This window comes from Athene noctua, chromosome 5, assembly GCF_965140245.1.
Source record: "Athene noctua chromosome 5, bAthNoc1.hap1.1, whole genome shotgun sequence".
Classification (NCBI taxonomy): domain Eukaryota; kingdom Metazoa; phylum Chordata; class Aves; order Strigiformes; family Strigidae; genus Athene; species Athene noctua.
Genome location: NC_134041.1, coordinates 55757462 through 55895273, shown reverse-complemented (window position 1 = coordinate 55895273; position 137812 = coordinate 55757462). Strand labels below are relative to the sequence as shown.

At 41.6% G+C, this 137812-nt stretch overlaps 1 protein-coding gene and 1 long non-coding RNA gene across 10 annotated transcripts; one reads left to right on the top strand and one right to left on the bottom strand.

The window, feature by feature from the left end:
- Window positions 1–21242: 21242 nt before the first annotated feature.
- Window positions 21243–125068, bottom strand: ADD3 (adducin 3). Of its 9 annotated transcripts, none has more exons than XM_074907692.1 (16): window positions 124983–125068; window positions 90045–90089; window positions 49346–49569; window positions 36183–36321; window positions 34540–34691; window positions 34345–34425; window positions 33129–33278; window positions 32105–32248; window positions 31918–32016; window positions 30708–30890; window positions 29615–29872; window positions 28438–28557; window positions 27057–27146; window positions 25724–25847; window positions 24335–24430; window positions 21243–23640 (listed from the first exon to the last, which is right to left on the bottom strand). In XM_074907692.1, exons 3-16 carry the CDS (start codon window positions 49538–49540, stop codon window positions 23342–23344), a joined length of 2130 nt encoding a protein of 709 aa, XP_074763793.1. In that variant the 5' UTR covers window positions 49541–49569; window positions 90045–90089; window positions 124983–125068; the 3' UTR covers window positions 21243–23341. The 9 variants fall into 9 exon arrangements, with proteins under 9 accessions (XP_074763793.1, XP_074763792.1, XP_074763794.1 ...); XM_074907691.1 differs by lacking the exon at window positions 124983–125068 and adding an exon at window positions 124614–124734; XM_074907693.1 differs by lacking the exon at window positions 124983–125068 and adding an exon at window positions 106391–106440.
- Window positions 51083–52385, top strand: LOC141961118 (uncharacterized). The gene is made up of 3 exons (XR_012633729.1): window positions 51083–51239; window positions 51759–51840; window positions 52045–52385. It is a non-coding gene; the product is annotated as an uncharacterized LOC141961118 (long non-coding RNA).
- Window positions 125069–137812: the final 12744 nt, after the last annotated feature.

Below are 137812 nucleotides of genomic sequence, written 5' to 3'. Positions count from 1 at the left end.
AGCACCCTCATCCATGGCAGCCTTCTAAATACAGCCAGTTAAGGACATGCTCTCCTTATTTGCCTCCTCCTTTACTTTGTTTAAGCTTTGAACTCACCCTGAATTCTTACCATCAGTTTTTACTCTGCAAGGTGATGGTGGAGCTGCTTTTCAGACAAAAGTGGAGGGACTGAGTGCAGCCCTGTGGGGCCATGGGCGGGAGATGGGGTGAGCTGGGGTGAGCCACCGGCACAGCCCCACTGCCCATGCCATCGGCACGGCCACGGCTGCCCGGGCACATCGCCAAAGCATCGCTCACCACGTGGGAGATCCCCAGAGCTTTTATCAGCAGCCTGTGGCTGTACGCTGCCCTCGGTACAGCATGGCACGGCAAGGGGAGCATGGCCTGAGGATGCAGAGGTCAGGTGCCTGTGGTGCTCCTACCAAATTCACACTTGTGTAAGTGGAAAAAATATCTACCCCGTCATCTGGGGATTGGGCGAGGTAAGAGGTAATATTGCTGAGGTGCTTTTTTTCAGTGCTCCATAACACAGCAAGGTGTGGGTTTAGGTGCAAAGCTGCCTGGTGTTGTGACTTCCCAGGAGGAACCCTGGGTTAGAGAATGAGCATCCCAGTCTGCTCTGCCCTGGTTATCCCGTGCGTGTGTGTTGTGCCCTTGTTGGGCCAAACAGTGAAAAACAGAGCTACAGCTCTGAGCATGAATGGCAAGTCCCCTTCGGTGGGTGCTTTGTGACATTGTTCTTCTGGTCTCACACACTCGCAGCCGCTATTTCCCCACATCACAGGTGTTACCTATTCAGTTTGTTCCAGTGGCAGCACCAGTGTAAATCAACCCCTGGACAGACCTGGCAGGGTCTGGAGAGGGTTTGAAAGGGTGGGGACCAGGACAACTCTAGGTTTCCATTTGCAAAGGGTCTTGGAGGCACCTGCTCTCTCTCCTTTCTGGCTAATCCTATTGTAATCCTTTTATAAAATTTCACCTGCCTTTAAAAGTCTGCTGCTGCCCTTTTGGAAGGATGAACCTGTTTTCCAAGTGATAATTGCACTGCCCATCTGCCAAGGGCAGGTACTTCTCTCTGCACAAGAGCCATATCAGTATATTAAAAAATTGATTGGAGGGCTACCACATCTCTTTATTTCTTCTTTTTTTTTTTAATGGATACTGTTGTTGTGGTGGTGATGGGCTAGAGCTGCTCTGGAGCAGTTGCACCCTGGAGGGGAGCAGATCTCTGATAGATCCTGGATGACTCCTAAAGTCTCAGCCTTATTGTTGAACCCAGGAAGTTTATGAGCTCAGGCCAGAGCCAAAAAGTTGCTGCTTCTACCAGGCAGTGCTAGTGGGTACTGTTAGGCCTCGCAGCCCCTTTGGGTGCCCAGCAGTGCCCCAGAAACTGCTGTGCAGGATGGGATCTTCCCACACCACCCCCCTCACTAGGACATGCTGTGGGTTGCAGCAGGGAAGCAGAAAGCCTCTGTCCCTCCTAAGAAGCATGACTACGAGAAAGAGTGTTTTATTTTTCAACATTTCTTTTCCCGCTCTGATACCAGCCTTTTCACTTCCAAATACCCAGGTGCTCATTTTTTAATTTGCAACCTGGTCTGAAAAATCAGACTTGGCACTCAGCAGTGTGTCAGGCCACAGGGGCTTGCTTTGCAGGTGAGCTCCATCCCAGGAGATGTGTTCCCAGCATCGCTATTTGTGGTCAGCCAAGAGGCCCCAGCCCGATGGTGAGCACAGGTGGTGCCCAGCTCCTCACTCAGATGCCCAGGCACAATTTAATTGGGGTACAGAAATCTGCCAGCACAGAGTGATGCGCAGAGGTCAGTGAAATCTTCTATTTCGTTTCCCATCTTTGTTGGAGACAATTCATGATGCTGATAAGGCCACTGGTGAGAGTCTTCTCCATCATCACAGGTTCAAAGCATCGTCTCTATAGGGTAGACAATACCAGCCTTGGGGTCTGGCCGCCAACAGTTTTGGGCTTTAGGAAGTCAGGGAAGATGTGGCTACCAGCTTCTGTCCCCTGTGTGCCCACAGCACATCCATAAAACAGCTCCCAAGCCCCCAGGGGTGGGTCCAATAGTCCATCAAAGCACCAGCGTTTCTCTAGATGTTGGGGACCCAGACAGTGCTCAGGCACTTCCCAGCACTCCCTCTTTCCTGATGTCACTCATTCTGCTGGTGGGTTATTTATGGGGAAGAATCCAGCCTTACTGATCAAATGTTTCCCTTGTTCAGAGAAAAAAGGCTCATGGCAATAAAAAAAACTTAAGGAGAGGTTTAAAAAGGATGTATTTCTTCATGTTAATCAGACTATTTTTTTCACCTTTTCAAAGCACAGATAAATGTCATGGACCATCAAACACCTATCCTTATTTTGAAGAGGAAGGGCAGAAGAGAAGGAATGTTGCTATTTTCATTTCCTCTATGATATTCATCTGATTTGTTTCAAACTTTTAGAGAAAATTTCCAGTTCAACCCATGGATTTTGCAAGGAGTCATCTGGGAAGTTTTGTGGGCAACATTTTAATGGCCTGTGAGCATCTCTGCTCCAGAGCATCCTTCACAAGTCAGTAATTAATAAACTTAATTCTCCCCAGCACTGGCTACAGGGTCTCCTGCCAGACTCTTGACTGCCACCTGTGATTGCTGCCTGCTGTCCCCGGTCCTGAGGTGTGACATGGGACTGGGATTTGCAGCAGGGCTACATGTCCTGCTGTGAGGCAGGTAGATATCTGCAGCCAAGGGTAGCGTCTTTCCTTAGAGATGCTGTCAGAACATGAGTCTCACTTGGCCAGGCCTGGAGCGGGGGGATGCACCCAGCCCTCTGTTACAAAGCCATCATTACAATGACTTTTCACTTCCCCATTTGCTCCCTAAATTCAAACAAGCGGTCAGAATAACTTGGAGGTGCCCCAGGAGAACGGCACTTGCCAGCATTTCAGGTGCCTGCTCCAGCAGCCCTTACGCACAGGGTTGCTCCTGAGGCTCCTCAGTCGTCCTGATGGCTCTTTGCTGGGGCTCAGGGAAGCACCATGGCTTCGCTGGGTGGGTCTCAGGCTGCCCAACGCTGCAGTGGACACAGCAGGCAGCAGAGAGGGGCATTGCCTTTGTGATCTGCCATTTGATGCTCTTTTTTGTGTGTGTGCTAGAAATAACTAAGCTAGAAATGGCGTTGATGTTCCCTCTTGCCTGCTCCTGTCTTGCCCAGCCATACTGTTTATCTCAGATCCATGTGTGCTGCTGTTACTTACAGTTTCATCCTTCTAGTACCTCTAAAGCTTCTACTTGATTTCCTTTGAAATTCCTCCTTACAAGCTACCTGTGTGGTGCCTCCTGACCTCATCCAGCATTCATTAAGCAAGCCTGAGCTATGATCTATTCTTTTACCATAAGTATTTTTTTATATCCCCTCCCCCCCCCCCCCATCTCCTGATTGCCCTCCCCACTTTCCATCTATGCAATTCTAAGTTTTCTGTCTCAGAGGCTGTGTGCTGGCACAAGCTTTTCTTTGCTCTTACTACTTCTTCACCATTTGTGCTTGGCCTTTCACAGTAGCTGCTATGCAATACTGATATAAAAATAATAAAGAATATTTTCTTGCCCACCCTTAAGGAAAAGCACACATATGGTCTAAAATTGCACTGTGCCAGCAGAAAAAAGCACATCTCTTGGTGGGTGGATTTACTGCTGAATATTGTCAGCAGGTCTGGGTGGCTCCGTAAGGGGTGGATGGGATCTGCCAAGGTGGGTGGGAGGATGGACGTGGCCAAAGGCCCAAGAGCAAGTCCCTGGTGAAAGGGGCCAAGCGGAGGATCTAGTTCTCTGGCTGCTGAACTGAAAACTTTACACCACTCCTAGGAATACACTGATTGATCCTCAAGTCTAGGCTGGCGGACAAAGAGAAGGTCATTTGACATTGCTCCAAGCCAGAAGAACTTGTAATATTCACAGCGTGCAATTTTGCGTGCCCTGGCTTTGGGTTTTTATGTTAAACTCAATATCTGTGACATCCAACACATCACTGAGATTTGTGCTTTCTGGGCTGGGGCCGAGGGTCCGTTAGGACAAGCCCTGGAAGATGCACTGCAAGAAGAGCCTAGAAAGGGACCTCTCCATGGATGGTAGTTTGAGACTCTTCTCACTTTTAAATCCCTTGTGTCCCTCTCCCCAGCTGGCCTTTTAACTGATTTCACAGTAAATACCCTCCCAATCCCCCTGAGTTTTGATTTTAGCTCAAGACAGGCTTCCTGAGGTGCTGGCAGCTATGAAACCATGCATCCCTGGGACTGTGCATAAATTTTAGCAACTCAGGTAGTTTGTTTTTCCCTTTCACCCTCTCCAGGTCTCATGTCTCGATGAGATGGCTGCAGAAAATAAAGCCTAGAGGAAGAGAAAGGCAGAAACTTGACAAGAAGGAACGTTCTGGGAGGTTTCCAGCCATTCTCCCACAAGACAACAGGGCACACAGAAATGATGCCCGGGGTTCAGAGGGACAGGGACTCAGTTTTGCCCTCCACAGGACCGTCTGGCTCATGCACAGACAAGTTAGTTCCCTTGGATTTCGTGGCTAAATTGGGCTTTGCAATAGCTGGGGCTGGCATTATAGTGGGGAAATCTACCAGGCCACAGCCAATTCTTGACTCCAGTGATGGTAGCAACAAAATAATAGGGAAAAATTACCTGCTGCCTTTCAAAGGGACTCCCTGGTTATTCTGAATAAAAGGCTGGATAAATGTTTAATTTTTTAGATTAATTACATTTTAGAAAAAATGTCATGTGCTAAAGGGGTCGTTCCCAGACCAGGTATTATTGCAGCCAGGAGAAGGGGTCAGTGTCCAGGGAAAGCCTACAGGAGCCTGATGGGCACAGGCTGCTGGAGTGGTTTTGGGGGCTGGGGTGCAACAAGGACGCTGCTCTTGTCCCTACTGCCATGCCACAACGGGCAGGGGAAAGCAGCCCCCGGCCACAGTGCCCACGGTGATGGGGACAGGCTGGGGAAGGGAGCGCGTGGCGTGGGGGGGCTGCCAGTGCTCCCCGGGAGGGGATCCCCTGCGGGAGGGACTGGGGGAGCGTCCGGTGCCACCAGCCACTGGCTCTGCCAGGTTAGTGCGGGAGCGACGCATCGAGAGCCAACTCGTGTGTAATTGTGGTTGCTTAATGATTTCCTTCATCTCTCACCAGCAGCTCCCTCCAACAGCTCCGTGGCTCGCAGCATGGCTTGCTGCGCCTCTGTGGGGCACTGGCAGGTTTTGACCCCAGGAACTGATGCAGAAGGGTCTCCGGGCACATCCCAAGAACAAAAAAAAGCACAGCAGATTTGGATGCAGTTTTGCTCATCTTTACTTGCTTGACATCCTAATATACAAATACAAATAGACTGGCTCTGCTGCTCCTCAGAGCACCTGGTGTCACAAGGGAAGGCCGAAACCAGAGGGGATCTCCTGGGTCATTTAGTCCAACTATTCTGAGCAGCCGCGTCGTATAATCCCCTTCACAAATTTCCCAGCTTCCCAGCAGCTCCCACCAGTTAATACCCATTTGTTCATCCGCCAACATTATCTGTGATTTATAAACTATTCTCTCTCGCCAGTATTCCCCTATGGCATCCTCCTCATCTTCCTCTGCCCCCTCTCACTGTAACTAAGAGAAGGATCATGCATCCTCCCAGGTTGATCCCACCCAGCATCTCCCACCTTTGCCCTGGCCGTGGCTGACTGTTGCACCGGCACCATGGGCAAGTCACGGGAACTCAGCTCCTGGTTTGCTGCCCACAGCCACGCCACGTGGATGGCTTCTGGTTTCTTTCCAATGGACTGAGATCCCTGTGTCTTATGCCAACTGTGTTGTAGCAAAGCCTGCTGCTGCTGGTCCCAATGCCCCTTCTGGGCAGGTTCTGGCTCTGCTGAGTGGGGGTGACATTCCCCGCCCCCCCCCCGCTCCCCTCGGCCAGCGCGTTGCCCGTTTTGCTGCTCCTTTACTAATCCTCACCTGCTCTGGTTCCACTAACAACTTCTCATATGGTACTGTCAGATGTGTGCCTGAAGAAGAGATTTGATCTGTTACATTGCTTGGCCTAGAAAAATCACTGGTTATAAAGGCAAAAAATCAGCATGACCTACTCATTGCACTTTTAACCCTTTCCCCGTCTGCTCCAGGCCTCTGACTGTTGTTTCCTCCAGAAACCCAGATGCTGTAGGATCCCCCAAATTGCAAACTGTGTGCAGAATAAAACCAAACAAAATGCTTTGTAATGCCCCATCTGCCCCCAACGCAACATGCAGGACAGGGGCGAGTGACCATAGGTCCCTGGCAGGGCTGGCCAGGCAGCACCTTCTGCAGCAACAAGTTTGCTCCATGTTACTGACTTGCTGCCCTGTGTTGGGTATTTCCCTTCCTGGGTACTCCTACAGCCACCCTTCGTTCAGGGCTCACAAAACACTCTACAAACCTGTGAGTGTTTTCTTTCAGAAAGCTGGTGACAGAGAGGATTAAAAATGGTATCTTCTCTATTTTTCAGACTGCTGAAACTGGTGGCAGATGACTCGTCCCACATCAACCAGTTTAAATCCATGGCTGCAATGAGACTTCGACACTAATTTTCCCATTGCCTGCTCCGGCTGCCAGATTGCTTCACCACGAGCACCACTTTGGCGGTGCTTAAAGGTGCTGTTCGCAAACACACGCCTCTAAATCCACCCAGAAATGCTCTTGGCACCTGCAGAAAGCTGATCCCAGAGATCCTGGGTCAAACCTACCTGCATTTATATGTCTAACACTGAGAAAACACTCCAGCCCACAGTGAGACAGCCCCATCCCTCAGACCACTCATAGCCTCTGGAGAATGGAGAAAAAGGGATGTATTGGGATGACTGGAATTAGCAACAGGATTTGTTGTCTTCAAAACTCTTGGGGTGATTCAGTGTTGGAGGCTGAGGGAGGAGGATATGAACCTGCTGTGGGTCATGGTGGGTGAAGCAGGATGGGGACAGCAGATCCCACCTGGGGACAGTGTAGGAGGCTGGCGGCAGGATGGCACCAGCACAAGCTCAGTTCCGGCAGCTGGGGCACAGGGGCGCTGAAGAAGACACTGTAGAAAACCAGGGTTGATTGGATGGGCAACCAAGCTGAAGCACTAAATTGTATCCAGCCATACAGGACGTGGCCACCCGGTGCCACTGCCAGCAGGAGTAGCCCCCAGGGCTCAGGGGCCAGAAAGAAGCTGGAGAAAGGCAGAGGCCGGCTGTAGGGTAAAAGCAAAGAGTCCCGTAGCCACCGGTGAGCCGACCCAGCCCTGTGCAGGGTGGGCATCGCCAGTCGTTTGGGCTGAAGCCAAACAGGTGAAAACTCACTGGATCAAGGCGCCATCCCTGCCCGCTCCCTGCCAAACCCTGCCCTGCGCAGGTTTCACCCAGCTGGGCAGCCAGACACGGTGGAGGTTACAGCAAAGGCATAAATAAAAAGGTTAATATTTTCCACCCGTCTCTCCCAGCTGCCATGCAGATTGCAGCTGTTTCTCCCCAGTCACGTTGGCCGCAATACTCGTTGGGTTGGTACTTAATTGCCTCTCCCTAACGACACATTAGGCAGGGTGTAATTTGCTGGCGCTGGTCAAACAATACAGATAAACTGGGTTTGCACACAAAGGCAGTGGAGCGGCGAAACTTCGCCATCTGATTCTGCTCCTCCTTGGAGCTGGTGGCTCCAGACATGGGCGGGATACAAAGCGACAGACGTCTCGGCCTTCAGGAGGAGGAAGGAAAATGTCAAATAACAGGAGACACCCACTTGTGCTGCAGTGAGACTGGGTGAAGCCGTAAGTGCCCCCAACGTCACCAGGGCTGGGTTACCACATGCCAGCTCGAGGGCTGGCCACGTGTTGTTACAGCTCAGTGCATCCCTTTTTTGGGGCTTTCTTTTTCGGGTGTAAAGATATTTTAAGATTTCTCTCTCCTATTTTTTAACCTTAGTGGTGTGAGCACATATATGGAAGAGGGCAACATCACTGTTGCTTGGGAATCAGCCAGATGGAGATTAAAAACTGAACAGGTCTCCTGTTCTTGGAGGCAGAAGGGCTGCTGTAACACCAGTGTGGGCCCTTGGGACCTGGACTTCAGCAGAAGCTGATGTAAAAGGAACAAAAAAGGGAAAGCTTCATCCCACAGCTGCAACTTCTTACCCTGGCTCTGCAGCACAGTGATGCTCAGAGCATCTCTGCCCTCCCTGGCTCCCCTCACACCCCAGGCTCCAGACGGGGGAGAGAGATTTCACCCAGATGCCATAAATAAATGAGAAGGAAGGAGTTAAAAATTAGCCTGCCCTTGCAATGTGAGTGCTGAAAAAACAAAATGTGCCCTTCCTTGTACTGGCCCAGGGCACAGACCTGTGTTTATGACCATGTATAATACAGCCATGTATTATAAAAAACAAAAAGATAGAAACAGGCAATCCCCAATATTGATACAGAGAGAAGGGCAGTTACACAGATCATGGGTGGATTTTAATGTTCCTTAAATATTTACACAAATGACACTCTTAGAGTAATTTTCAAAGGACTGTGAATTTCCAGCATGCAGTGAGCTTTAAAATGCTCAGAAATGAAGTATTGCCATTAAAATTAATTGGGGAATCACCTGGTTTTCAGGACGGTGGGTGTGTGATTCTGCCTGTGCAGCAGTGACTCCCGTGGGTCACCCTCTTTGTGCGTGGGTCTGCAGGAGCCCGATTGCTCTGCCTCACCCTGCAGAGGGAAGACTTGTTTGGGACGACATCAGGCTCCCGCATCCCATCCCTGGCCTGCTCAGCATCCTCTTCCCATCGCTAACACACCACACACACACGATGAAACTGGCTACTGTCACCAAGTTGCACATTAACGTCCACACCTACAACGTGGGGTAATTCATGAGAAACTGTCAGATAACTCTGTCCTGGCGCCCGGCATCCTGGCACCTGGTGCCCGGCACCCAGTACCCAGCACCCGGGGTGCGCCCGGGCACATGGGCTGCCACCGACGCCTGTTCAGACACAAGCTGGGAGGAAGCAAACAAACAACAACAGAAGAAAGGGGCTGTTTGTTTGAATGTCTCTGGAACAGGAGGAAATCAAGGGTGCGTCAAAATGGAAAAGCACAAAGGCAGCAGGGAAACAGGATTTATTTATAAACTTCTAGAGGACAGCCACAAACAATAGGGTGGGTGGTTTTTATCCCACCCAGAAATGGAAAAGGAGTCTGGGTCTGTCTGCCACCAGCATGGCGGGACAGGGTTGCTGGGGAGCCCTGGCCGAGCGCTCAGTCCGCGGGATCCGGGGCGTCTCCAGGATCTGTCTCCGCTGCCTGTCCTGAGCTGTACCCTAGGCAGGCCGGCACGGGATGCTTCCTCCAAAGCTCCACTGCATCGAAAGCTCTGTGTTGGTAACGGTAAAGAGCCACATGGCACCCACGGTGCATGTTTCCTCCTGGGGTGGAAGGGAGCACCCATTGTTGGGCAGGTTTGGGGGTAGGTCCCCATTCCCGAGCTGCAGCAGCCCTGAGCACATTTCAGAGCAAGTGATGTGACAACAAACCTCGCTCCTGCTCACCGGGTGTCCAGGAGCTGTTTGTAATTTACTGCACATCCTCATTTCTAACGATTGTTCTCTTGTATCCAGGGAGCGTACGGGTGGGCCATGGTCAGTGGCAAGTTGCACTCTGGTGTTGTGGGAGTGGAGGCAGGAGCAGGCAGAGGTTTGGCAGCACTGCCAGAGCAACTCTTGTTCGTTACTCTCCTGGCCAAGGGGCCCTTCACCTCTCCGCGCATCCTCTGCGACATTTTAAAACAAGCCCAGGAGATGTGGCCAGCCAGCCCGGATCGCAGTGTGCTCTCCTGTGCAAAGTTTAAGCCGTGGTAGATGGTAAATTTAAGAGCGACCCATCAATGCCAGTGAATGTCTTTGATGATTGTCTCAGTCCTGTCTTAACCCTTCCTCCCTAGTCAGAACGAACATCGATATCTTTTTTAATCAAAATAATTTTGGAAAAGCACCCTCCCTGACTACGTAAGCTGGGGTTGACCCTCCCCGTGCCCCTCGCTGCTGCTCAGCCCTCGGAAAGGAGCCAAAGCAGGTGCCAAACTTGGGCCCCCTGCCCCGGCCCCCTGGGGACACCGGCTGGTGGGACCGGGTCTTGGACCTGGTCAAGGCTTCAAGTGCTTCACTGCCTTGGCTTTAGGGATGAGAAAGGCATGGCTAGAACCCAGCAAATTAGTTAACCAGGGGTTTAAGGCCATGTGGGTGAAGCTGAGTGCACAGGTAATATCCCTGCAGAATGAGGCACAAGCAAGGCACAGAGAGTTTGTGACCGCAGCTCCCTGCTGCCCAGGGCAATTTTACACACATATGAAAATTAAATCTATGTAGCAGGGAAAGTCTTCTACAGATTCTTCTAGCTTTAAAAACGTTCATTTTTTTTTGAAAACGATATTTGCACAAATATTTTTTCCCCAGCAGAGATGGCTGAGGAAGACTGTAGTCCTGGAAAAGATGAAACGAAAATGGAAATGACAAAGATGTTTTTGCTGAGAACTTCAGAAACTTCAGTGCACACATACAGGTATCCACATATACATGTATACACCCACCCCCATAAACACCCACCCCCACTCCTCCCCATTTTCCTATTCATGTTAAATGCTCTCTCTGACAACTGCAGCTGGATGAATTTGAATTGCATGCAGAATTAACGAGACCAGCAAGGTAACTCACAGAGACAGAAAATAGACACTGTGCCAACAGAAGAGCAATGGGACGAAAAGAGCCATCAGGAACTTGACATTATCACTGCCACCCCACTAGCACAGCACTGGGCATTGCTGTACCCCAGGGGCTCTCTGAGGAGGCAGCCGGCCGGCGGGGAGGAGCATCCTTCCTGGCTGCTGGAGATGGAGCATGGGAGAGGCCATCCCAGCCCCGGCCACAGCCAGGCAGCACCTCGGTTAACACGGGAGATAAGAGATGCTGCCATTCCTTTAGGACCAGGGGAGTTACAACGTCTAATCCTAAAATCAATTCGTAATCACATTTATCAAATTAGAGGCAGCTGACAAAAACGGCACATATGCACATGCACTTGTGTTCCTTGAAGAGCCGGGCTGGCTTCACGCGGCAAAAGCTATTTAATCCATATGCTGGGCACAGGCTGATACGGCGGAATGCTCCCTGCATGCCAGACCTTCTTTCTCCTTATGGGAATATGCATCACTCAGTCTGAATTTTACAGATATTAAGCCATTTATAGAAACTTGGGCATTAGGGCAGCAGAGTGGCCTTTGTGGTTTGTCTGGTGGGGAAAAGCTTGTTGCTGACCCATGGATCTGAAGAGTTTGCCCTTTTAAAACATGGCTAAAAAGGGGTTAGTTCTGGCTGCCTCCACCTGCCCATGCCCCAGAGCAGCTCAGACAGGAGGGCAGCATGCCCAGCGCTCCTTCGGCAGCAGCCAAGCTTTGGCTTCAGAGTCTGTATCAGTCAAGAGCTCCTGCTCTTACGCTCCAGCAGCTGCCTCACGCAGCCCGGGGTGTCCAGGGCTGCACCACGCACGCTGGCTGGTCAGCGTGATGCCCAGGTGGCAACTGCTAGTTGTATGAGGCTCAGTCATCCTTGACAACATTATTGCAGATCTCAGACTTCTGTTCAAAGTCATTTAATTACAGTAAGGACGACTTTTCCTCACTTGAAAACTGCCAGAGCTGGGATCATCACACAAGGATAATTTGCAGCCTCTCCTTCAAGCACCTACTTGGGCATGGAGAGGCTCCTGGTGAGCAGCATCAGTTCCCTGCCCAGCAGAGCGGGAGGAGGGCTCAGCCCTGCCTCTCACAGCATCCCCTCACTTCATGAGGATCAAAAATCAAAGCACTAAAGATGCTCAAGATCACAAGTTTGTGTTAAAACATAATGGCATTTCATGTTCTTGCTGCTGCAAAGAGCCACATAATTTATTGACCCACGGAGACGAGACTGTGCGAGCCTGTGTCCCCCGCAGGCTTGGTGCACCTTCCTGTTGCCTATGTATCACACGTTTGTCTAACACCCTCTGCTCGGTGTCCAGGGCTCTGTGGAGGCAGGTGCCGCTTTGCACGCGGTGCGGACGGCATTTATACAGACATGGAGGGAACGCGGCACCGTGTTTCCATTCACCCAGATGTCACTTTGGTTCTTTCTTGTAGTATCGATTTCTCCAAGTAAATGGTTTTTCTGAGTGTCCAGTAAATCAGCAGTATTGACAGCCTTGATTATATCTAAATGAGAGCAGGGTCTGTATTTCGGGGCAGCAGCACTCCCCTGCTCCGGGGGGCAGCACCCCGGGTGCACTGGGATTAAAGCCTGAATCCTGTTTAGATGAGATGCCGGGGGATATGGTGCAGTGGAAAACTTTGTAAAGCGGGGCTGATGGTTGGACTCAGTGATCCCAAGGGTCCTTTCCAACCCGAATGATGCTGTGATTCTGTGATTCTGATCTCGCAGGGGGTTAATGCAATGTGGGTGGCTTGCCGAAACCCACCCCAGAAAGGAACTGGTGGTGCAGGACGAGGCTCAGTGAGCTGTGCTGTGCTGATGTGGGGTTCAGGGGTGCTGGAGGTGCTGTCTGGGAGCCCAGTCACTCCAGGGGAGCCTTTGACCTGCTTGCACAAACCCTCCATGGGTCAAAGGCTTGGACAAGATTATTTTCAGGGACATGAAGGTGCTGGTCCCCTGTGTAAAACATGCTGATCTCTCCAGACAGATTGGAAGCCTCTTGCTACCCTGTGCAGCACCCGGTGGTGTGCACGTCACGGTGTTCATGCCAGCACCCACATGGGTTAAACTGGAGGAAGAAGCTGAATGGAAAAGCGAAGGCTTTCGCACGTGTATGTTGCTTACAAGCCTAACATGCCCAGTGTAAGTAGATCACCAAGAATATTTCCCCCTGCCCGCCCTGTTTGCGAGCTCATTTTAAATGCAAAGCTCATTTTCAATGAAGGGACAGGATGCTGTTACTTCTTGAAATGTTTGTAAAAGGGTCAGCAGCCCCCAGGCAGCGTCTGGTGCTGAGACGTCCCCCCGCCAGCCCAGCAGGCATGAGCGTGCTGGCAGGACGGTCCAAGTAACACTGACCCAGTGCCTTCATCCTTGCCCTGCGAAGGCACTCGGGGCATCTCTAGTACCATAAAGCAACTGGCAAGGCAGAAATCAAGCCAAATCAGCTGAAAACATCTGGTTATAAGAAAAATCACTCCAATAACTAAATAGTCTGATGTTACCCAGACCATGGCAGAGCTGAGTCTGCCTGACGTGCCTCTTCCAGGTCATCTGTGAAGTTGGCCCCATTAAACAAATCCAGGAAGGACCAGCTGCTCCAGCTGAATGTGAATGATGGCATTTAGGTGACATGCCAGCCAGGAGATCAATGCTTAAATGGATGCAGTTCCTTATTGGATGTAAACACTGTTGAATAAATCTAAATAAACTCTAATTATTTATACAGTGTATTCCTAATGCTGGTTGAATGTTGACTCTTACCAATTTTAAAATAAAACTGAAGCAGGTAAATGATTTAATGCCTCTGTAGATATAATTAGCATGTGTAATACGTATATACAAATATACATAATATATGCAATTATAGGTATTGGTGTTTGTGAGAGTTGTCTAGCCAGATGGAAAGAGCAAGTACTGAAAACACTTTGCAATTGCCTGCTAGGGAGGGAAGAATGTTTAAAGTCACTGGAATAAGAAATGGGTAGTTGATATTTGGGGAAGGGAGTTATTGCTCCACGTTCCCCTTCTGCTGAGTGACTCTGACAGCCAACTTCTCCGTTTTGTCCATCCATCCAAAGAAGAATTGGGGCTAGAAGGGTCTGGTATCCAAGGGCAAAGCAGTGCATATAAATTGCTGCAGTGTATGCACGCCACCTTCTGTGGGTCATTTTTGGCACCTAGCAAAGATGTAACTTGGGAAGTGACAAGGCTGTGGTTCGCTGGAGCATCTCCGAGGCCCTGGCACAGCACCTGCCTGGGTATATGTCTGCACCACCACAACACCCAGCTGATAAAGTCTGGGCTGTGCTTGTCCTCCCCACTCTGCCGGGCTTCTGCTTGGCCCACACATCCCTCTGCACAGGTTGCTTGTATCGCAGACTCCAGAGACACCTTCAGACAAGCAAGCCGTGCTGAGAGAGGCTTAACCTGCCACTGCTGCCTCCCCTTCTCCATCCCAAACAGCTGGCTGGTGGCACACAAGGTGCGGCAAGGTAAACATTCTCCATTTCATGACCCATCTGGGCTTCAGGCTAGACATTTTTAGTGTGGGAAAAGCAAGAATTAGTCCTTGTGCCTGGTTTTGCTGACAAGGAGATATCATGCAATTGCTTGTAGGGATGATGCATGTGCAACTGCACGTATATTAAATGCATTTATTTTCCAGTTTTCTCAAGGCACTGGCTGCAATTTCTCTTTACTCAAGTTTGATGTTTGGACTCATGTCAGAGGGAGCGGGGTTTCATGCCCGAGAAGCCTGCAGGCAGACAGCACCTCAGCACACGGTGGGGCGTGGTGGCAGCCTCCGACACACAGGTAGTGGCACAGCGGCAAGGAACGTCCATCCTGCCCCCTCGGGTTAGAGCTAGATTTCTTTACAGAAAGTATTTTAAAAGCAAGCTACTTTCACAGGCAGGCACAGCTTGGGGCTGAGATTATACAAATTTAATGAAGTTTTGACTGTTTGCAGAACCTCTGTTATTCAGCTGTTATGACAGAGAGAAGAGGAATGAGGTGGTGTCCCGCCAGCTGCTTTACCGCAGCACGTGGCCATCGCTGTGGGGACTCGGAAGTGGCCTCAAGCCTTAGTGCCCCTGCAGTGAGCGCCAGCTCGTCAGACATGCTAGGGCAGGTTGCTGCACTGCCATTAACACTCGGAGACCCTCAATACAAAGGCATGTTCATCAAAAGTCAATTAGCTGCTCTCAACACCTTGGATACGGAAAATCAGCCATCTGCAGCAACCTCCCATCCCTGTGAGTGCACAGAGGAGAGGGGAAGGGCTCAGCTGCCAGGATGTTCACCGGGAAACTCGATCCCTGTGAGGTCCTCAAGCACAACAATTGGTTGCCAGGCTGCTGGGTTTTGGGGGCTGCTTTCCCCCTTGCAGCTCAGTGGTTATTTGGCTCTTGATCCATCAAGCCGAGGGCTGAACAAGCAATATGCTCTTCTGCAGCTCTCCCTGGCATTGGCAAACGGGCTCAGTCCTTTGAGAAAAAACAGGCTGTTAACTCAGGCACCTCATTTTAGGCGATATTTGAACTTTCTGTACCTTTGGGAGGAGAGGGATGCGTGCTGTGCCTGGCGAGGCCAGAAAGCAGCCAGCAGCTGACGTGCTGAAGGTCAAAACCAGCACCAGCCAGCGGTGTCTGCCGGGGAGCAGAGGGCTCCCGCTCAGAGCTGTGCTCAGGACAGTGCTGCCACCCCAGAGCAATTCAGTTATTCCTCACAGAATTTAATTACTCACCATCTTGATAACCTGGAGCACAAGTTTTGTTTTCATAAATAATATTTGCAAATTAAAAATTTGCAAAAGCTACACAGTGTCTAGAGACATGCAGTTGTTCCAAGCTACCACTGCAAATGCAAAACAAAGGGCACCTGGAAATTATGACACTGAAGTAGGTGAGACAGAAAGGTGCAGGATTCTTCGGCACTGGTAGATAGTGGATCTCACCCTGGAGAGATGGGGAGCCCTGGGAAGGGCCTTCAGTGATCCCTGACTCCTCTGGCTGGGGGAGGTGAGGAGCTGGGCAGCTCTGGCACAGCTGGGATGAAACTTCTTAAATCAGTCACTACCCATGCTCACATCCCTTCGGCGTCCCGTCTGGGACTGACATGAAACACTCCCTCCAAACATGGGGTGAGAATGACACAAAGCTGGGAGGGGATGTCCCCTTCCCGCACAGCAATGGCAGCCGTGCACCAGTTACAGCAAATATCTCCAGGCCGGGTGCTCATCCCCACCTGCAGCCAAAGCCAACACAGCCACCTTCCCCAGTCCCAAAGCCCTCAAAACAAAACAGAAGCTCCCCCAGGAGTTTGGTGAAAAATCACTCAGCACACGCCATGGCCATTTCTGTGGTGAAATTCAAACTAAGAGTAGCTTGGAGCTCCTAAAGCATGGACAGATGTGGAAGAGCTTCACCACCCAGCGAAGCTCAGCCCAGCTCTTGGCTCTATGGTGCAAATAGCCTGGCTCTGGCAGGCTGGAAAAAATGAAGCAGAGTCAGTCTGAAGAGACACTTGCGGGGGAACCACCACGCTGCCAGCCCCCTGCAACTGTGGTGGGAAGCTTTTGTGTACATGTCAGCAGCCAATTCAGCCCCCAATTGATTTTTTCCCCCCTTTTCCGTTGTGCCGTTCTCACTCAGCTATACAGGACAAAGAGTTTTTCACTTAACTTTTTCAGTCGGAGAAGACAGAAGGAAAAAAAAAAAAAACTAAAATCGCACAGCAGAGAGCAGCCCCACGGCATCGGGGGTGGGAGGGCCCCGCCGGCCCGGGCAGCCGGGTTTGGCCCGTTTCCGTCGCTCTGACCCGTGGGGATGCGTCAGAGCTGACACGCGTCTCCTGGAGCCTGGGCAGCCCGGCACAGCTGGCAGGTTGGGCAGTGAACCTCAGCCCCACATTTGCTGGCTGCCAAATTTTATTCTCCTCCTTTTGACTTAACGTAACTAACTTTGAAATAAAACAATAGCCGGGAGCTGCTGGCAGCAAAGGGACATGTGTGGTGAGGAGCCACGCTGGCTTCAGACAGAGCTCAGCAGCGGCTGCCAAGGCCCCTCTGGGCCCAGGTGGGGCTCAGCCACCCTCGGGGGTGGCCAAACAGATGCAGTGGCAAGAGAAGCACGGCCTCTGCCCACCTGGGCTGGACCCCCTGCAAGCGCTCCCCTACACAGGTCAGAGCTCGGGCAGGACGGGGAGGAGGAGAGCCCCGCGCGGGGGCAAACGGCGCCTCCACCTCCGTGGTGCTGGCGAGCGCGCAGCAGCGCTGCCACGCGTGTCCGCAGGCTGTGACAGCCACGCCGGGCACTGGCCCCGGTGTGTGGTCTGACCCTGTGTGGAATGTGACCCGGGACTCTGCCCTGTGTTCTCCCTGTTCGGCCATGGCACTAGGTCTGTGGCACGGCCCAGCTCGATTTCAAGGATAAGCTGAGGACCTGCTTAACATGGATGCACTAATGTCACACCTAAGCATCAGATCCTAGTGAGGAAAACGTCTGCATCTGTCTCACGTGAACTTGAACCTTTGGCTTTCTATCCCCAAATTTGATCTAGTACAAATGTTGGGCATCGATAGGAAGGAGAAATTAGAAAAGTCAGGCAAGACAGACTAAAAAGGAAATTCTGCCTTTAAAAGTTCCACTTTAAAAAAAATCAAACAAGCTTTTTCTTGCTCTTGAACAACTTAGGGCATCTGTCCTTTTGACCACACTCTCTCTCTCCACACCCCCCACACCCCATTTTCCATGCATAAGTTAACAGCACAAAGCACTAAGTCAGTCCCTCCCTTCCCAAGTTTGACTAACACAGAAAAACAACTGTAACAAATCAGAATGAGGGTCCAACTTGCCCAGTATCCCATTTCCCACAAGGCTGAAAAGATGAAACTTGGAGCAAAGCTCGAGAAGAGGGCAGGTATGCAGTGGTGCTTTACGAGACCTTGCCCTCGGCCTCCAACAACGTGCAGTTCTGAGATGAGACCAAGACCAAGATGCCCAAGTGTACCTTTGGCAGAATTTATCTGCTGAAGAGCAAGGGCCCACAAAGAGGTTGGCAGGGGCAAAGCACACCATTCCCTTTTAAAGTTATGAAAATTTAGCATAACCCTCCAAACTAACATGGTCGAACTTCCAAAGCAGCAGTTTTTTCTAATACTATTAAATATCTTCCTTCACTGTAGACCTTCCTAGAGACACAGCTGCCATTACTTCTGGTTCTTCATTCACATACCCACAGCTCACCCGAGGGGGAAGATCAGCAAGTTTCTGCCCTGACCACAAGACATCTGAAGCTCTGCTGCTTCTCAGGCCTGTGCCCCCTGCAACAACCTCCCCGGGGACGCCCATCACTTCTGCCCCAACCACCCAGAAATGCTGAGAGCCCTCAGGCCTGTGGGTAAGGTTGCTAGAGAGAAAAGATAGAACATATGGATATTCTTCTGCTCCGTGGAGTGAGTTCACAAGCGAAAAAAAAATAAAAATTCATAGCTAGTTGTGAAAGCGCAAGAGGATCAGGGGAACAGAGGAGTCTTGCCTCTCGGACAAAGCCCGCTCCATTGCTGGATTTTGAAATGCATCAGTAAAGAAAGTGAGTCCGACAGCCAGATGTCCGCTTTCATCTCGCTGCGCTGGAACTGGAATAAAGCCCACAAAATCTCCACCAAAATACTTTCTTTGAAAGCTCTTTGTTAATGGCTTTCCGACTGCAGGGAACAGCAAACGTGAAAGTCTGACGCCATCTAAAGGCCGCTTGAATTTTCACCTTTCAAAGGCTGTGTTTGGCTCGGGACTCTCAACCACAATTTCAGAGCGTGAACTGTTGAATTTACTTTGCTCCTTGCAGAAAGAAGAACGGTGCAACCAGTTGTAAAGGGACTGTAAGGAAATATTTTCTCTAACTCCCTGGCTCAGAACAACTGCCCTGTGTAGCTCCCACCACTGTTGAGGTAGTAGTGTGTTTAAAGGATTAAATATCTACTTGGGTAATACCAGAGGTGGGGGCATAAGCTGTGACCAGCTTTGCCCACCAGTTCTCATCATTAGGCTTTGTTTTGTTTGCTTACAAGTTGATGAGACTTGACTGAAACTATCCATGCTGTGTGTGTGCTGGTCCACGTGAAAACTGCTTGGGTACGTTTGCATGTACTGCTGGCATGCATAAAAGGTAAAGCTAATGTAATCAAGCGCTTCCAAAGAACAAGGCTGTAGAAAAATACGAGTTTCTCCACATTACATTCTTGTAGTCTTCTCTCTTAGAAACCTCAATTGCTGCTGGTTTTGCAATTGAGATTAAAAATTGTGGCAAAGAGCTGAGCATCCTTTAGATTAGGGATGGGATTTCTACTATTCCTTTAAGACCCTGCACCTTTGGCCAATCTGTGAGTCTCTAAAAACAGGAGTTTATACAGGCTTAGAGACAGCTAAAACGCCAGAAGCGCCCATCTCCACAGAACAGCCTCATGGCCTTCCCCGCCGGGCTGCTCGCGCTGTTTGAGCCGTGCACAAGGCAATGCCCACAGAGGGGCTGCCTGCACGCACAGCGCCAGGCAGTTTCTAATTAGTGCTTTTTCAGAGTCCTCCACCTCATTTAACATACTGGATCCCTGAAAGAACAAACACCAGCCCATGCAGCAACCCCAGGGGTGAGGGGATGCATTTCCCTGCCAGCTTGCAGGAAAGGAGAGGAGGAACATCAGCGCTCACGTCAGAAGTTTCCATCGGACCCATGTGCTCAGTCTGGGACACAGTGGCCCCTTCTCCCTGTCCTTGGCTACTTAGCAGTACATCATATTTCAGAAGTTTCCACAGGCTGAAACAGTGAAAACTCAAGTTTTGCAAAGCAGGCATCCAGAAAACAGAAAATCCTCAAGTACTGAGCACCAGAGAAACTAGCAATTTATGGTACGTGCTCAACAGTGTACAGTAACTCCACTGGCAAGGCAGGAAAATATTGGTCAAAATGGCCTGTTACAGCCTTCTCCATGACATAACCCTGTCTGCCTGCAGCATCTGAAGCCTGATCTAAAGTATATCTCGTTCTGGAATTTTTGAAAATTAAGCAAAATCTTGTTTGCTATGTAACACTCCTCCAGAACAGGTGAGAGTCTGTAAAAGAAGTGGGCAGGTGATCACCCAGATCACAGTACAGATTTTAGCATGGCCATACCCCACAAAAGTGGGGTAGAAAGACAAGCAACTTTATAAATCCTTTGTTTTCCTCTACAAAGTTCCTGGGTGGTAGCTTGCATGTAATTCCTCATAGCATCCACTGCTGCTTCTCTGCATTGCTCTTGGGTTAAACATCCCAATGGCAGTAATCATTCCCTATCGTGTCAATGATCCGTTTTGAAGCTTGTCTTTCCAAGGGCTCCCACTCCCCAAGATTTAAGCCTTAATGTATGTTATGCCTGTTACGAACATCTACTTTATTTCCATGCTTTGGCTTGCAGAGTCTCAGATCCTTCTTGTAACACTGTGGAAGAGTAAGATCTAAGTGAAAATGAAGTCTGTTGTGGTTCATAACTCTTGGGAATAAAGAGAGTTCAAAGAAGAGAACTACAGATGCACTTAGCCTTGCAGTGGAAGCTCCTCATGTTGATATAGTGTCTACTTTCATGTTAGTGCAGCACTAAGCAGACTGTAGATGCTCCTGGAGACAAATGATAGTAAGAAAATTACTTGAATCTTGGTTAAGATTTATTTAAAATGCTGAACCAAAATTACCCTCCCACACAGGAACTGAGTTCATGAAACTGTCACCACACTCAGAGAGATGGATTTTGACTTTCTTGTAAACAGAAACAAAAGGCTGATTTGTGGAAGGACAAGGAAAATAAGCATTGTTGAACTCCTTAAAGACATTTCACAGAGCTGATATAGCTATAAAAACATAACACTTCAACTTCTGCAGCCTCAGAGACTCTGAGATATACCATATGCTGGAAGGGTGCGACGCAGATGTCTTCACATAACTTTGCATTAGAAGCCTTCCCTACAAAACCCTCTTTGTTTTCATTAATAAAATGAAAAAAAAAAAAAAAAGTTATTTCCACAAGCTATTTCCTTGCTCTGCACTTACACAGCGCTTAAACCACCCAAGTCCTGTGTGTCAGGCTGTCAGATGTAAACCCATGCTGTAGAGCAGAAGACACAGACCAAGAAGATGGGGAAGCGTGCCCTGGGAGAGGAAAGCCTGCAGCACAAACTTAACTGGGGCTCAAAACAACTGCCTGACAATGCCACTTATTTTACCACAGGCCTGTCCTCTTTCATCTCCAGGATCTGTGACAGAGAAAACAACTGTTCACTAGTCAGATCAGACTACTTTCTTGCATAGCTTTCAGAATAAGTCCAAGCAAGAAGCCATCTTCAGGACAAATCCTTGAGAAGCAATGTGCATAATCAAGGCATCTTTTCTACATGTAAAAGCACTGTATAAACAAAAGGCTGCTCTACAAAATCAATCTATTTAAAATACTGTTTATTTGTGATTTAACATTAATTAGCATTACATCTATGAGCAATTTCAGATAACATTTATATATTTTCCACAGGACACAAGAGTTGGCTGGCTCATTCTTTATGCCAAAGCAAGTAAATAGAGGCATTAGCAAAAGGTGCAAATAGTTCACGGTTGCATTTTAAAAAATATTTATGCACATTGCATTCATTTAGATATATTTTTAAAAAAGTTATGAAAAGCGTAGTTCACAGGTTACTGTTTCTACATATGTTGTAATACAACACAAATAATGTAGAACATAAAAAACAAAGTAAGCAACTGAAAGTTTCCACTATGATTTAAAACACTGATTCCAGTATTTAGTGATAGCTAGAAAATTGTTTCCAGGATCCATTCCAACATTGCATTATCACACTTACACGGTCAAAGCTAACCAGCCCCCGAACATGCTATAATCAACATTTTTGCATGCCAAACCACTCTCCAGCCATATTTAACAATTATATATTGTATAATATTTCAACTGGCAATTTGGGAATCACATGGATCTTTAAAATGTACTTCCTATTGCGATGACTGATTTACAGACAATTTGACACAGCGAAGAAAACCCTATGTTAATTTCTATGTTTAGTTTGTATTTACAATACAGTAAAAGTACTAAAATGACAACATCAGTAAAAATGAGTAAGTGGCAGTACCACCCTTACCCATGGCACTAGGCTCTGATTTGCTCTGGGTTCATCCAAAGGACAACACAGATTCATGAGACCCTTTTACAATTCAAATGAAAGTGAAGAAAAACCCAAAGTGTTGCACTCTGTATGAATCCATACAAATTATTTAAAACATCTAATATGGAAATGTCACTTTGCTGATTTAATAAAAATATCCCATAATCCATATCATATATTTAAAAAAAATAATCACTGAACTTTTACTTTCTTTGTCTCCTCCTATTTTCTTACTATGTCACTTTCCCTTTTAACAGTTTTGTTTCCTTCATTTGGTTATGTTAAGAGATTATTTTTCTTCATTCATTAGCAATACCATGAGAGAAAAAAAACCAACCCACAAGTAATTTTTAAACATGAATCCAGTTCAATTTTATATGCTTTTATCATTTGATTTCTAAGTCCCTGGATTCCTGACTTATATTTAAGTATACTCTAGACCAAGCATTCTTAAATACACTCTACTATTAAATGCTTGGTTCACATGCTTATAATACCTTTATACTGAATGGTATACAAACATTTGAACATATAAAATCTTCTTTTTGTTTTGCCAGTTAAACTAAATTATCAATGTTAAGTGTATAAAATCCCCTTTCTTGAAAAATAAGGGTTCCCCCCCCCCCCAACTGATAGAATAAAAAAGAAGTCTTCAAAAATTATATTTCACTAAAATGAAATATTTGGCAAAAAAGTTATTGAAGAATGGAATTCTTTAGACATTTTGTATAATTCCAAATAAACTTTCTCTTACACAGTTTTTCCCCCTAATACTATGTGCCAGTGTATAATAGTTCTATACGATCTAATCTTAAAAAAGATTTAAAGGTGTGCTGTTAATATGCACCCACTCAACAGGGGTACAGAAACATAAAATATATGGTCAAAACCACAATACAAAAATGTATGATCTGGTTACCAAATGAGACAGCAGTTTTAAAAAGTCATATGACCACTCAACAGTAACTTTAATAAAGACTTTAACTGTACTGAAAATTTTAAGGTCTGCAAAATACTCCAAGCAGAACTCGCTGCTGCATACTGTGATAGTTTTCAATCTTGCTATGACGGTAACTGAGCACCTGCCAGTGTAGTTCTACATGAAATTAATGAATGTTTCCAACCCTCACAGCAATTTTGGACACAGTTAAGTGAGAGATGAATTAATTTTCAATTAACATGAAAAGTTTTTTTTTTTCTATTTTTTTTTGTTTTGTTTTGTTTGGTTGTTTTTAAAGCAAAACCTCTTCCAGTTCCTTTTTGTTTAGGTTAAAAGTCCAGTTACTGCACACCCCTAACACTACGTTGTTAACGGTCAACTTAAATGGTTTAAAATGTGCAATGTCTCCTCACAACAGAGCTGCACTTATGCTTCCACTTTCTCCTTCTTTTTACTCTTTTTCAGGAAAGATGGGGTGCGGAATTTCTTCTTCTTCTTTGATGGGGATTTGGAAGGTGACCCTTCAGGGGACAGGGCCTCTTCTATCTTTTCAGAGCTTTTAATTGTAATCTCTACGCTCTCCACAGTACTAGTGGTTAACTGACTGACCCTCTTGGTGAGATCTTCCTCCACGTCATGGGCATCATCCTTGCCGTTCACCACCACAACTGGCAACTCCACAGATATTAGGTTAGCACTCTGGGTATAGAGATCTTCATGATTTTCTGAAAGAACAAAGAATTTTGCAATTATTTATGCACACTATCAAGTAAAAAAACCAGTACGGAAACAAAGTCTGTGAGTCTGGATGGTGATCCAAAGAATGAAACCCGAAGGGCTTAGATGTGGTTTTTCTCCCCCCTTTATCTGCACTCTTACTCATTGTAAACAGATAAATACTGTGAAAATGTCATCAAAGCAAAATGGACTGAAAAAGCTAACCTTCTCTCTGCCAGGTACATACACAGCTCAAGCTGTATACAGTATGTACACATACAGTCTATACAGTCTCAAGCACAATCAGAATTACATTTTACTGCAAGAGACTAATTTATGATAATGCAGCCGTTTCACACACGTCTTTAGAGAACCATCTTTTCCAAATGCCTTCTTAGACTGTGCTGGAAAAGCCTTAGGGGAAAAATCTAATCTTAACGCTTTCAATAAAATCAAAATATAGTATCTATTTCCTCCACCTCATTAATATCTAAATTTCAGTATGTCCCATGTTATTTTCTGTTTGAGAATCATGCATCAGAAAAAATTGGGTAGTTTTTCGGACAGAGTCCCACCCAGACTTGGTAACAGAGGGCTCTTTTTGGCTCAGCCAACTTCATGCAAGTGTAAAGAATGCAGCAGAGGGGTGGATGACTCAGGTGATCAGAGCCACTGGCATTACACAGAAATTGCATGGAATACCTTCTAATTTTTCTGGGACATTTTGCGGGGATTGAGTTTGGGACTGAATTTGTGACACAGATGAACCGTCATCTGAGAATAATTCCTGTTCAGCATCTGCAGGACAAGATTTGAATTAGTAGCCATGCAAAAGTAAAAGTCAAGCAAGAATGTCAGTGCTAGTGCTACAAGATTTACAGCTCTGCTAGCATTGTGGTGCTCATGCTGACAACCTCAATAAGTTACAAGACACAGTTTAAACTCTATAGAATTATGGATTTACACGTTTTATCTGCTAACAATCATTATATATTAGTTCCTTAATAGAAAGCATTAAAAAGGGTAGCAGGGTTGCATTCTGGGTAGCATGCCCCATGGTTTTATCTAGCCATAAGTCACACAGTTTGCTGTTATGGTAAGCTATTATGTGATGCCCTGAATGTGATATATAGCAAAGTTGTTTTATAACACAACAGTAGTGAAGAAGAGTGCATACTAAGTGTTATTGTTAAAAAATGCCCAACAACTCTGAGTTAGTAATTCCCTATGGAACAGTAGTATCGGAAGAAGATGTAGAAAGTGAAAGTAGATGGGTCTTGTACATTGGGAGAATAAAAGAAAAATTAAACAAGCCAAGACCAATCATCTCAGTAAACTTCTGAGGATAATAAGTTACAAATGTGTGCTCAAAACCACTGGAATTCAAGGGTCAGAAAATTGAGAACCAATTGACACGGTTGTACCAAATGTAAAGTATCATGGCATATCTCAGATTCCAAGTGAGAATCCAGTAGCCTTTTTCTGTGAATTCTGATATCAGAACAGGTATCAGAAGAACCCAGAATCACAGTGCTTTCTTCTACCTGGCCACCTATTTCAGAATCTAAAGTGGCAAAGATCTCTTTTCAGAGTTAACTATTCATGTATCATCTAGATTACTTAGCAAACATCCACAATGAAGTGGAAGGTTACCAGACTGATTGTGGAATCATTACCCTTACAGGTATTCAATGCTCATCTGGACCCAGACCTGAGCAACTTGATACAACTTTGAAATCAACTTTGAGGAGGAGGTTGGACTAAAACGACCTTCACAGGCTCTTTCAACCTAAGTTATTCTACAATTCTGACAAAAAAAAAAAGTCATTATGTTAAAGTGTGTTTCTGCCAACCTCATTTCTGTGCAAACCTTTCTTTACTTTAATTACAGCATTAACCAAAGTGAAAAAGAAAAACATTTAACAAAAAATTCTACCATCTCAAGGAATGATTAGTTCTAAAGCAAGGTAGTTGCCAACAGGATATACTGCTAATTAACTCGGATACACTTTTTTACAGTAGATATTTTCAAACTAGAAATGAATTCATTATTAACACGTAAACCCCAACATTTGAAAACACACCACTGACCTTCTAACCCTTGCTGCTTGCGCTCAATTGTTTTCTTGTACTCTTCCAGTTCCTTTTCTGTGAGATGGCTGAATGGGTTGGGTGGTGCTGGTGGTGCATGCTCATCATCTTCAAATTGCATTGGCTGGAAAAGAGAAAACCACAAAATTTAACAGTTAAAAGAAGCAAGCAAGATGTACATGGTTACTGTACCTTTTTTTGACCAAAGTTTGGTGACACCAGACTGGCAGGGAATATAGAAGAAAACCACACATGCATCCAGACTAAAATTACCCTATTTAATAGGCATTCACATAGTAATGAACATTGACCACTGAGCTGTAAATCACCATCCCTTTGCAGCAGCACAATCATTATTTGAGGGTTTTTTTGTATAAAGTGGGAGAGCTTTAGCAGCAGAGACCTGCCTCAACAGCTTACACTACAGAAACTAACATACTCCTCAGAAAAGTGAAAGTTATTTAACAACTCTGAGTCCCTTTGAAGGGATTCAAAAATAAGGTTTCCCATATTTTCTGCAAATGCTTCAAGTTCTAGAAATTTTTTTGTAGGAATGTAACTGTGCTCATGCTCCAGTTTAGGAATCTAACCGGAAGAGCTCTTCTGAGATGAATCTTACAATGACAAAATTAAAATCATTTTCGTATTGCAAAAAAACTCATTTGGCAAATAACCTTTTTGCCTGAAATAAATAAGCAAACTCAGTGTTATCTCAAAAGATTGTTGGAAACCAAAATGAGGAAACGTGCACTAATCCATGGATGGTGGAAACTCTTAAAACTGAATTCCAATTACAATTCAGCACAGTTTGTTAGATAATCTTATTAGGGATATCTGTACTGTTTGGAAGGAAGTATATTCTACCCAAGACAAGATGGTGTGGATGGGTAAGACACTGGAAACCCTCCTGCCCAATAAGAAGCCTGTTTCTAATGAAAGCTGCCTTCTGCATGGTCCCATCCCATCTTTTAAATGCAGTTATTTCTGGGCTTCAGTCATTTCCCTTAGCAGCAGTTCCACAGAGTGATGAAAGGACTATTTTTGTCACTATGCATTGCAAAGTTCATCACTCGTTAGCTTAAATGATCTTAGACAAGGGCCTTACTACATTAATATTAATAGCAGGCAAACCTACCATGCATATCTCCATTTGAAACTAACATTTTAAACCTCTGAAATGAAACATGAATAATTATTGCACATCCAAAACCTGGCATTAAAATAATCAGTTCTAACAAAGCATTTAGAAAGAAAATGGCTCAAACTGATGTTTGAAAGACAGGCAGCCAAATAATCCAAATATATGTAAATCAATTAATTATGTCCTACTCACTGGAGTCGGCTTTTTATCCACAACAATCCCAGCGAGCAGCTGAGACTGCGGTCCTGCTGTCTTTAGGTCATATCGATTTTGCTCCCTTATCTATACAGAGAAAAGAAACTGGGTTAGAAACAGATATTTCTCTTCAACAAATCCTATGCCCATCAGCTTTGCAAAGCCAGTAACACAGGCAGCAGTGAATGGCTGGAGGATCAAGCTGTATGCTGCTGCACCAAAAAATTAAGATTTCTCCTTCCAGCTCTGAATACACTGTGTATGTAGTTTAACCCTTTAGGCACTCCCAAATATCCATCCTAGCCCCAGCTCCTGCATTTCATGCAAGCCAGTATTTAGAAATAAGCTCTAAGGAATAGCATGTGTCTCAACGTGTCCTCTCCACCCCGCCAAAATAAGTGACTCATGTCAAGCTATTAGAGATCAATCTGCAAACACAAAGGTTGGTGAAGTTTTTCCTTCCGTGAATACCTCATTATTTTCCCCAAGCCAACAGCCCTAGCTTCACATTAGTGCTTAAGAGATTGACAGATCAGATAGAAATACAAATACAGATCACACCAAAAAAAAAATCTATAGCAAAAAATAGGAATAAACTATCTAATGAGACACTGACATGCATGAATTTAAAAATCATTGTCTGGGACTTGTATTATTAATCTCTATATGCTTAGAAGGTGCCTTTCCGGTTCTAAGGGAGTTGCTCCTTCTGACTCCAGTTCAGTCCCCATGGATACTGATATGGTGCTTTCCAAGAAAGAAAAAAATATGTAATCAAATGGAAAGTGTCCTGAATATCTGTTAATATAGTTATGCCTAGGGTGGAGTATTTGGTCAGTCTGACAATCGGCATCTTATGTGCTGGAAGGGAAAAGCAGCAAGATATCTATGTTTACAGAGGGGTCCAACAATAACCTCCCACTTTCTTTTTTCTACTGCCATTAGGAAGCAGACTGAAACATAGAAACTCCAGCTTGCTAAGTGCTAGAAGAATTAATACAGGACAGAGTGAGACTACAGTCTGGGATTGAATCATGCTGTAGATGACGCACAGCAATTCAGTTCATGTTGACACCTAATTATCCACTAAATATAATACAAAATAGCAGTGACTACCATTTCCAGACTTAATATTCATTCTTCACCAAACTATTGCATTTGATATTTACATATATAGTATATGTATCCACAGACTTCATGTATATCATTCATTTAAATACATGCTTTTTAGTGCCAAAAGTCACATGCAATGTAAAAAACTTCTTAGTAAAATCAGAACACATGAAAACGTTATTTTACTGCTGCGTTGAATCATTATTTGACCATACTTGACCATTATTTGGAAATGCTACAGTTTTCTTCATTACACTTCTTTTACCTTATTTCTCTTTTCCAACACTTCACTTGGGTTTGTGTTTAGAGGAACAAATTGGTTTGGATCTTCAATTTTGATTGGTGTTCCTCCACTAGTCTTGGAGGAGTCATCAGCTTTCATCCACTTAAAGAACAAACAAAAAAAAAGAAGTTAAAAAAACCAGCATGCTGGGGAAGAACAATTCACAGTGTTGTCTTATTGTTCAAGAAGAGATAGAAAGAAAGAACTTCCTGACTTGATTCTCAATACCACGACACCTACAAAACAACTCCTTACAAGCTTGTATGTTTGCCCAAGAGAATTTAAGTTGCCTCGAACACATATCATCAAGATTACTTTTTGTAAACACTAAAATACATTCCTGAAAAACTGTGTACTACTGAAGTTATATTTAGAAAGGATCACACTTCCTTGTAACTCGCATATAGATCCACCAGCACCAGAGCCCTTGTTCATGCGATCAATTTCCACCTCTGTCTATAGTTTTTTTCCTTTGTAAGCAGGGTTTTAAATCAGTTGCTGAAGGTGTTCCTCCCAAACTTAAGTTCAGAAACTTGCTAGCCTGCCAGCAGGAGGAGCTGATGCTTTTATAATTGTACTGTGCCACTGGGAGTAGCCTGATAGCAAATAACACGCTTCACAGTCCCACGAGAGCCACCTCTCTCCAGGCTGGAAACACAGTGGAAGAATCTTGGTGAGCCAAAGGAGAAAACCCTTGATCATAACTGAAAGCAGTAGCATGAACAGACTGTTTGAAGTCTGTTTTCAGTAGGTTCACAAACAGAAAAGGAGCAGTTAGAGATGAATTAGAGCTTGTGTCTCCCTTGTATAGAGAAGAGAACAACCCATGGGTGATTTAAAACCTTACTATGTTTGGTGGATAATTGATAGCATAAAAAGATATGGTAGAGAAACTGTTTTCTACTTCAGGAATCAGAGGAGCTCGTCACAAATGGGAAATGACTGTCAAATTGTATCATAAACTGTTACTCTTCCAAACAGCTAAACCCCACTTCCCCAAACAGAGGGGACTCTTAGTACTAATGCCCTTAAGTTCCCCCAAAGTCTGGTTTTATTTGCTTGATAAACTTATTTGCTAATCTTGTTAAAGATTTCCTCTGTTGATAATTTACTTCCAAGTGGTGCAAAAACTAAGTGACTGCCTGAAATATCTGCCTACCGTGATCTTAGTCCTGGGACTGGTTTCTCCATTCCAAGACTCCTCAGGCACATTAACTTTCAAGTATGTGTTTGGAGAGTTCAGCCATCTTGTCTTTTCCCTCTGTTGCCTCTGCGCCAGGAATTTCAGGGGGGAAAGTGGGACTGAATCATCTTCAAAGGAAAAGGCAGTCACAGTGGCTGGGATCTCAACGTCGCTCTTATGTCTGGGTTTTTCCCTGACTAATGGCTGCCTATAGGCATAGCCAGTTCTGTATCCCTATGGAGGAAGAAAAAAAAGAAAAAAATTGTTTTAAAAAAATTAAAATTAAAAAAAAAAATCAGGAAAAGGTATCCAAATACGTCACCAAAGTTTTGCACTGCCCTATGTGCATTAAACAGGTCCACTGAGCTCTTTAGAGAGCGGATTAGTGGTGTCATCTCATCCATCATTCATTCACATTATTAACATTCAAGAGACCCACCTAAAACACAGCACAGTAGGAACTGAACAGGACTCCCCCCACACTTCATCTTCCTCCCACCTTCATGAACACATGACCACCAAATGACACCCTGCTCAGGTTATGACCTAGATAGCATTCATGAGGATGTTTATCTGTCTTGTGCAACAGCACATCCTAGTTCATGACACTCCCCCATTCCTCACTCTATTTGTAATGAACGCTGTTCCAGAATTCATAGTGCAGCAAAATGGATATTTCAAACAAAAAACAAATTACCATCTTATTTCCTAATATTAAGAGTTAATAACAAAATACAGAGGGAATCTGCTATGTCAATTTACTAGCTGGTGATTAAAATACATTTTTATTATTAAGCTACTAAAAAGAGCAAATATGTTTGTGAGATGGGTTGAACAAAATTTAAGTTCAAAACATAAATTCTTATCGAGACAGAATACTACTGTCAGATACATTAACGTAATAAAAACTAAACCAAGCAGAAGAGATTTTGTATACAATAGAAGTTACTCCATCCTCATTTTGAAACTGACAAAGAAACCAGAAAATAACAATTTACTTTACAGAAGTTAATCCTACACACAAAAGCTTAGAGAGACTATATGGACAACACCATCAATGTGCTCTTACCAGGTTGTCCAGCATCCGCATAAGCGCTTCAAATTCTTGCTCCCCAACTTTCCATTTTTGCTGCGAAGCCATATTAACTCCACCTCCTCCAGCTGCTGCCACAGCATGTGTGGAAGGCTTGAACTTCTGCAGATCCAGTAGTAGGAGATTGTCTATCCCACCTGCTCCAGCTAATGCATGAACCTGGAGACATCAATGAGTGTTTTTCATTTGTGGAAAAGCTTTTGGATTCTCTGATTTTCTGAATTCACAGGAGAAACATACTTAAACACACGCTGCACTTATTTCTCAGACTAGTTTTCTACTGTGCAAAGATGTATTAAAATATATAGCAAGTGATTCTTATGAAAAGGATGATAATATCTGCTAATAACTTCACTTTAAAAGTAGACTCAAACACTAGCTTTCAGAGTACCTTAAAAAGGTCCATCTGCATTACCAGACTGAAAATTTTTCATTTTTACATCCGTTTAAAAATGAATGAGTGACTGAACTCAAAATGAATGGTGGGGCAAAGGAGGAAAGGAAAGGAATGAAGGACTGCCATTTGCACCTCCAAATGCCTACTTGGGAGGACAGGGTCACTGGAAAACAAGTAAAAGCAAAGTGATGAAGTTTCTGGGGATGGGCTTAAGAGTTATGAAAGGTGAGGACACCTTCGGTGGTCTCTCTCCTCAGGTTATAGATAATACCTAGCAAGGTAGTTAGACCAAACGGAAACAACCAATTTTGGGACTCAAGTTATTTTTAAATACACTAGCCTCTACCATTGCCCCTTCTGTTTATTTGGTTTTACAAATTTTTGTGATTGTAGGGAGAAGGTCTTTATCTTGTCACAACATTCAGCTTTGATAAACAAGCCAGATATCAAGAGATCTTAAGTCACACTTCCACATGCAGCGAGTACCACCAAATCTATTATCCAGCAGATTCTCTGCATGAAGCTCACTCTCCACAGCATGGAACAAAACCTGTACCCTTCAGAGTGTAACAACACTGATGCTCATTCAAGGAAGAGTGATACGGTATTTGTGCTGTTCCTTCTAAGTTTTCCTCATTATACCAATTTCTCTAACTTTGAACTAGCATATGATTACCAGATTCCACAACCCCAAGTATTTTGTAGCATTAGAGATCTTCCCATCTGGGATGCAATCAAAACTCAGCAGCATAAGTGTTTGAAATGAAATACAGATAAATTCTCTCTCACCTGTGTTTCACAGGCCAGCTGCACATTGAAAATATAGTGGAATGCTTCCTCCAGTGTCTCTCCTAGTGCTACCACACCATGGTTTCTCAAGACTAATACCTAGTAAATGAAGACACTAATGTTAAATGGTAGAAACTGGCACAGTACATGAAAATTGTTCATGAAGAGCGTGAATGAGGTTGAATACCTTGCAGCTGGGTCCAAGAACTTTTTGAAGCTGAATTCTCTCTTCCTGTTCATCAAGAGATCCCTGATAGTTGTAATAAGCAACATCTCCCAGAATCAGAGCCTCTTGTGATATGGGAAGGATGCCACACTTCATAGATGAAACCTGTTTCAATAAAATGAAGTACTGATAATTAGGAAAAAATGAAACTCTTAAAACTCACATCTCAACCACCCAAGCTTTAGCAGGATGTACTTTGTATCTTTGGTAAAAGACAGACAAAGTCTCCATAGTAAAAGCTTAGAAACAATACCTTATTTTTTACCCTCTAGTCTAATCTGCAACAGGGTGAAAGAGGTGATGCTACCCAACCTGGGGAGAGATTCATTATAGGAAAAGACAAATCATCCCAACTAAGTGAATTTTTCTGAATTTTATCCATGTTTAATACTCAGCATAAGCCCACTTAATGATTTTTCCTTCTTTCCCACATTTATAACTTCAAAAAGCTAGTATAAAAGAAGTTATCCATTCCTTTTTTTGTCTGTAGTCAAGGAATGTATATATATGCACTTATATATAAAATAATATGGATTTATCTATCTCAAAGCAATTCTTTCAAGTTTCCTTAAATTTTTAACTTATATTAACCATGACTTTTTAATAGTGAGGTAAATTCAAACTGAACATAACTACTAATTAAGCCATTTAAAAATGGAGTTGCACAATACAAACGATGATGTAAACAGCATGTTATATGTAAGATGCTGTAAGTAAAGCCTGTGTAAACTATATACTTTAAAGCCTCCTCAACCTGAGTACAGATGTATCTGAGCATCAGTTTATTCCTATCCATCTCACTGCAGTGGGCCAGCCCTCTTTCTCTGCTTATTTGATAACCTCACACCTTTCTTTATCCAGTGTAGAGTTGATGTTAAAAATAAAACTAAAACTGCTGTGAGAGTGATTCAGATTCAGAAATGTGCTCTAAGTTCATAAGGCAAACCTGTTTCCTTTTACTCTTTATGCTAGAAGGAAGACTTACAGCTGCTGTTGCAGGGGTATGTATGTGTATTACACATCTGACATCAGGGCGTGTGGAGTAGATGGCCACATGTGGACTGAATCCTGCATTGTCAATACTTAGAGTTGTACTTCCCTGGTCAACTACATCTCCTAGGATGTTTACTTTAACCTGGAAAAGAAAACAAAGGAACGATATTAAAAAAATTTGTGACAACTGCCACTATCTACAGACTACTCTCCCTTTCTTACTTGGTACCAAATTTCCCCCCACATGTTTAGGGCTCAGAGCACAAAAAGGAGAAGGAGAGCAGCCATGAATCTGTGTGTCCATAAACCATCCTGATGTCCAAGCCCTTGATAGTTGTTGGAAGTCCAGCAATGGAAAAAATAAAGATAAGACCCTGATAAAATGGTCTAAGCTGATACTTGGTCTAGCTGACCTTTCCTTGTTTCTGACTTTCAAAAATTAACTTCATTAACATTTCCGACATTTTAAATATGAAGAAAATTCAGCCTCAGAAATTTCCAATAAGAAAATTAAATGCACGGGGAATTTTTAATTTCATGTGAATGTTAAAATAATTCCAGGATCAACAAAAAACAACAGCAGGGTCATATCAGGTCTTGTTCTCATGTTTGTATTTTGGTTCTGTATTTGTTGGTGTAATGCTAGCAAGCTCAATCTGCTACCCCTTTCAACTAGAGGTAGTTTCTACATACTGACGTGAAGAACATATGGCAGGTTCCGTACCAAAAAATGCGTGAGTTAGCAGCTACCATTGCCTAAATGCCAATATGTAACTTCATCCAGCTCCTTTGTTGGGCCTGGGGAAGATTATTCAACGTTATTTCCCCACTTATAAAGATAAGAGCTGATTCTACTAACACTACTCCTACAGACTCATTTCATATGTATTACCATATTGTCAAGTTACAAAAGGTTGCTGTTACACTGAGGCTATTTGATGAGCTTCATCAGACAGGAAGACAAAACTTTGCTGCTCCACACCAAAGCTGAAGACAAAGCAACAGAAAGTAAAGCTAAGCCCAGAAAGAAATGCTGAGAACAAAGGATGCTAGTATCTAAACAGTTAATCAGCTTTTCATCTGGTGGGTAAAGATTAAAAAACAAATAACATCATGATTATAGTTTAGGAGTCCATTTCAGCAGCCACAAAAGTATTTTAGAAAACAGGCTGAGCTTTGCTGGTTATTACAGCAGGTGAATCACGTACCAAATTAGAAGCTGAAGCTTCGGAGAAGGACAGACCTCTTGGAATGATTAGAATATGGTCATGTTCTTTGCTTACTCTTACCTGCAGAGGAGGAAGAAAATGGATTATCGATCTATTTTTGAATTTATATTATTCAGAGGAAAATTAATTTGAATGAATAGGTAAGAGTCCAAATAAGTTCTCTAAAATACTTACTGTGATATAGGCATTGGGCAAATGTGCCCACCCAAACAAGTCAGCTAATCTATATAAACTGGCTAACTTGCAACGAGTAAGTTTTTCTCCCTTAACAAATGAGGAGGTATCTATCCCAGGTAGATCATTGATGGGTGTAATCATTCCATGGCCTGAAAAACAGATAAAAAAAGATGATGCCGGCTGGACAATTAAATAACTTCTAGCAATGTCATGATCTTCCAGAAGCAGTGTATTTAAATTGTTAGCATAGCAGTACGAGCAGTTATTAGACTGGAACTGCCCTGTTGGGATTTCTAAGGTCTTTACTGAAACCTCTGTTAACATTAAGACAGTAGGAACCACACTCTGAATTTAAATCTTCATCTCTTTTTCAAGCACAAGACAGGTGAAATAAAGGTCTCCTTTCAAGTACCATATGGATTTTGAGCTCTCTCCTGATTCAAGATCCTATATAGGAGTGGAACTGCGCTTTAAGACATTTGCCACTAATGAAGTATTTTTAGACGTTACTTTGAAAAATCACAGGAAAACACATTCCTGCTGGACTTCTGACACCAGTATAACTAATTTGAAGAGATGTCTCAGCCTTAGCTCTTTAATATAGTCTTAATGAAGAAATTAGGATTAGTGTAAGAGTTCTCAAACCCTTCGACAGAAGAGATCACCTCTTAACAGAGAAATCACAAAGATAATTTACCTCTGACTTGTGACTACACAAACATACCCTTCTCCACTTCATGAACGCATGATATTCCTTTGAGAGCTACAGTCTTTACTTACAGGGAAAGTTATGACCGGAAGAGGTAAAAGTTATTTTGGTTTTCAACAATAAGAGTATGGACTTTGAGATTAGTCGCCCTGTCCGAGTCCCTGGGCAAACTCAGCAGAGACAAGTCAGACCCACAGTCTCACTAACCGACCACAGACATGGAGATGAAATTATCTGGGCTCTCCGTTCTCTTCCCCTTGTTTTGTTAAATTAACCCTGAAGCACCATTTTGGGACCAGTTCTCAAAAGATGCTGAATGCTGACAGCTGCCACTGCAGGCCTGTAAGCTCCCATATGATGTCCACCCACAGAACTTAAATCAACTTTAACGTTTCAGTGCTTCATGACTTGGAAAGAAAAACTTGGGTGTTAACTGAAAGATCCTAGCGACATCTTTATAACTAGAGTGCATACTACAAGCTGTTTTTAACTGTGGGAGCTGTTTGTGTAATGAATCATTTTGCCAGGCTATTCTTGCCCCTGATTTATTTTTCCAACTCTTGCATATAAATTGTTGGTTTTTTAAAAAAAAAAAGTATCAAAATGGTTATGTATTTCACATCTCAGTTTACGCTCATGTTAAACTGCTAATAGTAACAGGGCACAGCATTTTGTTTCCTATCTTGGTTAAACCTTTATTAGCAAATTCTAGAATAACCAAGTGTGAGGACTCCAAACATTTTGAATATCATTATACAAATTAAAGAATTTGAGAGAAAAGAAGTCTAAAATGGAAAGTTAAGGCCACCATCTGTACTAATTCACAGCTGAAGCAAGCTTTTCAAAGAAAGAGGAGATCCCAGCATTGCTAAGGCCTGGTGATAATAAAAAAGGGAAAGAAAAAGTGCAATTATATGTATAATTCACTTACTGAGCGAAGATGAGGAAAAACCTGCAAAAGAGCTTGCTGTAATGTATTCAGCAATCTGCTGTAATGCAAGCAGTCCAGTGGGGTTATTACCCTTCTTCATCTGTTCTTGAATAAGGCATTCCAGATCTTCTCTAAAAGCCTGTAGAAACATTTGAGAATCATCAAGGAAAGCTGGCTTTGATAGAAATGAGATTATTATAGGTGGGGCTGGTAGCTTTGCCTGTTATTAATGTTACATGACACTTCCCCTTAGACCTTGTTTTTAACTGCTTATAACTTTGCCAAACTTTAACCATCTGACCTAAACTTTGCATGCTAAGTATTGGCAATTTGGGGGGTGGGAGAAAGGAGTTTGGTCACAGAGGGTTAACTATTTCCCAGAACAAGACAAGATAACATATATTTTTGAAAATGATATAACAAAACCCATTTTTATCAGTAATTAAAGAGTTCTCCATATTTTGGAAGAGGTATTTGAAATTCCATCAGAATGTGTTGCTTTTAGTGCTGGATACTTTTAAATTCTGTAATCCCTCTGAAAATCCATCCAAATTTGATAAAATTATAAACAACTGGAAAACTGGAGCTCATCCATGCTTAAGTAGTATCACAGACATGCAAAAGCCAGAAGAAATGCCAGGATGTCACCTCCTCTCTATTTCTTTCCTTCTCCCAAAGGGAAAAAGTTCCCTCTTCTCCTGTATAAAATGTCCCCCAAGAGATAAACTCTTGCAGAATATATCCTGAAAAAGGTTTTCACAGTATCAAATTTAATATACTATGCACTGTGGACAAAGCCTGTTCCTTCTAGACGATAGATTAACCACTATCCACCACAAATGCCTGTCCTAGGACTACTTCAGTCCTGACGCTTCTAGACTAAGTAAATTCAGTTCCTTCAAACTTTTCTTACAGGTTATATTTTTTAACCCTCTCATCATTTCTTAGCTGCATCTTCCAGCTTTTGTCAGAACCAGCAGTACGCAAAGCTGCACACAACACAAGCTGAGGTGTATTGCAAATGTTCTTGCTGGTTGATTCCAGAAAGACATGTGGCGTCTTTACCATGCAGCTGACTCCTATTATAACTCCAGGCTATTCCCTGTATGTAATTGCTCCTTTCAGTTTGCCTTCCTTAGCAGAGTACTTGCTCTCAATTAAAAAAGAAAATAGTTCTGTAAGGCAAATGTAATTTCTTCACTGAATTTATTTCAGTCCTCCAAAACGCCCACTTTGTTGGGTAAAATCCACCAAACTCATGACATAGTCTGTTCATAAACAGGTTTTGACTTCAAAAGGCAGAGTGCTACCAGACACCCAAAAACCATCCTCAAGACTCTACTTGATACAGCCTCTCAGTTGGATAGCTGAGCATCCATAACTACACTTTAACTTCCAAGTTTACAGACACCCATGATCTTCCTTAGAGTAATTTTGTCAGGACTGTGTGTACCTGAGACTTGCCAGATTTCTACAAGTAAAGCCTCTAAAAATTCACATGGACTGACTACGCAGCGATCTGTTACACGGATCTCTCTGTGTACACCAGACTACACACGAGGCACCCCTCAAACAGCTGAACAACCTCTTGCTAACCTGAAGATACATGGGCAAAGTCAGATTTTTCTCTTTAGTGGCTGCTGTAGGTAAGATCTATGCAGCAAGGGAAAGAACGAACTAGGGAATTGAGTAAGGCAAGGAACTGGGAGAAAAGAAGTGGAGGTATGGGAGATGCATCAGCACTGGGAGCCTGTAAGGGAAACTGATGGGAGGTAATTATGGGGAGGGTAATTGCCACAAATGCAAACAGGGATTTGCGGAAAACAGCAAGTGGTTGGAGAAAACATCCTGACTTTCATCCTTCATATATGAGCAACTGACTGTGAAACCTACTCCCTGCTGATTCAGCTCTGAGGATGGCCACCATCCTCAGGACTCCACGTGTTCCAGTGGAAATGTGGGTGTCCCCTACTGACAACATAACGAGCACTGTCCCCAGCCTGGAACCCAAATGTTGCTGCAAGCCTGGACTGCTGGAAGTCAGATATGCAGAGGATGTTTCTTTGCCCCTCTTGCACACAGATGATCATCTGTAAGTACACCACAGCTGTCTTGTCCCCATGCCTCATTTGGCACACAGTGGCTAGTTCTCACTGGAAAAGAAATTCAGTATTTTTTTCTCTTCTTATGGCTCAGCACATGGCCCTGTGCCTTTTTTGCATGCTACTCATACTCTGTTGAGATGACAATTATTATTTATCTGTCAAGATTTTCTCTGGGCAGATAATTACTGTAAATTCAAGTGCTTCAAAAGCATTAACTTATTAAACCTGAAACATGCCTTTAAGGTAAAGCAGAGCCCTGTCATCATTTCCACAAAATGGGAGTGAGGAGGTCGAGGTCTGATGCTTCCACCAATTTGGGACATTCATTCTGAGAGGCCCAGAGCCCCACTCACAGATTACTGGGCAGTAAGTAGTTTCTTACATCCTCAAAGCACAACTCTCAGTGAAAATTCAAGTGCAGCACCAAGTGTTTAATGTGCTGCCATACCTCAGGGTAACAAGGGGGATACACAGAAAATCACAATCTAAAAACCATGGAACAGATGATTCAGCATCACCCATTGCAGCCTGGTTTTTACCCTTGAGGTTGGTTAGTACCTGAATATGAGAATCTTTCACTACAACCAAAGTGGTTTTGAATGAAATTCAGATACACGTGATTTATACAATCCCTTGTAGAAGACAATGATTTTTCATATAATTAGAAGAAAGCACTTTGGCGGTCAAACAGCTCACAGTATATAGAAAAAGGAGCCAGGTTCCAATCTTTATGTTCTACCAACCTGCTTGAAAGTGCAAAAAATGTAAAATAACAGAGATACTTCCTTGGCCCTTGGCACATCATACGCCTCACGTCACAGGCGGCTTCCCTGCCCCTCCGCCCCTGAAAACCCCCAAACCACATAAAACAGACTTTCAAGCACCAGCCGGCTTTTCTGCTCATGGTTTACCATAAAGCTAGAGCTTTATGGCACTTTCTCCTTCTGTTACTGTAATCTATTAAGACTGCAGAGACAATGACTGGTCAATATATTTAATCAACAGGCTATACTAACATTTATTTTCAAATTCTGTCATTCTAAGGTGTTCGATTACTTCTCAAATATTCCTGAAAGAGACCCTCTGCAAGAAAGCTCTGCTATTTCACAGTCTGCAAAGCTGAAATACTCTTTCACTCTTGTTTACAGTATGCATATAAGGAAACTGCACATTTGTAGTCTTCCAGGGGCCATGTGGAAGACAGTTCATGAAATTCATGGAAGTATTTGCTTGGGAGGAGATGGAGAAACACAGTTATCTGTATTATATTAAATCATTCTCACTTCAGTTCAACAAGGACTATAAAAAGGATCTGCAAAAACATTCACCGTAAACTCGTATTAGTCATATTCAGACTTTTTTTTTTTAAACCTATACCAATAATGTTACTTCTATAACAGAAAAAATACGGTGTAATGTATTTCAGGCAACTTTTAACAGAAAGACGTTTTGGTTTATTTCTTGTATTTTTAATTCTTCTGCTATCTAATCATGGTATTTTCATTCTTCTGATCTTAGTTTTGCTCTCTGATGCTAACAGTTGTGTACTATACACTTGCTGAGGCTACTACAAATAAGGATTTAATGTTGTATCAACAATTTTGTTAAATCAAACAATCAGCTTTCCTTAAAAATAATTTTAAAAATAACAGAAGACTGGTAAGGGCTAGGGCAAGTAGAAAAGATGGAGGTTTGGGATGAGCTGTAAAACAGAGATGAGGATATGGATGAAGTGCCTGAAATAAAGTATGCAGTTTATTCACACGCCAGCATGCAACACTGTCTTCTAGCAGACTGCAGCCTTCAGTGTGTCACACATGACTCACACACATTGCTCCATGCATATTTATGAATATTTCAATACCTTTCGTTCCCTGCTACAGACCTTTAAAACTTGGATCTGTATGCCCTTAGATAATCACACCACATGCGCTAATACAAGCTTCCTCTGTTTCTGGTAATTCACAATGGGCTCATATGAAGGCCATCACCTTCTTCTGGACACCAGTTTACCTTAAATATTAGCCATTAAATGAGCAATATTTACTGGAGCTTCCACTGTACAGCACTGATTTCTATAAAACCACTACCGTGCAGGGCTCCCATTTTGGGATCTGACCCATTCAGCAGCAGGAATCTGCTTCTGAAAACCTAACTGTAGCCTGGAGATCAAGCATTGTGGTTTTGCTTTAATTCATAAGACTGTAATATATATATGGCATTACACTGCAACTGCCCACAGGTGACCAAGTCATGCTTGAGAAAGATGTTTTCAAAAAGACGACAAACTCTCTGCTCTGGCACAAAGCAGGTATTTTTCAAGTGGAGAAGTCACTAGTAATTTCAGATGTAGTATTTGACAAGAAAATGCTGACAAAGATAAAACTGTACTGTAGATGAATGAAAAATTGTGTTATTCAGCTGTATGCTCAGCATTGCTCAATAAAAAGAAAGTTTCAGCTCTGGGATTTAAATAGCTCTTTGGGTACATGTGGGTTTTTTTTGGTTGGTTTGTTTTAAAACACTAAAACTTTGGACATAAGATGATACAATAGGAGCAGTGACTTTTCACAATGAGGTACTGAGTCCCAAAGTGAGAAGCAGAGCACCTGACGGCTGCCCATGCTGCCTGTCAATACAGTTGCACCACTTCTGGACTTGGCCAACCTGCCTGTGTCTGCACCGGTGCTACAGCAAGGCTGCTGCCTGGATAACCCACCACACCATAGCTGAGAATCGTTTCCTGTTTGCACAAGCATCCTTCTGCCTTCACTGAGCTCACCTGCCCAGCCAAGCACCAATGTCCCCGCCTTGTTTGTGCTGGAACAGCACTTCAAGCATCCTGCTGAAAGTTTGCATAGAAAACAGCCCATGGTATGAAAACTGCGCCCCTGACAGCTATAGGAAGGAGGTAAAGCAGCATTTCAGACAAGATGCACAACTAGAATGCCAAGTAGAGCTTTTATTCACCTGGCAGCAGATAACCACCTAAGCAAATAGCCTGACCTAGATATACAGCAGAGTGCAAACTCCCCCCTTCCACTACTGCCAGCTGAGGTTGTTCTCTTCAAAACAGCAGTGCGCTGAACTGCACTAAAGTTACACCAGAGGAAAACATAGTTTTACATTTACACCATGAACCAAAGCATCCCCTGCACAGCCAAGCTTCTGCCTCACCCACCTTCTCAATGCCACTTCACTACCTTGCACCGAGACATGAATTTCCCCACAACTCACCAATCAAAATAAACAGAGCAGCTCAGCCCATTCCTAAAACTGTTTCTAGAACTCCACAATTTCTAAACTTTCTGTTTCTTAAACTCCAGCCAGTTCTTTTACACCAGCTTAGACAGCCTTACACAGTACTGCAGCCTGAAGAACAGATACAGCTTTTCTTGATAGAGCCATTAGTTGCATCATTAGATCAAGGTCTTTCTAATATCATAAAATTACTACTCCAGAAATATTTGCAATCATATTCCAAATACGTATCACAAACTCCAGCAGCTTAAATGGAAAAATCTTTCAACTTAGACCTGCAAGCACTCTCTGAAACTCAGAGTGGAGTAACAAGCCTCAGCTCTGACTCATTTATTTCCATTTTCTTTCAGGACAGTTTAAGGGTGAGCTGACAGTGTAAAGTGGGGCCTTTAAGAATCAAAACAACATTTGCAATTATCAGTTGAGAACCGGTATTTTTCAGTCAACACAAGAAAAAAAATCTAGAATAACCAACTTGCTAGAATATCCTATTTTACATGCATACACCTATATATAGCAGAGAACAATAATGCTGCTAGAAAATTTTAGTATTGATCTCTTCATCTTGGTAGGCAACTCTAAGGATGGTAAGAAGTATGCAGGCTCATAAGTATTTCGACTGTCTTTCTATGTTCCATGTTTGTTGACCATTGACTTCTCCATGTAGTTCTTATCCACTCAAAAGAAGTAGAAATAAAATAATAAGAAAACATTTTTCCTGTAAATAGAGAAAACAATGGCATACAAATGATCTGCAAATACTCCTCACCATCGCAAACCTGTAAGCGGAGAAAGCATGTGCTCACATCAGGACTAGTTACAGTAAGGCCCAAACAGTTTGATATGTCAGTCTACAGAAAATTAGCTAGAAAAGATATGTGAGATCCCCACAATAACAGCCAAATCACCACCATTGAAGAAAAGTTTCAAAACTTAACTGGCATTTAGTTCTCGAGAGTGAAGAGATGTTAATTTTAAGTCCTGTGCTGTAAACGCAGCTGCCCACGGAGAGGAAGACCTTCACCAAAACAGCCCATACAGCTTCATAACAGGCTGTTTCAAGACTGGAGTTTAGATACAAACAACCGGTGCCCTAAGTGGAAAAGGGTGGAGTTGACCACAAAAAAACCGCCAGTGAGTTAAGGCTGGTAGTGAGAAGATAAGAGTCAGAAAAAGTGTTTGTTAATGCTAAGAAAAAAAAAAGGGGGGGGGGGTGGGGGTGGGTGTATGTGTGTGCTTCTGTGAAAGAAATAGGCTCAAGTAATAAATACAAAGAATTAGGTAAAGTTATAATAATCTCTTCATTTGCAGTGAAGCGTGTAGGTATCTGGGCTGAATTCAGCAACTTGATTGACAGCAAGCTGGTCCCATAGAGAGCTCAGCCTGCGCTGGTTTTTCCAGCTCCTCTAACCCGGCACACACTAGCTTTCCTTCGTGAGCTGAAGCAGCATGTTTACTCCTGTGATAAGCAGCCTAGAGATACCCTATGATTAAAGCAAAACCCAAAGCACTAAACTCCTTTGCAAAGCCCATCTTCAGCCCATCCAGCTCCCAAAGTCCCAGCTCCAGCAATCCCCACACTCACACAACTGTTGCTGTGAATGCGGGGTCTGGGTCCCTTGTTCTTATCTCATAGAGCAAAGCCATGCTACACACCTTTTTATTTAAAATGCTAGAAGAAATCAAATTCAGTTTGTCAGGAGTCTTACACATGTCCAAGCATAATTTGAGTAAGTACAGGAATAGGGTGGGTGGCAGTGCCCCAGGACGGACGATGGGCCGAGCTCCTGCAGGGTGTTCTGGGGAATGCACATGCTCCTGCAGCCAGGGAGGAAAGTCATCAGTCATGACTTTTCAGGATTTTCCAGGAACTGCTAAGAGCTTGTACTAAACCAAAGGATTATTTAACAGCCGCCCCCCCTGCCCACCCCCCCCACCCCCCCCCCAAGGACTTAAAAATGAATACAGATAAGTAAGGCCTTTTAATTGTTATTCATAAATTGTACCACAATGGAAACCCCTTCTCCTGCTCTCACCAGACCAACTTGATGCCTTTATTGGACAGAATTTACAGGTCTAGTGAATGAAAGAAAAATGGTGGATTTCTTCACAATGCACTGTATTTTATATCTCCCTATCACTTTCCTCCAGAATTACTTCTGAGTGTTATTTACAGTTAATAACTTCAAATACATATAGGACCACAGGAAAGTTTTCAGGCAAAGGAGCATTGATCTGATGGTTTAATGATTTGAATAAACTAAAGAACATGGTGCCAAAAGTACAACAGGATTTGCAGACACTCCCTGAGATGACAAAAACCCAAAGTCAAGCAGTTCAACAACCAGTAGGAGGATTAGAAACATGGATGAAAAAAAAATTTAAAAAAAAATTGGAAACTGTTGGCATTTATATCTAATGAAAACCACAGTTCAGACAAAATGGAAAGCAGCAATATGAGCATACAAGAGGGGTTAAAGATAACTTTCACTTTTAACATAAGAGAGCAGGGAACAGTAGAAAACTTCCAATCACACTTGCAGTGCTGGTATGTGTGAGAATGTGGATATAAACTGACCCTGCATTGCCACAGCTATAGAAATAGAATTTAGGCAATGGGATTTCTTGGTTTCTCATAGAGATCTAGTAGATGGCCTTGATTAACACAGCGTTACTGTGAGCACACACTGGACAAGTTCAGCACCCCAGTATGCCCCAGGCACAGCAGGATATTGCCACGGCTCAAAAAGGATCTTTAAGAGGCATTTTCTGACATATCTTAAATCATGTACCAAGTTGAGCTCATCTCCCCTGGTGAATGAAATGCTGCACAGGTTGTATGACAAAAGCATGTGATTTAAAAAGCCACTGTGAGGGCTCCCCAGCAGGACGTCATGAACATGTCAGAGCAGACAGGCAGAGAAGGCAGCTGCGACGCGAGAGGCCTGCCCAGGAGAGGTATAAGGTTGTCAGCCCTTCCCAGCCAAAGGGTGATGCTCCTGAAGGATCTGAGAGCACAGTGGAAGCTGAAACATGGGAGGAACTGAAAAGAGTTTGATATTTTAAGAAAATAAGCTTCCCCAAAAGGGAGTGGTGGTGTGAAAATACTGCGCATTCACTTGATACAAAATAAAGCAAGACAGACAATTGCAAAAGCTGGCGGGGAAATAAATTAAATCATCCTTCTCCTCCGTTCTTATGGTTTGAAAATAACATAGCCAGAAAAAAAAAAATCCAAGTGTGGGTGGCTTTGCTTGTTTTTGAGGAGAAAAATCTGCCTGCATGCTGCATGCTAAGGCAGACCTCTGAACAGAGGAGTTGCTAAGCAGGACTGTTATCTCCCCACTTTTTTGGGCAAGACCAGCTGGCGTGGGAGGCAGAGGTGTGTGTGCATGTAGAAGGAAGGAAGAAAGGCCTGGGAGAGAAGTGCATTTTTAACCTCAGCATAAAAAAACCCTTGGTTTTGCAATCCAGATGGCTAGACCTCAACCAGTGCCCTCATATAATGGCAGCATGAGCCAGAATCATCCTGAATGCCCTGCAGAGCTGTGTGGATCAGTATGAGCTCTCTACATCCAACATGAAATTAAAGCAAAGCATGATGAGATCCTGCCAGCAAAGTGCTCAACTTAAAACAAAACAAGCTCCAAATAACTGTGTGTTTCATATGTGAAAATGGCAAGTACATGCTCAGTGGGTCTCAACAAGCCACACAAAACTTTCACTGGTAAATTCAAAACATAAACCAGGCATTTAAATTCCAGTACATGGGCATTTTTCCGTTTACACATTTCATCCGTTCCACTCATCACTTTCTTATATGCAAATTTGACTACTCCAACTTTTTCTTACATCAGTAAAAATAATGAAATATATCTCATATAACAATATATCTTATGCATAAATAAGTGAATGCATCCTCTCCCATTTCCACCCTGACCTCTAGCTTTTCTTCAAATACAGTGATATAAAGTGGATGTAAGGTACTCCTCAGTGTAGTTTAAGCAGTGATCCTAATTTCCTGTCAGGTTACACACGCAGTTCTGTTTACTGAAGTCTGTAGTTAACTTTCCTGGCAGTTAGATAATTGTTTCACATGGTCTCACTTCACTGGAAGCAGTGTGACACTGCTGCCTGCCTGCAGAAACATCCGACACCTTCCCTGGTTGCTCCGGGAGGGCTGCAGGGAGTTTCTCCCTGCTGTATGTTCATGCAGCTCCTCGATGCTGAACTGACTGTTCAGTCTTCACACATGATAACTGTGCAACCATTGTCTGTCTTTTTTTTTTTTTTTTTTTTTTTTTAAAGTGTGTTTTTGAAGGTTCTGGTTGCCATGGTGAGGGCACCAGAGAAATGCCAGAAGGAAATGAAAGCCAGGAGGACTTTCATACCATAACTGAAAGAAGGGGTTTGATGATACAGCAAATAAATGTTTACTCTTTGAAAGAGGTAGTTCCTCTGTGTAACAAGCAATATATGATTCTTTAGCACATAAAAAACCAAAACTTTTAAATTTCAGAGTTAAGTTGGAAAATCTAAAAAAATCCCCCATCTTTTCAAATTTTGGATGTATATAATACAAGTATCTCTGACCTACTGTAGACCAATAAAATTAGTCCACTGCATACATGTAGTACCTTTCTTTTAAAAATAACAACACAGTACCTGAACCTTCTGAACTTGCAGACAATACTGAAATAAACTTAAAAAGCTTTGTCTTAAAGATTGACCAAGCAGTACCTCTAGATGCTATCAGGCTGCTCTGACCCAGCTGATTTTCATTTCTTTCCACCTTTCTAACAGACCCAGAGCAGACATGCAGGTCCTATCAGATTCTCCAGGCTGTCAGATGCTCACAAGTTACAGGCAGTATTTAGCAAACATGTCTGAGAATCTACTTATAATGTCAGGACAATCTTTGTGGGTAGGGGTCATAAAATTCCTATAACTTGTTTAAGACTTATTATGAACAAACTCTAAGACATTAGCAAACATCAGAGGTAATGGGAATAGCTTTTCAGTAGCTTTTAAATTATTTAATTTAGGAAAGGGAAATTGCACATCAGAGAGAAGTAGTCAGAATGCACATCAATAGGCACATCAGAGAGATGCAGCAGTTTGATGTCTGAAGATGTCTGGTCAGGCTTGTAGCCCTTACAACAATGTGCACTGCACAAATACATACCATGGTTCCTGAAATATGTTCCCTAACTTATTTTCTTGCTAAATGATTTAAATTTTCCTACTTGAAAGAAAAAAGCCTGTTAATAAAACAGATTAAATCAGTACCTAAGCTTCCTAGTTTATGGCAGTGATTAACCCTTTTAGTTTTGCACCATAATCCTTTGCTCAGAGAAAGTGCATGTTCAAACAAGCTCACCCCAAATCCATATATGCTTGTGTATTTTAAAGAAAGGTATTATCCTTGATACATACACTTCATATTTACTAATACCTGCCAGAAGATGAGTCAGCGACTGCTTCTCTGATCTGAATGCATATATCAAGACTGGGTGAAGATATGAATGCATATATCCAAGACTGGGTCAAGATTTATCACTGAGCAAGCTCTTCTCTAAAATGTGTCTGATAACCTCTCTTCCTCTTCATTCAAGCACCTTCAAATTATTTCTTCCTTGCTGACTGGAATAAACCAGAGAAGCAACAAAGCTCTATGCAAACTTCTAATGCAATGTAATTCTGCAGCTACAGAACAAAAACGTTATGCACAATACTTGTTAATTCAACCATGAACCTGTGTTACACAGACTGGTAACAAGAAAAATGCTTTCTGGCACTCTTGTGAGGGCCTTATATTCAGGAGGAGACGAGGTAATCGTCTTCAGTCCTGCCTCTCAAATACACTATGGCATGTCACATCTGGAACCTGGAAGAAATAATACAGTTTCTACCCCCAAAACCAGTTTTGAAATTTGCTTGATGGACATTCAGTCACAGATACTGCATTAAAAATGCTTTTACTTCCTCACATGAGAAATCATGGCAGGGTTCCTCTAAATTTTCTATTTCAAGAGAAGAAACAATAAAAGGAGATACCTAAGTGAGGGAAACTGGTAGCTTGACACCTCCTCCTCATGCCTGATCACACACTCAGCTCCCACATTCCCTTTTTTCCCTGGCAGATGCCAAGAGCCAAGCAGGCAGCAGGCCCTTGGCTTATCTGGACAACTGTTCCCTCACACAACACAAACTTGCAACTTATTGGCAGCTTCAAACAGTCACTTTCCAAAAAGTGCTGGGCTCAGCTTCTCTTGCGGCAGGACACTAACAGCAGCCCAACAGCTCTTTGTCCTCGAATCTTCTATTAAAACAGTTACCTAGACTCAGGAGTTGTCCCTATTCAACCCCCTTCCTAAAATCTGCATGCTGACGCTGCATCTATAAAAAAACCACAGAGGCTGCAGCAAAGGGACATTTATTATGTTTGGCAGACTTGGCAAAGGGTCCCCCAAAATGTTAAGGAAATAGTTACGCTCATCAGATTCAATACTGCCATCGAAAGGACCAAAAAATAACACACATATGAACCCAAACAAGGTCTCTGTAACTTATTTTTATCTGTTAAGCTAAAGATCTAGTCTTTGCTGTGAGTCCTGGCTACTCTTAATGTGAATATTTTAACAGGAAGGAGCAGGCTCCGATCACATTTTACAGTCAAGTGTTTAACATAAAATTATCATGATTAAAGCATTATGCAATACCTCCTTTGAGTATTTTCTTTATAAAAGAGCTTGGCTGCAAAACCAAGCTTGCACAAATGGTCTTGAAAGTAATAAATTCCTTAGTCAACAGGTTCACATTATACTCAGAGCAACACACTAGATCCAAGAGGCACTCCACGACAACACTTTAGCAAACAATCCTGTTATTCATGGATGACTATAATAGGGTGATTACTAACAGCTGTTTGCAATCTCATTACATATGGAAAAGCTTCAAAAAAAAAGTTACAGAAGAAGCACCCCAACTTAGAGAGGAACTGAGGAGATATGGATCCGTAAAGCTGCTTAACCCCTTCCCAGTCCCATTATCCCTACTGCTCACATTCCACTCCCCTACCCCCAAAGGCTCACCCTCATACAGTGCTTACTCCTATGGCTTCAAAATACTCAAGGCAACAGTATTACTTTCCAATGTATTCATCAGGTTAAACCCAAAGAATGCATGCATTAAAATATAAATTAAAACTACTATGAGAGTGGTTCAACAGATTTAATATTTTAACGTGTAGCCTACACAAGTGCCGAACTTACACAACCACATGATGCTAATATGGCGAAGTATGCGTATGATCACCCCCAAGGACATGAAAAGAACATATAGTCTAGCTTTTAAACAAACTTAACCCAATTAAAAATGTTAATTAAAGCATTCCTGATGCAAATGATAGGTTAATATTCAAACCCAGAAAGCAGAACACCACGTAATGCCCTAATTTGTTCCTATTTGACCGGTGACTCCTTCACTCTCTTCTCTGCCCCTAAGTTTTAATTAAGTACCCTGCAGCCAGCCAGATCTTTTTGTAATACTGCAATGAAGCGTAGGAATATAAAAGCATCAGGAGAAAAAACAACACAATAAAGGCTGCTTGTTCACAGACAAAAAACTATGCAAACAAAATGTTAGATAATCTGTTTAGTGACTCTTCTTAGAAGACGGTCCAGAGTTATTCTAGTTAGCTGTGACATAGATTTATTTTTTTAAGTCTCAGAAAGTTAATCAGGAATCTCAGAAAATAACACTCTTTCATTCTCATCCCCCCTTAATCCCACTCACAGGGCTCTGCAGTATCTGAGTGACCCTTTTCCTTTGCTCCATCATATTGAAGTCCTGTCTCAGGTCAGGAGACATATTTCTCTCCCGAATATACTCTGGGTCATTCTCATTGATGCGATCAAAGTACCGCTCTTTGTGAGGCATGGTGGCTGCGGGAGGAGTAGTGATCACCACCTGACTGGCATCAGTACTCATGCTTCAACACTGTGGATGGTAGGCTTCACCTGAAACAAATAAGAGGGAAGAATGATTAACCGCTAAAAAGAGGGCATTGAATATAAATTCCAAGTCTGGACAAAATGATGTTCTTTTTCATCTCTGCAGAACATCATCTAAAATGAAAGAACAAGTGAATAATTACCATAATCAGAAAACTAAGGAAGAAATTCTAGAGAAGTGTTTAAAAACCATTAATAAGTTCTCTGATAGTGTATAACCATCTCTATTCCAATTCAAATAAAAACCCAACAGCATACAATTAAAAATTATGACATTTGAAATGACCATAATATATTTTACGACAAACTTTCCTGTATCATTTTACACTGCACTCATCACCCCCCCAAGGTTTTTATATAGCTCTTTTTCCTGACATGTTCAACCAAGCACACCCAGAAGACGGGGCCTCTGTTTAACATCTGCTCAGAGCTCATCTCCCAACTTGAACGAAGACATTCCTCAATTACAGCATTTCTGAAGCATCTCATAACCCCAGCTTAAAGACGAGGCGCCGGGCCGCTCCAAGACTGCCGGGGGATCTCAGCAGAGTGCTGGCTGGTGCCTGCGCTTTCAGGAGACACTGGGAGACACCAAGGGAACTGCAGAAAAGGTCGTACGTTGGGTTGCACAGGACTGTGGCTGCATCCACAGCAGATACCTGAGTTTTAGCTTTTCTCCTCTTGTGTGCAGTTATACACCAAGATCCCCACTGAAACTCATTACATTTGGGGAAAAAAAAAAAAAAAAAAAAAAAAAAGCAGCTTATTACATTAGGAAAAAAACAGCAAAAGAACCCCTTTCATGTCTTGGTAGAAAGCTATGCTTAAAATGCAATTTAAAAAAACTTGATAAGCATTTGTAAACACAAACAGAACTGGATCAAAAGCAGAAAAGCAGGCACCTGAATTTTCATACAAAGAATCAGGCTCAGAAGCACACTCAGAAACACCATTCCTCAAACAGGTACGGAAGAGTGATGTTTTCTCAGGTTTGAGGAACAAAGAGAAGCAAGATTTGTAGGAAGAGATAGTGTATTATGAAAATACATTTTAACATGCAAATATCTACATTCAGTAATATATTTAATATAAAAATATTTGCATGCAAATGTATTTGGTATGTAAATAACTCACATCTTCAGAAGAAAAAAAGCCAAACATGAAGGAATGAGGGCTGTTTAGCAGTGTTAAACAGTGTGGTTTGACAGTATGGTATCAGTGGTTTGAAGTGTCCTTGCTACATGGCACAGTTCACCCATCCCTCATTTGGGTCAGTGCAACTACTGTTTAGGGTATTCTGTGAACAGTGAACTGACATGGAGCATCTGAACTCCTCCAACTATAATCTCATGTATTTTCCAAACAAATCATCTGGAAGCCCTGTTAAAACCAACTTCAGCAGCCCAAGACCTCCTCCTGCCTGCGACCAGCCCTTTCAGTCCTTGTGCTGTGCTCTCTGCTGTGCAGCCACGCCACGAACCAGGCTGGCAGGAGGATGAAAACTGGTTTTCAGCCAGTTTCCCACACTGACACCCAAATGGCTTTGCTGGCACGCTGCAAGGGAGAGTGCAAGGATGGCATCCTGGGGCACCACAGCCCTACTACCAAATATGAAACCCCAGGCAGAAGACAAGACAGATATCACCTACAGAGCTAGGAAAGCATTAGCAAATAAGGTACAAGAAAAACATATTATAGATTATGATAAAATTCGGCATTAAGATGAAATACAACTAACACCCTTCCTAAAAAAAAAAAAAATCATTACAGGTTGTAATTGTTTGGGTTGGGTTTTTTTGTTTGTTTTTTTTTGGGTTTTTTTGAGGGAGAAAACATGATCTGGGATGTAACACTATCCAGCTGCAGGCACAGAGCTTCCAGGAGGCACCTGGCATGCTGGATGAAGGTACCACATTCTGGGATGTATAATTTGCATCCTGAAGACAAGCTCCATGAACTCTGGCAGCTTCGTTACCGAGGCTGTGGAAGCATACCAGTGAGTTTTGCATTTGCTGCTTGGGTGCAGCAGGAGTTCATTTAGCATTTGCCGACTGACCTGCCTGCTATGTGTGATCAATTTGGGGATGCTGGGGGGAAGACAAGGGGCTTGCTTCAAGGAAGTGAGTTTGGGAAGAATCTAGCAAAAGTATAAAAGGAGTTTGTTTTTCTAAAGAATGAACTATTGTCTTTTCCAGCTGAGAGCGTTGAAGCAGAAGAATAAAACCCCTTGGGACAGCACTTGGGGACAGGATCACAGCTCGGCATCCCTCTGTTCAGGTTAGAAGAGATACCCTTATAAATGTAACCATGTATTATGTCTCCCCTCCCCTCTCCTCCGCTCTGAAAAACAGCAGGGTTTGAGAAGCAAAAGAAAAAAGCATTATGAGAAGACAACACCATGAGCTCACTCTCCAAATGCCACAAGGTATGAAGAGCTTGAGACCAGACCTCTCAACCTACACTGTTCTCTATCTGTGTCAGGGTAAATACGTCCATCTGAGTCAGAGCAGACACCTCCCAGCACCTGCCGGTAACTGAGAGCAGCGTAGAGATGCAGATGGCAAGAACCTTGCTTGAATTGGCAACTTGCTGCGACTCTTGCTCTTCAGCTACTTCTTCCCAGGAGTTGCCTTATCCAACTGTTTTTCCTAAAATGCTCCTGAATCCCATTAACCCTGAGTGGCAAACTTGCTCAACTGCTGATCCGCTCAGTTGGTTGGACCAACTACACGCATGTCTGAACTTCAAAAAACTTTTATTGTTATTATTATAGGTTTACAGGACATAATTAGTTCAAGTCCGTTACTTTACAGTTTATTCTTACAGGGACAGAAAAGCCCATTCATCTGTAAAAAGACACAAATGTGGCTGGCAATACCTAAAATCCACAAAAGAGATTTTTCTAATTGCTTTGGACTTCATTTTTTCCTCCTTCCTTTCAAACTGGTTTGTTACCTCTAGCCATTAAGATTACAACATTAAAGTCCTTGTACTACAAAAACCCCTTCCCTTACTGAACATAATATGGGTATTTGGTCCAGTTGTTCTTATTAGGTCTGGTTCAATGCCCACTCTGTTGGGCCTGGGCTGACTCTCATATAACCCCTACTGTTCAGCTGGAAAAATTTCAAACAAATCAGCCATTCTTCTATTATTTATTTGCATATTTATTTATTTATTTATTTATTTTTAAAAAGGAATTTGTTAAAAATGTGCTCAGCTTTTAGGGATCTAAAAATCTGTACCTCCTCAGCACAGGACTGGCAACAACACAGAAGTATTTACAGAAAATCCAGATCTCAAAAATCCATGAATTGTGATAGAGGATTCTCTTCCCCTCTGCATTTTTTTGGTGAGATTCTTTTACCTAGAAGAAAAATCAGCTTTGCTGCAAGTTTACTTTTGGTTTCCACCCCTTCCAATGATGTTCACAAATTACAGAAAGTGAGCTACCATCTTCCTGAGCAACACTAGCTAATGTTTCTTATGTATGTTATACTGCATAAATGGTTCTAGAGACTGAGGCACAGGTGGAATGACAGACTGTACACCCCTATAGCAGTAAGACACTGTATCTAGTCTGATCACAAAGGACAAACATACACAGAAAAATCAAACCTAAACTAGAATCTGATTTTGTCCTGGTGAGAGCCATCACTCTTGCTCAGCCGAGACACACGTTTTAGCCCACATTTTGGCCTAACATGCACATGCTGTCATTCCAAAAAGAGATTCAAAGTATACAGAAAAGCAGTTTCCCCATCTGTGGTTCAACTATTCCAACAGGGGGTAAAAGAAACTATGTAGAGCAAGTCAGTATGTATAAGTTTTTGTTACAGAGAATCCCCGCCTCTGATGAAAATACTTTTAGGGAGCTATAAAACAAAGAAGCTCAAAAGCTCTTGCTACAGGGTAACTTGTTAATCTAACTCTGCTGCCCCTGTTCGTTATGTCCTCCCAGTTCATGTTGAACTGAACTCTGATACTGCTACAAAAGAAAACAGGAGGTGTCCTCCTGTGCTTTGATGCCTTATATAGCTTATGGGTTTGGCCTTTGTGTTCTGTATTTTATACCTGTAACTGGGCTACAGAGGAAAAGTAGAACATTCCATCTTTGTCAGGAGGCTATGGATCTCTCTGCTTAGCAGTAAGTTTTATTTAACAAAAGCTTCCAATTTATTTCAAAAACTTGGAACTGTTGATTTTTAGGCTGCAACATTAAGTCCTGAGCATCCCCATCTGACACTTTGTAAAGTCTAAGTAACATGCTGTGCTGCTTTTGTTGGAATAACTGTTTTCAATGTCAAATCAAAAGCAGCTCAAAAAAATAATGAGGTCAGAGAAACAAGGAGTACTGAAGGAAAAAAAAAAAACAAGAGACCAAACGCAATGAAAATTTATCTTGCCAAAGAACACCTCAGAAAGTACTGACTTGATATATTTACATAATTCAGAATGTACAGAATGTATATAAAAATAAATACCACCATAAGAGAAAGACAGAGCAACAGAAAAGGGTTCAAGTAATTAGATCACCTAGCAACAAATCATTAACCTACCTTTTATGCTGATTTTTTATGGCTGGCTTCAGACATCCCTATTTTCTCTATGCAGTACAATCCATCTATTTGAGAGTTTCCAGCACTGCAAACCAGCTGTGTGAGCACTGCATCATTAACCAGTACAACTGATTTCAGGTCTGAACACTCAAGCTAGACTATACCACATCTGAGCATTTCTTTTTTAAGTAGCACGTTGTGTTATTCTGCTCTTGCCATTTCTCGCCTGCTTGTTTTTAAGGAACAGTCTGCTCTTTCTCCCCCCTTCCAGCATCATGTCTGCCAGGAGACTTGTTGGAAGCAAACTGGGTGTCTCTTCCAGCCTCCCTATGAAACAGGCAGGTTCCAGTCTGAATCAAAGACTTGGCTTTAGCCAAGGCTGTCAGCTATGCTTAAAGAATATGAGGGCATGGTTAAGAGGGACAGGAAAACATGTAGGAGAATATGGACTGAAACAAGGGTCACCATCACTATCTTCTGGCATTGAAAAGTTAATTGTTCATCCTCCCTTGTATAAATTTTAGTAATGACATATAATTGAGTAATCATATCTGTTCTAGGGCAAACAAATTATTTTCATAAACACCTCAAAGTAAATTCATATTTTATTCTCCTGATCAGGACATCAAATACCATAAAGATCTGACAGTGCAATGACAGTTTTTTGTTTTTTTTTTTTTTAAAAAAAACAAAACAACAACAACAACAACAAAAAAAAAAAAAAAAAAAAACCAAAAACCCAACGTTACAATGGGCTTGGGTTTCATTTATGAGTCTTGCCTTACACACTGATGAGTAAGATATATGTTCAGACGCTAGCATATTCTAAATGCAATTTGAAGCAATCTGCTACACTAGCCAGGTAGCATTTGCTCGAAATCATATTAACTGATTTTACTAATTCTGTACACTAGCACTCAAGGCAAACTGTCAAACTACACCCTTAAACTGACACAAGGTAGTAATTTGCATTAAAAAAAATAAAGTAGTCATGCCTTCTCCCAACCCTCTCAGACATTCAATCTTTCCCTCTGTATCACCTCTTCAGATTCATGCCAGCAGGTGTTTGTAAGATCAGACAGTAGAATGGGTAGGAGAAATGACCCTTTGGCTGAGTTTAAGGTTTGAGGCTTTTGGGGGGGTTTGTGTGTTTGGGGGGGGGGGGGGGGGTGTTTGGGTGTGTGAGGAGGGGTGTTCGTTTATTTTTTGGTGTTGGTTGGTTTTGGGTAGGTTGTGGTTTAGTTTTTTTTTAACTTTGGGGGTTTGTAAATGGATTTATTCTCAGCTGTATCAGCTCCCCCAGACAGCTAACTGTATAAATACACAATTGTTTGTTCTGAAACAGAGATGGTGATGATACAGGGGTGTCTAATACCACTTCTTCTAGTAGCAATGCAGCCATAAACAATTTGTCACACTACAGCCCAAACTGGTTACAAACCAAACATTCTAATCCAGCGCTGTGTATTTAAGTCCTTATGCTTTTAAACAGAGTAAGCTAATAAAATAATCATCATCTCCTTTCACACACCCCATTAAAGAGACTGTGTGGCAGCAGTATAGATTTTTGCCAAGAAATAAGAACTTAAGTGTATCTGAACCTTGTTTTTGTGTTTCTGTGTTAAATCTAAAGCATCATTTTTGCCCAGTTATATAGTGCAATATTAAAGTCAACATAAATATTCAAATTGTGCAACTCACATTTTACTCAGTGCAAACTGGAACCAAGCCAGCTACTCTTCACTGTCAAAAAGTCAGATAACGTAGTGGGTTGCTGACAGCCACCCAGAATATGAGAGCTATACCTTTAACTTTAAATGAATATGTGATGTTTTTTCTCTGTTAAGGAAGGCTCCTTATAATGCACCAAGACTGTAGCAGGTGCAGTCTGCATCTCCACATTTGCAGGCCAGCCTGCCAACATTCTGCAGCACAAGCAGTGAGGGAAAAAAACCCCAAGCCTAGAATGATGGTTTGATGCATCCAATATGCTCTACCACATGGCCATAAATGCTATTTGCATGTGTTAAGTCTCATAAATGAACTTGTATGCCTAACCCTGCAGACTCGAGCTACTTCAGTCATTCACATTTTGTTAATCCTTCACTGCTGTGTGACAGTTTTTAATGATGGAGAGAACCCTTGATTGAGCGAGTTATCCAGTTACCATTTTCTGGGTGACAGCATGATAAAAGACAAAACCAGTCCCAAAAGGCCAACCTCTAGAACTTCAGATCCAAGGTCCATCATGCCTAGTATTGAACCTACTGTGCTGAGGAAAGGCTGTACATAACTGGGCTGTTTCCACTGCTGTATTGTGTGACCCCTGAGCAGTGAGCAGCACAGAGACTTCCTTGCTTCACTCCCTAAAATGTTTTCTTGTTTTACTAGCATACTGTTAAAGTTGTGCAATAAACAGTAACATTCTGAGATTAAACTCTTCTTTACGAAAACATTCAAGTCAGAACAAACCCAGTCACACAAGCAACTGGTTATAGCGAAATAAGAGAGGAGGAATTCAGAATTTGTTGTTGAAATGATGCACACAGGTACTCCTGCACTGCATCAGGAAGGGGCAGTTGCACCATGAGAAAGCACTGAAACACCAGAGTGACGAAGGGGGATTCATGTCACATGTTGATTCTTCCCTATAAATTCTCTTCTACCACGGGACAGTTTGCCACACCAGTTATCTGTAACAGTACAATACAAGCAGTTATGAACTATTAATTTGTAACTTTAAAGAGACACAATAGATTGTGTCAATAAAACCTTGCTTTAAGATAAGGTCAGTTACCCACAGATATCACACACTGGTTTGTTTTTTCCCTTTCCCTAAACTTGTTCCTTTAAAATAAAATTTTGGTAGTAATATTTCATCCTTTTATTTATTTGTTATTTTTAACAGCTACCTGGTTCACTGCAATTTACCAGAAATAGTTTTAAAGCTAAAGTTCTATTTTGCTCAAGTATAAGCTTTATTTGCATATGTAAGCTTATGCATATATTTTGAAACAATACTAAGCTGCAGTGCTTGGTATGTTTTGGAGTGCTGATGGTTGTCACCTACGCTCAGGTACACAGGGTGACTGGTCCTATAAAGTGATGTGCAGTCTCTGGAGGACTTTTCTAAGGCAAATTAAAAAAACCCCCACCTCATTAAATTGAGTAAAAACACCAGAAACTAATAAATAAAATTCTTTGTTGAACTGTAAAAAGTTTCTGTACTCACTAGACTGGAAAAGTGTATGAGTCCTACCTCACACTCACTTTTCCTCTGTTTTTCTTTCATCTTCTATGTTATACTGAAGTTTGTGAAAAACCACAGTAAAAATGAGCTCTATGATGAGAATGTAAGTTTCTCTTGGTTTAAGCTCCTTTTCTATAGAAGCATTAAGATTTCATGCACAGAATATGAGATAACTTGAAAATATCTGAACACTGAGCTTAAATAACCTGCTTCTATCCAAAGGCAAGACTGCTGTCAGGGAAAAATGTCCTCACTGTAGCAGAAAGCTAAGGAGACATAGAGGAGCTAACAGGGAAAAGAAAACCTCCTCCCTATGGCATATGCAAAGAGCTGCTCTCACAAAGCACAGATGCACTGAAAAACAGTGACAGAAATGAAGTTACTTCTCCCCCTTTAGCATTTTCCTGCTCATTTCCACTTTGCTCCAGGGTAAAAATTTGTCTGCCTCACAGAAAACCTCCTCTCACCTCTGCTGCTTCAGAGGATTTGGTAAGGACCACAGCAGCATGAATTGCTGCAGATTTTCAAGTTGCAAGCTTTCTGAAGCTCTATTCCTTTACAGTATTTAGGATTTCTACAAAGGAGAGGTAGGTATCTGAATGCAGAAGATCTCTGGCAGAGGAGCCAAGCAGCACTATGACAGCAGCAGTGCTATTGCTTCAGCTGCAGCATTTGCTGGTGAGCACCCTCAGCCAACTCACAGGCAGCAGGAGTGCTTGTCCCACAAGAATTCACAGAATTACAGAATTGTTCTCGGTTGGAAAAAATCTTGAAGATCATCCAGTCCAACCATTAACCTAACATTGACAGTTCCCAACTACACCAGATCCCTAAGCACGATGTTGACTCTACTCTTAAACACCCCCAGGGGTGGGGACTCCACCACCTCCCTGGGCAGCCCATTCCAACGCCCAACAACCCCTTCTGTAAAGAAATGCTTCCTGATATCCAGTCTAAACCTTCCCTGGTGCAACTTGAGGCCATTCCCTCTTGTCCTAACATTTCTTACTTCATTAAAGAGGCTCATCCCCAGGTCTCTGCACCCTCCTTTCAGGGAGCTGTAGAGGGCGATGAGGTCTCCCCTCAGCCTCCTCTTCTCCAGACTAAACCCCCCCAGTTCCCTCAGCCGCTCCCCGTACGACCTGTGCTCCAGACCCTGCACCAGCTCCGTTGCCCTTCTCTGGACACGCTCGAGTCATTCAATGGCCTTTTTGTAGTGAGGGGCCCAAAACTGAACACAAGAATCGAGGGGCGGCCTCACCAGTGCCGAGTACAGGGGTGAGATCCCTTCCCTGTCCCTGCTGGCCACGCTATTGCTGACACAAGCCAGGATGCCATTGGCCTTCTTGGCCCCCTGGGCACACTGCTGGCTCCTGTTCAGCCGGCTGTCAATCACCCCCCAGGTCCCTCTCTGACTGGCAGCTCTCCAGCCACTCCTCCCCAAGCCTGTAGCGCTGCTGGGGGTTGTTGTGGCCCAAGGGCAGCCCCCGGCATTTGCCCTTATTGAAACTCCTCCAGTTGGGCTCAGCCCATGGCTCCAGCCTGTCCAGGTCTCTCTGCAGAGCCTCCCCACCCTCGAGCAGATCAACACTCCCACCCAACTGGGTGTCACCTGCAAACTGACTGAGGGTGCCCTCGATCCCCTCGTCTAGATCATCAGTAAAGATGTTAAACAGGAGTGGCCCCAAAACTGAGCCCTGGGGGACACCACTCGTGACCGGCCCCCAGCTGGATTTAACTTTGTTCACCACAACTCTTTGGGCCCGGCCATCCAGCCAGGTTTTTACCCAGTGAAGCGTGTGCCCATCCAAGCCACAAGCAGCCAGTTTCACCAGGAGAATGCTGTGGGAAACAGTGCCAAATGCCTTACTAAAGTCAAGGTAAACAACATCCACAGCCTTTCAAGTCTCCTCTGGAAGTGCTTTCTTTCAGCAAATCCAACTGAAGATAAAAGCCCTGGCTCTTTCCCAATGCCACCTTGAAGCTAAGACATAGAATCATAGAATGGTTTGGGTTGGAAGGGACCTTAAAGATCATGTAGTTCCAACACCCCTGACGTGGAAGAACACCTTCCACTAGACCAGGTTGGTCAAAGCCCCGTCCAACCTGGACCTGGATAATTCCTGACAGGGGGCAGTCACAACCTCTCTGGGCAACCTGTTTCAGTGTCTCACCACCCTCATAATGGAGAATTTCTTCCTTAGGTCTAATATAAATCTACCCTCTTTCAGTTCAAAGGCATCATCACCCTACCACCACATTATCCTATCACTACATGCCCTTGTAAAATGTCTCTGCTCAACTTTCCTGTAGCCCCTTTAGGTACTGGAAGGCCACTATAAGGTCTCCCTGGAGCCTTCTCTTCTCCAGGCTGAACAACCCCAACTCTCTCAGCCTGTCCTCACAGGGGAGGGGCTCCAGCCCCTGAGCATCTTTGTAGCCTCCTCCGGACCTGTTCAAGAAGGTCCATGTCCATATGTTGGGGGCCCCAGAGCTGGACACAGCACTGCAGGTGGGGTCTCATGAGAGCAGAGTAGAGGGGAAGAATCCCCCCCCTTGACCTTGATGCAGCCCAGGATACTGTTGGCTTTCTGGGCTGTGAGCACACATTGCTGGGTCATGTTGAACTTCTCATCAACCAATATCCCCAAGTCCTCCTCTTCAGGACTGCTCTCAATCCACTCATCGCCCAGCCTGTATTTGTGCTTGAGATTGTCCCCACACATGTGCAGGACCTTGCACTTCCCCTTGCTGAACTTTATGAGGTTTGCACAGGCCCACCTCTCCAGCCTGTCCAGGTCCCTCTGGATAGCACATCCTTTCCCTCCATTGTGTTGACCGCACCACACAGCTTGGTGTTGTTAGCAAACTTGCTGGAGGTGCACTTAAGTATAGAAAATAAATTATGCATTCAAATTTAATCACTTTTAGAAGTGTATTAAGAACATACCTATTACAATCATCCCTAAACAGTAGTTCTAGCTGATGAAAGCACATGAACGTGTATAACTCCAGCATGCCAGCAGGCCGTAGAACCACAGGAAGGTCTGGGCACTCCTAAGCAGCTGCCAGCAGCACAGCCCGCTTGGGAGAACTGGCTCATGGGTCAGCACGGCCCTGATGGTCTCTCCCAGACTGGCAGTGCATTTCTGCTCTTGCTGACCCCGTTTTCTTGCCCCTTTTTTACAGATGACAGTATTTACCCACCCATGCCAAACCCATTTGGATGCCTGGAACAAAAGTAATAAATGTTATTAACAAATACTTATATATTTCAAAGAATCCATCAGTGGTCTCAGCACTTAATGGAAAATAATATCTTGCATTTATCCATTTCCTACACTAACTGATACCTTGCAGAGTTAGTATCAACAAGGAATACAAGTAAACTACACTTGGAGAGCAAAAATCATATTATTTGACCTTACTAAAGTCAGGGAACTCTTCAAAATAAACATCAGGGAGCTTTAACCCCAAATACCTATTTCAGTTTTATTATAAGCCCAGAAATGAAGACAGAAGACATAAATATCAGTTTTCAATAGGAATAACTGCTTTTCACTTTTGGTTTTAAGGATTCTGGTGAAACGCAAATGCTGCAGCACCAAAGCACCTTCATCTTTCGGTTCTCACGACCCTGCTCATATTCATGCTACAAAGGGGCAGAGTAGATTATACATGAGAGGAAAAAGAAAAGGACAGTATTTTGAATTCACCTAGCTTGAGAGGTAACTGGGACCTAGGCAATGAAAAAATAAGGTTGTATTTTCCAAAATATTACAACTTTAAGACAATAAAACCTTTTTTTTTTTTCTTTTTTTTTCTTTCTTTTTTTTTTTTTTAAAGACTTATCTCCACTTATCTACATAATCACTTGTGGCTAAGTTACCTAAAAATATTTCACGAGTCAGTAGACAACAGAAAGCCAAATTAAAAGATTACATTCTGTTAGTACTTATCCGTATTAAGCTGCAAAAGTACGCAAACGCATAACCCCCCACACATAGACAAGTAATGGCTGAAAAATCTCACTCAATCCTTTGAAAAAGATGAAATCTAGGTTCCTCCACAATATAAACTAAGAACTTATCCATGAAAAAACATATAACTGGAAAAGCCGATTGCAGTCAAAACCTTTCACATTATACAACACTCTTCCTCTCCCTCTTGCAATACAAAGCCTCCAACTTCCTCTGGTGACTTTTTTCTTCAGCTGCCTCTGAACAACACTGATTCAGGGGGAAAGATTTTCACTCTTTACACAGATCTACACAGAGTTATGCAGTAGAAGAACCAAGTCTGTTGTTTACATAAGTTTTTTAAATCCCATTGATTTATACCAACCTGGAAAGCACCATCTGGAGTAATGAGGGCTACTCCGAGCAATCTGCAAGAGCCCTCCTTGGTCACTGGTACAATATGTGACATTACATAGCAGGGAAAACTCTTATTGATCCCAGGACACATCAAAAGCCTTCTTGATTTACAGCAGTTTGATTATCCTGAGAAATGTCATGGCCAAAGCAGCTGCCTCCTGGGTTTTGCTGGAGGGTCAGAGGCTGCGATGGTGGGCAACCCAGATGATCGACACGAGGCAACTGCTGGATTTTACAAATGTTTACACGGACAACTGATCCTGTGTATGGCAGCACGCAGCCAAACCTTTTTATAGTGCAAACCCCTGGAGTTCCTCCTCTTCACATCAATTCCTGACCTTTACCACCATCAACAGTGTAGACCCCATTTAAGACCACTGCCACGTACTGACCATACAGAATTGCAGCTCAACACCCTCTGTAACTCGTAAGCAAGGAATGGGAAACCCGGCCAACAGCTAATCTCAGTGGGGACATCTGTAACTGGAGACTTGAAGAAAAGATGAAATTGGGCCAGGTCTTCGATCATAAAGTCTTCAGGACAAATTGTATCTTTATTTATATTATGCACCACACCCTGCATGATTCTCCCCAGTTCATCTTGGGATCTCTGAATCACTCTACTATAAATTTTAAATAAGGAGCAATTACACAAGTCACATTAATACACCACTATCAGCTTGACCATGTCAAAATAAATTGGCTAGCTTCTCAAAAATGAATTTTAACATTTTACTGACCTATATATACATTATCACATTAAACAGAAAACTAGAGCATTTCAAAAAAGCTGACTTATGGTAGTTATATTTAAAAACTAAGAATGTTTTAAATAAAAGAACACAGTTGCATATATTCATTTCACATATAAAGAATAGTCATAGTGGGAATGTTATGGTTGTCTTAACGTTTTTAATTGTAATTTAAAAACAATAATTTTAGGGATCGATGAAAGCTTGAGACAAACAAATGCCAGTCAAGCCCAGGCCTGACTGTGCAGCAGGCACATTGCCATTGACTGGCCATGAGAAGCATGAAAAAACCTAGGCATCTTGAGAAAAAAGCTACACATTTACTCCAGTAAATGCTCAAAAAAAACAAGCTACAAATTGAGGTGTAGAGGTAAGGCTCTGTTGGTAGGACTTGTATCAGCCATGGGATGGCACAGAGTACAAAAACCTGTAAATCACTATTCCTAAATTACGCTGACAGTGTTGTTTCTCACCTCATTCAGTCTTCAAAGATCTTGCTTTTTTCTCCATTACTGTCATTAGTTTTGCCCTAACATACGGGACAATTTTTCCCCTCTTTTGTCCATTTGCAAACATAAGCATTAATGTATGTTAAGACATAACATGAAAAAAATTAACAAACATGCAGAATTTGATTGAGGTTACGGTCATGTGCCTAATACATACAAAATTATCATCTTTAGAGGACTTAAGTTAAGCATACCTTATGCTACAGCTTTTCATGTTTTCCTGGCTGGCTTGAAGTGATCCTGCCCCTCCAACTCACATGTTCCATCTCCCCACCTCTCAAAATGCCATCCCCTAGCTGTGCCAGCACACCCCTCCGTGAAGATAGGGTCTAAACTGGATACACAAAGAGACTGGGGTTAAAAATCATTTAGGGTGGGAAGGCAGGGGAAAGTATGGAGTAGAGAAGGCCCACACGGAAGTTCAGGGGGCAGCCAGGCCTTCCCTCTTGAAAGTTTAAAAGGAAGCTACTTAATTAGCTGTGTTCAAAGCATGTTGCTTTAATTATCCTTCCCAGGGAAATCTCTAGGATTTACAGTGGTGCAGCAACACTTCTTCTGTATTTGCCCACACTGCTAATATTGTTTTCATCTTGCTTTAAAATAATTAAAAAACCTCAACCAACCACCTAACTAGCAAATACAGAAAGTTTCATTTGCAGTCAAAGTTTAACCTATATAAATATGTACATTAGTCTCAACTGTCTTGACTTGCATTTGACCTGCTTCTTGTCTCTGCCACCCTTTGCTCATGGTACTAGAAAAGAAAATCGAATTTAGAGAGGCAAAGGTCTTCTGCACCTTCAGGAATGGAAAATTACTCCACTGAATTTCAAGCAAGCCAGTCTGAAGTCAGGGGGTCATTTTGGACTTTGCCACAGCACTGAACAGAAAAGTTAGCATATCCCTGAACGAGTGCTGAAGATTTGATAACAAAAATTTTAGTAGGACACACAGTGAGGGGTATGGCGAGTCAGCATTAATCACAGTAGAAAGATTAGTTTTTTTAAAAGTCAAAAACAGAATATATAAGCATTTCATAATTAGGTTTGGTGGGGTTTTTTTCAGTGTAAGCAAGCAATTACCTACATTTAGCCTATAATTCTCCTTCTCCATCATCATTCATAAGCACTGAAAGTCTGGATAAAAACCATTCCACATCAGACTACTACAGTATTACAGAGCATGGACGCATTTCTAAATGCTTCTAAAATCCTGGGGACTTGCGAACATCTGCAATGGTCATTTGTAGAATGCAAAACCAGCCTGTCATTGAACACTGCGATTTAAACCATCCTCTCTTTTGTCCTAAGCAGTTGCATGGAACATGAATAATTTCATGTCTAAAGAGGAGTGTGCCCAACGTACCAGGTACAAAATTTCCTAGCAGCCAAGGTGGCACAAACAAACGCCATCCACCACAGACATCTTCAGACCCTTATAGTTAAGCAAGTGAATAAAAGCTTCTCGATGGTTTGTCTTAGGAGAAACAAACCAGGCATTCGAACAAATTGCAGCACCAGTGACTTAGAAGTCCAGTTGTGAAGACCTTGGTTATAATTTTGAAGGCATATACAGCCTTTGATCAGTCACACATGCAGCATGAAAGACTCTCCTTCAAGTCCTTCCCCAAACAATTCCTGAAGTTTTGGCTTCTAGAGCTTTTTTGTTTGTAGTTTCAAGAATATTCTGAAGCCAATAAATATATTAAATGGATCTGTCTCTTAGATAAAAGTTTCAGTAGAATGTATTATGACAAAAATTCATAAAATAACATACAAGTTGTATTTGAATTTCCAAAGCTCATTTGTAAACCTGGCCTAAAAGTGGTATTCGCCTGTTTGCAATTAAACCTGCTTATGTTTATACTGAATGCAAGTATCAGACACATTAGCCATGGGCTGGAGTTCAGAGTCTGAGTGCAGAGATGTGGGGGCAAATTTTTCTCTCAATTATATCATTATGAATCAAAAGCAACCAATTTTTTAAAAAATCAATTAACCACTGCTGTAAAAATGACATTGTGTTCTAAGCTTTGCTGATGATTATTTTTGAATATTTGAATAACTCATGGAAATCATCCTAGGTAAACATGGTATTTCAGTTTATACCGTAAGAAAATCACTGATGTTGCAAAAAAAATAAATGCCTGAGGCTATATAGATTACATCTGCTTGAGGAATGAAAGTAAATCACACCTTTTTTATGGCTTTCAGTTATCTTGTTCACTTATGTGGTGGGTGGTGTTTTTTTTTGAAACATCTGTAAAAACCTAACACTGTTCAAGGAATTAAAGTTCTCTGTATTAATGTAAGAACACGCCAAAAAATACCACAAAACTTTATTAATAAAGTGCTGAATAACAGGTGATTAGACGCCTGCCAAAGGCTCTTTCATGACAGCTCCCACAGACGTGCTGGAACGCTGTGGAGGACAACACTGACCCAGGGCAGGCAGAGCTCTGCATTAGCCACAGTGGGGATGCGGATAAACAGCATCTTTTTTGGAAGTCATTTCTCTAATCCAAAAATGAAAAAAGGAATCTGCGGGACGAATCTGGTCTCGAAGGTTTCTGGAAGGGTAGCAGTGGATGCTGCTTTCAGAGTTGGGCAGTATTTAGATAGGTTTTTTTATTAATTTTGGGTTTTTAAGATGCATTATTCTAACTCGCTAATTTATTGCATTATTTTGGGCAGGGAGATAGCTGGATTTCTATTCTTTTATCTTAATTATTGAATGATGCTTCTAGTACACATTGGAACAAGCATTTAAGATGCCATTTGTGGGTTGCTGTGGGTTTTTTGTTTTGTTCTTTTTAATTCTCTGGCAAATTGCTATGGGATTTTGATTTCTGCTTGCCTCATCACTATTATGTTCTCTCTTTGTGATAAATTACCAAACTGATCAGAGTTTGTACTGCAAAGCAGTCAGAAAGAAGTGATGAAAAGCATGCAAAGTTTTGTGCTATGTGAACAGACTTTTTCTTGAGACTTCTGGCTTCAAATTCAGAAAGTTGGAATTCATAATGAAAAACACTCCTACCTGGTGCACAACCCCTGTCCCTCACCGAGTGCAATTATACAAATTACGCTATATGAAATGTGAAGACAGGTTTTTGTTTTGGCTGTGTTCATTTTCATGTTATGTTCAAAGTGTTTGTAATCAGGTGATATTGGACTAGAATACTAGTGGTTTCTAAAAGACTGAAATGGATGGAGATATTCCAACTGGTTTATTTTTTTTAAGCTATTTTTAACTGACACATTAATGAGGCGCTGGATACAAAACTTTTAATGATTATACATCTGATATCTAAATAACAAAACATGAGAGAGAGAAAGATAGATAAGTAAATAAACAAATCCATCCCTTCCTGGCCCCTCCTGGCATGGTGCAGCAGGTTATGGGCATGCCAAGCTGTCCCAAAGTAACTCAACAGCTATCCAGAGCTAACTGTGCATTTCACCTTTTCATTCCATATTAGAAAATACTGCCCACAGCAGTAAATACTACAAGTCAGCTGTTTCATCTTTGCATGGGACATACACAAAAAGTAATTACTAAGGCTGCTTCATGTATTGTGACAACACAACTGTGAATGCTTTCAAAACTACGTTGTTTGGAAACACAATGTCTCCAAGTTACTTGTCTATGTTAGATGGGAACATCTTATACATCCAAGAGGTTTTTGTACTTTTTGCAGCAAAGTATAAAACACTTCAAAACTGAGAATTTAAATTGTCTCTCAGTTCTGCAAACTTGATCATAAGTTCAGTTAATGCACACTTATACTGGACTTTTTAAGTTATTGCCCGATGATCAGATGGAAAGAGCAACTTCTACATCTGTTCATCCTCAACATCAAAATACTACATCTTTCTCTTCTAACCAGATATCAACTTTTGCAATGTGTAAGAATTCTTTTTTACCTTTGTACCATGTTTGGCTTAAAATAACAAATAGGTTCAAAAGTTAAGCAGCAGGAGTGAATACATGCACAGTGCGATCAGGTAAGATCTCGTTTTCATAGAGCAACAAGTGAACAACAAGCATGTACCCAGACCTCTTGCTAACACGAAGCATAAGGCCAGACATGAGCACAGAACTGAGTTCGGTCATTTAAAAAATCGTCCCATGATAATTAAGCTGAACTTCTGAATAAACACAATTTTGCAAACATGAACAGTCAAAGAGGAACTTGGATAAACATATAGAAGAACTAAAAATAGTGTCTGTGCCCATGGTGGTAGTACTTCCTGAAACATGAACAAACAAAGCAATATATATGTTTGGAAATCTAAATTTGTAGTACAAATTTAAAGACAGTATGAACTGTCAAAGCATACTAAAGGCTAGATAGTGATAAGACTGGTACTTACAAATAGCATAGGTTCATAATTCTGAGAGAAGATGAGCATTCAAAATTCCCCAAGTGCCAGTGAAAGATGACCTGAAAAAGTTAGTTCTACCTGGGCAATAAAAGCACTCAACAGAATTGGGAATAGTACTAGTAGGGGTAGAATAGCTTGAAATTTTTTCTTCCTTGTCCTGTTCTTCCATTTCCAATGGCATCATTATCACTAACAAAAAGATAAATCAAATCAAATCATGACAGTCAAGTTATTCTTTCAGCTCATCTGACTTCCTCAATACAACCATGACAATGCTTGGTTGAAGGAAAAAAAAAAAAACAAACCCAAAGAGAAGAAAAAAGCCCAAACCACAACAAAAATCTGAACAAACTGTTACATAGGCTCAGAGTATCAGTTAAGAAATATAGCTGCTCTGAAACATTTAAAGAGAACACAAAGGGCCTTTACAATAGTATAACCTTTGCCTCTGTCTGCTAGCATCACAGTTTACACGGTTTCCATAGAAACCCTCTGCAAACATATGAATGTTCTTGTTGCGTTAGATGTTGAACAGAAAATCCTTTGTGGCAACTCTGGAGGGCCATGGCCAGTGCCAACCTCCCAGCGGAATAATACCCTTCACTATGCCTTGCCCAGCAGGCTCATGACACACTCGCTCACATGGCACAGCTGCTGCCATCACTTGTTTTTCCTCAACTACAAAAAAAAAAAAAAAAAAAAAAAAGGAGGTGCACATCCTAACTTAAATATTTCTTCCCACATGTAGTGCCCATTTTGCTGCCCATTGAACTGATGGCAAAGTCTCTACTGGACCCTCAGATGCAACTCAAGAGCTGCAGAGTGAGGGCACTGACTGGGAGCCTTCCAGCAGGCTTCCCGTCAGGGCACTGGGGAATATATTTACTTGATGAGTAGACAGCTACCCAGAAAAGGAATGCCACAATTCTTCATTACTAAATATTTTGAGAAAAGCACATTTTAAAAAAATACATAAAATTCTCAGGATGTGACAGGTACACTAGCCCAGAAGAAAAAAAAAAAAAAAAAAAAAATCACCTTCTTGTTTCTCATCATGGAAAGATCAGCTGATCTACAAATAACTCACATCCTGGATGGGCTCCTCCTCCAGCAACAGAGGCAAGAAAACTCTACCCAAGACAGTCTTAAATGTCATCAGGAGGGCTGGTTTCTTTTTTGGTAGTTAAGGGTATATGTGAGTGAAAGCTGAGGGACTAAAAGAAACTTGTTTTCATTTTAGAAAGGAGGAGCTACTGTCAAACATCTGAATGTTGTGTCACATCTGACCTTCCTCAAAATGCACATCCCCCCTGCAGCTTGTAAGTATTCTACCAGTACTGAAATAAAAGTGTTTCTAGTCAAGTAACTTAAAAGTGCACCTTTAAGACTAGTGGCACACATAGCTGGAGCATGCCTTGTTTGTAGACTGAAATATTCCTTTACAACATTATTTCTCTGAAACAACAAATTCCCAGTACAGCAAGTTTGATTCTAATTTCTGAGCTATCAATGGCATAACTTACGTAATTGCTTACAGATGTGCACAGTCTCAGGAAGGACAACAGCTCCAAAGGCCACATTCCAGATAAAAATCAGGTTTGTGGAGTCTGCATGGGAGGTGAAAGCCTGCCTGTCCTGTTCCATGTAGAACTGGAGAAGCCTTTCTGCTTGTGATTGGACACTTCACCTTGCAATACAGCCATTTCCAGCCACAATGACAAAAATTAACAGTGTAGTAATTTTGTCTTAAAAGCTGCAGAACGAAGACAGATTTTGTACCAGGAAGGAAAAAAAAAAAACCAACAAAAAACACACAAAAACCCCACACATCAAAAAACCCCCAATAAACCAAACAAAACCACCAACCAACACTTTTACTTTGAGAACGCTCTTGATTTCTAAGTTTATTTCGGCCCCTCCTAGAGGGGGCAGCCCCAAAAGGAAGCCCTCCAGGCTTTCTTGCGGCCACTCTCGCCTCCCACCCACCACCAGCCCAGGCCCTGCGCACAGGCTGCCAAACGAGCTCCGAGGGTGGCCAACCTCTCCTTTTAGCATCGCCTGCACAATGAAGCAAGGACGGGGTCAGCCGTAGCTGGCGTAGTTCTAATGCTTTAATAGTCTATTGTTCCTTTGCGCTCGGCAAGATAAAACACTGAAAACTGGCGTTTCCTGAGGGGAAGTGAATTCCCACTGTGTGTCGCAGGACGTTGGCCAAGGGCTCGGCTTCACAGGGGGCCAGCCCGCCCCATGACTCGGTGGGGAGATGGCGGGTTTGTTTTTGTTAGTGGGCGGCTTGCAGGAACATCTGCTCAGCAAAGCGGTGGTGCAGCTTTCGCCCATCACCCGCCTGCAGACCCTTCCCGCGGATCTATGCAAAATCATGTTTACTCCCTCTACAGATGGCTATCACTATAAAGATACTACATTGACAGTCCCACTGCTAAAATTTGGCTCCTACCTGATCAAATGTTTATGCTCTGTGTCCTGCCTTAAACTGTAGAAGGACTGAAAATATAATGGTTGCTACTGAGCTATAGGAAGTTTCCAGGGAGAGGGGAGCCACGGCATGAGCTCAGGGCAGAGCAGCCTGAAAGCAGGGCTGAAGCACCCCCAGCATCACATCCACCATGTTACAGGTAATAATGTTTGAGCACTGGGATGGGAGAAAGCACACAACAGACAGAAATTAATCCAACGTTACAGGAAAATATAAGATCGAGAAGTCATTTTATATTTTCGCCACATCCTCTTATCTAATAAAGAAGTGCAGTGAACATCATTAATGTCCCACTAATGAGACATCCAACTGCCCAGAACACAGCAATAATGAACGTGAGCTCTGTTTCCACCAAATCTACCAGAAAGATTCGTGAGGGTCTGCTTTCCCACTGACACGGACACGTGACTCCCATTAGCCTTAATAAGGACGAGTGCATTCAGTGGGCGAGAAATTTCCCAAGGTTGCATAACTGAACTGTGACATACTGAAGACACAGTATAGACTGCTAAGAGAGGCTACCCATCCCAAAACCACAGCGATACGCCAAATTCTTTCGTAAGTTTCTCATGAATTTGTTCAAATTTTGTCACAGTCAGAACTTCCTCACTTTAGTCCAGCAAAAACATTCAGAACTTCTCTTATGGCAAAATTATGGAAAAGCAAATCTGATAGTGGGATACTTAGCTCCTATTTTTAGGCTGAAAAACATAACTTTAAACGTGCGTTTTCTTTTTTATCTTAATGCATTGTCCCTGCATACTATTCTTGACTCCACAGTATATAAATTCTTACTTCTATAACAATGCAAATTTGTTGACAGGATGATAGGTTAAAGTTTATCTGTCAGGCTGCTTCCCCTGCACCAGTCAGAAAAATCTAGTTTTGTCAATTTATGTCCCTTTCAGTGCTCAGTGAGGCAAGGAAACAGTGGAGTGCCAGAATATAGAAACAATGTAAAAAAAAAAAACCCGAATGCAGAACTGAATATCAGACTCCTAGACTAAGCTCTGCATGCCCTCATAAAACTTTAAGATTAATACTGCATCTGTCAAAACTGCATTTAAGAAAAAACTGTTGAAAGCATGATTAACCTACTAAAAGTTAGAAGCTTTTTCTTCATCTTTTCTCCCCAGTTCAAGTTTATGCATTTTAAAATACGTGGATGCCTTGCCTTTTTCTTTCTTGGACACCAGAAAATTGAATTTCAAAGGCAATTTTAAAATAGTTGGTCATGTGTTTATCATAAGAAATCTATCTGATGTAATCCAAGACATTCAATGGTATTATACGTTAATGAAGGCTGCTTCATGCATTCTGCTATAGCTCTAAATGAGAACAGACTTCTCTATTATCTCCCACTGCAATGACTAACAGAGGCGAGTATCTAGTGTGCTACTACTTACACACATGATAAAAGTCCATTAGCGCACATACTCGCAGAAGTTGAACTACTTTGATAGAATAAACTGAGATAGGGAACTACAGTGCAACAGTTGCTGTAACTTCATGACTAGTGCTATGTTGCATTTTAGAGCCACATGTTAAAATGTATTTTCCAAATTAAATCAAGATTACATACCTATTTGTAGCTCAGCTGTTAAAAATAAAACAAAACCACCCAAACAAAAACCCAAACACAAAAAACAAACCCAAACTTTTTTTTTTTTTTTCCATAGAGTTAAAATTAAAACCTTGAAGGCCAGTACAGCAAATCATGGTGCTGCACCACAGCAGAATCAGCCCTGTGCCTGATATGGTTGTGCTCACTTTAGCTGCCAGCATATACTCAAAACTCTGAGCCTGCTCTCAGTCCTACCAAGGCTGGAGTTCTCTTTAAGTGGAATGAAAATCACATCACATATTCCTCAAAAAAAAAAGTAATATACAGAACAACTGAGGCAACCTGAGTAACTGATTTATGGATTACACAGGTACTAACTACACTGGAAAACCCCCATCAAACACAGAAATTTTAACTCACCAGTCACGTCATGACATTGCCGATAAAAATCACGCAAGTCTAAAACAGAAGACAATCAAAATACAGGACAACTTTCTGCAGCATCCATCCCCAACCATTCTGTCAAATACACAACAGCAATAGCACAAAGCATCTTTATGACAGGAATAAAAGGCTCTTTAAATGCTTCTTTTATTTTTTATTGAATGAACCCACTCTTACACAAAGTTCACGCAACGATGTCTCGAGCTTTAGTACTGCCAAATTGTGTATTTGATTAGTCAACTAAGGCAAGTCATATGCAGAACAATCTGAAATATTTATTGATTGTATGTAATTACTTCATGTAGCAAGTCAGGTGGCTGATTAAGACACTGAACTTATTCATATATTGAGATGTCTAGTTGTCAGGAAGATTAAAATCTTTTCGGTGTTTCACCATAGGTGACCAAACACTGCTCTGCTCCAAGTCACTGTCTGGCAAAACCCAAGGGAGTTAAGCACCAAAGCCACGGACTCCTCCCAGCTACAATATTAGCATTCTGTGTGGTTGACTCTTCTCACAGAATTAGTAATCTTTACTAACAGTGTTCCTCCCTCCAAGGAAGCACATCGCACCACACCTCCAAATTGTTTTAGAAGTACATATATATGAAGACCATAGTTGAAAAAGATATCATCAGAAGTGGCAAGTCGAGAGAAATCTTGTCCTAAATATTTTTCATATTTATTCATGAGAAAAGGGTGGAGAAAGAAACCACAGCTAAAAGATTCACAAACACAAACTCATTTATTTACAGGTTTGCAAAGCAAATCATTCTACCAACCTGTCATGTAACCCATAGGAAAATGCAGCTGCAGACTCTCTGGATCAAGATATTCACTGTTAGATGAAATTAAATTGCCCAGCTACTATATGAAGTTCTTAAAAACTGGTTGGGTTTTTTGTCACTTATAATCTCTCAGTCAGACAGGCACTAGATTAAAGTTAATTAGGAAATAACATGAAGCCAGAGCAGAAAGCAACCAGTTTCTAAACTTTAATAACTTGCGCTACAGGGCAGTTAAGAGCGCGGTTCTCCTACATTGTTTAGTGCCTTGAAATGAACACACTGATTACTGGCCATAAAATAAACTGCAGCTCTCATTTCTTAAATATTAAGACACATCAGAGTACAAAACACAGAACTGTATTCCTGATATTCAGACCTTTCTGTCAAAACACAAACTGACAAAAAGGCTTTCTGGTAAAAACACTCCAGAATGCTTTTACACTTTGGTTTTAAAGTACAGAACTGTTTTTTTTTTCCCCTCCCCCCGAAACAACACCCACTCTTCCAAACAAATAAGTAATCCAGTGTTGCACAGGAATTTTAATTGTTTCCATAACTTCTGTTACCTGCCAAAAAAGTACTTAGCATGACATATACAGGACAGTGTGCCTATAATACATGTATATTTAAAACAAAATATGAACACACATATACACATACATGTAACATACAACTTATGAAATACTTAATTTTTGTACAGCTGTAAAAACCAGAAGCCTTTGAAACAGGAAGGCTCTATTCTCTGAAGTAACAGTCACGGTTTGAGTATACTTGACACTCTGATGCAGATTTACAATTTAGTTACTACAGCTAAACTTCCTGTGTGCCATGTGAGTCAGGCTTGGTATGGTGTCTCCTTGCGCGGTATTAGCTATGACAGATGCAAGTTTGCAGCAGAAATCTCTTGCATGAAAGGCTAAAAAACCAGGATGCACTCCCTAGTATTTGCTGCAAGTACAGTCACACAGATGTCTGGAAGAGTTTGGCTGATGTGGGTGCTCTGACTGAAAGCCTAGCTCCTTTCAAGAGTTGTGCAATTTAATTTTTTTTTTTTTTAAATTTTTTTTTTAAGCTCTTGGTCTGTCAACCCTTCCTCACTCTGCATAGTATTTCTTACCACAAATAATGGAATAATGGTCCTGGTTTCAGTGGGACCCTTCAAATACTCATCTTGTGGTAGAAGTAATTGCATGACACAAGTTGGTGGGGGACATTTTCAGCATATTTGTAGAACTTCATTTATTTAGTTATTAGGATCAGGTCTTAAAACAACAAAAACTTCCTCTACCATTTGTTTAAATAAACAACCCAGTCTACATATTAGACTGTTTATAAATATACTGTATGCAATTACTGCGTATCAGTAGAATCCCTAGGATAGTGGTAAGTATTTTGGCAAAGAAGCTTAAGGATGGTCCCCTGAATAAACTGCATGGCAGCATAAACCTGCTAGTATGGGAGGTGTAACAATTCCATAAAACAAAAGTGCATTTAGAAGAGCTTAATAAACACGTGGAAAAAATCTGTGGGACTTACAGGGTGGAAGCTAACAAAATATTATCTCCAGCAATAGATACTACACGTTTTTCCACTGATTTTACAACTAAACCCAGCAAACAGCAGTTTCTGACACCATTAGTGCTCAGAATCTACTTTTGACAGCATTTTTTGATTTGTGATGGGTGGTTTGTTTTTGCATTGTTATGAGCTGGGTGAAGCCTCGAGGCAGACATGCAGTCCTGTTGATAACATGCGCATTTTCCAGCCCCGTGATAAATTTCCCATAACTGCTGGCCTGGAACATGACTTTCAGCAACTTGACCGTTTCACATTTGGCTAAAGCAGCATCAGTCCATTTGATGTAATAGCTCCGAGACTGTAGATGGAAGACAATAATTTTCAGAACACATTACTTTCAATGCTCACCCTCAGACTCCTGTTTTCAGAAAATACTGCTGTTGCTTTCAGAAAGCCAAATGTTCCCTAACAGACTTTTTCAAGTTGGAAAATGAAAGTCAGAAATTACTTTTGGGAGGCGTGGTTAGAATTTGAATACTGATGTAAACAGTGCTGGTTGTTACAGCTTAGGATACGTTTTATTTTGTATGCAAATCCTAATGAGTGTACATATTTCAGTACTTTTGCATCACTACCACTGAGAAGGTCTGAGCCATTTTCAAAGCCTAAAAAACTTGCCTTTCACAGCTGCAAAGGAAATGACAGGAGAAGAAAAACATAGCCAGTGTATATCAGCAATTAATTCCATCCACAACTGCCCAGCTGTTTGCACATGGAGGAACCCGCCTGTTTCCTCTCTGAGCTTTTGCCACTGAAAGCTGATACGGCGCTTTCAGAGACGCGGGCTGCTGGTAACGCGTTAGGAATGCGCGCGAGATCACATGGAGCTGAAGAAGAAATGAAATCCAGACCAGAGTGCTGTGTATCTGTATTATGAGCATAAAGTTATCTGGGGGAGAGGGCAGCAGGAGGTGGGGAAGGGGAGCTGCTGGCAAAGCCAAGCTCAGTGTGCAGAATGGACACGACTGTCACTGGCAGAGACAAAGTGGGACGGTCTCAGAAACCCACGTGTCTACAGCAGCTTCTGCCAAGATGTTTCTATATTGGCTGTTGTCAAACAGGTAGATTTGGGGACACTTCACAAAAGCCGTTACTTTTACTTAGGATCAGCACTTTTACAATAAAGTTGCTAGAGACCTGGCTTCATCTATACTAGAGTAAGACTTATTGGTAAGTAATCACTACTGATTGGTAATTAGTACTATTGGTAAGTAATCTTACCAATGCTTAGAGCCCTGAAGCTCCAGAACTTAAGGCAGAATTCAGCCCTTTAGATACTTTCCTATGAATAAAATCCCCTCATGCCACTCTTGGGATTTCAGGAAAGGCATGGAGTATATAAAAGGGGGATGCTATTGATAACATCTACAAACCCTGCCCTGCTGAGCACCTGGAAATTTCATCCCACTCTGGAATAAACTCACCAGGCTACAAGCACAGCTCATCTTTTTCCTGTAACATATTTAAAAAACAAAAACAACACCTATTTTTCCCTCCCTTAGCTCAAGCCAGGCCCCATTTAAAAATTCTGAATTATCCATATGGATTCCTTTTTGCTGGGCAAAGCCACACACAGCAAGACTCTTCTAATATATATTACTGGCATATTATTCTTCAGATCCACCACCGCCGGTTAAAAATAGCTCCTTTGATCTTTAGTAACAGCAGGTCACCTTTTGAGTTGCTGGACCACTCAACCAGGGGCCACATCTCAAACTGCACAGGTATTCAGAAGAATAACACTAATAAGAAAATATTTGTACTTAACTTTCAAGATCAGTACCTAAGGTAAGAATTAACTACTGAAGGGCTATTCCCTTCACAAAAAGCCATGCTGAAGCACCATCTTGCATATTTTGCTGAATAAATTGCGTCTGCTAAAACTACAGGCTTGTATCCCAGTGTGTGGAGAGAAACACACTCTGCAGAAATAAGACTGTGATACTGCGTCCATACAGTAATGAAACAACTGTGAGAACAATATTCTTTTAGCAAACAAGATTGATGAAATATTTAAACATTACTTTTTAAATATGGATCTCTAAAGTTTAGACCTATGCTTCTGGAAGACCGGTATTATCTCTGAAACACCTACACAAGAATGCAGTGTTATCACTGGGAAAATACAAAAGCAGAGGATTTCCAGTAATTTACAGTTTCCTAAGGAAAGTAAATCCAAATCCTATGGTTCATTGGAAAGTATGAATTTGTACAAATGGCTTAAAATACCTTCTCTTTTTACTTCCTTGGAATCAACGACTCAATAATGGCTAAACAGAAGCAGCACAATTTGTTTAAATCAGAACTATAGCATGCATTAGACTGCAAACAATCTCACTATATTCTTGCAGGAATAGTTCCACTGCTGCTTGAAAGCAAGAACAGCACTCATAATTCTTCCACTATTTCACTTTTAGCTGCTCAGTGTTGGACAAAACCACAGAGAGATGATTTCTCACATTGCTTACTGCCTGACACAGCAAAACCTGACTTTCTCATGTATTAGAAACATAGACAAAAAGTTTCTGTATGTGATCAATCCAGTTTTACATTGAGAAAGAAGGCAAGGTGGGAAGGAGGTGGAAGCAAGGGCACACAGCAGCAGTTACACTGAGCAAGGCCAAGACCTCCAAGGCATATAGGCCAGCTCTCCAAGACTGTTCTTTCCACATGAAGTGCTGCAATACAAATAATATGTATTACTTAATATACTACTTGTCCCAAATATTGGGCAATACAAGGCAAAACTACTGAAACAGCAAAACACAGAGAAGTTTTTAATCTAAAAATCCCAGAAGAATTAAAAGCTTTATTAGACCTACCTCAAAATCTAAGATATTTCCACAAACTAAGGGATGGTGACAGTACTGTAGCTACCTTAAGAAATGATGTAGCTTAGAAATGACTCTCACCCCACCCATATTTATTAGAATGGGTTTTAAAAGAGTAGTTATCGATTTCAAAATTGTTTCTCAGGCTCAGTTTTCAGCAGTATTTTCTTAAAAGGCTGAGAAAATATTGATAGATGTTAAAAGTGACAACAGTAAATTTCACTGCATCAGTGAAACTCAGCTGAGTACTACAAATATAAATCATTCAAGTGAATCTTGCAGGTGTCTGTATGCCAGCTGGCTAACTAAAACTCAACTGTTCACTGATCAGCCTCTTTTTACTTTTTCTTCTTCAGAGCAAAATTCTTTCTTGTGCAGCAAACCTATCTAGGATCTATGCGTTGCTTAAAAACATGGAGGATGCGTCCCAGAAACAAATACCACAATTTGTCTGCTCTTAAGGATTTATGATTTAAATTTAGACATGATGCTTCAAGCTGGAAATCAGTTTCAGTGACTAAGGCTAAAATTCAGATGCAGAGAGAGCTCCAAGCCTGTGTAGCACCTACATCCCAGAATAGACTTATGGGTGAATAGTAGTGAGGTTTTAAGTGGTGCATAACACTCAGATTTGCTACAGCAATGAATTGCACATTAAAATAATTCAAAATAGGTTTAGAAAAATCTCTATTTTATCACATTCAGCTGTAACATGAGGAAGCTGCATTCACTCATGCTGAGAAAGCGCCCACATGAATGAATAGGCAATATATATCACATACATTGGAACAGTTACTGAAATATGGAAGATGATTGATAGTGACTAGAAATACTTACATTACATAATGGTTAAGGACAAATTTTCAAGAAGAGTTCATACCTTATTGTTAAATAATCTGAGAGTCACTTGGGATGATTTAATTTTTTTTTTCCCCTGGAATTTGAATGAGGAACAAAGTTTCTCAATGTCTAAAAGTTCCCAGACTGAAAGGAAAATTCCTAACTGCTAAAGTAATAGTTTTCATTTATCATTCATATTATGTATGAACTACTGAAACTTAACATCTTCATGTTCAACATTTGTGTTCGTGAATTCATTAGGTCCTAAAGTGAGATTCTTTTTGTCTAACTTTAGATATTTACATAACATTTGAATTCATTATCTAATTAAAATCTCTCAATAGGATGAAGTGAGTCATTTTCTAGACTTCACTGTAGACTTGCAGTGATTACAAGAGGCATGTAATTCATGAGTAGACATCCATATTGCAGACATCTCAAGTTATGCAAGACACATGCTGCTCTAAAACACTAGCAAGCTACACACAAGGCCGAGGAAACACGTAACAAGAAAAGATCACTTAACCATTTTAAATACCAAGGGGAAAAAAATAGCAAGTGGTGGATCTAAAAAAAAAAAAAAGCGCCTACTCATTAAATTCTTGCAATTCACACAGCACAACGGGTATTACATTTTTCTGTGCATCTCACTAACTTGAGAGGCAAAGGGGGCTTTTACATTGCTCCAGTCAACAAGCCATATCACATACTAATTTTGCAATACAACACAGTATAAAATGAGAACTTAGTGGTAACAAGTAAATACCCAGATCTGGCAACAGTAGTGTGAGCACAGACTAAAATATGTTGTGAGAAAATGCCACCAGGCACAAATAAGCTTTCAGAATAGCAAGTGCAGGAGCTGCTAACATAACAAATGTTAATTGAAAAATACATGTCCAATTTATTAAAAAAATCTAAATTAAAAAAAAGGCAACATGCAGGGAATGGAGTAGGATGAAAAGTGAGGGGAGGAGGAATGGGGGAAACGTAATAGATTTAAATTTTATTGGGTTTGTGATCGAAATACAAATTTACTTGAATAGGAAAATGTACATCCATGGAGACTACTATAAAGCAAACAAGTTTAAGAGAAAAGGGTGTTTAACAAGTTCCATAAAATATTTTTAAAGCAACGGTAATGCTTTCCCTCCAGCTCCCAGTAAATTCTTGAAGCTAATGGAAATCTCTAAGACTGTCTTCTGTATTTTATTATTGTTGTCAAGAAAGAAAAATGAGCCAGAAAGTTAGCAAATGCATTACACAACTCACATTTCTGGACATCAGCGTGGTACTGAAGTCTTTACAATTCAATGTTAGCGTGACACGTAAACAAGCAAAGTACTCCTTTATACTGAAAATCCTTTTAACAATCCATGTTGAAAGTTGAGTTAAAGCAATCACAAACCCCTCGCATCCATCAGCACTTGCACTACAAGCACCTTGCTATACTCACTGCAATACAGAGTTTATTGCAGTGAAATGTACTGAATGCGCTGCACTGAAATATACTTGGTAAAAGCTAATTTAAGCTCACCTCCTTATATGACAGCCAGATGATCTGGGGTTGAATTGGCATGATTCATGGCAAACACGCGACATTGTAAGTTACCGTGAAGATGAAAGGATTTTTGAATACTTCTCTAAATCATGCAAATACCCACCTACAAACATATGCTTTCTTCCATATGACACAACAAGTGCAAAACAACAGCGGTGCAAACTTGGTATTTTATGCTTTAAAGAAAATAGCACAAACTTACCTACAGTCTATCTCCACAAAGCCCTATGGATATGGTCAAAGAAAGTGTTTCTGTGGAAGTAACTTGACCTCTTTAGTAACCTTTCCTCATTTTATGATTCCTTGGTACAAAATTGGTATATAGCTGACATGCAAAAGGTCTTTCAGCTGCTCTAGTAAATCTGTTTCATCATAAAGCTATTTCACCATCATGAAGGTATTAAAATTTTTTACACAAATCAGATATTTTTCCCCACAGTTACTTGTCTTTTCAAACACACACAGGTCATCAGCAACTTTACACAGAATTGGTGAAATGCAAGTTCTTCCTGCTCAGGATGATAAGTAGTTGAAAAAATCCTCACAGCACACAGATATATTGATTTGTGCAGCTCTTTACTCCTTCAAGGGAAACATCATCAAACCAAGTGTATCAAACCGCTCTTTCTTTTAATCAGGTATTTTTCTCTTTTACAGAAAAAGTGAAGTTCATAAAATGCCCATTTCCTCTTTCAGTTCATGAATTCGTACACTTATGAAGAACTACTAGGAAGCAACTTAAAATGTATTCAGTCTACATGCAAAGTTAAACACCTTAAAGAGGCTGTATCCATGGAAAAACTTGCATGAAGCCACTATTAGTCCAAAGAATCTTTCTTCCTGAACCCTTGTATCTGGTGCCAGGATGACACAATACCTCCTTCACCTTGTATCCTCTTACCAAGAAGTGTGTGTTATCAGGAATGCAAAATAAAAAAAAAAGTCACACCATACGTGATTGGCATGAGTTAGACTGGATGCAGGACAGGAGAAAATTCAGACCTGGCAGATTTCATAGGAATCTACTTACTGACCATGGCACATTCACCACAAACTAAGCTCCAGCTACATCTGGCGGTCAGAATTTGACCAAAACTGAACAAACATTTACATCTAAATTAATGGATGTCAGCAGTGACAGATTTTGACTACGTATTGGTCATTTAGTGTGCCTGACACAATACAGGTAATTTCAGTCCCCTATTTGTTATCATCCAATTATTTATTGACATCCACCTAATTTAACAAAAAGTTACATTGCTATATAGTTGTACTGGGTCTGGCTGAGCTGGAATCGGTTTTCCCCTATAGCAGCCCTCACGGTGCTGTGTTTGATGTTGGGAGCTGGCAGGGTGTTGATAGCACCCTGGTGTTGTGGCTGCTGCTGAGCAGTGCTTACACAGCACCAAGGGTCCTTCCAACTTCCCCACCCCCCCCACCCCCCCCCCCCAGTGGGACAGGGTAGGGAAGATCTTGGGACAGAACCAGGACAGCTGACCCGAACTGACCAAAGGGATATTCCATACCATATGGTGTCTGCTCAAGTATAAAGCTGGGAAAAAGGAGGAAGGGTGGGGGGGTGTGTGACCCTTGGTCGTCTGAGGCATCCACTACGCATATCGGAGCCCTGCTTCCTGAGAAGGCCCGACATCACCTGTTAATGGAGAGTAGAGAATAAATCTGTTTTCTTTTTGTTTCCACACGTGGACCTTTGCTTTGCTTACATTAAAACTGCTTTTGTTTTACCACAAGGGTTGGTTTTTTCCTATCTTCTTTCCCTGCTTTTTGCCCTTTGAGAAAAAGGGGGAAGGGGGGGAAGAGATAGAGTGACTTGGTGGGTACCTGGCATTCAGCCAAGGTCAAACCATCACAATAGTATACAGTTTCTGGTTATTAAGTAAGTATATTTTTCATAAGGTTACATGATTACAGAACAAATGATTGTTTTTCTTGCATTTGAAACCACTGGCAGTTTCCATTCTGCAACCTGAAGGAGAGGACAGAGCCCCAATGAACTGCATGTCCCACCATAAGGCTAAAGGCCATCTATTTGAAATGTACGTGTGTGCTTTCCTCAAATCATGAGATAAATCATATATGCTCACATGTTTACCAATTCTGTGGTCTTTGTTCCTAATGAAACACACCAACTTGCCTGTACAGACCTGCTGGTCTGTGGTACCCTGACTATTTCTGGAATGCTTTTAATACACTGAAATTGTGTTTGCCTATTTTCCTGCCTCTGATCCTGCAGCAGTAACAGATCACAGTTGCCAGATCAGTGTTGTCACATGCAGTTACCTTAAGATCTCTTGGGCAAATGTTATCTACTCCTGGCAATTTGCCTTTTTTTTTTTTTTTTTTTTTTTTAGGTTCTAAAAATCTTTTCTACCAACATTTCAATTTGAGACCAATTCTCAAAACATGACCTACAAAGTGAAGCTCCTGCATTAAAATCTCCCAGGAAAGTCAACTGGGATACAAATGATTTAGCTTTCATTCTGCTCCTTATCTTCACTGAGCACTTCTTTTACACTTCAGTCATCTATCAGCTCTCCAGTCTGTCTGGCAGGACATCCATTTCTGATGTACTTGAAATGATTCAATTTAAATGATTTATTGTAGGCTCTCATATCTTTAGCAAATTGTTTCTCAGAATATCTTTTGGCCAGACTTATTATACTTTAAAATTTAATTTGTGAAAGGGATTTTTTTTTTCCCTTTTCTATTTTCTTTGGAGAAAACTTCAACTTTTGAAAGATGTCTCCTTGTTTCTAAGAGATTCCTTAACTCTGCTATAAACCCCTTCTTACCTCTTACAAATGAAAAGTAGCAACAAAAAAAAAAGTTGGAAGTCTTTGATAGATAGTATATATTTTATCTGGCTTCTAATTCAGAGTCTTTAAACAGTTGGTTTAATACCTGAAAGCTTCAACTTCCTTATAAAAAGCACTCTCACTTTTACAACTAGCAAAGGCAGAAGTCTGTCATGGGAACTGCAGTGTTCAGTTCCCTGGGTCAGATGCTACCATTGAACTTTCAGTTCAACCATGTGAACATACTTATTGGGAGTCAGGTAAGAACCAGCTTTGCTATCCCAGACCCCATACACCAATGTACTGAAAGCAACACTAATATTTGCTGAAGTTACTGACTTCTACAAACTTTAAGACTGGTATTGACAGACTTTCTCCTTCGGAGGAAGAAAATGCTCATGAAATTACCTCCTTCCACGCCTTCATGGTAGGTTACTACTCTAAACCTCAGGGTAGTTTGTTCAATGTATTATAACCAGGATTGGAACTCTCGTGAGTTACAATATGTTTCATAATACCATGTGTTTCATAATTATTTCTTTTTAAGGAACACACAGTCAAAGACTGCAAACAGAATGCAAACAAATGGCTTTGCTTTGTTGTTTCAGTAATATTTGGGGGCTTGACTGATTTAGCTGCTTAGAAGAATTAACTCAATCTTAAATTACAGCCTATGTCAAGTATAAATAGTCTAGTGCCATTCTTAAAGATGGTTATCTGAGAATAAACACGTTTGATTCAGCAATCAACACTCACTGATTTGTGTAGCTGCACTGCTGTTAATCCAGAAACATGGATAAATTGAACTTAAAATGAAGAGAACTAATTATAGGTTACTCCAATTACCTCCACAGACAAGCTTCAAACTGAACTGTTAGACATGAAACCCTGCACATCTCTATGTTAAGGCATAGGCGCTGGGCAACAGCAGCAACTACTGATCACTGAAAAAAGTTCCCGAGCGCAAAGCATAAAGAAATCAGACTCACACTACGTTAGCGATTTTTTTACCCCCATCCCCCTTCAACCAAGACTCTCCTCAGCCTAAAGATGACAACAACACAAGTCACATTTCCTAGCACTCCACACTGATAATCAGCAAAGACTGTAGTGTTGGAAAGTCTGAGTTAACAGCATAAGCCCTTCAGAAGAAACAGAATTAAGAGAACATCAGTTGCAAATAACTCGACTGACATCGTTTTAACCCGACATGCCAAGGTACACAACTAAGGCAAATCTTAAAACTAGTTTCACATTTAATAGATTCTTTTCTATGAAGAGTCACTGGTCATTAGCAGACAGAGAAAACCCTCATGTTATTACAGCTAAACTGTTAAGAAGTAAAACCAGCTTCAGCAGAGGGGAAACAAAAAGCTCTATGTTTATTAAACTGACTTTCTAAATATCAACATTTGCTAAGGAGTCATCATTACTGAATACAGTTCAATGAGCGAAGGGAAAAAAATAAAAACCTAAAAACACACACTGTTGTTGAAATTATTAAATCAGTATTGAGTGGGAGAGTTTTAAAGCTTTAAACTACTTTGGAAAAAGTTCAATTTTAAACACTTATTCCTCTTTCACTCCACTCAGCTTATGAACAAAGCCAAACCAAACTAGGTTGGATAAAACCCCAAAAATCTCCACTGTAAAGTCACAGTGAGGAGCTGATATACACGTAGCTCCATATTTTTTATGCTCACAAACATTTGGCATTTTTAAGCCATCAAGGACAACACTTACTCCTAAGCTAAGGAGCAATTAAAAAAACTTAAGTACAATGTGGTAGAGATAGGGTGACATATTTAGTCCCATAATAGTTATAATGCTAGCAAAACAGAATGATTTTGCCCTTTAGAAACAGTATTTAACTTTAAGCTAGATCTGTTCTCCTGTAGTTATAAGCTTACTGATTTAAAATACGCCACTCTGCAATTCTGAATCAACATTTTCGGATTTAATTCCAGCATCACGTAGAAAGAGCTGAAAATCTGATCACCATGTCACGAGCTACTGAATAATTGTAGTATCAACTCTTTTTTGCAGAGTTGTTCTTCATTAATTCATAATTAACAGGATTGGATAACACAATCTGTACTCTTAACATCCTGCTTGTGTCAACTGAAAAATGACAAGTTTTTTGTTTGGTGAACTCCAGAGCTCCAGTGCTTCTCTCTGTTTGGCAGCACCCGTTCCCTACAATTCCTTCTGGAGATGTCCACCAAGCTACTCTGACCCCTGCTGCAATCAGAGACTTTACATGAATGCTGTCCTCTGCCTCCTTCTGCCTTGCATGAAACTGCTTTATCACACGGACCGGGGAATTTGACAGGGAACGAGATACAGAAACTTATCTGCTGCCAGCAAGCTGTTCCCATGACAGGGGCATCAGAAAGGGAAAATGGCAAAGAGCAATCCAGCACTCTTCAACACATTCCAGGCACTTGAGGAGAGAGAAGGGCAGCACCAATAATACAGGATTTTAATGTAATTAAAATAATGCCTTCAAAAGATATGCTGGCTGGGAAACCCTGAATGTCTTTGCCCTAAATCCACAACAGAAGTAACATCTAGAGAAATTCTGCACAAACCCAAGGATTAGCACCATGTCTGAGGAAGCAGAATCTTAACTTCAAACAACCAATGCACATTTTAAAAGGCTGCATGATATTATATATAATAAATATATAAAGGCCGCATATTTGGATAAGCCTTCCTTACTACTATGGACCACAGAGCAGCAGCAATTCTGCAAGTATCCTAGGGTGATGCTTACCTGTTTTACTTTAAAAGCCTCATCCTCAACTACTAAGCTCTCCTTCTCCAGCTTCCCATCACAGCGAGAGAGGCAGTGCAAGTGCTCAAGCTCAGTGTGATCATACCAGAGAAACCTTGGCTTTGGCTCTTTTGAGGCAAGACAATCATCAGCTTGGTGCTGAGGATACAGAGAACCAGGTTCTAATTTGTAATGGCTATCTGGGTTGAAATTCATGGTGTTTTAAAAATAATAGTTAAAAACACAATCAACAGCCACAATACTCTTTCACATATGTAATAAAGCAACAGGAGCTACACACAAGCAAGTGATTTTTCAGAAGAAAGGCAACAACTGTAGAAATAAACAGGATATATATATTTTTTTTAATATTCTCTTTGATTACTTTAGTTTGCACAATATATATCCCACATTGTATTTCATTTGTTTATGAGTATCTGGGCAGAGCTCCAGTGCTTTGATGCAACTGGTCCCAGCGAACAGCTCAGTTCAGCATGAGCACCACCCCCAGCAGGGAAGGCTGGAGAGGTGGAGGAGATACAGCACTGTTGTCACGTCCAGTACAGGACAGGGTTGGCACCAGCCAAGCAAACAGAAACTGAGTTCCAGAAAGTTTCTTCACCTCAACAGGAAAGAAAGAGTCCAACAAATTAAGGACTCCAGAAAAATACAACTGTCTCCATGACGAATGTAGTTATCTTTTTCCAATCTGAATGAGAAAAAACGCAGAGTGCAGATACAGCATGAACAAATCTTACCATTTGCAACTATAAATATTTAGTGAGAAGATTAAGTCAAAGACTCTGACTCTCTTGCACTGAAACTTCTCATGCTAGGAACAAAAAAGCTTCAAACTGATTCACTGTAGAGAACGAGGTATCAGATTACATGATTTTATGAGATGTGCATGAGCCCAACTGTGTGTTTAATTTTGTTTTTGTTATCAGACTGCAAGACCAACTTCTTTTTGTGAATATTTCCTGGAAACAGACATTTGAAGCAGAAATATACTTGTATCACATATTCTATTTCATTTTTCATGCAGACAGGATTATCTAGAGTCACTGATATTTGAAGAGCCCCACCTGGGCGACCTAAATGGCCCCAATTAAAACACTGACCAAAGTAAGAAAGTACACCATGACCATGGGGTTCAAAAGGGACAAGAGTCACATTTACCAGGAGGATCCCAGGCCTTTAGGATGTTCAAGTATGGTTCAGTCAGAGCTGGTAGCTGACAGACGACAGAGAATATAATCTTTCCACATTTGCATGAAATGCTATATATCCAGGAGTAAACACTCATTAAGCAGTTTCCCTTGCTCAAGCATAGGAAGGGGTGTGCCTAAATGGATTTTCAGACAATATTCATTCCAATTCCTCCTTGCTGGACTAGAAGGGTGAGGGTTGGTAGGAAAATGGAGACGTGCCGAAAGATGGGGGGGGGTGGGGAAGCACTCAAGAGCTTGCTTAAAATAGTCCCACAGACAACATCTAGCCTCTCTCTAGTCTTCAAAAGCCCAGGGGCTCAAAAGCACAAAAATTACAGCAGCCTGGTTAGAAACATGACCTTCATCAGTGCTGCTACAGTACATCCCCGTACCACGTGTGTGTCCATGCAGAGAGGAACAGGACACTAAGGACTGACATTTTAACTAGGGTAGAGACAAAAATTTTTGTCAACTCTCATCGGCAATATGCAAAAATACTTTGGTAACTGCCCTACTTTGCCGTACCATGACCTCTTCCTCAGTACTATGTGTAAGGGAATTTTAAAAGTCTTTTCTAACAAAATAAGTAATGCTAACAGGGGTGTACAAGTGGGCTTCATATCAGCAAAAGGCATCATAAAAGCATTAAAAAAAAAAAAATCAACTTTACAAGCCTGCTGAAGCTTAAAGTAGAATTTTGTGAGATGGTTTCACAAAATGGCCCCAACAGGTTCCTTGAATATTTTAACAGTTCAAGGTCTCAGCTCTCTTCACATCAACTGTGTGGGACAATAGAGGCTGAAGGGAGTACAGCTTGGCCAACAGCTAAAAGCCAACACTGAATTTTATTTAACCAGGTTAAATGGATACATTAACGTTCTTTATTATAAGGAAGAGCTTGGGATTTTTATTATTTTTTAGTAAAAATCAGTTCAGGTGATAAATTTGAACACAGATTTGGATTAATCTTCCATCTCAGTATATTTTTGTACCATTTGCTTTTAGACTGTTCCTTAAAGCAGGAGATAAAAGAGCAGTTTTACCATGTTCCTTCATCGTTACGATGTGATGCATCAGATTGGAGTTATTGAATAAGCTCATAAACCCCCAGGTTACATTCTTCTTCATCTGCACCCTTGCCTTTCAAGTGAGCTCTACTCTTATTAAAAGGACCATAGGCTGTCCTCAGGCATACCCAGTCTTTGAAGATGAAGCCCCAGCTACATTTTATGGAAGAGACCTCTCAGTTTGTACCTTTGCCAAACTGCATAGCAGGTTTAAACAATTACGCAAGACAGTGGATTTCAATTCCAGGCTCCTCTTACTCTGTCTCAAGTTTTAAAAATAATGTTTTTCTTTCTGCTAGGGTACTCCTGAAATAAATGTTCCAAACAGTGATGATCCAAAGGTATTAAAGAAAAAAAGTTACAGCTTAAACAGCATGACACAGATTATGAATAAAGAAACCCTTCCCATATGGAAAAGTTTTTAAAATGTGACATTCCTTTTCAATATATGTTAATCAGAAAGACAGTAGTGAATTCTGACTGCTTCAAGACAGAAAAGAATCAAAACTCTTGGGACATATTACACAAAAGAGCAATTGCAAAGAAGGAAGAACAATCATATAGTTTATTTTAAAACTTAACTATTAACAGTGTTTTCCTAAATGGCTGGGAAAGTCTGCAGTTTGGAGCCAGCCACATGTTACTTATCAATGCTTCAAATGCAGGGTGAGTAAGAAAGGCCACGTCTGGTTCCTTTTGCAATAGGGAAAAATCTCTTTTGAAGTCTTTCTGAGGGACTGACAGGGGAGAAAGTGTCAGGAAAAGAATCTGACAGGTTTTGCACAGTAAGGGGCAAAAAAAGTCTGAAGTAAAATCTCTTGTCTAAATTGGGCAAAGAGATAGAAACCTCTCCTTCAGCACTGGAGACGCCAGATAAAAAGTCTGAGACTCTGTTGTATCTTTTTTCCAGCCACACATGAATTCCTTTTTATGCTTTCTGCCAGCTTCTCATCTTACCAGGAGCCTTCAGGAGAGGCCAGTCCAGCACCAAAGGGAATGAAGCCACGCTGGGGCTCCGTGTACTGCAGTCAGTCTCCCAAGATCCCAGGAAAACAACATCACAGAAACCCTCAATTTAAAGGTGGAAGTGATCACCTGGATGATCTTAAAGCAAAAGTCAAAGGACCAAGAAGTTACCCTGTTCCTTTTCATGAAAGGCATTATCAATGAACATGTCACTGCCAATATCACTATTTCACTCTGGGACATGATTTCTCTCCTCTATTTTCAGTTCTGTGCAAGTAACTAACCTGAGAAGTTATGTATCACCTGCAATGTAAGTGTAATTTTTGCCAGCACTGTGAGTTGCTCTGCTCTTTCTTTGAAATTCTCACACTCTTGAAGACACCAATCAAGAACACCCATTATTTTTTCCTCAATCGCAAAGATAAATGCTTGATATAACCAGTCTCTAAAAGCTGTATTAGAAGTAAAAATTTGAGAAAGTAATTCTATATCAACTGTACTCTTATCTGTAGCAAACTGTTTTTGCATGTGTTGCATGAGCAACATACACAGCTAAAAATATGCAAACTTAGCATTACCTCAACTGGGCAGAAAGCTTGAACCATTGCTCACAAGTAACAATTTCTTGCACTCTTAGTGGAAGAAGGCAGCTCAGCACTATTCAATTTGGAGTGTACAGAAGTATGCAGTAAGCTTTTATTAATAAAAGCCATTGTCTTTACATTTTGATAGTGATAACGTTTTAACTCCTTCCTTTCTCTGCCTCATTGTTGCATTTGCAGGGTACGTGTCGCATTTCACGGGTAATATTTCACAGCAAATAAAGGAGAAAAAACTTTCTCTAACTCAAAAATATTTCCCCAAAAGAATTCTAGCCAGCTGTTCGCAACAGGATTATTTTAATATAATCTTTTTAGTTACATAACAGGCATGAAAACCTTAAGTTGTAACACTGTCGTATTTTGATCAAGGACTGGGGAGCTGTAGAAAACACTGGTAGAAAGAAAACCCCTTCAGATATGAGGCACTATAATTCCTAAAAGACTGCACTGCAAGAATGTGTGCTGCCTATTATTATAAAAATGAAGACCACAACACAATATATTCTAGCTATACCACAGTAACATTTGTAAGACATAATAGTCAAAAACATCTGAAAAAGGTAGAAAAACCCCTCAATTCCTCACTTGTAAAATATAGGCTACTGCTCAGGTTTCTTTGTCTTCATACTCCTCCTTTTGCATCTTTAGGAACTGTACATTTAATGGTTTAATAACATGCTGAAGTCTGCTAATTACTGTGATGAATGTCAAAACTGGAAGCACCACATTCACTCATCTTTGATGATACTTATCAGCTGATCAATGTACCCAGTTGTACAAATAGGTAATACCCACCTCAGAGTGGTAGAAAATTACACATGAGAAGTTCCATTACATATCTAAAGCAAATATTATTGCAGTGTTGTTCAGACTCTTGCACAGGCACCAAAGCTGAAGTACAATTTCATCCCACAAAGGTATTTCACACAACATTAATGAGATTAAAGTTATTGTGGGGGGTTTTGTCCATGTTTTTTAATAAAACCACTTTGAAGTGGCAGTTTGACAAAGGAGGAGGGGAACTGACCCCTCCTCCTCCTTAAAATCATCACACTAAATGACAAGCAAGACAGCCAAGAATTCAGACAGTAAAGTGTTTTAGGTACCTTGATTTTTTCCACAGCTCTCTCTGCTCTAGTAATGTAGTTGACCTGTAAAACAGAAGAAAGATTACTGACTCCTGGTAGGCTTTTCAATATTACTGGAATATACTGTACACTTAAAACTTAAGAAAGCATTAACACAAATTTAGTTTCTTTCTTTTTCAGAATATTTAATCGAATTTCATTTTACTTTGTTATCATATAACACGTTTTTCATATTAGATATAAAAACCTCAAAGGGAAGACTCATTTCAGATTGCGTAGTTGGCATCTCACCATTTTGTCTCATGCACACCGGGTTACAAATCAGAAAGTAAAATCCAGCCTACCTGCTGCATTTTTAAAATACAACATAACAGCTACAATCCACAATTCCTCTTCTAGCCCAGAAGTTGAACTGTAGAGCAGCCGCTATGCTGCCGAGTGGGGAGCCAGAGAAAGGAACACAATACCTCTCTTTGAAGGCTGACAACTGCTGGTGTGCAAAGTTCATAAGGAAACAACAGCCTTGCTCTGACTCTTTCCCACCGCTGAGCAGCTATGGGTTTTCCTCTTACCTTCATCTAACATGAAAGTAAAATGAATAAATAAAATACCAATTGTTTATTTCTATCATCTTTTGTCTTCTTAGTCTTTGAGCATACGTTATCTTCAATCAAACCTGACAAATCTATTTCCATCATCTTCCCTTTTCCCTCAACCACTCCTCTAAGGAAAAGCAGTTATTTCCTGAAGGATGAGGGCCAGACTCCTTGATTTCATACATGCATACAAAACATATGCTATATTTTCTTTTTTTTAAGATCTATACACTGTAAATTAGACATTTTATGCACTGTGAAAACAGAGCTCAGCCTACCATCGGGCACAGGCAGTACTTCTTACCAACCTGTTAACCCATTTTTATTCATCAGATTATAACAGCCTCTTTCAACCATCACCAGCTTTTCCTTTTTTACTCTTTCATGACTTCAATACAGTATCCTCAAGCATTACTGTTTAGGTCTTCTCTGTATATTGTACTACAAATACTTCACCAATTTCAACATTTCAGCAGGCTGGATGGATATACCATTCCTCATCATCCCTAGAGGCTGGATTATTCAGTGTTCTTTATGAAGTTCAGCAGTAAAGAACTGACTTCTGAAAAAACAGTGTGAACAAAAAGGCAGCGAGTAGAATTATACAAAATTACTCCAAGACATTATTGTCACAAGATACTCTGAAGCAAAAACCAAAACTTCCGAGAGAATCACAGTTAAAACAAGATGTTATTGTATGTGTGCTCAGGTTGCCTATTTTCCCTGATTTACTTTGTCACAGTAAGTCCATTCCTTACTCAATTGAAAAATAAATGTTGCCATAAACATAGCATTATTTTCAGTAAGTTTGTATTTAGGAATGAACAATGTACTTATATTCACTATCAACAGAGGTAGACAGCCACAAAAATATTTCATCTACTTTTAAACCTGACAGAAATATGGATTTAGGGGGCAGAATTGGCTCCAGCCAGGTGCTCTGTGTGAGGCTTGGGCATGTTTGCTTATTTTGCTGTCCTGCCAACTGCTCCCTGGCAGAGCACACAAAGCGATGGCAGTGACTGGGGAAAGAGGAGGAAGTGTATTGGCATCAAAATGTCGTGTTAGAGCAGGAGCCCTTCACAGCGTCAAGAATTTAAACACTTTAACGTGACTGTTTATTCTTGGCATGACTACGGTTTATTTTTCATCTACTTGACACTGCTAGAGATAAGGAAATGCTATTTCTATGCAAGTTCTTGACATGTTATTTTAAGCATAGCCATCACCCGCAAGAAGAGATCCCGTCTTGCAGGCTGGCAGCTACTGTTTCTAGAGGGCATCAACAGACTACTCTCAGACATGAAAACTTAATATTCTCTCTAATTTTGTCAGCTCTGGGTCCAGTAGGACTGGTTGGCAGAACGTAGAGGTACCCATTTATGATGGTGTTTAGCACTACTTTAGCCTCCCTGGAGTTGCACAGCACTGTTCTCTCCCAGGGGGGGCAGTGGAGCCCCAGGTGAGCGATGGCCAGCTGGCTTGGCTGGGACCCCACCTCTGGGTGCTGGAGAAGATGGAGACCCTACAGCTCTCAGCAAAAGGAGGCAGTGGGGGAAAGAGCTGAAGCCACAAACTGTGACACTCCAAGCATCATATGCTTTTGAGCAATTTTTTTCTACCATTTATCACAGGCTCCTTGCTACAATCCCTTTCTTCTTCATGTTCCTTCTCCCTAGTATCACTCAATGTGCTTTCACAAACTCTTCCTCCCTCCCCAATTAAAAATTCTCATTATTAAAAAAATCCAAACCCAACAACAAAAAACCCTCAACAATTGTGAAACTACTATGCCATTTGGTGCCATGACCCAATTCACTCTGCTTAATCCTTCGGGGTCTTTTCATCCTACTCCACCCATGCCTCGAGTATGAGCAAGAAACTCTTTTGACACAGGCACTGACCAGCAGTTGTCTTCACTGCACTTAGCATTGTTTAGGACATATTCTCAGCTCTTACTCATTAATTAAATGCCTCTATGGTCAAAATAAAATTAGACATCCAGTAACAAAGGATGCAGATTGTATCAAGAATGGGGAAAAGAAAATCTGAAAAGAAATAATAGTCACACAGTAAAGAACCAACTCAAAGCCAGCTCCCAGATCAGGGAAAATAAGAACTGAAAGACATTCTTGGATGAATAAATTAGGAAGAGATGGATTTTAACTCAAGATATGACAGCAGTAAGACAAATATCGAATATGAACAGCTTCAAAAATTTTTGGACTATATCTGAATTAATGCGTATGTCAAAAATCAGACATATTACACAAATCCGAACAGGATATTGAAAATGCAAGTACAAATTAAATGTTAAATGAGGGCTTCAGCCTGTAGGACAAAAGGATTTGTGTGTCAGAGATACCATTTCTCTTCTTGAGGATTAAAGTGCAAAAGCCACTTGGGTTATTTAAAAGCTAGCTCTCCCCTGCTCAGAGAATCAACATTTAAAAGCTGCATCCAGAAACTATGAGTAATCACAATGATGAATAGTCAAGGAACTGATGGGATATCCCAAAGAGACACCTCCTGGAATGAAAATATAATCTTCTTCAACTGCTCGTATTATAATGGCTGATCAGCATATATTAGGAAAATATACTTCTGGTTTGAATCCAAACCTTGAGTATAAAAAGCAAAGCCCTAGTAAATATTTCAGAGAATTCTCAGTTCCAAACTGAAGAGAGCTGGCAACTAATTTTTTTTTTAACAAACAAAACCATCAAAAGATTGTGCAACTCTAAGAGCCCTTAAGGAAACAATTGGGAATTTTTCATAACATGGTATTTCCTTATACCACTGACCACAGGAATGCAAACAGTTCCACCAAACAGAGATTTCTTCATTGGAAACAACCGACAATCTAACCATGTTTCCATCTTTTCCACTCTCAGCGCTCAGCATACAAAATAGATGATAGAATAGGATACAGAAGTGTACCAGAGGTACAAGATATCTTTACTAAAACTCGGCACCTGAGAGCCTTTACAAGAATATATTTCCTGAAGGTTAGAGAGAACACTTATGTTTATTATCAAGCACCATCATCTAATCAAAATTCTTCTACTCTGATTTCTACTCATTTGTTGGATTTCCAAAAAATACTGTTAGCATCCCTATCAACCAGAAACAGACCCCCAGCCCCAAGCACAACTCAGTACATCAGTAACAAGACTCAGTCCTGCAGCATTCCCTGACAGTAAGGCAGGCAATACTAGCAAGGAGCACTGGCATGAGAACATGGGTTGTTACTTAACTTTCCAAGTGGAAGAAGCAGGTAAGGAAATCTGTTCATTTGAGCAATGCCAACTGACACTGTGAATCCCCACCCAGGGAAGCGGATAATGTTGGTGCATTGGTATGGGCTATGGCACTTTTAGTACTCACAGTCTACCAGCCTTCAGACCCTGCATGAGGAGACCAAGTATCGGAGACAACCCAAGGGAAAGGCAAGACAGGCCTTACAAAGGGATTGAATTTTCTTGACAGCTAATTAACAAGTCACTATCAGAAAGAAAGCAATTTACACCCTGTGCTGAGCTTCAAGACTAAAAGAGAAGAAATGAAGTCAAGCAATGGTAAAAACAGAGTATCATCAGAATTCAGGAAGGCACCACAAATCCTAAAAGGTACTAATCATCGACACTCTGACAAATATCTGTCATTGCAAATTTGCAACTCAGTTAGGCCAAGATTTTAATCAGGGCTACAACTGTACTTAATTCTCTCCATTGCAGCTGAAGGAAAGCAAGGGGAACAAGTCAAAAAAAAGAGAACAAAACTGAAATGTGCTACAAAGACCAAATTGTTTTCAGAAGGAAGAGCCAAAACAAACAAAACCCATAAAAGACAAAGCTTTATGGAGTTAGTGTGCCAAACAAGTAAAGAATTTTTGATGGCAGAAGAGACAGACAAATGTCTTAACTTCAGATAGAATTGTTAAAAGACTTTGCTTGTGTGGAAGAGTGTTTCCAATCTATGACAGAGTGATTATTACCCTGGTAGTCAAGGAAACCACGCTTACAATTGCAAGACTTCAAATTCTGGAATTCCCCTTTTAGGAGGGACCATGCAAAAATCTTCCATGCTCTTCAAAAAGTAGATTGGGATATGGCATGGGTGTCCCACATGCAGATGAACAGGGCCACAAGGCTTTGACAATAAACTCATCCCAATGGCACTGCAGAGGAAGACGTCACCATCATAAACGAAATGTGTCTATACTGTACTTTAATCTTCTGAGATGATAAATGATGAAATAGCTCTTGCAAATCCCATAATATTTTCACATACAGCACCATTTACCAGGAGTTACTGAACAGGAAGCTAAAAATTTCAAGCTAGGCTTTAACTGAACTATTGCATCTCTTGATCTTTTTTTCCCAAGAGATGCACACTGAACTCTCAAAGTGCTGACCTTTCGTCACAGCACACTCTTGGTCTTGGAGAATTCAACTGTTCTAAAGTTACAAACACATGAACCTTCCCCTCCTTTTTAGATGATGCTGAAGATCTAGACATAAATTATACAAAGAAGCAGCTTGGTTTAATTACAAATAGTATAGCAAAAAATATTTTTCCAGTTATTATCTTAACTAGACAACCAAAAACCCACATCATCTGATATGCCCAAATCTGTGCTGAGATTTAGAAGACTACTCAATAAACTATTTATTTTTATTACCGTCAGCATCCTAGAGAAAAGCATGCACCAAAAGCTTTTCAGCTTAATCTTACTGCTGATGCTATAGAGAGCAACCCAAACTGCAGACTGTAAGGCAAGGCAGTAAGTAGTTAGAGCACATCACATATTTCCACAATTAGAACACAGTAATATCAAGCTATGCAAGAAATGATTTGTTTGTTTTCATTAAAGTGTTAATTTTTAATTTTTCCTACAGTTGCTGCATTAAGATGCATGTTCAGAATGGCAAGAAACTACTGGGCAGAATCTCATAACATTCATACTCAAGTTGAACTGGCGCTACAATCAGCGGAAGCTTTGGTGTTGATAAGGAAGCAGAGATTGATTTTAGAAAAGTGTTATAAATCAAAGCTACTGAAGAATATCTGAAATATCATTATGACTTCTGACTGAACTAAATACATATGAAAATGAATATGCTAATTCACCCTACCTTATGGTTTATAGTTTATAATAATACTTGTTATTCCATTTCACCTTTGTCATTCTGACAAATTCCACTACTAAAGGCTCAGTGCTCAACAATTCAGTGTTGTAAAGGATATAGCTGCTGTCTGATATCTGCTCTAATCACAGTTTCTCAGAAAGACTGTAAAAAGTTTCAGATGGAGTATTTTCAGTGCTGCATTATTAAATTTTCACACAAATACAGTCCAAGCAGTGGGAAATGGCAGTTTCAGAAATCATCCAAATGGTCTTAAGGATCCAGATGCCGAGTACAGCTCTGCAACAGTCATCCTAACTGGCCTCAAGAAAATAATTTCAGCACTGCATACTTGTGCCCCTTTGCCCCCTTAAAATGGGGTGAAATTCCTACTGAGAACAGCATTAGTCAAGCTATATTCATTCATATTTGTTAATATATTGCATCTTTTTTGGTGACACATACTTCAAGACTGACAAAATACAAGTGCTAATTGCAGCTTCAAAAAGCCAGTGGATAGTGCTCCTTTAGCCTTTATTATGAAAAATGAAAAAGTATATGTTAAAGCTACACACAAGGCATTTAAGCAAAATACTTTCCAAGCTATGTCCAAGATTCAGGTAATTGTGAACAAAAAACCACCTACCGTTTTCCAGCTGCTATTTAATGCCCCTGAACTTGCACCCTAATATTTTCACCCCCTCTACTTTTTTTTGCTGCACTCCACTTATATTCTGGTATTCAGACTCTTGAGATTTGAAATCTCTACTGGAAGAAAAGAAAAAAGTAATCTTACATTCCTTTTCAAAAAGAAAAGGAAATGTGAAAGTCTGGCATGACTCTTCTCACCTTTTGTTAGCACAGGCTTCCTGCTTTCTTCTTGTCCCTGAGAAGAAATCTTTCTCATTTTCTACCAGTCTTCCAGTGTCAAGTCCAACTTATTACCTTTTGCTACAACCTCATTACTGTCATCAGATTTCACCTACTAATATGTCATACGCCACAAGTTACTCTCAGCTTCTCACCAGAAACCATCCACTCCAATCACTCCAACCTAGTGATTGCAGGATCCCACCCTCAGCAATACACACTTGTTCAAAAATGCCAAGACTGCTAATGGTTGCAAGAAATCCCATGCTCCACCCATTGCAGCTCCCTCCTTTCATGCTTCGCTCCTACTTCTGCATTTGTTTTTCAGCACCACCTCCTGCACTTACAACACTTCATCTTTGGCCTGCTCCTCCTCTTCCACTACCATGTGTGCGCTTGGTATGAGAAGTGCCCATAAATACTGCTTTGGCTAACTTCCTATAAATCATAAATACACTGGTTTACCTCTAGGAAGTGGCCCTGCCTAGCCCTTTTTTATTCTCAATCTGACATCCACAAGTGAACACTTTCGCAAATTTGAGGTGATTAAAAACATAATTGGAAGCAACTTCTTGGTGCTGTATGCAGACCATCTACCTCCTGCTCTGCCCAAGACACCCACTACAGCACCAAAGCTTCAGAAGGGAATGGGCACTTCAGGGAGCAGGACCTCTTCTCCCTTGGCCTCCATCTCTCACAGAAGGAAACAAGACCAACTTCCCAACTCACTCACGTATGTGCATTTGATACACTATTCTCATTAGACTTGCGTGTAAAAAAAACATTTGCAGTTATGGCACTGGTATAGCAACAGTGGTATGCCTAAGAATAAAAAGCAGGACAAGTTTCATAGGGAGTCTTCTCATACCTTTTCATATAATAAGATCTAGCACACTCTCATACTACATTTCACAGCATGGTTTTTTCAAACTTTGCCGCTTCACTCCTAAAAAACATCCATTCAGGGTGTTTTTACTAAGAAGTGATGCTTGATAACTTGATGCTTTGACCACCTGAGCAACAACCGATTTGTTTCTAATCTCATCTTTTCCTTTAGTACTATGTTGTTTTTATTTCTAAGTTATCAGATCTACAGCACACAGTTTTCTCTTTCAGCTGTGAAACTGAAGTGTTACTCCTAATTCTGCTTCAGCAACATTACCTCTGAGCATTTCCAGCAAGGTTACTGGCATTCTGCATCTCTTTCTGAGACTGTCTAAACTTCCCTCATACTGTGCCTGAAAACAAGAAGAGTGGAAATAAAAATGAAGCCCTGCAGCTGAAGATTCGAGGGGCTGCAGAGGATTCTCCTCATACTCCCAAAAGCGATTGAGGCAACCCGCCCAGTCTCATCAAGGCACGGCACAACCTCCCACGAGGAATCTCTGCCTGAGGACAGATGATCAGAAGATGCTTCACAACATAAACTTCAAATGTATGGTATTATTTTCTTCCAGTATTAATCTATGCATAAAGCCAGAGCTGGATTCATGATGCCACTATTGCTGCAAAACTACTAATTATCAGTGCACATACATATCTTTAAATATTTTTCCTCATCTACAAAGTACCAAACCCCTTATTTATTTGGAAGATTATGATTTGTTTACAAACTGACCAACTCCACTGGTGAAAGAAAAACAGATTTTTACCAATATTCTTCTTACTTTATTCTGGTATTAGGAACAGAAACATTGCCTCTTTATAGTCTTCAGTTTAATCACTGTCATGGAATGCTCCATCCAGCCTCCAAAACTAAGAAAGAATAGAAACCACCTACACTTTTCTTTTTAACTCTGTATTTCACTTGTTCAATTTTGACTTCTACAAAGCTTAACTCATCCAACCTCCACCCTAACCCCTGGGAGCATCTTGTACTTTCCAGCCATCTGGACTGTATTTATGGAGAAGAAAGTTAAATTTGTTCATGAACAAAGAAAATCCCCTTACTATCTTCCCATCTTGTCAGCACAGTTATTTTCCAAGTTCTTATTCTCTCAAAAAAGTTATTGTGCCCTCTGGGGAGCTCACAGGGTCTTCCTTATGACTTTTACTGAGGTCATACAACTTCCTCATTTATCATTTTTAAAATGAAAAAAAGGCAGCACTAGAAGAAGCTAACTTACTATTTTTCCCCTCAGTTTTCACCCTCTCATCACAAAAGCCCTTACAAACAGCATGAAAGTTCTTATATGATGGATTAGGACAGTAGCAATTGTACCAAAATGTTTATTTAGACAGTAAAAGTGACAGTTTTGCAAATAAAATTGACTATTGCCAAACTAAGATCAGAGACAAATTTTAAAAGGAACACAAACATTTATTTTTGAAGTCATACTCATCTTGATGGTGACCCTCCCTCCCTCAGTAGCTCACTGCTGAGGCAAGACTGCTGCATCTCTGTTCGTCCGCCTTTTGTCAAAATATCCATGCTGCAACTCCCCTCCCAACATTGCAGATACAAATGTGTCCAGGAAGACTTGCAGAAAAAGCCCAAACTGCGGAAGACAAGCAACTGCCTCAAACTGGTTTTTACTTTCAACCACATGTTCTTTAAACCCACCTACTTTTATCTGGTTTTATCTGAGCTGCTGTATAATGCTTCCCTTCTAGTGCGTTTTATAGCCCTATTTTTAAAGGCACACTATCTCTTTCGATCGAGAGGTAGTCAACTATAACTTACCATTAAAAACTACTTTGCAGCTTTATTCTACTCCACTTGACATGCACCAGAAATCTGCATCAAGTTTCAATGAAAGCCAGATTGGCCCCTTTGTTACAGAGAAAATTAATGAAAGCAATGAGCAATGCATGACATGTAGCTAACTTTTAATTAGGAATTGAAAGTTCCCAAAGCTTTGTGATGCTTGACCCAAACATCTGATTCATTTCAAAATTTAATTCAGTTTAATGAGGTAATTTAATACCTGTGATAAGGAAAAAAATGTTGATGTAGAACTATACTGTAACATAAATTAGAAAACAGGTACTAGAAGAAAAATACCTCTCTAGAGGAAGGATCACTTAAAGAGAACTACCTGCTGCTGCTTGTTTCAGGTTGAACCCCTGAATTTAACTGAAAGAAGGGACACTTCAGAGGCATAATAATTTTTAATGATTATGTCAAGTTTCTTCTTGTTTCTTCAGCAGCTCTTCTGGAATACCAAGGAATAGAAGTTCAATCACAGATGCGCTGGAGGCTGCATACCACAACCACAGTTAATTCATTAGAGGAAGGAATACACAGTAGAGATAACTACGAATTAAAAATGTAATTGAATGTGAAAAAATAACTATTGAAATAACTCACCTAAATACCACCATATATAAAATAATGCAAAATAGCTTCTGCATAAAGCTCTGTGGCTACCCAAACGCTTGGACCAGAATAATTAAAGGGACAAAGCCAGGGCAGAAACACTTCCCTTGCCAACATTTACCTCCTCCACATCTATGAAATGAGGACTTAGTGCAATGTTTACAAAACCAAGCATTCTACTTCCTTGCATTCCTAGCTGCCAGTTTCTAGACTGGTTCAACATTATCACTTCACAGTTTTTTGCCTCCTTATCTCCAAAACCCACAAAGGACCATCAATATGAATAAACACATTTTGTCACTAAAATTAGCTGAAGCATAGTGAAGATGCAAGACATCTCTGCTTTAGGGAAGCATTGCCAAATTATATATCAGAAACAAAACCCCAGGAGATCTGTTACCAGTTGAGCAATACCTCCACTAACAAGGACTTTTTCCCCCTCTTTATGTGATTTCAAGCTGTTAAAATTTTCCCCAGAATTTGTAATATTTTTTTCTTTTAGAAGTGAAGACATGGACAATAATCAGTTAGGCAACTGAATTTCCTTTTCTTGAGACACAAGCTGAACATTTCATGCAGGCTACTAAAAATAAGTTTTACTTCCAGCAATGACAACTCCTTGCAGCTTAATCAAAGGAATAGCAGCCATAGCCTAATAGGCTCTGTTCTCTAGAGCACCCAAGTTGGAAAAGGATCAGTAAGAGGAGATTCACTGCAGAGAAGAGAAGAATCTGCAAAGTGAGGACCAATATATTTGCACTTTAGTGTGCATCAGTTTGATTTTGTATGTTTCTAATGGAGAGAACATGAAGCAACTCAATTCTCCATCTACAGTTATGGTATGAAATGAGATATGGTATGAAATGAGTTTGCTACAGAAGCAGTTTGTGCCACTTCTGTAGCGAACAGCATGAACTGCAGAAGGTGCATGAAGCAAAATCCCTCCAAATTGATTAAGGAATTGAATCTTGAGTATCCCTAACTAGCAATTTAACTAGCAACCTCACTGGCAAGGCATACCCATCTATTCGAGGAGGGAGAGAACAGAGGTGTAAGCGGGATACACACCTGCTCACCACCAGTACCAGCCTACTCTTCTCGACAACAGTGCAGGAAGTAACATTAAAAATAACCTATAATACAGTTGTCACTAAATATAGTCTGCTCATTCATGCATGCCACAGTTCCCCATGACTTTTAAAAGTCTGACTGCCCATATCTCATAATTCTTCCTTCAGAAGGAAAACAAGTTTTTAAGCAGTGAGGCAGCAAACATTTCTTTCTTTCCAGGAACTCAAAGGGGAGCAGGTAAAGGTGCTGATTTTCACGATTTTCCACACCACAAACCCCAAGCAGGTTTCCCTGCCCTGATGCGTACTGGATTTTGGAGAGGGTCCCCCTGAGCCTCCCGGCCAGTGGAGCTGACACCATGGGGCTCCTTCAGGATGCTCTCCCCAGCCAGTGCTGTGTTTCACGTGCAGAGAGCACACTCAGGACATAGACAGACCCAAAGGGCAGCTATGCCAGAGAACTCCACAAGTTCCGTTCCTCCAGGCTAAAATAATCAGAATTCTTTGGGGAATTTTAAAACTGCACAAGTACATGGTGCACTTCCGAAACTTTGAAATGAAACATTCCTTCTAGTAACCAGCCATGTAACCCACTTCTTAGCAACAGAGGTTGCTCATGTGTATGTATCTGCAAGAAGCAAAACGAGTCTTGTTATCCATCAGTCTCACAACACAGCATGACAGTTTCTCTCTGGGTATACACAGGGTTTTAAAGAAAAAGGTTACCTTAAATTCACATTTCCAACTAAATCCAGGTCTCCTTTACATCCAATAGAAACTGGACTGTGAATTGAAAATAGAATCTTTCTGAAGCAGTTTCAATACAGGTGTTTGAGTGAGGCTCATTTCAACTGCAGAGAATGCTCCACAGTTTACATACATGCTGTGTTGGATTGGGCAGTGACAACTCTTTCTGCACAGCTGTCCACTTTTCAAAAGGAAAATGCCAATGCACCTCAAAACATTAAGGTCGAGAGCCTGCTTCCAAAAGTGTTTGCCTGAAGGCCAGCAGCCCAGAGGCCTGAAATCCCAAATACATTACCAGTGGCCAAGGTATTACTTCACTATGCTATCCCACTGCAGACTGCATGTCGATACCCATCTCTATCTATAAATCAACAGAATCTATTTTCAGCACAAAAGCTTCAAAATAAATCCTTCTGACCAATCTCCCAAATTAATTATGCAAATGCTGTATGAAAGTACACAGTTCATTATTATTTCAAATTTTTCAACCCCTTTACATACACTTTGAAAGGAAAAGAAAGTAAATGCCTAATTATACACACTGAATAATCCAGATAATGGCCTGTCACAAGCATCACACTGAATGCAAATCAGAACGACGGTTTCAGCTGCAAGCACAATGTGGATACGTCAAATAACTTTGATCTTGTCTTTGGCAAGAACATGCTTCTTTAAGACACCATTCTGTATTCAATAGGATCTATATATTTAGCATTTTTTTCCTGTTGATTTTCAAAGCCTTTCCTCACAAAATGTACCCTACAAGATATTCCAATAGAGATGAACAATTGTATTTCCCCAAACAGAAGAACACTTCTGCTTATTGCCTTGCTAGAAACACTAGAAGCAACAATACTTTGTTTATCACATTATTGTCACTAGTGATTGTTTTTGTGTTCAAAATGTCCATAAAGGAAGGCTGTACTCAAAAAGTCTTGTGCTGAGGGTGCTTACTGCTTTGGAGAGAGGAAAAAAAGGCATACTCACAGCAAGTAACTAACCTCCTAATGCCTGCCGTGGAAGTCCCTAACATGTGCTCCAGGCATGTTTAGCAGGTAGGATTTTCTTCATTTCAAACTATGCCTTTCTTATGCAAAATGCAAACCCTGCAGAAATTGAGAGACATATGAAAGGAAGGGCTAAAACTGAACAGGTATTAGAAGTAAATGAGAATGCCCAGGTTAGACATGCCAGGGAGTCAGCAGGAACCACTGCCATCCTTTTCGTGCCTGGTACTAGAGAAATTCCTTATACTATTGCTTATGCTGTAAAGCCAAATTTTGCATATGTTAAAACACACTTCGAGACAATGTTATTAAGGGGAGAGTCGGCTTTTAATGGGACAGTTCCAAAACTCAGGAAATTCAGGCTATCAGTTGGAAAAAACCAAAGAATTTCAGCAGCTACATGATGATAGTTAACTATTTCAGGTATAAATGCAACAAGAATGTCTATCTGCTGTATGCAGTCTCTGCTGCCACCCCAGGCTTTACTTTCTAAAACCTTTTGCCACTTAACAAGTAAAACACAAGATACTAAATTTCACGTTCAAATTGTACTAGTTTTAAGGTATGATGAAATTCTATGAAAATAACAATACAGTAAAATTAATGCACAGCTTCCTAAATGATGGATAACTGGAACAGATTTAGGGGTCTGCCCAATGAAAATACTGCTGCTGCACAATTTTGCCTGGTTGGATCACCATGTTGAAACAAAACACAGATCCTGTCAGTTATTGCTGCAATAGCTACTATAACAAAGTTTACTGATGCAATCCTTGTTTGTCATTCACCACAGGGAATCCAGTTTTCCAAATGGGAAAAGAAAAAAAAAACCTCTGGACCATTGAAACTATACATAAGTGTTACTGTCACTTTACAGAAGATGTAAACAAGAGCAATACCCAAATTTACTTACATTCAGAAGACAAATCCCTACTCTGATAAACACCTGGACCACACAAAGCTTCAGAAGATTGCTCAACTAGTATAACTTATTCTGCCACCAAAATCAAAAGCAAATATGTTTTGATTCTGGAAGAAACTTCATATCACAATACACAGGTCAAGCTTTCTCAAAAACAGAAGCTATCAGGGTATAAGAACACTACCAGTTAATCTCTCTTTCCCCTTCAGAAATCAAGGGGTTTTTTCTCTTTTCTCAGCTGAGATGGAACATTATTTACAACTTAGTCAAACTGACTCACTTCCACAGGCTCCTCCAGCACACTTCTAGCAAAGCCCTTTGGGAGGGGATTGTTTTTCTTCCTTCAAAACCGTAAGTCAAAATGATACTCAGGTATAAAGTTAGAACAGTGCAAACATAAATTATTGCTATGCAAAAAGGATGCTATTTACTTTTATATGTTCCTCCCTCAAGAAAGGAAGATGAGACCTCATTTGGTTTCAATTCCCCCCTCACGGCTCTTGCAAAGTTATATCAAATCAGGCCATCCCTCTCCTCACCTCTCAGCAGTCGCCTTCCTAACAAGATCCTCAGCTTTGGCTAAGGCTATTGTACTTTGATCCCTTCAAGAAAGATTACTTAAAAAAGGGAAGAAAACATGTGCTGATCAAACAGAGCGCTACATAAAGTAGTGATGTAAAGATTGCATGAGAGATACACGTTGAAGGCTAGCAGAATTAATCCAAGTCCAGGTCTAAAATAAAACAGTACTACAGAAGTGTATAATTTCCTCAGTATATGCACAAGCCCTCACGGGATCTTTGTAACTCACTTGCTTCCACTGCTAAACTCAAGAAACAAAATAAATAGTCACTTTTATATGCTGCTTCTAGAACACTGACACACTGAGAACTTGTACATCAAATTCAGTTAGAAGAGAGCAAAACTAGGATAGCATTAATTGACATCTTCAACTTGAGCCCAACTATTGAGTGTTTTAATGATTCAAGTCTAATCTTGAGGTTTTTTCTTTTTATTCTTTCATAGTAATATTTGCCTATTCAGATTAGGTTTGGAAATGTAAACAGAGACTTGTTACCTAGTTAAACAGAAATCCTATCCAGTGTAATATTTTATTAAGTCAAGATGGTACTTAACACAATCCACATTCTCCCCTCACTGTCTTCCCAGCTATCCACTCCTTCCTCATTTGCCGTTCCATTCAACAAGCTGTTGGTACTGTGGCATATTTCTGTTCAGCAAAATGCAGAAGCTTGGGTCTTTGTATGAAAACAACTGTAACTGCTTGACAAACACCTCAGGAATTGCAAAGTGTAATATCACAACATCTTATGACCTTTCTCCTGAGTTTGCATCAACCGATAGGCTTACTAGCGAAGTGCAGTCATGTACTCAAGTTTCCTGTTTTAATATTCCCCCTCCTCCTTTTTAAAGCAAGATTATTCTCATCCTTAGAAACAGGAAGTCATTAAGTTCAAAATGTTTATACTAAATGAAAACATACATATTGCCATGACTGCTATTCAGTGGCTACTGGGTGGTCTCAGTCTGAATCCACTTTCTGATCAGCAAGTGCTTCCTTTGGAGAACTTATCAAAGCACAGCCTTGGAGACTAAGGATTGAAAAGGTATAAACAATCAGCTATTATAATTACAGTTCAGGATTTTTAATTTTTTTTTTTTTTTTAAAGACTAACATACCCACAAAAACTTCCCAAGCATCTGTTTTCAGTAAGTATTTAAGTGTTTTCCACAAATTATATCAGAAATTGGCTAGTGCTATACGTTTCTTGGGATGAGGTCAGTAATGTGCACTAGTGCAGCACCTTTGTTGATGTAATTAGCATGTTTATTTTTGCCAGAGTGGCTGAAGAGGTAAAATTCATAGCCCACTGGCATCCTCCACTGATAACCTTCAGAACACCATCTGCAGCTGCCTGTGATCAGCATCTCCAATGTGCCAACTTCTGGTCATACTGTTCTTATTCAAACTCCTAAACCATTTCAGGTTTCCTCTTACACTTGATAAGCATTAAAAAAAAAATCTTCAATTTGGCACTTTTATAATAATAAATTAACGGGTGGCTAATACTGCATTAACGGGTGGCCCACAAAGACTTCCCATACACAGAACATCCGACTATAACTCTCCCCAGGCTACAAGAAAAATCTGTCACTCGTGATTTGAGTTTATTGTCATACTAATCCCAATTTACTACGGCTTGCCTTTTGCGGATATAAATTAGATTCCAGGAGAACTCAAACTCCAGTCCATCAGCACAAATTTTCAATTGCTTTTTCAATGCCATCTGTCCTTATTACAGGAAAATGTACTTCCTCCCAACACCACGATTTAAATTATTAAATAACATTGGAAGAAATGAAGAAATCCCTTCTCGGAGGAGAACTGCAAAGCATTTCCTCAGTAATCATGAGCACTTTCAGGAAACTTGAATGCTCCTCCTGCACGCCCACTTGCTTCCCGTGAACAAGCAGCATTCAAAATTATCTGGAGAGGTCTTCCAAAGTGCTGAGAACATGATTTCTGTGCATGCTGATGCTCTATGAATCACCAAGAACAGAACATGAAGCCAAGAAACAGTAAAACATGCACATGTACAAACAACAAATACGAGCTAAGACTAATATTAGACCTACAAAAATATATCCTGAACATATCAGGAAGAGACCAACAGGATCTTACACATTATGCCACTTGCACATGAGACTCTTCGCTTTTGTTCGGACCCACAGATCAATATGAATGTCAGGAATTAATAAAGCTAGCAGTACAAATCAGCTCTCCGGAGACCAGCCACATCTGTTCAGCAATGCCAAGCTGCCAGCTGGACAGAATCCCAAAAGCCTTTAAAGGGTCATCATGCACAGCAAAAGCTTGTACTCGGCTAAAAACCTCTTAGACCAGCAACTAAAAAGGTAATAGGTATTCTGTTAATTACATTAAGTAATTAAGTCATGTTTAGCTCTGTTAATTAGGATGCCTAATTTTAAAAGGTCTAATAGCCACAGTATTTAAGTTCCTCTTTTGTTCTGTTACTGCAACAAAACCCTCTTCTAAACCACTGTCATTCTTATGACAGAGTCAAAAAAAAAAAAAGTTAGGCTGTTAACAGATAAGCTAATCAGTTGAAAGAGTCAAAGAAAGTATTACTTATTTAATACTGTATATTCTAAGCAACTTTAGTGTATGAGTAATCAATTAAAAAAATCCAAAATGAAAGACATCCCAGATCTTGGATGAAACCGTTAACCACAGAAGGATATTTTATCTAGGTACAAATTGTCAAAATGTCCTTTCCTTGTGCACATTTGATCAGAGCCTGTTAAGGGAAGAAATAAACCCTACACTAGATGACATGTGCCTCCCTGCCCAGTATGTCCCTAACTGACACACAAGGTCTTGCAGGGTATAAAAGCTCCCATCAAGCTTTTGAGACAAGAAGCTATTTCCAAAATAACTGTCTGCTGGCCTGGAAACATGGAAATTGCTCCTTCCAAATATCTCGAAATCAGGAGTACAGTATCATACATGCTCAGTTAAACACTGCTTCATCTACAGCCTTTTTGACAGCTGCAGGTGGTTCAGCCTTCACATGGGAATACTGACTGACACCCTTAAATACCTCGGTAGGCATGGGCTGAGGAGATCCGCTGGTTAGGATTACAACAGCCAAAACCCCACTGCCTAGCTCCCCCTGCTCTGAGGGTATCATAGCCCAGTACTCTTTGTGCTACTGATGTTCATAAGGTATTTTCAATTCTTATCTTTCAGCTGTTTTCCAAGCTGAACCCAAAGCGTGAATCCAAGCTGGAACTCTTCACAAGCCCCACGGACAGTTTGTTTTGTAAGTGAAGACGCCACTTTGAAGAGAGTAACTTCAGTCAGACTGCTGAACTTAGTCTGAATAATTCATGCAACAACTGTTGTGCAGTCTATTTTATTAAAACCAAATCATTGCTCCCAAATTTTACTCATAGCAGTGAGGAGTACCAGGGGTTTGCCATCAGCCCTAAAAGGCTCTGTGTCTGTGAAGGTTTGTCACTCAGACTATCACTCTTTCTGACATCATGCAATGCTTCAGGAGTGCTACCAGTATCACAGGGCCGCTGCAGGATGTGGGACACTACCCATGAAGGCACCCAGAATTATTAGCCCCCATTCAATTAGTAATTCAGCTACTAATTTTATATCCCTTTAAACAGGGCTTATTAACCATGCTACACAGTACCTCAGACCAGCCACCTGGAAATGCAGATGTCATCTGCTCTACCTTCGTAATCTGCTGTAAGGTTTCTCAGATGAGGACATATTTCATCTTGTGGTGCTATATAAATAAACAAAGTATTATAAACAATCATTTTTATCTGACTGGGGTTATGTCATATGGTTTGATTTCTTTATGAAAGAAAACACGTACATAAAGTGCAACCAGATGCTGTTGGCAGAGAATCAATTTAATATGGACTCATTTCTAAAAACATGATTACAGATGTGGCCTACATCTTGAACCCAATGTTGAAGGAAAAATTCTCTCTATGTATAATCATTTCACTTGTCTTCTATGTTTTCTCTAAGTCTCTTAACTCACAAAAAATGTTTCCTAGAACGAAAAAAGTTACACACCCTCCCCTTTCACACATCCACCACAAAAGTAATTCAAGCATACTCTTATCAAAGAAAAGCTGAACATGTTATGGAGGAAACATGGCTTTGTAGCAGCTCATTGCTATCAGCTGTGAGAAGGCAACACTGCAGGTTAGAACTAAGTCTAGACTGAGCTTCTTCACTACGAATACTTACCTAGGACTTCACCTGACTTGTAATTTGATTTTCAAAGTACAAAATAGTTACTACAACTCTGCTTGTAGGACTGGAGAAACTTAAAGAGCCTTTAATCAATTATTTTTAGTATTTTGAGTAAAAATAATTTTTTAAAAAATTAACTGATACATACCCAAGTTTTTGATCACTATCAACAAACACCTTTAAAATCTCTTACCAATTTATAGAGCTCTCAGTAAGGTAACTCGAATATGTAATAAAGATTTAGTTGGTGTGTTCTAGCATTGTTTAGAACATAAAAGGTAGTTTAATTCTGATAAAACACTGATCAATCAACAAAATTAATAGAAATAACAACTTTTAAATTCAAAATTAGTGAAGTCTGAATAAGAACTTGGTTCTTTCATGCTTGCTGATTTATAAAATCCTATCAACTTACCTCAAGAAAGTTTGACTAAAACTCAAAACTCTTTTCAAAACAGGATAGAAACAGCACAGAAAGACCTGACTGCATTGTTCCACATCTAAACCCAGAAGATTTTCACCATATTTGATATCCAGGTATTGAAGTATTTAAGAACAGTCTTCTTAACAAACGCACTCCTGAACTACAAGTTGAACAACAGACAAGTTCATATTCATATGAATAGTGAATCTACTGTTTAAGAAAAATTCTCTCTATATATAATCATTTTACTCTCACCCTACATGCATGCTCATATAAAATTAAACTAGTAAAAACCCTAAGTTGTTCACAGTTACTGAGGTTATTGCCTTGGCAATGTATTGATCCAAGGAATTAAAGGACCTGAAGCTAAGTTAGTTAACTGCCAGTTACATCAATTAAAATCATCAATTGAAAAAAAACCCAACTCTCGTCCCCAAATTATCTTTTGACTGGACCTTTGAAAAATAAAACTAGGTAACTCTTTCAGAGGACATGGCCACTTACGAGAGCCTACATTTACTGGTAAAGCTCAGGTATTTGATTAATCTAGATTATCTTTTCTGAGCAAGGTATTAAAAAGGTCATATGAAATGATGAAAAAGTTAAAGAATAAAAATAAAAGCAGGGAAAAGTCCTATTTTCACCTAAGAAACACAGGTCAGACAATGTGAACAGAGCTTCAATTTTAAAATTCACTCATGACCAGCCAATTTATAATGGGTACATAACTGTATTTGCTCCTGGAGATCCTGAAGATCAGACAACAGCATTTTTTCATAACTACTTCAAATATCCCAAATGACCCTTAACAAGTACTTTAAACACCTATGACATCTGAATTGAGCATAATTTTCAACAGGATTTAAAAAATACATATAGTTGTATAAACACTGTCTTTAGTGGTGGAATCAGATTGATTTAAAGTGCAGTTAGACCTAAGAGCTTGTTCAGATAGGAAACTCTGGCAAGGATGGATGAAAAAGGAAATCTGAGCCCAGAGGTGAGCAAAGCACTTGTTTCTGCTCCACAAGGAAAAGGTCATTTCAGCGGGAGAGGCCACTGAAGCGTCCAAGCGCTGAAGCTCAGCTACACTCTCAACCAAGTGTTTCCACCTACTTCAGTTACGGCAGGTGAGCAGCTCTGCCCACGTGCAACCTACCTACGCAGTGCCTAAAAATTACCTCCAAACTTCCAACTAGCTACAGCCTCACTTAAAAAAGAAGCCCTTCTGGGTACGTGCACTTACTTACTATTTATAAAAGAAGCCTTGCTAGCAAAGCTTTTCCTTCAAACATGAAACAAACCCCAATTTGAAAACATTTTGATTTGACTGAATCTGAAGCCTACCTATGGATGGGGTTAGGAGAAACAAACGAGTGTGTCTGTTTATTTTCTTAAGAAGGAAGACAAACAAATTGTACTGCTTGAGAACCCAAAACATACAGGTGGTTTCTGGGCACATTAATAAATCACCAGCAAAATCTCCATCCATTAACTAGGTGCCAACTATTTCACATCAAGGGTTTCACACCAGCAGCTGTCACATCGGTATGGAATAAAATATCTTAAAAGGAGGAAGATAACATACTGCAGCATTTACACAGCTTGTATTAAAAAGTTGGGTTTTTTAAAAAATAATCTCACAGCCCAAGTCTTTCCAGAGATTAAGCCAATATGCAGATGGGATATTTAAATATTACAGCAATCTGAATAATGAGCTGAGACCTAAACAGAGAATTGTTATCTGGGTGTTATCTGCATGGAGCCAAGAGGACCCATGGATCCAGGCCCACTGTACAAAGAATTTGTATGCAAGCGTAATAACCTAAGTGTGCTATTCACTGCTCTACTGGGGCACCTTAATTAACCAGCCAAGCCTGAGTTGAGTTTGCCTTGTTTTAAGGCTTCCGGCATCCATAGAGAGTTCTCCAAAAAGCAATTCAAAGCAGGAATGTGATTAAGGGGAAAGCCTCAGCTGCCTGAGCTGAGTGGCATGAATGCCTCTTGCCTTTCTGCTCCTTTATGGACCCAGCCAAAGAAAGATGCCGTGGCTCAAGGGAGTCTAAATAGCTCTGGATCAGAGTCCAGTGCAAACTCCCCGCCATGAGATACTACAAAGAAATCACTGCATCTCACAACCAAGATAGTTTTACTTTTCTGCTTTTATAACCCCTCCTGATCTATCAAATATGTTAAAGGAAATGCTCTAATTAATTAGAAAGCTGCACAATTGCACACTTTCAGTCAAGTCTGTGCTAGTTCAGTTTATCACAAAGAACAAACAACAAGATCAGATCCTCTTACATTAAATACTGTCACTCAGACCTCTCAGAAAACTTAATTTCACACAACTGCAAGCTAAATAGTTAATCTGAAGATATCAACTGTAACCTTTTCATGCAGAGTTACACAACCTTGCTACCCTCAAAATCCACAGGCTCCTGTAGATGACAGATTTTACAACACATCCATACTCGTCTCGCCTCTGGTCAGAAGTGGACATTGCAATACATTTCTAGACAGACAAATCCTACTTTTACAAATGCTTTAATAATTTCGGCACTTCAGGGCAAACTTTTTTTTCTTTCTTATGTAATACCCATTGCTGTAATCCACAGAATTATTTCCAGTTTATCCTTGGGGCAATATGTAGTTTTACCCCTCCTGTCAACTTTTTTCATCAAACAGAATCCTACTGTACCACTTGCATATTGCAGTACACACACAAAAAAAAAGAGACTAAAAATACTGTATTCATTAAATTTGACCATAATGCACAGTGCTAATACACTGCAAGTGCTAATCTCAAATCACATACAGCTTTTTGCTCTATGAGAGGAATCCAGTTTTCATCTTGCAAAGTGCTACACCATTAACCTCTGTAAGGACTTTCATTTTTACCAGACAGTGGCTTCTAACATGGTTAGGAAAGACTTAAGAATAGAAAAAGAGTTGAAGTTATGCAATTGAACCTGAATAAGAGAGAAAACATTAGGAAAGTGTCTCCTATATTTCTATGAATAAATAAGTGCATAAGGTATGTTGAAGAGCACAGTGCAGAAATAGATGGGGAGAAGAAATGGTTTTGTGTATTGGGCATGATTCAATTGTTGCACCTAATTCCACCGAAGTGCAAACACACAGAACTTATTGAGAATAACAAGGGGGGAAAACCACCCTCAAAACATTCTAAAAGAATTAAACAATAGCTACAGTTTTGACTTCAGCAGCTTTATAGTGGTATCTATTAGTTTGCAAATGTCAAAGCTAATACTGTATTTTTTCCTCCTCCTCTCTCCTTGAGAAATATCTGCAGAAAATGGCAGTACTGCACACTCTCTACTCTGAAAGACCAATGCTCTGGCATAGTAGTGGCAGGAGACATGGATTCAGCATCATTCCTCTTCTGGCAGTGCTCAACACCAGAGACAGAGAAAACTACTGGCACACTCAGCCAGAAATACAGTGTGAGGCATGAAGGCAGAGAGGCACAGTCATTTATTTATAGAGTCTCTCAGCAAATTAGTTTGCATTCTATAGTATGTTTTGATGATTCCATCCCTATTTTAGAATATTACAATTAATATTATTTTATAACTGTAGTAGAAGGTGAAAGATACCATTAACAGCCGGTAAGTAGATAGCTGCAGCAAGTCAGAGGCAACAACAACAAAGGTCACGTACTCACTGTCCCAGAAAGCAGCACTGCTTCTCACCGAGCATGAGCTGAACACTTGGAACAAGGTTTCAGAAACCTCAGGCACATCCAGGTCTATTATACTGCCTTCAGTTATAGTCCTTTCAGTGATTTTAGATGTCTCCCTTTCAATTTACAGCTCTAATGGCATTTGAATCAAGGAAACTTCCGGAGTAAACCAGAATTCAGGATAAATGCATGAAGATAGGATATAGTGATTGAAAGTATCGTCCAAATTGTCTGCTATTGGTCTTTCAGTTACTCCAGGCACTCAAGCTTCCTCAGTTTTAAACTCTGCTTAAAGCAAAATGACCAAATGCCAATAAAAAAGTTTGATGGAAAATCCAACATCAGCTAAATCTGGCATTGTTTGTTTCAGTTATATAGAATCATTATGTCCGGTCCTTGGATCCTCTTTATTATACCCTCATTTCCCCTGACTGAAGAAACCTCTGTAACAGAAAACCCTCCGGAGCCATAATTTAACAAAGACAGCATCCAAACTTGATACAATGACCCTATGAATGAAGCCAGTAATCTGGGTATAGTTAGAGGTTTTTTTTAAAAATAATTCCAATGGACAAAATGAAAAATTACATTTGATAATAAATCTTCTTTTTATGAGTAAGCTTAATACCCTTCCTCTTGGTACAAGAATGTAATACTGTCTTCCTTGACAAAAAACAAAAAAGGACAGAAAACCCACACAGAACAAGAACCATAAAAAATGGAATAAACATCAGCTACACATAGTATTTTCAAAAGTTTTACCTTTTCTTTCTTTGCAAGTTGCCTATATCTCATTAACCATGACCTTTTAAGAATACCAGTGCTTGAAATGAGAGGCACCAGAAGTCAGGAGTCAAATCAGGGCTGGGGTGAGACATGACAATTGCATGGGAATTACTACTGAGCTCCTCCACATGCTTTACTATTATGAGAAAGCAACAGCCTACACATGTGCAAGCTGACAGTCACACACGGACAGATGCCGGGCTGGCAGAGTATACACACCACCTTCTTCCTAAAAAATCAGATGGCCAAGAACCCAAAACTACTGAGCTTAGACGAGGACAGTGTGTGTACCCAACCCCAGACACCACTGTTCTGATGATCTGAACAAGAGCAGAAATGCTGCTGCTCCCGTTCATGCATTTAGAAGGTGCCCGGTACAAGCAGCTCTCTCTGAAGCCATCTAGCTAATTGTATTTAAAATTCAGGGGCTCTGTTTTGGTTCATCTAACACCAACATGCTACCAACAGAAAACAAGTTCACACTGGGAATAATACGTGCAACAGGCAAAGTAATTTTCAGAATCTTTCTGTTGGAAGTCAGTATCAGGTTGTCCAATGCACTGACACAGCCGGAGCTGTTATTTTTAAACACAGCCATAGTATATTTAACTAAAGCATCTTTACTCTGACTCAGCCAGTATTACTTTGATAAGGCTCCTTAAGTATCTACACTGAAGCCAGCCTATCACATCAAAGAAAATGCAAAATTTTGAAGATAATGCTTCATTGCAGCTAGGAAAGGGAAAAAAAAAAAAAAAAAAAAAAAAAAAAGGAAAAAAAAAAGAGAGCGGTTCAGGAAAAAGCTCGAAGGACCCAGCACTGAGGACCATAAAGTGCTTGTCTGCAGGACAGCCATTCACACTGTGAATTTGTATCATTCACCACCTGCACAGGGACTAACTGGAACGATTTCAGTCAACTTAAAACAGCAAACAGCTTTCTGCTGTTGGAAACTCAGCATTACACTTCTAAAAGAATTCTTCTGCCAAATTTGTTGATAGCAACACTAGGTTTTCTTACACATCATTTAATTGATGTGAACCTGGATGGAAGGAGAAGAGAGGCAATACCATTTTTAAAGGCATGTTAAGAGACTGCAAGTTACACAACATTTTGGGAGGCAGGCTGAGCTATACTAAACAATTTATTTGTATACATTTTCCTCTATGTATGCAATTCTTACTTCTTTATGTATAAAATTCTCCTGTAGACATAAGCGTAAGTTCATTACTAGAACCAAGGGCAACCCCATCCTTTCACCAAAGAAATAATTTGTTTTACATGTTCCTGAACCCACAGACACTGTGGTCTACCTTGACACAATTAAGTTTTCCTGTGACAGTATGTAGACTCATTTCTTATACATAACTATGAAATAGAACAAAAAAAATATAAGAGCTGCAATGGTACACACTGTTTAACAGGGAAAAACTCTTCATATTACAATAGAAGATCTAGTTGTGTATCTTGTGCTGCCCATGTATACTGTGGGCTCTGGAGAAAAGGGAAGACTGTTACAGAAAACAACTCCAAGCACCCAACACCTCCACACCGCCCAGGACTGGCACTCACTGGCAGCCTCACGGAGCTGGGATATGGGTGTGTGACATGGGAGCCAATGAGCAGCTCATCCCAGCATGTTGAGATTATTTTAATGAAAATAATTTCAGAAAAACTAGATACTTTCTCCAAAACATTGCATTTATCCCGAAGATCCTCCCTTTAAACACAACTGTTCCCCCTCAGATTGTGAGTACTGGGAGTGCAGGGGGAACCTCGGAACCTAGTGGCTGCCACATTATATCCCAAAACCTAGAGAAACAGCTTTCTCTTACTTCCCTATAAACAAGTCCTCTTGCAGAAGGCTCATCTCATGAACACATTCCACTTACTTTTTTGCAGGCAGGACCCTGCAGAACTGCCACCACTGACCGATTATGGGGCTGGAGTCAACCTGAAGCTCATCACTGACAGTCCCCCATTTCCCTCCTCCCCCCTTCCCTGCAGGTTCTCACCCCTGCCTTTGACACCCTGCACCCACTCTAGGGCTCACTCAACTCAGCTCTCGAGTCAATTCAAATTATTAAAGAGAATTAACACAGATGGGAGAGGGGAGAGGATGTATTCTGCTGCAATTCATGGTGAATTGCAGAAGTTCAGCAAGCAGCAGGGCTTACACAATAGATGAGACAGGACCACATGGCCAGGAGGGAAGATCAGGATGTCTCCTTTAGCTTGGTTGTAACGTACAAGCCAATATTTGGCTTGCATAATCAGGCGGAAATCAGAGTCCTAGAGAGGAATGACTGTATTAAAGAGGTGATTATATTTATTGGAACAGTGACATGCAGACTTCTTATTTGACTTGGTTCTTAAATAGGATTACAGGGCTTTAATTTGTTTCTTTAACTTGGTTTTGGAGAGAGAGAGAGCGAGTAAGCCAAAAAGAGTTTCAAGAGGGTGGAATAACCTTGGAGGGAGTACATCACATTATGCCATGTCAACCATAATCGTTTCCCCAGCACAGATATATGCTAGTACACATTCTTCAAGTTAACTAATAAACAGAAGAGTCATAAAAAATAATTACTTACACTATGCATTTGCACATTATAACCGGTAATTCTGTAGCTTTAATTTCATCTTTGAACTATCAGTTATGTTGACAAGTAACAGTGGCAAGAGTGTATCTTACAAAAGGAGTAAACAAATGACCTTTATCTAACTTTATTAAAGTAATAAAGGGCAGACTTTTTTTTTTTTTTAACTTGCTTCAAAGAGACTTTTATAGCTAACTACCAGCAGGGTGTGGACTGAAGCTAAAAACTTTGAAATAGGTCCCTGTGAAATCTGAAACCAAAATACAGCAAAGGTCACCTCTCTGTGAAGAACCGTCTTGTCTGTATGTATACCATAAGCAAAGCTCTGTTAGCTCAGCCTCAGTAATAATGTAATTCAACTTACCCCCTGGGAATAGCAACAACATCACGTTTCTACTACAAAGATAAAGTTACTGCACACAATACCTGTTACTATACATTTGCAGCATGTTTAACAGTAGCCAGATACTAGCGTTACATGGTATACCTCAAGCTATTATTTCTTTAGCCTTCAAGGCTAACCCAGGTTACAAATATGACATTGTTATTCTTACTCCCACCATTAGCTAATTCTTTCTTAGTCAACATTGCATGTAGAATCTTATGCAACATACTAGCCATTAATAGGAATGGAAGCAATACATCTGATTTTTAAATTTTTACTCCACCCCCCCAAAAAAAAAAAAAAAAAAAAAAAGGATTTCAACCCTTTTCAACAAGGAAAAAGAGGAATTTTCCAGTGGAGAGACAGGATCTCCTAACACAAGTACTGGGATAGTAAGACTATTACACTTTGTACTCTCTTGTGGGCTCCTGGGAAACAGTTCACAGACCCAAGCACTATATAGCAACTGAGGTTCTTGAAAAGGGTTGCCCATATGCACATTGTTCTGCAGATACATACGGGCTAGGCAGTCTGTTTTTCCAAGCTATAGGAAAATACCAGGCAGGCAAAGTTGCTCGCACTGGAACCACTGGGTGAGCTTGGGCTCCTGCTTGCCTTGCCTATGGAGCAGAGAGCTCCCACTTCTTGCGATTCCACTCAGAGCTCTCCCTCCCTACCGCTCTGATTTGCATTGTATGTGTTTGACAACTGAGGAGAGATTTGGCAGTCTTCACATCTAAGCAAACATTTCACAGACTGTAGAACTGGAACGCTGACCACCCTCACTGCAGGACGCTTCCCTGGTATAGAAGACATCCCATCACACTTAAAAGGTGTCCATCGGCCACTTTGGATCTATCACTGAAGAAATGGTGTCTTGATCCAGGCAAGTGGAAACTTTCAGAATTAAGATATTTTGAAGGACACAGGATCCCACCTGGCAATACATTAAAAGTCACCTGATTTGATTAGAAGCACTGACGTGCAATAAACCACTGACATTAGGAATGCCAAGTAAAAGAACATTGTCTGCTGACCAGACAGCAAAAATTTCTATCTTGAATGGTGCAGTGCTTGAGAAGAAACAAGCAGTCTGTGAAATCCAGCCCTTAACCAGAAGTTGTCTTTGGGCATGTAAAATTAGGGACATTGCTGTTTAAAAACATCTAAGCTTGAGCAAACATACACAAAGAGTGTAATATGTATGCAACCACCATTTAAAGAGGAAGCAGTATTTCAGGGTTTCCCCAAGTGCCTGGCTCATAGGAAAACATCTGATGTAAAAAGGGAACCTGCACTGCCCCTCTGCTACCTAAGGGCAAATTATCCAGGCACCTATAAAAAAGCCCTCCTGATGTTTTACAGCTTAAACATTTTATATAGTTAAACTGAGTTGTCTTGAGTTCACATGCTTTATGTTATTTGATATGTTTTAACTAGGAAGTTACCTGGATTCATTTCAAGATTTTTTTTTTAATTTTTCTTTTTTAAACTAACCTGGTTTTGAGTACAGACCCACTCCTGCTAGCACTACAGATGTATTCAATCTCTTTGCATGCTGCAAAACTATTTAAACAAAGTTCAAAACAGAGTAAAAAAAGGAGGGGGGAACCTGACTGCCAGACCACTGGGTTTGGTTTCTGCTTTTTGTTTTATTTATTTATTTTAAAAATCCATAAACTTCAATGTATTTGCAAGTTCTTCTGCTCATTTCTTATTTTGCTCAATACCAAGACCCAGGATTTTGATCGGGTTGATAAGGAACAAGACGAACATATAAAGAGGGCTTTGCTGGTTACAGGCATACTTTGCTTTATGAAACATTGTACTAGCCATTATTAAAGCACGTATCACAACTTCATTTTTCTTGCTCAGCTGCTCAGGATTAAATCTTTGCAATAAAAATATTTATGTAAATTTGACTGAGCAATCTACTTTGGACACTGTCAGAGAAGATGGAGTTTTCTGTTCCAAACCATGCGCACGCAGAGGTATCTGCCAAGCTCTCCAACTGTGTCACTCCAGTCCTTAAGCCATTTAACGCAGAACACGCACGTGTCCTTTGAATGCCAAGTCAGCTACGCATCAAAGACAAATAGCTTTGGATAGTCAATCCATAACAATCAACGCGTCAGTAAGAAATCTAATTTGCATTCAGTATTATGTCCATCGATTGGAATGGAAAAAAAAAAAAAATAAATCAACACATACCCACAGATTTTTTCACAACCTCAATAATTTTAGGAGTAGAGTTACACAAGCTTTGGTGTGAAAATACACAGTTTGGTCTAAGAGACAACAGCTTCCACTTAGTAAATTAACTAAAGAACATGAACATCATCTCCTTTTTACCCTGACAGCTGGGTCAAAAAAAATTTGAGTGACCGGAAGAGTTTTGCTTTTGCATATACTTTTAGACAAACAGTCATTTAAAGACAGCTGCCACTGAAAGCCAGAAATTGTACAGATTAACTGTGAACATCACAACTACTGCTTAACTGGGTACTTCATACAATGCTTCATATGCGATCAAGATCTGCAACAGGATGATGGGCTGCCTGTGGGCACTACCACAATTCAATCCTTTTAACAGAAATACCCATTTGACTAGTATTCATTTATTATAGCAGTAATACTACATCAGAAGGGTCAACGTTGTATTCATTTAACATGGGAACGCCAGGTATTCATTTCATACACAGCTTCTTGCACCCTAAATGTCAGCATCTTCACAGAAATTGATGATAATACAGCTGAAAACAATCATGAGAATAATTATCTTACCCTCCACAGGCTACTATATCATGCAGTCTCCATATAAAGTTGATATGTTCTACGAATGAAGTGTTTTGGTTTGGTTTTAGTGGTTTAGGATACACAGCAAATACAGTAGGTTGTCTGGTGTGTAGCAATAATTGGTATATTAAAAAAGAGCTAGCTTAAGTTGTGTTTTACTCCTGTTTTAGCATTGACCAGCAGCCTGGAGAAATTGTTATGCAATTCATTATCATTCCTAAAAACGGTTGTGCATCTGAGTCAGGAAAACACAAAGGTAATTTTGAGGTCACTACTTTTGTGTCATTGTATTCAGTTCTAGACAGAGCTGGATGCACTGCCTAGTATTGTCCACTGTTTCCGTCCCAAAATCCTATTTTCAATTTCATCTAATTTTTCATACGTTAGGCTGAAGGTTGCCTCTGCTAAGTGTCTGCTAGATCTGAAGCATCTGAGCCAAAACACTTCTACTCTTCCTGATACTAGGGCTCATAAGTACATTTTCCAATGCTATAGTTTAATTTTAATTTTTAAATCAAGGATGTTTTCTTTGAAAAGCACTACCCAGCTTTCAGATACTTGACTTTGTCGTCTTACTGATGCTTTTCATAAATACAGAGGTTTTTGTGCATAAATCCATAAAGACTAAAGCGTCATACAGGTTGCTGTGGAAGTACTGGGATACCGGATTATATGAAACAACTTACATTAATATCAACAATCTTTCTGAACCCAGCCAATTTATAATTTTAATTGATCTAGAAATGATTTTTGAATCACACAGACAGCTTCAGTACCAAATCACTTCCACAGCATTCTGTCAAGACTTCTAGAGCTGTCAAAAAAAGCACTTCAACAAAATCCAGCCCACATTTGGAGGGGGAAAAGGTTTTTTTAAAAAATTCCGACTATATTTTCCCTTTCTTTTTTTTACTGTATTAGAACAAGCAAAGCAAGCTTTAGCCAATAAGTATGCTTTTCTGTTTTGAACTCTATTTACCATCAGAAGGATTGATTGGACACCCTGCTTCCAGAACTGACATTTACAGTGCACCTGCAAAGACAAGATGCATATCAACTGGGCTCTACACGGTGTTGTATTTAGTGTAATAGCTATCGATGATACGCACTGGAATGCTTGTTTTCTACAAGAAAACCCACATCATGTAATAATTAAATACATGCAACAATCAAAAAAGAGACCACTTATTACAGGTATAGATGAAGTCAACAAGCACAGATTTTCAAAGCAATTAAATGGAATCCTCTTACTTTGGCCCACGGAGTAGATACAGTTCAGCTCCTGGCTGAAGTGTCAGCTACCATTAACACCAACACCGTGCTAAGTACTCGTTCAGGGCAGCACAGCAACAGTAAGAGAAGCAGTAAGGTGCCCTCAACTCTACAGTATTCAAGATTGCCACGTACTTCAGCTGGAGAAGTAACTTCAGGAGGTTCTGACTTCACAAGGGAAAAGGGATTTACCAGGTGTCCGCTACTGTGGGTCAAGAAAACACAATGTGAAAATCTACAAATCCACAACCTGCTAACCCACATGAAAACTACCTGCTGCTTCTGTCACCAGGATTTTAACAGATTAAACAATACAAGGCAAGAAAAGAGTTTCTTCCTAGCCAAGACCAGAACATTTTAAGAGACTGGAACAATGAATGAGGCTATTATAATATTCCCCTAATTAGCCCTTTGTAACAGCTGATTGCATCCTTGTCTAGCAGAACTGACACTACTACCATAAGACACATACTATGTTTATTATGTTCCCAGAGTCCTAACTAACTAGATACTTACATCACATTTACCAAACTGTGAAGATCCAAGGAGAAAAAAAAAACCACCAGAAGTCATCATCCTTCACACTGAGGTCTGAAGCTCTCAAACCTTCTTTCACTATTTAACTTTTCAATGAATCGGAAGAAAATCTCAACTTTTGAGTAGTAAACATTTTCCAGTTTACTGATGATTTTGAAGTGACACCCCCACCCCCCTAGCCTAGATTAAGAGCATGCCATAACTAAAGATACTTTCTTATCTAACCAAATTTATTAAATGTGGTTTGTCTTAAGTAGCAATCCAGGCCACAAATTATTGACAAAACAGCCATATACTTGCTAGGGTATCTTTAAAAGAAATACCTAAAAACTTCATTTGCAATGATGTACAATGACCTGTGTTACCGTGAATATGGAAAAGAGACAAAAGTGTTTCCCCATATGCCAAGTGGCTCAAAGTTAATATAGGAAGCAGAATAGACTCTATGGCAAACACATCTAACATTATCACACAAGTAAATTACTGCTTGATCCCTAAGGGTCAAGTGGCATTTATTCATCTTCCTCTGCCAAAAAATGCTACACAAAATGCAACTAACCCCCCCCAAACCCTACCAGAAGCCACCATCTCTCACACAGCAACCAGCATTTCAAAACAGCTTGAAGAAAAGCCTGTGATGTAAGGGGAAGCAGTGTTATGAAATAATATAGATTGCATTCTTCTAAGTCAATACCAAAACAATGACCGACTCAGCTTTTGAAACAGCAGCACTACGAAAATACAAAATTGATTTACAGAGGAAATGATAGCCAGAGGTTGCTATGGCTGCTAAAGTTACAGGACATTTTTTAAAGAAACAAGAAATTGTATCCAGCTAAAAAAAAAGGTAGCAAAGGCAATTTTATGCACCAGCTCAAAGTCACACAAGTTATTCTCTTTAATTAAAATTGTTTCTTTAAAGCATTATCATTCCAGCACCATCCACAGTGCGGCAAGTACGTTTGTTGCAGTTTTGACTAGCAACAATGACTTTAACAAGAAAAAGACTAGCACCCCTCTGCCTTCTTTCATTTCAGTTTTTGATCTGTAAACCATTCCACTTACAAAAATAAACAAACATTGGCTTGTCTTCAAATATTTTTAATTCTTCAACTCTTACATGTTTAATTCGTGATGTTTTTAACGGCAAATAGGGTCCTACGCCAGGTATTTGGCCTGTTACAAGTTGAGCTGAACAAAAGCAGGCAGCCCCGCATGCAATGTCACCTCTAACATCACATGCAACAGGGACAGTTCCAGCAGAGTTACGCTGAACCCAGCTCGGTTCATCCAGCCCTGTCGAACAGCCGATGCTCATTTCATAGCCAGCAAAGGGTCGACAGAATAGCTGCAGTACGCCTTGCTGACCGATGGTGAAACATCCTCATTCACCCAGATCACTCGAGTCCACCCCCTCTACAAGCAACGCAAAGTCCGCCGTGAGAGGTATCACCTGTACACTGTGATCATCTAACCCAAAGAGGAGGTCCAGCCTAACTACACCACCCTAAAATAATTTCCTTAAATAAAAAAAGTCAGCTGCGTCAATCCCCAGGCAAGAGTCAAGGATAATGACTGATTTAACCAAGAGACCATTAAATCCCCAGATATCCTAAAGCGTAGCAGCACTCCATCTATTGGTCAAGAATTAAGGACATGCTTAATCATCATCATCGGGCACTAACCTCGATTGTTAAACACTCAGCCCCTAAATAGCCCACCCCTTCCTCCCTGCTTAGGGCTTCACTTCTCCCAGCGAAAATTAAACACAAGTAACAATGTCTTCTGAAAAATAATGCGAGTATCACCAAAAGCGTTAACATGAAAATTTCTAAAGTTAAAACTGGTATACACTATTAATCATGCGATTATCATTTTATTTCATTGATGAGGACATGCAGTCCTTACTCAAAGAAGCACTGAGGAGCTTGTCGGATAATGGCCAAAGAGCCCACGGTGCTCCCAGAGTTCACACCTTCTTCCTCTGTAAAGACAGGAGGCCACCAAGGAGGCTCGAGCAAGTTGTTCACACGCCGTTTCCAGCCAGGCCACGTACGTGATGGGGTGTGCAGACCAGAGATTTCCCTGGTACAAGGGATGTGCTGGCAGGGAGGCAAAAGGGAGCCTTTCACAGCAGATCTGCTGCCAAAGCAGACACGTGCAGAACTGCCCCTGCTCTGCACCATCCCTTCCCAGCAGGTCACACACAGCCATACGTCTGCCACACCTGTGCTTTATTCCAGTCACCAGCAACTGGAGCAGGAGGCAGGCGAGACAGCCTGAAGCTGCCCCAGGCACACCAAAGCCCTTTTTTAAAGGCTGAGGTCATGTTTATCAGCTTCATTCCTCCAGTACCAAAGCTGAGTTAAGCAACAACTTCTCCCACGCGATTAGTAATTATTTTTTGCCCAGGTATTCAGTGCTATTGATTTTATGTATTTGTTCTAAAACTTAACTCCTCCACATAGTGGCACCACACTGATGAAGCATAATCCTACACGTTTCTCCTCTGCTTGGCATCACATCACTACCCTCCAGACACAAGTCCAGGACCCGTGGATGAAAACCAGCAGATTCAGCCTCAACCTGCCTGTAACATAACGATGCTGATAAGACAGAAGCAACCCACCTCCACAACCAGCTGCGGCAGTTGTTGCTTTTGAGGCATGCTCTACCCTCCTTAGAGAGCCAGCCCAAGGCTTCCCTCCTAAAATCACATCGTTTGGCCACGCAGACCCTGCCTGCCCTGAAGTGCGGGACGAACACCGACTGATAAATCCGCTCTGAATCCCTAAATAAGCTTTTTAACGCGAGATAAAAACGGTCTTGAGGAGAGACCAAAACTGAGGAACCAACTCCCCAAAGGCCCACCGTAATCCTCATTTCTTGCAGCCTTAAGTTCAAGGCAGCAATCTCGTATTTTCTCCTCGCTAATACAAGCACGCAACGAAAATAATTCCAAACTGTGAACACGGCAACGCGCTGCAAATCCCCGCGAAGCGAGCGGCGTGGGGCTGATGCTGGTCACGCCGGTGGGTGCGCGGTGCCGTGACCGGAATGCGTGTGCCCAGCCTGGAAACCGCACGCCTGGGCTCCCCGCACCATCACCGACGGCAAAGGTGGAGCCCTGCGCGGTGAAACAGAAAAAGCCTAAAGAATGTCTATTTTTAAGAAGTTTGCCGAGACTCGTAGAGGGAGTCCCAAGCCTCGCGCTGGCCCACGGACAGTCCGTAATTATAATCACCACTTTCGAGGTTTTATTTGATTAGCAGAGTTGTCGAGCAGAAGGCGCATTATTTAAAGCCTTTCCCAGCTCAGCGCTGAGGCAGAAAGACAGCACTGCAGCATCTCCCCCCGGCCGGAGAGCTGGCGTATACCCACGGGGAAGTTCCCCCACGGCGACCGCAGCCCCCCACCTCTCCCTCTCTCACACCGCCTCAGCCCCGTGAGGCGCCTGAGGGGCCGTGGGGAGCGCGCCAGAGGCCTCCCGCCGCCCCTTCCACAGCGGCCCGCGTAGGGCGGGAAAGGAGGGGATCCCCACAAACACACACACGCCGCCATCTCCTCCTCTCCCCACACCGCCGGTGCGTTACCTCAGCGGGCCCGCGCCTTTGTGCTTCAGTCCATCCCTCCTCGCCGGCGGCGGGAGCCCCAGCACCACCGCGGCGGGCGGGCGGGGAAAGGGGCGGCGCACTATGTGGCAGGAAGGGACACCTGGGCTCCTCCTCCCGCGCCCGCCCGCCCGCGGTGGCTCACTATCTGGCAGCGAGCGGGGGGGACTCGCCCGCCGCCCTTCCCCCGTCGCCCCTCGGCCAAGTTGGAAGCCGGGGGAGGGCGAGGGGGGGCGGCGGAGCCGCCCCCCCTCGCCCTCCCCCGGCTTCCAACTTGGCCGAGGGGCGGCGGCAGCGCTGTGTCCTGCGCCCCGGCCGCCCTCCATTGTTGTCCCCGGGCCTCGGCTGTACCTGCAGTGCGGGGCGGGCAACGCCGCTAGTCCCCGGCGAGTCATCCTCGGAGCGGGGGGAGAAGCGTTTTTTATTTCCGAAAGGCCATGGCGAGCTGGGTGTGACGTGAGGAGAGGGACTCCGCAATGCCCACTGCACAGCTGAGGAGGGAGGGAGGGGGGTGGTGGTGTGTGTGAATAAAACGATGCGTATGTGGCAACAGTGGATAAACACCCCCCCCCCCCAAAAAAAAAAAAAAAAAAAAAGACCTGTTTGGAAATGAAATGTCTGAGAGATTTAAAAACAGTCTTTGGGGCTGAAAGGCAGTAGAGCGCTTCTCCAGATGGCTGGGGCTGCTGAGGAGAAGGATCTCGCGCCATCCACGGGGAGAAAGCGGCCCTGGCTAAAAAAAGCCGCACGAAATGCAAATCTCATTTTGTTGGCAAAAGCTGTCTTTTTTTTTTTTTTTTTTTTTTTTTGGCTTTCTGTAATTGTTCTGCTTTGCAGCTGAAATCATCGCTGTCTTGGTTCCCCACCCAAAAGTTACTGGTTTCTTGGTTTCGGGTCTGGTTTGCTTACATCTGAGCGGTTCTGACCAGCCATTTGAAGTTACGGAAAGCACTGGGTGATAGTTGTCCTTCATATGCAAAAAAAGTCTTTTAATTATAATTATTTTAATTATATTTTTAATTCTGTCTAAAACTCAGATGTTGTCTAAAATATGCTTGAAAGGCTCAAAAGTTCCCTTTGAAATCAGTAGTATTGCTGTTACATGTTTAAAATTACTTCTTGTAGGTTTGGGGCCCAGACCATTTAATTCTGTGTACTGCTCACTTTTAAAGAGCCCCTTGGGGACTATGATCATGGAGAAATGAGCAGGGCTTGAGCAAGGGCAGGGTGAAGATGCTGCATGCCTGGGCCTCTCTTCTGATGGTGTCACCAAGGAGGCTCCAGCCATGCTGGCTCCTGCCACCGCATCAGTGTAGGAGCTGCACGTCCCTCACAGAAAGACGAGCAAGGCCCCTCGGGAGCTAGGGAGGTCCTCAGAGAAAAAAGTGCTTGAGGCACCAAACTATCCAGCCACCACAGGATACTTGATTTGGATAGGGAAGGGATACAGAGCATGTTTTAACTTTGCAAATTTATACCCAGCACTGAGATGGCTCCACCTGACCAGACCAGCACTCTGGGAACCTGTAGGTACTGGCCAGTAATAATGGGATGAGGTGGTACAGCATCTGTTATTTAGATGTTATAATACAAGACCTCTAACTATCTGGTGGTTGTAGGAAATTAAAACTTTCCTTGGGCACAGGAAGAATATATACCTACGTATGGAGTGCACTATGAAGGTTGAAGCAATTGCCTTTCTCCAGTTTTCATATTTATTCAGTATAACGCTCATGGAATTAGTAGGGCTGTTCCTTGCATATTCATCCCCTCTTTTTGTATTTCCTTTTAGGAAAAGATACAGCTGCATCATGTTTTAATAAACTTTCAACCTGAAAAGACCAAGAAATGGCAAACTAGGTATGGTTTTGAAAGTGAGGGTGATACTGCATTGAAACAGGTAAATCGGGACTTCTACACTCTGCTCCAGACAGCTGCTTAGCTAGAGGTGGTGCTGGCACAAGAGCAATTGGGTATGAACTGCTGACCCACAAATTTAAGCTGGAAAATAGAGGACGGTTGTTAACCATCAGAGCAATCAAATTCCACCTTTTCCAGGGGGGTTATTGGGAATTGAAGAATTTCATTGCTTTTGAGATGAAGCTTATTAAAGTCATTATACAATGCATTGTCTGCAACGGCAGGGGACAGACTTCTTGTCTCAGGAGCCTGATTTGAGTGCTAAGGTGCTGCGTGACATTGATCACACACCTTGAGATTTGAATTTCAGAGGCAGCGGTTGCTTATCCCAGCAGAATGCTTTCAGGCATGTAAAGATGCCTTTTGTGTTTATTGTAGGGTGAGTTTTCTTCTGGGCATGTGGATGAGTTTTACTTTAGTCCTGGAAAGATTATGGAGATGACAAGTCCTCATGATTCAGGCCATAAATGGATTACAAACAGGATCAAGAAGAAACTTTCTTGCATGGGACAGACTTCTCCTTAGTTCTGGAGGATTTGTTCCCTCCTTTGAAACAACTGCCAGGTGCTGCTGGAGAGGCGCAGGCCTCTGCCAGTTCTAGTTAGGCAGGTCTCCATGCTGCAGCTCCTGCAGATGATGCAGCAAATGGAGTTCTCTGCCTGTGCTGCCTGGCTGCAGGCGCCTGCAGTGCCTGGGGGCTGCTGCATAGACATCCTTCTGTGGAGTAGGAGAGGTAACATCTAGAGCAGGGAGGACAGATAATAGCCAGGACTGTTCTTCTGGGGTCAGGCTGTAGCTTAGTATTGAAAAAAAACCCACTTAACGAGTGAAACCAAGCCCATAGTAAGCTACCACAGCATTGCGTTTTTGGAGAGCGGGTCCTCAGACATACATCTGCATCTGTTACTCTCTCTGGACCTCACAGTGCTGCTCCCTGTCTCTCTCTGTACATTTCCTGCTAAGCACATTGCAAAAAGTTCGCACAACAGGTAAATCAGGTAAAGTGTTTCTTTTTTGGGGACCTAATCTGGCAGAAATACTTTGCCACTTTTCACAGTACTGCAGCCTTTTCACCCTCCGTAAGCCATGTGTCTAGTGGACCTAGCTGAGCTACTCATTAGAAACTTGGCCAAACCACAAACATTTGTTTCCTTGCTTTATGCCAAATTCTGAGAAAGGAGGAGGGAGTGGCATGGAGCTCATGTTAATGAGTTCTTCATTCCCCACAGAGAGATAATCAGAGCACTGCTCAGAGATTCATCAACATTTTTTATTAGCACTTTAATGACCTACATGTTGGGGGTTTTTTTTGAGGAGTTACTTCAGCTAAGAGCTAGATAATTCCTCATGCAGCTGTGGTTTAGGAAGCAGCTCAAGGGACATGCATGCCAAATTACTTTAGTAAAAAAAAACCAAAACATATACCACAAGGTTTCCTGGGTGCCTCCTTTTTCAATCAAGGGCATTATGTCCTCAATCCGTCTCTTCTGGGTTACGTGGGGAGGGGGGGAGGTTGGATCCTTTTGCAGTCTTTGCAGCTTCAAGAGCTATAGAGCAAAATGCCAAACACTGGTTGTACTGCATGTTCCCTACGGACAAAGGACTGTAACAGCTCCCTGACCCTGGTCGCTCCGGGAGGCAGGCTCCCTCGAGAGCGATGAAAAGCATTTCCAGGGACCTACAGACCACTTCAGCTTCAGCTGGCTGTACAAGGAACAACGCTTCTAAATGCTGAGTGCTGGAACCTTTTCCATGCTGCTGCAGGGTGAACCTCTAGCCAAGGGATTCCCCAGAGCCTGCTGATGAGTCTTTGGTCCAGCGCATGTAGTGGCAGACCTTGCTGCAGCCATCTATACGTTATGGCGAGAGCCGATGGTGAGAGAGCGCTCTCACGGGCTTGGCGGAGGCTGCTCAGAAATTACCCAAATTTCAGTATTTGAAACTCTCCTCCGGTAAGGAACTGCCATGGTGGTAGTCAATAATGGCAGCTGCTCCAGAGTCCCTTTGGTTTAAAAGGGAGAGAGCTGCTGGACTTTTACTGTTACTTAGGAGGGCCATCGGCTGGAAATTGCTGCAGAATCTCTTCCCATGCCTCCCCCGCTCCCCAGTGGCCAGATTTCCTTCTGGTCTTCTGGAGAGAGCTGTGAGAATATATAAAGACAGGGATGTAGTAAAATACTGCAGGATAACCGGGGTTATGAGAATATTATAAAGGAATACTATTTACTTTTTCCTGAATCAAACCCCAAGTGTTTCCTGTCAGACCTCAGTACAATGGGACACAAATGTACAGTCCATTACGTTCACATTTCCTCCAAACAGCCGCCTCTTTCCTTCAAACGCAAGGGAACAGGAAAGGATGCTTTCTGCGCCCACTTATGTCTCTCAATTGCCTTTATCTCATTTGAAAAGGGATTTGAGACATTCAGCATTTGCTATCTGCAGTGGGTTGCCTCCCTTCTAATGCCTACTGCCTCAGGATGGGAGAGGTTGTAAATATGGAGCAATTCCTTGGAAGTCAAATAGAACTTCATTGGAGTAACATCAGCATGAATGGAAGCAAAATGAGGTCTGTGGGGAATAAAATGCTAAGGCTGGGGGAAAAAAATTCAAAATTCACAGCACTAGTCCAGAAGAATAGTAGCTCAAATCATATAAAAACCCCATAGTTCTCATTTCCTCCTTATCCCTTCAGGACAGGAAAGAACATCCTGCTCTTCTAATATGAGCAAAATACAAGTTATTTTTGGAAGCAAAAACTCATGTTCAGAGCACATTTTTAAAAAGACATCTCTAATCTGTGCTTCTGATGATGCATTTGGAGCACAGCACATCCTTTTGCATCAAGAAACCCACGTTTGTCAGCTCAGCACCATCTACACTTGAGCAAAACGTTTATGTTGGTTGAACATAACCAACATAAGGTGAGGATTCTTTGTCAGCACATTAATTGTGACTTGAAGCTAAGCTGCCACCTCTGATGGGGGTGTGCTGTTGCCAGACCCACACCTGGTGGGAAGCTCAGTACAGCTGCCTGGGGAAGAGGAGCATGGAAGTACGGGAGCATAAGGTCATGGGCTGAGGGATGTGAGTGCTGCTTCAGTAGCTCTGAAAAAGTCTTTCTGTACCTACCCTGGACTCCAGGGTAAGTGTCCACTTTCTTCTATGCTACCCCAAGACAAATTGGAACAGGACAAAGCTAGAGTCATCCCCCACCCACAGTGGTGATGTATCTTTGTATGCTCTGCTTGTTGTTTTACCTCTGGACCCACAGAGGAGTATGTGATGTAATTTTCTGGACAAAAGTTTTGAAGTTCAGAACATCAAGTCAAATACAGGGCCTTTTGGGCAAATTGTTGCTTTTCCTATTGATCATTTGAAAGGACAGCACAGAGCTGAAATCAGCCTCAAATTTGTAAATATGCATAAACAGCATTCATTCACAAATAATGTTTCATTTTGGATTCTGTATAGGTAACTGTTACTCCCAAAGCCTCTTTTGAAGCAAATAAGATTGAAGAACACATTAGCACAATCGTTAACGATAAGGATAAACAAATTGTAGAGGAGTTAATAATTTACCAATTCAAGATTAACAAATGACTAAAGTACTATAAAAAGAGTTCTACTTTCCCTTTAAAAACCATTCATAGAGTATAAGATTTTAGCTCCTCTCAGTGTCAAGGGCCCCAAATACCTTAGCAGACTCTTGGGAATGACCTCATCTGTAGTTTCTGAGTGTATTCCCAGGGATGCGTAATGCGAGGTACGGCCGGATTGAAGGCCGGGGGGCAGGAGCTCGCTGCCCCAGCGCAGCAGGGCTCCCCAAAGAGCAGTGTGGGCCAGCAGCGCCTACACGGAGCTCCCTGGCGCTCGCCTGCAGCGTGCAAGCATGTGCTGAGCGCAATGTCCTTCTGTCGCTGCAGCCATCAAGAGCATGCTTAAAAAGTCTGTCCAGAGATATTCCTATGAAATCAGTGGATTACTCACATACTTAAAGCACAGATTTCCCTGGCGGGACAAACTGTGTTCAGTAGTTTTCATACTAAAGGACGTGAGATTGCTTCTGCTGACTGTCTCAGTTTGTTCTCAGACAGGAAGAGGAGAAGGGCAGTGGCACTGATGATCAGGTCTGTGCAAACAGACACTGGAAACTCAAAACATATCAGTCACGGAGGTATGTGGATAGTGTGCAAGAGAAAAACCTTTGCTTGTCTTTACCCAGCAAATCCTGGTAATTCATCAGAATGTGTTTTAACCAGCTCTGAGTCTCGCTTTCCCTGCTGACGGCTTACCCTAAATTGCAAAGTTAGTGGTTTTAATGGAGGTATCTGAACTCTCTGGGACTCCGCAGGGGAAAGATAAAGGAATCTACACAGCAGACTTCAGTGCCACAGCCGTTTTGCTAAGGGAGATAAGGAAACTGTGGAGGAGTGAAAGTACAAATTCCCTTTAACAACAGTAGTGTTTAATTCTATGTACCATCACTTCTATACTAGAAAATAATACACAGATCCACTAAGAAGAGTTCTGATGTGTGTATTACACAGCAGAAGCAGCTCAAACTACTGTGCAGAGAACAGACCTCGAATTGTCTAAAGATAGATGGTGAAAAGATATCAAGCATAACAGAATTCCCTAGGCTTCTCCAGAGTGTAAGATACATCATTACAAATTGAGTGTCTGGCCCCCTGTAGCTCTGCAAGTCATCAAAAAAGACATTAATGTCATTAGCAAAACCAACAAACGTGCCTATACTTATTACTTGTTTGTAATAAGATTTGGCTAGTGTATAATTAGCAGGCTGCAGAAGTCTTTTACAGCCTCTGAGAACCGTCTCTCTGCCGTGCTGAGGTTCACTGGAAAATTCCCATTCTTTCCATGGAGCTACAACTTCCCCATCAGTTCCTACCCCCCCGATGGACTGACATTAGCACATGTAACATGTCGTGTGAAATATATATATACACATACACACACATTAGTTTGGTTTGATTATTTATTCTACAATGAGTGTCTTTGATCAGGAATGCTTGTTTCCCAAGGGGCAGTAACACTCTTCTGCCAAGCAGGACAGTGAGTTATGTTGTGGATTTGTGGTACATACACACAGGATTACCCATTAGCTGGCTTGAACACATCTCACTGTGTATGGTTGATTGAGCTGGTTGTCTGTCCTTTTGCTGGGATACTTTTTCTCATGGCTTAAGCATGGCTGTAGTGAGTTATTTAAACATGTGCCTAAGGATATGCACAGCCTGAGAGAGGCTGAAATGGGACACATCCTTGTGTAGCTGCTGAACTGGGGTCCTGATTTGGATCCCAGTATCAAAAATATGAATTGGGTGACAGCATCGCGCACCGTACAAGATAGCAATTTGTGCCACCACTCCTCAGAAAGTTTTATGGACTTTAGTCTTTGGTATAGGCTTGGATGGTGCCAGAAGGGAAAATGGCACACAAATGTTCAGCCAACATTAAAGCAGATGAGAACAGTGGTGTTGGAGTTGGCCCTCTGTCAAACTAGGCTGCAGCTATGGATCCGGCATCCTGCCTGGCTTTTGGGTAGGAAACCAGCTCCAGAACATGCAGCTCTGCTCCATTTTTCTACAGTCGGGGGGCTTTTCAAAGCTGTTGAATGTATACATGAGAACCGTCTGTTTCACTTCCTTTTCCAACACCAGAGGTGTAAAGAGGCCAGCACACAGCCAAGAAATGGGGCCATGAGTCAGCTGGGAGTTTCTGAGCATCTGACTGATACCCTTACTCGGATCGAGTGCTCCAGCTGCCAGGGTAGAGGCCAGCTGCCGCTGTGGGGGGCCAGCTCTCAGGTTCCTTTACAGTCTCCCCTGTGCTATGCTCTGAGCTCAGCTCGGAGATAGGAGTGCTTTGGGAAGCTGGCATGGAGGAAACTGTTTCGTGATGCGCTGTCTGTCACTTCCACCGGTGCTGTACCCATCACGCTTTGAGAAAGCTGCTCCTGGTTTACAAAATGTGTAACTCAGACCTTGCCTCTCTGCCTTGCGAGCGGGTGCTTGGGATGGTGACATGCTGGGACTGTGGGAGTGGTTCCTCCCCATCTCATGGACAAACAATACGGTCCCTTCACTTGTGATGTTGTTATCAATGATTCAAAATGAGATAGCAAAAATACTTTCCATGCTGTGTAACTAGCTTCCTAGCAGAGAGATCCAGCTGCAGATACAATACTCACACTCTGGTGCTTTCAAGGATTATCAGTGTAATTTTGGACACTAATGGAAAGATAACACTGAGTGTTAAAAAAACCCAAAACAACAGCTGTAATAAATGGGACTGTAGTTCTGTCACTGCTACAAACTTTGTGTATGAACATGGGCAGGTCTTTGGGAGAAAACATCAAATTTGCATCCCCACATATGAGAGTCAAAGTTTTCAGATGCCCTGATGGACGGTCTTTCAAATCCCAGTGGAGCAGGTGTTGCCATAATTCATAACTTGTCTTTCACATGGGTGTTCATTTTCCCAAGCCTTGACTGAAGTGTCCTGAGCCACTGATTTCTCTAATTGGATCCAACACTTTGTGCTTCTCTTTTGAAGCCTGCTAGCAGGCAGACAACACCAGCCAGCTTTACTTGCAGAGTCCTTCTGGTTTTCGGGGAGCTTTCATTTCTCTCAAAGTTAAACTGGTGATTCAAGACTAATGAACTGCTGTGAATACTCTGCTTTATCAGAGGAAATAGTTGGAGGCTGAAGTCTTGGTCCCTAACAAGTCTTTGCGAGGATATTAACATGTCTTGCCAAGACCTAGCAATTCCCTTGCAGCCAATATAACATTCCTCAGAGGCCATAAGGCAAGACTGGAAAAGGGGATCATGTGGCTTGGTCCAAGCTGAATTAGCTACTCCAGAGAAACACTCTGAGCATATGACTTCTTTGCAGACACAGATATAAGGTAACAAAACCCACCAGATTGTGGTGAATCCATTCAAAACATCTATTGTCAAGATGTCTCATGTAAGAAAGAGAGGAATAGATTTTCAAAAAGGAAATTAAAAACTGCCCATACAATGTGATATTCTTAGGAAAACAAGTAGCCTTGATGACTGGGGTTAAAAAAAAAGGAATTGGGGAAGAGGATATTGCACAGCTATGTATAAATTTTGTTTGCCTGCTCTCCTGTGAGAAAAGTGTCAGGAGAAGAAAAACAGAAAAATGCTAAACATATTCCCTGCAATGTAACTGGTTATGCAAAATACTGTCCTTCTGGGAGCTGCCTGCAGTAGGTTAAACCTGACTTTCAGGAGATGAACAACAGGTTTTCAATTATGGCATTTGAGACCTCTGGAGTGGGGATTGTGAGAAGACAGTCTAAGTCAGACGTCCCTTTTAAGACATGCTTTTTATTCAGCAACAGAATGAGCCCTCAGACTAGTACCCTTGCAAGCACTCAAGGTATGTACAGTAAAGGGCAGTACAGAGATCCCCTGACCAGGCTCCAGGAGCAGTGGTGCATGGTTTGGGCTGGGGGGGAGCAGTGCCTTGGATCCCGGGGTGTTACCATTGCTGTGCCCCTGCTAAAATGCCGTACAGCTAAGTAGTTGTGGGAGTAGCCGTGGTGCCTGCTATCTGGGTTACCTCTGTGCCACATGCTATTGCTGGGCTATTTCTCCAGCCTGAAGGGCAATGGGAATTTTACCAGGAGCTTCAGTGAAAACAGGCCAGCAGGCAGTGCTTTGCATCTCCTACGCTGAGGATCTTTACTTGGTTCACCACTCATTGTTCTGACAGTTGTCTCATTTATTCACTTTTTACATCAAAATCCATTCCTCTAAAGCTTATGTTCAGCCTTAAGCTTCAGCATGTGCTAATAGTATTAATCATTCTGGAAATAGCTCTGTCTACTCTGCTATCAGTAGCTATCTTGATGACACACTGTCCCGGCTCCATGTTGCTTGCCTGCTCTCTGGGGGTGGCTCTTGAGCAACTAAATAAGTGCACAGCAGGGGAGAGGGGTAGGAGGCAGAAGAAAGCAGAGGGGGATGCTTTCATGTGGTGCCTCCATGTTTTGGAGCATATGCCAAGGTGCACTTAGTTGCAGTGAGATTCAGCCGTGGTTTCTTCTGGGGGGGTCAGAGCGTCCCCTATGCATCCCATCTGTCCTGGACGAGACATCACACAACATGCTCGGGGTGGTAAAGATGGTCTAGAAGCCTTCCAAGAAGGGTCCTACTGTCACAGGCGTCAAGGGCAGATGGGACCTCCAGATAGGAGAGCCAGGTCTTGGAAATGCTCTGGTATCCTACAGATCAAGTAAGTGTTGGTGTTGTTGCATGACCTGCCCATATGGTTTTGCCTTTTTGCTAGCCAGACTTCTGTGTATGCATCTCTTCAGAAAAAGTAAGGATATTCTGGAGGGCTTTGAAACCTTCTCCTGGATATATTAAGAAGTAACACCATGTGTGGAACCACCAGCGGAGAAATTCAACTAAGACTAAAAATAGTTTCCTTTTGCTTTCTTATTCAAAAAAAAAAAAAAGGTAATGCCCACTTCTAGGATTCTCATGTTTTTTATCTAATGGACAGTCTTCAAATAAAAGCATCCTCTGGGGAAATGTCATGTTCCCTTCACAATTACCTGAACCAGGTGTCCTCTTCTTTCTGATCATATATCTCACAACTAGCTATGGCGACTGTGGAAAAATGCCAGTAACAGTAGTAAGGTTGCAAGTAACACATTGCTACCTTCTTTGAATATAATTTAGCCACTGAAAAACAAATGATGGTTACAAGCATATAACGAGTTACTGGCCTGCTTCCTGGCCCAGGGCTTAAGAACATCAAATTAGTGCAAAAATATTTCACAGTTAATTAAAAGTCTTACCTTTATGAAGCTCTGCCCATGATTGCACACAAAAAATTGTCAGTACAACTGGCAAATCACTTCTCATGTCTTATTTTCCTATCTTTAAACAGTACAAAGTACTCTCAGACCAGACTTTTCCACAATCCACAGCAGGTGCCAGGAGAACAAATCCCCCCATGGGGCATTTGGTGGTTGCAGGTATACTACTGTACACTGCTGATGTACTGCAAGATGCACATGATGAAATAGTATTTGAACAGGAGAACATGAGGTCATTTTTAGCTATCAACAGTTCATGAAAATGTAAAATGCACGGGGCGTAAGCAGGAGTGGATCAGAATACTGCTATGGTAATTGCTTAAGAAATATTATGTTTTTACTCACAAATCAATAGACAAGTCAGCAAGTTCTGCTGAGAACATTGTGTATCTATTTGAGGCACTTCAGTAGCACTTGTATTTTAGTATCCTGGTATCCCATAGCACATGTCAAAATATTGTATTGGTAGTTGAAATTAACTTAATTACCTGACTTCTTGGGCATTGATCATCTGTTTTGATTCTGTGGTCCTTTGGGGAGTACTCTTCAACTCAGAGCACACTGTCAACATTAACAGTGAATCATAGTCAGGACAGAATAATCAACTTGCAGCATCATCTCTTTTCCAGCTGACATTTTGCCATGAAGCATGTTTAAAAAGGCTGGAAATAAACTTAAAATTGAAAGTTTTTTCAAGTTTTTTTGAGCTACTTCATGGCTTTTACTACAGCAGCAATAATACCCATGTCACTGAACAAATTTACTGAGAAAGCCATTTTTGCTGTCAATACCATTGGGGAAAAAAACAAAGTTCCCATTCAAGTTACAGCAGTACTGCCCAAATTAAGCGAATTTAAAAAATAAGTTGGAAATGTGGTGCATTACAGGTGAAGACATCCTATTCAGACACATTGTTTTTTAACAAAAAAATTTCCTTTACTTGTTGCTTGACACTAACCCACTTGCTCCTCCTCTGGATCCTCTCCACCTCCATGCTCCCCTTTCCCTTCTGCTGCTGCTGTGCTGTTTAGGTTAACATTACTTTCAAAAGTTCGCTTTTAATCAGACCAAGCCTGCTGGCACGAGCTGTCAGCAGTATTCATTTCTCTAGGCTCTTGCCTTATGTTGCATTGCCTTGGCAACAAGATTTAGAAGCAAGGCAACAGCCTTGAACTTGTCAGAGTCTGTTGCAACGCGCCGAGCATGTATTACTCTCTGGCACCTCAGGTTGCTATAACAACTACTAACAATAAAACTCATCTCCCGGCTTTAAATACAGGAACTTTTACAGTCTGTTTCCTGGCAGGGCTGCAGAAATATTATGTGAATCCTGGCTGTGCTTGTTTTGCCGCTGCCTTCCTTTTCGCACATGATGGCAGCCTCCAGGAGCGAGGCGCCGAGGCGCAGGCAGGAGCTCGGCAATGGGCAGCACAGCCGGTGGCAGCGAGCGTGGGCCCTGCCGGTGCCGAGAGCCGGGCTGGCACAACAAAAGGCCAAGTGACCGCAGGGACAACGTGGGGCGCAGAGTCTCAGCAGCAAACCCCACACGCTCCAGACTGCAGGCTGCGCTCGGTGATACTCAGCGCCTGCCTGCACCAGGCCTTCGGCTGCAGCATTTTGATTTTTCCCCTGCTCCACCAAAATACACCCTTCAGGGCGGGTAAGGGCATCCTGGGGAGGAGACTGCAGCCATCAGAGAGGCACTTTTGGTCTCTACCAGCACAAGTGTTTTCTCCTACTCTTGCAAATACTCAGCTGGCACTGTTGATGAGGATAAAGGAGCAGTGCTAGTGTGGAGACATGTGCGAGACCCATGATTGTCCTTGTGTCATCCAACACTGCTCAGCACAGGTAGTCATAGTACAAATGTCACAAATTAAGTCTGAATCACTGACATTATGTATTTAAAAAAAAAGCTTATCAGAGACAAGGCTTTCAGTGCCAGAGGAGCCCTTTTTTCAGTCCTTCATTCAGGAAATGCAGAGTGAGGGTGTAAATTGAGCCAGTGCAGCATCAGGAACCGTGGAAACTTCCCAGCAGCTCACCCGCTGCCCTGTCACACCTCCTTCCTGTGGCTTCATTCATGAGGACAGTGCAAAGCACTCATCCTTTTCCTGTATGTCACAGACATGAGTATCTTGTGCAGACTTAACATCATTCTCACTTTTCCACAGCACAGGTCATATTTCTTCAAAGGGACAGCATTCATAACTCGCGATTCAAACAATGGGAAAGCTTGTTTAAGAATAACCCAGGATACAGCACATTTCAAGCATGGTGAGGGATGCAAACAGGAACAGGAAAGAAGCAGCAGATCTTTCCTCCTTTATGAGTGGAGCTCAGCTCCTGCAGCCAGGAAAGCGCTGGCAGTGATACA

Coding starts and splice junctions, on each gene's coding strand:
- ADD3 (XM_074907692.1), bottom strand. CDS start 49,540: ATGAGTACTGATGCCAGTCAGGTGGTGATCACTACTCCTCCCGCAGCC. Junction 28,558..29,614: donor GTCCCAGGACTAAGATCACG/GTAGGCAGATAT, acceptor TTGTTCTTTAAG/TGGATGAAAGCTGATGACTC. Junction 24,431..25,723: donor CAAGCAGCAAGGGTTAGAAG/GTCAGTGGTGTG, acceptor CTTGTCCTGCAG/ATGCTGAACAGGAATTATTC.